Source organism: Lonchura striata, chromosome 12 (genome assembly GCF_046129695.1).
Source record: "Lonchura striata isolate bLonStr1 chromosome 12, bLonStr1.mat, whole genome shotgun sequence".
Classification (NCBI taxonomy): Eukaryota; Metazoa; Chordata; class Aves; order Passeriformes; family Estrildidae; genus Lonchura; species Lonchura striata.
The window spans coordinates 6327886-6470750 of NC_134614.1; the positions used below are offsets into that span (position 1 = coordinate 6327886).

At 47.9% G+C, this 142865-nt stretch overlaps 5 protein-coding genes and 2 pseudogenes across 5 annotated transcripts; all 7 read right to left on the reverse strand.

Moving 5' to 3' along the window:
- Positions 1 to 10729: 10729 nt before the first annotated feature.
- Positions 10730 to 15489, reverse strand: LOC144247015 (E3 ubiquitin-protein ligase PHF7-like). The gene is given in 10 exon segments (XM_077786212.1): positions 10730 to 10833; positions 11734 to 11920; positions 12920 to 13026; positions 13196 to 13528; positions 13681 to 13799; positions 13934 to 14047; positions 14262 to 14397; positions 14400 to 14617; positions 14694 to 14910; positions 15257 to 15489. Coding segments are annotated over 10 exon segments (1653 nt in total). The 5' UTR covers positions 15375 to 15489.
- Positions 15490 to 31750: 16261 nt separating this feature from the next.
- Positions 31751 to 49579, reverse strand: LOC144247016 (E3 ubiquitin-protein ligase PHF7-like; annotated as a pseudogene).
- Positions 49580 to 50129: 550 nt separating this feature from the next.
- On the reverse strand, positions 50130 to 71021 carry LOC144247017 (E3 ubiquitin-protein ligase PHF7-like). Its single transcript, XM_077786213.1, is given in 9 exon segments — positions 50130 to 50776; positions 50929 to 51047; positions 51182 to 51295; positions 51510 to 51645; positions 51648 to 51865; positions 51942 to 52066; positions 52313 to 52450; positions 52536 to 52627; positions 70898 to 71021. Coding segments are annotated over 9 exon segments (1713 nt in total).
- A 550-nt stretch (positions 71022 to 71571) lies between these two features.
- On the reverse strand, positions 71572 to 89322 carry LOC144247018 (uncharacterized). Its single transcript, XM_077786214.1, is given in 9 exon segments — positions 71572 to 72218; positions 72371 to 72489; positions 72624 to 72737; positions 72952 to 73087; positions 73090 to 73307; positions 73384 to 73508; positions 73978 to 74069; positions 88898 to 88973; positions 89266 to 89322. Coding segments are annotated over 9 exon segments (1584 nt in total).
- A 248-nt stretch (positions 89323 to 89570) lies between these two features.
- Positions 89571 to 111142, reverse strand: LOC144247019 (uncharacterized). Its single transcript, XM_077786215.1, is given in 9 exon segments — positions 89571 to 90217; positions 90364 to 90482; positions 90617 to 90730; positions 90945 to 91080; positions 91083 to 91300; positions 91377 to 91478; positions 91784 to 91885; positions 91972 to 92062; positions 111019 to 111142. Coding segments are annotated over 9 exon segments (1653 nt in total).
- Positions 111143 to 111479: 337 nt separating this feature from the next.
- On the reverse strand, positions 111480 to 115039 carry LOC144247020 (E3 ubiquitin-protein ligase PHF7-like; annotated as a pseudogene).
- A 17835-nt stretch (positions 115040 to 132874) lies between these two features.
- LOC144247021 (uncharacterized) lies at positions 132875 to 137908 on the reverse strand. Its single transcript, XM_077786216.1, is given in 11 exon segments — positions 132875 to 132978; positions 133879 to 134065; positions 135065 to 135171; positions 135341 to 135673; positions 135826 to 135944; positions 136079 to 136192; positions 136407 to 136542; positions 136545 to 136762; positions 136839 to 136963; positions 137433 to 137524; positions 137872 to 137908. Coding segments are annotated over 11 exon segments (1572 nt in total).
- Positions 137909 to 142865: the final 4957 nt, after the last annotated feature.

Consider the following 142865-nt stretch of genomic DNA (forward strand, 5'->3'; position numbering starts at 1 on the left):
GCCATCCCCCCTCAAGCTCACAACAGTAACAAGTTTGCCCGAGATCCTAAAAATCTCTCAAATTGAGCTGTGTGCGGGAGGAAAATTGTAGTCCACAAATGTTTCATGCTAAGCCTAGCAAACTTGGCCTCTATAACTTCTGGCTTCTAAAGCAACAGATCATGGTTCAAACCCTGCTGGGGTATTGTCCAATAAAAATCCCTTTCAGGTGCGTCATCACTGTAAGAAGGAAAGCAGGGAAACAAAGGTGAGGCAATTTCAAAAGGTACTAAACTGAAGGCAGAAAGGAAATTAAAGTTCCTCCTCAAAGAAAACAATCCTTGGGTTAACAACTAAAATACCATTACAATGAATTATTTTTGCTTTTTAAATAAGGAAAATTTTCCCTTTGTGTGGTGCCCATGTATTAAAATCAACACAGACAAAAGTGTACCTGAGTGTCTAAAAGTCTCACCTGTCCCAGGGGTAACTCTTTGTATTGGAAAGGTGTGCCCTAGCCTAGGGGAAAAGTGCTGCAAAAATACCTGCTGCTTTAAGTTATGAAATGGAAAAGCTAACATCCTACCTCTTCAGCTCCTACTCTAATGCAAAGCAGTGATGAATTTGGAACAAACCCCAGACACTTAATAAAATTATCAACTTTAATATCCTGACAACTGATATGCTGGAGCAAATCCTGAAGGATCCGTGGGATTCAGTAATACACTTTGGTCATATAAAGGGGAAGTAAAGTGAATGATCCCAAATAGCAGGCCAAGCTACGGAGAAAATTCCCAACGTATAATTAGAAAGACTGAGTTAATAAGGATGTCTACGGAGAAAATTCCCAAACGTATAATTAAAAAGACTGAGTTAATAAGGATGTTGCGTTAATTCAAGTCCGTCAATAAAACAACCCTAACAGCTTTAGGTATCATCTTCAAAACCAGCACTAATATGGAAGTGTTCAGCAGAAAGTCGGGCTTAAATAGCAGTAAAACTCTATTTATTTGGGGTGAATAGGAGATTTCTTCTGCAATTACAAACAGTAACTTTCCAACAAGTCACAAGTCCTTCATCACAGGAGTCACTTACACATGGAAATTACAGGATGTGCTTTTTTGGGGAATTGCAACAATACTTGAGAAGTATATAATAAATAAGAGCATGTAAAAACAGGTTAGAAATAAAACGGAATTCTTTAGCTCTGGTTTGAAGAGTATTCTCACTCCTCAGTCACATCGCAAAGGCAAAGTGAACTGAATATAGCATCCAGGCTAGGGCCAGATTTGACTGCTTCATGATTTAGAAACCTCTTGGGAAGCTGGGACACTTGCTCAGTTTGTGAACCCACTCTAAACTCTGTTTCTACTGGGGTATTGTTGAACTCAGTCCAGCTGGATTAAAACTAAGCAGAGAGATGCCTTCTGAACATAGCAAAGCCATAACCTCAGGCTCCCTGGGACTGTAGGGAGCATGTCCTCACTCCCTAGCTGAACAAGCTATTTTTAGATTACACACAATGGATGTCAACAGACCTGCTGTAATCAAATGCTGGTTAAAAACAGCACCTATCTTCAGCAAGGAGATGGCTCATGATGGGTCTCAAGGATGTTCCTAAAATGCTGTGATGCCCTAGCCAGTTTTCAAAAGGTTCTTTATCGCCAGCTGGGGGATACATCCAAATCACGAACGGGACTGGGTTGCTGTGGTATATGTTTATTTTTTAGCATCAGTCTCATTACAGGGTTGTGACAATGGGAAGATGCCAGCAGCTCACATCCAGGCAACAGACCAAGAACTTAATGTTACAACTTAATTTATAAACTCTTTGACCAGTCACACAAAGCAAAAGCATATTGACAGTAGTTCTATCCAATCACTACAAGCACACGTACCTTTAGTTAAAACAATGCTTGCTTATTTTGAATACAATACGTGCTTGTAAGCCTCAAGATGCAATGCACAGAGCTTCGTTATTAAGCTTTGACCTTCCTAATATCTCAACAGATATACTTTTCTGCAACTTAGGAAGTTATTCTATCCAAGCGTTAATACACAGACTATTATTCTCTTTGTCCTTTCATTATACTTGTATACTTTTTCTGCTGACAAATCTTATAGTTAGTGCTTAGCTCTTATCACCATCCTGGTGTCTCTGAGGCCTGCCTTTTGCAATGTGCCCAAAACGCTCTGATTCTAAGGAATCCCACAGTTCTTCATGCATCAAGCTCTCTGGGGATTGCACATGGCAGAGTGACATCAGGTGAAGAAGGAGAAGAAAACACTATTACATAACAGAGAGCTGGCTTTTGAGTCTGGAAGCAGCCGGTCTCTTGGCTGGCATCCTTCTTTTGTCACCATCCTTCACACGCTCCCGCTTACACTCCAAGGTCTTTAAGCACACGTTGCCAGCGTGACACACAACACAGCGGCAGCGTGGCACACACCACCAGTGTGGCACTCCGTGCAGCACTAGTGTGACACGCAAAACACTGCCAGTGTGACAGAGCTGGGACAGAGGGCAGGGTGTGCAGCTGACACATGCCAGCTGAGGTGCAGAAAACCACAGCTGACCATGCAAACAAGTCAGATCTTCATCCCGTGCGCACGCAGACCTTGGACCCCCACAGATGGCTGAAAGGCAGGCACATTGCTTTACCCCCAAAATAGGGTGGGCACAGTGCAGGCATGTAGGACTGGCTAATGGGAATGCAGAGCTTGGGCACAGAGTCAAACCTCGATAAGCACAGCTCTGTCAAAAGGTGCCAGGAAAGGGCAGAATGAGTGGGACGGTATTAAAGGCCGTGTTCGAAATGGCTGCCCGGCTCCCCGCATCCAGCCCGGGCTGCGCAACACAAACCGGCTCATGCGGGAGGTGGGACCGCCCTGAGGAAAACTGGCCATGGAGCGGGGCTGGGTCTACAACACCTCAGGGAAAATGGCCATGGAGCGGGGCGGGGTCTACAACACCTCAGGGAAAATGGCCATGAAGCGGGGCTGGGGCTGCGACACCTCAGGGAAACTGGCCATGGAGTGGGGCTGGGTCTACAACACCTCAGGGAAAATGGCCATGGAGCGGGGCAGGGTCTACAACACCTCAGGGAAAATGGCCATGGAGCGAGGCTGGGTCTACAACACCTCAGGGAAACTGGCCATGGAGCGGGGCTGGGTCTACGACACCTCAGGGAAACTGGCCATGGAGCGAGGCTGGGTCGACAACACCTCAGGGAAACTGGCCATGGAGTGGGGCTGGGTCTACGACACCTCAGGGAAACTGGCCATGGAGCGGGGCTGGGTCTACAACACCTCAGGGAAACTGGCCATGGAGCAGGGCGGGGTCTACAACACCTCAGGGAAACTGGCCATGGAGCAGGGCTGGGGCTGCGACACCTCAGGGAAACTGGCCATGGAGTGGGGCAGGGTCTACAACACCTCAGGGAAACTGGCCATGGAGCGGGGCTGGGTCTACAACACCTCAGGGAAAATGGCCATGGAGCGGGACTGGGTCTACAACACCTCAGGGAAACTGGCCATGGAGCAGGGCTGGGGCTGCGACACCTCAGGGAAACTGGCCATGGAAGCCACCTCCAGAGGCTTTGATGCACTTATTTCTTGGTTGAATGCACATCAAAGATCAATCTAGCATCTTTGCAAACAAGCATGACATGCAAGGGCGCTTAAAATTGAGTCTGATCTAAGTATCAAAGATAAAGCCTCTCACCTCTAAAGTTGCATTTTCATGACTGCCAAACAATATATGAAAACAATAGAGACCTTTTCTTATATCTGACTTCAAATATCCATAATGCAAGATTCATTCTGAAGGCGGGAAAAAAGAAAACAAAGAAAATAGGAGATAGGCAATTTTCACAAGGTACAGAGAAGAAAACAAACACTAGAATACCTTAGAAAAAATAGTTTTTCGTCATCTTCCCAGTAGTTGCTGTTTGAACTTTTGTTGTCTTAATTGTCCCTCTCAAAACAAGGCATGTTCCAGCTTTGTTGTCTCAGTGGTGAATCTCCCCAATTGCTGACTTGCCATTTTAGCTCTGGTTCATTGGAAATCCATAACAAGGGATTCTCCGTGGAAGAGAGTTGCACAAGCCTTGGGATTCCTGACTATTCACCTCTGCCAATGCTCATGGTAATCTCCTAACACACCTGAGCTGCCTGTTGTTAGAAATGAGAAGCTTGACTCAGCCAATATATCAAGTAGCAATTCAATTTATTAATTAATATGGTAATGTATGAGCAAAGACAGTGCTGGGTACAGTGTTGGGGGTTTTCCCCTCCACCTGCACACTGATTGTTGGGCTTGCTGGTATTTATTGATCATATTCATACATAATCATAAGCTTTTTCCAGCAGTTTCTATTTCCCATTTTTTACGTGTGCTTCCAGGAGTTTCTATTTCTACCTTTTGACGTCACAATTCTATCCTTTAGAATCATAAAACTATGATGGTGATGTCTGGTTCCTTTCCAATTTCTATACTCTATTGTGATCTAGTCCAGGTTTCAATATCCTAGGATGTACATCCCAGGATGGACAGTGGGATCCAGCTTCTATTTTCTAGACCAATAATCTATGATAGTGATGTCCAGCTTCCCCTTTCAAAATCATTAATCAAGAACATTGATGTCCATCTTCCTTTTCCAGGAGCTTGGGAAAGGTTCACTTCCCTCTTCTGTTTAAATCCCTTACACATTTTAAAGATACAGTCTAAAATCCTTATATACTAAGCAACATTCTAAAGTTATAATACAAAGGTTCATATTGCAAAACAGCTTAAGACTTATGTCACCAGCTAGGGGCTATATACAAGTCACGAACGGGACGGGGCTGCTGTGGTATGTGTCTCGAGCTGTTTATTTTTTAGCACCAGTCTCATTACATGGTTATGACAATGGGAAGATGCCAGCAGCTCACATCCAGGCAACAGACCAAGAACTTAATGTTACAACTTACTTTATAAACATTTTGACCAGTCACACAAAGCAAAAGCATATTGACAGTAGTTCTATCCAATCACTACAAGCACACGTACCTTTAGTTAAAACAATGCTTGCTTATTTTGAATACAATACTTGCTTGTAAGCCTCAAGATACAATGCACAGAGCTCCATTATCAAGCCTAGACTTTCCTAATATCTCACCAGATATAATTTTCTGCAACTTAGGAAGTTATTCTACCCAAGCGTTAATACACAGACTATTGTTCTATTTGTTCTTTCTTTCTACTTCTTGTATAATTTTTCTGCTGACAAATCTTATAGTTAGTGCTTAGCTCTTATCACCATCCTGGTGTCTCTGAGGCCTGCCTTTTGAAACGTGCCCAAAACCCTCTGATTCTAAGGAATCCCACAGACTTATCATTGTTATTTGCAAGCAAAAGATTGGTTCACAAGTCTTTTTCCATGCTTTTCTCAGTTGTTTATTAGAACTCATCTTTATAACTGTCCCATGGCTGTGTTCCACACATTTCTCAATTACAATTACAGAGGTTACATTTATTTACCTGACACAAAACACAACTTTGCATTTCACATTGTCTTTCTTTGAGAGAAAGATTCAGATAAAGTCAAGGAAACAGGGCAGGTGAGATGGAAAGCTTCCCTTGAGACGCTTTTGGAAGGGCCTGCAAGGACCCTGCCTTCCTTCGGAACAGAGGTGGCCACAACACATGGTGTTGGCTGTCTTACCCTAGGTGCCCCCTCTGTTCCAGAAGGACTCTTGCCCACTTCATCACTTGTCTGTCCCTCCAGCTCCAGGGCCTCAAACCCGCTCTGTAAGGTACTAAACCTCTAAGTCAGCTGCAAGTTTTGAGAATAAGGCAGTGAGCATGGCTCGAACTAGGGTTTTTTAGTCAGGCTTACAATATATGTTGAGAAGAAGAAGAGAGAAGGGGTAGATACCACACGAGAATCCAGCACAGCCTCGCCAGATTTTTCATCTGGGTTCTTGAAGCACAATGCCCAGCACTTGCGCTGAGACATCTTTTTGTGTGTTCTGGCGACCGGAACCATCCCACGGCCAGGCCCAGGGTAATTTGGGTGCCAAAGTCCTGTTGCCTGCAAACAGCACACTTTTTTACCCAGCTGGAGCTGATTTCAGCATGTTTGCTGAGTTGACTTTAGGAGTGTTTTCCTTATCTTGGCAGTTCTAACAGATGTCCTTATGGCCCCTAAATTGTGCATCCTTTCTGTCCACAATCAGTGGGCGTCCTTCTTCCCCAGCTTTGTCAGCTTCCCTCTAGGTTTGAGATCAGTGAAACGTGCCCAGGCCTGAGTCTTCAAAGACCATTCTAGCAACAAGTACTTTGCTTTTCTAACACCTGACCATCACCCCGAGCTTGCAGGCTGCCATGTGCGGCACACGTTAAATGTCTCTTCTTGTTGATCGGGTATGAAAGTGTGCAAAGCTCAAGCATTACAGGACATCCTTTCTTCATCAGGAATGGGACCTGCGGGGTCCCGGCCCGCAGATCTTGCTGCTGGCCGAGGCTACAGGGCCTGAGCTGCCGTGCGCCGTGGCACTGCCGGAGCGCCCCGGCAGAGCCGCGCTGGCAGTGCCGACACCTGAGGGAAGCCCTGCCATGGCACTGCCGGAGCGCCCCGGCAGAGCTGGGCTGGCCGTGCCGACAGCTGAGGGAAGCCCTGCCATGGCACTGCCGGAGCGCCCCGGCAGAGCCGGGCTGGCAGTGCCGACACCTGAGGGAAGCCCTGCCATGGCACTGCCGGAGCGCCCCGGCAGAGCCGGGCTGGCAGTGCCGACACCTGAGGGAAGCCCTGCCATGGCACTGCAGGAGCGCCCCGGCAGAGCCGGGCTGGCAGTGCCGACACCTGAGGGAAGCCCTGCCGTGGCACTGCCGGGGCCGCTCCTGCCCCGGGGCCGCCGGCAGGAGCGACGCCTGGGACCTGCCGACAGACCGGCATTGCTTGGCCCTCTTCAGTAGATCGAGGGAGTGGCACCACGAAATAGCAAAATATTACACCTGATTTAAAACACCAGAGGGAAGCCATAGAGTTGAAAGGAAAATGGTGTGCCAAAAGATAAAGGGCATAAAAGGGAAGACTAAAGAAAACATACTGAATCTTAATCTGCACATTAATCTCAACTATATCAGAGGAAACATGACTGTGACCTACTCAGTGTTTTGACATTAGAAGGGTTTGCCATCATTATTTTGCAAGTATGTTCAACTCTTAAAAAGCAGTCAGGTATTCCTTTGTCTAGTGCCATGAATTTAATAATGGGATTGGATTTGGTACAGCTATCCCTCAAATTCTCCACATAAAGGAAGCTGAGTACTTAGCCATGAGTCAGTAAAAGAAATCTTCCATTCTATCACTGTTCTGTAGTAAGCACTTAATAAAAGAAGTAATTCTGCAAATTCATGCTGATCCTTTAGCCATCTGTTAGACAAACATATTATAATATTGGCTTATTGGCTTTCCACAAATATTAAAGTGGAAGCTCTATGTATAGTGTAAAAGTAACCATGAAATAACGATATATATTTAATTTCTGCTATAAATTAAACTTAGAGAAGTGAAGTACCTGATATTACTCTTCCGGAAATTGAACTTACTCTTTGGTTCGGATCACATCCAATGAATGTATGATGAAGACCTCTGCTACTGACCGGAGGAGAAGGCGGACAGGAGCAGGGCTCAGCAGGGAGTAGTGCCCTTGTGGCTCTGGGCCTGTTCTGCAAACTCCCCACACTCTTCTATCTCCCAGACAGAGAGAGAACCAGCACCTGGAGGAGACTGTGACCTTTCTGGACAGGGACTCACCGCTGATGGCTGCCATGTGCGACAGCAAGCAGGAGGGCCCTGGTGCCAGGGAGGCAGGTGAGGGCAAAGCCGCCCTCCCAGAGCCGGGCCCAGGGGCTCCTGTGGCAGGCGTTGTGTGGGGCCCAGAGCAGAGGCAGGGGGAGGCAGGAGCTGCTCAGCCATGCCGCGGCTGGGAGCCTCCTTCCTCCCCAAGTGGGGCCCAGCTGGGCCAGGGGGCAGCTCTTGGGACACCCGTGCCCACAATGGCCCCTGCTCTCCAAGGCCTCCAGCCCTGCCCATCAGCCAGGCAGGCAGGCAGGGACAGAGCAGCCCTTGGGGCCGATGCTGCTGCAGCCAAAGAGCCCCGCAGAGGTGCTCATGCCCGCTGCCACTGACTCTGTGCCCTGCAGTGTGCATGCTGTGTCGCCGTGCAGAGGCTGACCCCTGTGCTTCCCCAAGCGCTGCCACCAGCTCCTGTGCTGCTGCTGATTCTCTGCCCAGCCCACCCACGGGCACTGCTGGAGCCTCACACCCACCACAGCCAGCTGGGGTGTGACAGCTCTGCTGCTATGGGCACGGCTCTGGGCAAAGCACCCGCGTGTCCCTGGGCTGGGGGCAGTGCCCAGGTCGGGCTTGGCAGAGCCCGTCTGCTCCTGGAGAGCCGGGGCCAGTGCCCAGGTGTGCCCGGCTCTGGGGCGCCTTTGACATTCCTGCTTGCCTTTAGAGCCACCGGGGATGAGCCGGAGCTCAATGGCCCCGGCCTGGCTGGACAGTCAGGACTGGAGCCTTCCCGTGGCTCCCCAGCACCCAAGACCATCAGCCCCAGCTTTGAAACACTGCCGAACAGGATTTGCCAATTTTTTTTCCTCTTAGATCTTTGAAAGGATTTTGGTAGTAACATTGTTTGACCACTTCTTCAAGGAACAAACGTGGCACATTTCTATTCAGTAAAGAGTTTATTGCTTTCCTTACACTTTCTATTTCGTATCCTTAAGCTTCCTTTGGCTTTCTGGGAAATAATCAAAATCTAACAAATTCTTCAGAGAATTTTCTGAATCCACTATTAGGCGAAGTCTCTAAATTCACTCCTTCTCTTGAATATATCCTTTACGTACAGTTAATTAGCTGCTCCTGTAACCTGCAAAGATGTAGTGGTTTACCTGCCTGGACAACACAACATGATGTTATACACACCGGTACACTAAAACACTTTTGTTCCTGGGGAGTTGCAAAGTTGCAGGCTCTTCTCCAGGTCCTGAATTAATTCTGCATGCCCATTCATACCTACATTCCCTCCCCTTGCTCAGCTTTCACCTACAGTTCCCAGGGAACAGATGTTACAAACTCACCTCAAGCAATAATCTACATTGGTCTTCCCAACCCTTTTTCTTCACTGAACTCTACTGATCTACAAAATAACTTTGGGCCCTCTGTGCAAAAAAAAGAACCAATTAATAGGCTTAAACATTTTCGATTGTGCTGCTGCTTCTAACCATCATGGGCAACTCAGCAATAAAGTCAGGAGTCAATTCTTCACATCCTTCCTGTTCTCATGCCCCCCAACAGACGTTGTCTCCCAACAGAAATGTTCCCTCCAGCAGCCTGTTGTCTGCGGGACAATGAAAGGCAGCAGCAGTTTTCCTCAGCATGCTGCAGTCTAAATTGCAGTGAAATAGCCGCTGTTTCATTAGAAGCTCAGCACCAGGATCACACATCTTCCCCCAGAACTGGGGCCTGCTTAGGACTGAGCTCTCCACTTTAAGACCCCCTGCAAATCAGACAGGTTGGAAGAGTGCTGGGCACGAACTGTATGAACACAGCAATACATTTCTGCTGCGTTATTGAATCAGTCTTGAGAAATGCACACCATTTAAGCGTGTCTTAAGACTATTTTACAAAACATATAACAAGCAATTGTTTTGCTGGCCTCTGCAATTTTTGGGGACGGGACTCCATATGTTTCCTTTGGTTGTTGTTTTCTTTGTTTCTAAATAGAAAATCCCCAGGATTCAGAAGAGAAACTCCCAGATTCATTAGGACAAAGCACGACAGGGACCTATGTGGGTGACAAGAACACAGAATTCCTAATGGTAACTCCAGAAAGACAGGAAAAAGTTAAAGGTGATAAAAATACCTGAAAGGATCCAAAATGTCTAGGTAAACTGTCAAGGGGCTAATGTTTTGGTAAGCTCTGAAAGTCCAGATTCCTATTAGGCAATTACCTGAAAGAGAAGAAAGCCAGAAATCTGCTTGGCCTTTATTTTACCAGGACTTTCTCACGGGATTCTGCCATAATTTTGAGCACAAGTAAGGATGCCAAAATTTGACTAGGAAACATTCCTAGGCAGGCAGCATTTTTTCCTCCTTACAGAATTCCATGAAGAGTTTAAAAAAATACAAAAGGGGGTGAAGAAATTCTGTCGTACCTCTTAGGCATTCATCATCTTCAAAGAAGAAGACAACTCTAGCACTTTCTGTGCGTGGTAAAGAAACAAACCTAGACAAGTACAAAGGGATTTTAGCATCCAAAATTGTACTATCAAATTCCATGAACACAAGTTAAAACTGCAGTGCTTCAGAGAAATGGTATAGAGTGAAAAGCTTTATTCCCTAGTAACCAAATAGAGCCTTCTAGAAAAAAAAATAAACTTCTTAACAGCAAACTGACTGTGTCTTTGGTTTCTGACCAAACTCAGTTTGGAGTTGGTCAAACCAAAATGAGCCCGTTAATTTCTTGTGCTCAATGTCTCTCTTTTCATATTCAACTTCACATCACATGGGCTGCTGGGAGTTTTGACTCTGGGCAGCACAAATGGTTTTCCAAGATGACTTTCACTGCTCAGAGGTGTGCAATCTCAGTTTCCCATTCCCTGAGTGCTGCTATTAATATTCCCACAGCATCCAACTACTACAGCCAAGTAGACAGCAAATAGAAACGGAACTTGCATTTCTTGGTCCGTTTCAGCGTCTCACGTCTCAGGCTCATCATCACCCTCAGAGCTGCCGTCTTGGAAACGTGAATCCTCTTGCCATGCGACTTTTACCGGCTTTATTGTTCTGAGTCTGCAAGACTCTGCAATAACAGCACCGAAAAAGAAACAAAGCCACATCCAGATTATTCCTCCACTTGTCAGGAAGAATTCCTCCTTTCAAGACAAATACTTACAGTGGAGAAGACAGATGTAGGAAGGACAGAATCTGCTTCTGCCAGATTTTCTGAGCTACATCTCTGCTCCAGGATTTTCCTCTCTGTTCTCGGGATCTCTGCTGTATTCTTAAACATTTTATTGTTGCAATCAGAAGACACCGGATACCTTCTGAATTCAGCACAATTGTGTGGGGCTTGTTGCTTTGTGTTGTTGCTTTGTTTTTTTTTAAATATTTTGGATAACTTCACACGGTTTATTTTCTCTCCTACAGGACTGTGACTTGATTTAATGTTGTTTCATTCTCTTTTATAAGGCCTCATTTTATCTACGGTTGGAACATACCAACCATCATGTGTAGTTCAGTTTCCTTCTTCTATAGGTCCAAGAAGAGAATTCAGTAGCAAAGAGAATGTTCGTGGATCTTGCGGTCAACTCCAGGATCTTGCTCCTCCCTCTCCATTAACACACATTTCCTTTAAAATCTTGTTGGGTTCTCTGAAACTTGATATGACCGGTGTGCCATCTTTCTCCCTGTTTGCGAGATTCAGGGCATGACAACAAGGTTTTTCACCACTCAGCAAAATCCCCAATGCCTTCTCAAAGCATGCCTTTCAGAATTCCTCAGATGCAAGCATGAGTTACCTCTCATTCATGTACCACAGCCTTGGCAAGCAGAAATGAAGATCAAAATGCTTCTGCCTACTTACTGTCTTCTGCTGTGGAAAATCTCCTGCGTCCTGACCTTCTTTACACCACAATGCTCTACAGTGCCTGCCAGAAGCTCTTCATTAGAAATGGCACTGTGAGAAGGGTCCTGCTGTTACCTTCTTTGATGCCCAGCTCCTCTGTGTCTCCAAAGAAGGAAAACGTGAACGCGCTCGACTCCTGAGATGTGTTGTTCTCGGACAAAGGTCCCAAATGGTCATCTGAGGGCAGGGTCCTGTACATCCTCTTTGTCCCAGGGTATTTCCACAATCTTTTCTGTTTTGTTCTTTGAAGCTCCAAACAAGTCTTTTAAATTGAAATGAGATTGTTCAAGGATAGCAAAACAGCGCACATCTTTTCCAAAGACAGCTTCCCAAGGAGCCACCTTGCTCTGAATATCTCGCTAACTCTATGCAAGGCCCATAAAGGAGAGGTTCACTTTACAAGAGTGAGCAGTGGGGAAACATCTCAGCTTGGAGTCAAAAGGCCGGAACAAAAGTCCTTTTTCATTAGCTACATCATTTAAGTGACTTTTCACTTAATACATGGTAAGGCAGAAATCAAGGGATTTAGCACAAGACTACTTTCCTGCCAGTGGAAATGTCAAGAGCTAATACGGTTTTCTCACAGACCTGCAAGTCTCAAGGTCTCTGTATTGACTGTTCTCACCTTCACTTTTGGCAGCAAACAGATGGACTAGAAAGAATAGATGAGGCTACGTGCTACTGTTGGAGGTCCCAGTTGAGGCCCGACGCCTCTGGTGGGAGCGGTTGCTCCTATGGGAACTCTCTGACAGTGTTCCCGTGCGCCTGGGCCTCTCAGCGCTTGCTGCTCTCCTCCTGCTCCTGTCCTGGCGACTCCTGGACCGGAGAGGTTGATCCGAGGCCCGGCGCTGCAGGCGGGAGCGGCTGCGTCTGGGGGATGTCCCTGATGGAGTATCCCTTTGCCTTGGCCACTCAGTCCTTGGTGCTGTCCTGTGGCTGCTGTCACGGCGACTCCTGGACCGGACAGGTGGACTTAGGGCCTGACCTTGCTGGTGGGAGCGGCTGTGTCTGCGGGACGTCCCTGGCGATGTCTCCCTTTGCCTGGGCGTCTCAGTCCTTGATGCTGTCCTGTGGCTGCTGTCACGGCGACTCCTGGACCGGACAGATGGACTTAGGGCCTGACCTTGCTGGTGGGAGCGGCTGTGTCTGCGGGACGTCCCTGGCGATGTCTCCCTTTGCCTGGGCGTCTCAGTCCTTGATGCTGTCCTGTGGCTGCTGTCACGGCGACTCCTGGACCGGACAGATGGACTTAGGGCCTGACCTTGCTGGTGGGAGCGGCTGTGTCTGCGGGACGTCCCTGGCGATGTCTCCCTTTGCCTGGGCGTCTCAGTCCTTGGTCTTGTCCTCTGGCTGCTGTCACGGCGACTCCTGGACCGGACAGGTGGACTTAGGGCCCAATCTTGCTGGTGGGAGCGGGTGCATCTGAGGGATGCCTGTGAAGGTGTCTCTCTTTGCCTGGGACTCTCAGTCCTTGGTGTTGTCCTTCTGCTGCCATCACAGCTACTCCTCGATCGGACTGGTCCATCTGGGTCCTGACCTTGCTGGTGGGAGCGGGTGCGCCCGCGGCCGGGCCCAGCATGTCTGGAATGGCCCCTGTCCTCAAGCTCAGGGGTGCTGCTGTACATTGACCTTGTTCTGCTGGGGCTGCTGGTGTCCAGCGAGGGAGATGGCAGAGACTGCTGCCATGCTGTGCGTTGGTGGCTGCTGCGGCTGCTGGTCTCGTCAGATGAAGCCTGGGGATCCAGCCCCGATGGCACCGGGCCATGGGAGCTGGGGCTGATGGCCTCAGATTCTGTGGAGCCGTGAGCAGGCTCCAGTCCTGACTGACTGGTCGGGCTGGGGCCACTGAGCTCTGGCTCATCCTTGGAGGCTGTAAGGACAAGCAGGAATGTCAAAGACCACCCAGGCCCAAGGCAAGCCTGGCCAGAGCAGAACCCCATCCCTTCAGGAGCAGACGGGCTCTGCCAGGCCCAGCCTGGGCACTGCCCCCAGCCCAGGGACACCAGGTGCTTTGCCTCATACCCGTTTCAAGACCAGCACAGCTGTCACACTCCCAGCTCTGTATGCTGTTTCTCAGGCCGGAGCAGCGCCTGTGGGTGCCCTCAGCAGCGCAGGAGGAGCACAGGAGCAGTTCCCAGGGCCTGGGGAAGCAAATGGGTTTATGGCACTGAGGACAAATTAATTGTCTGGCCAAGCTCTTCTAGTTCTTTTCTCTTTGAGCCCTTGAAGTGACACGGCTACCCTGCAGAGCCTCAGGTGCAGCTCCCCAACTTACCCCTCTTCCTCTGCCTCCTCCCTGCCTCCCGGGTAAAGGCAATCCCTGGCATTGCACCTGCTGTGCCTCTCTCTTAGATCCGCGTAGGCATCGTTATCCTCCCATGTTGGCAGTCTGATGGAGAAAGGAAAAGCTGATGAGTTTCTGCTGCCCTCCCCTCACAGAGCTACAGGTTGTCCCTGCTCTTCGTCCCGTACTTTTCCAAGGCGTGCGTGAAGTTGAAGCCCAGACTCACAGGACAGGGCAGGGACAGGACTGCTGGGGCAGGTCCTGGCAGTCCACAGTCCTTGCAGCTCCTGTCCTGTGAGGCAGGCAGAAGGACACCAACCTGAAGGGGATTCGGATCCCCAGGATGATCATTTCAACAGGGAATGCCTCCTGGTCTCTGCACAGGGGGCACCGAAAATATAAAGCACCAGCACGCAAGGCTTGTCCCTGCAGGGCAAACAGAAGCAGGGTGAGCAAGGCCCTGGTGCTGCTGAGCACCTGCTTTGCCCTGGGGCTGAGGGGAGGGCTCCTACCTGGATGCAGTCCCTGTGGAACCAGGCCCTTTTGCACGCTGGGCACACCAGGGTTCTGAAAGTCTTTCTATCCTCCACTAGCTCCATGCAGATGAGACAATTGGTGCCCGGCTCTGGAGTCGCCTCCACGTTCTGCTTGGGACAGTGCTCAGGGCAGAAGGAGCTGGAGGAAAATGGATGGGCAAAGTGAGAAATGTTGGATCTTCCGCCAGGGGTGACCAGGAGTGGGGAGGAGGTACCTGTAATCTGGAATATACTGTGTGACGCAGCTGCCCTCCTTGGCACAGGGCAGGTGGAACCATCTGTCACAGTCCTCCATGCAGCACATGATGGTTGCCCCGCTCTGGCCACAGACGCAGCAGCGCTGGGAAGAGCCAAGCAGCCCCATCAGCAGCAGCCTCGGGGCCTCCCCAGGCAGCCCCAGCGCTCCGGGCAGGGCGCAGGATGTGGCCGCTGCTGGGTCTCAGCCCACAGAGCCGTCTGGTGGAGGAGGGGGGCTCCTGTGCCAGAGCCTCTGTGCAGCTGCTGGGAGCCAGACTTTGTCCCACAGCCGGCCGGAAGGGCAGGCCTTTCCTTCCAAGTGTCTGGGCTAAGCTCTGGCAAACCTCACTTGGCACAAATCTCCCTGCCTGCATCGGACTCTCACCTTTTGTGCTGCCCGCCGCACTGCAATTTGGATATCTCTAGGAAGAAATCCCATGAGTCCAACATGTTTTTTCTCTTTAGGAAAAAGTAGAGTGGCAAAGAACTGCAGCAGAAAGGAGGAACAGATGAGAAGAGAGGGGCAGGAACTGCCCATTGCAATGGTGGAGGGAGCTCCCGGAGCCACTCACCAGGCAGAACACGTGGGCACAGAGTCCGCCCTTCTCCAGTTTGTCACCGCAGATGTCCGGATCAGCCTCTGCTCGGCGACACAGCATGCACACTGCAGGGCACAGAGCCAATGGCAGCGGGCATGAGCACCTCTGCGGGGCTCTTTGGCTGCAGCAGCATCGGCCCCAAGGGCTGCTCTGTCCCTGCCTGCCTGCCTGGCTGATGGGCAGGGCTGGAGGCCTTGGAGAGCAGGGGCCATTGTGGGCACGGGTGTCCCAAGAGCTGCCCCCTGACCCAGCTGGGCCCCACTTGGGGAGGAAGGAGGCTCCCAGCCGCGGCATGGCTGAGCAGCTCCTGCCTCCCCCTGCCTCTGCTCTGGGCCCCACACAACGCCTGCCACAGGAGCCCCTGGCCCCGGCTCTGGGAGGGCGGCTTTGCCCTCACCTGGCTCCCTGGCACCAGGGCCCTCCTGCTTGCTGTCGCACATGGCAGCCATCAGCGGTGAGTCCCTGTCCAGAAAGGTCACAGTCTCCTCCAGGTGCTGGTTCTCTCTCTGTCTGGGAGACAGAAGAGTGTGGGGAGTTTGCAGAACAGGCCCAGAGCCACGAGGGCACTAGTCCCTGCTGAGCCCTGCGTAAGCCCTGCTCCCGTCCGCCTTTTCCTCCCGTCGTCGCCTCGAGGAACACCGCAGTCCGCTCTGGCTGTTCCTCCGCTGATTCTGGGCAGGGAGAGGCAGGGGAGCCTGCAGCACAGGCCCAGAGCCCCGAGCTGTGGGGCTCCGCTGGTCCCTGAGCAGCAGCGTCCCTGCCCTGCCTTCTCCTCCTGTTGTCAGGTCGCACTGACACGCGGCCTGAGCCCAGCCTTCCCTTTTGTGACCTTGCTTGCATGGGTCACAATGGCCACTCTGACATCAGCATCGTGCAGCCAAAATTGGGGCAGCCATGGCCTCAGGTCCCTGGCAACCACTTGAGGCGGCCCCCTTGGTAACTGCCCAGGTTCTGAGATGGGTGTGAAGGTTTGGCCAGGAGGGAACCCAGGCAGGGACTCCTGCAGGAACAGGGCCAAATGCCACGCCCTGGGGCAGCCATCGAGGCTGGTACTTTTGGCAGTAAGGTGCTGTTCAGGCACTGCCACTCCAGGGCTCCAGCCCCGGCCAAGGGAAATCTCTGCTCCTGCCCCTGGCAGGGGGCAGTCGCCCAGAGATTGTGCATTGAGTCAGGAGTGGAACTGAGGCCACACATGGACTCTAGGTCTCTTCAGAAGGTTAATCCGAGTTTATTATAAACCCATTCTTTTATACACCGTTCTATTACAGGTGGACCTGATTAGTCATTTAATCAGCAACCCTTCGCACCATTGGCTAATTCACAAGACACTCTTTGCTAAACATCTGATGAGAAAACAGCCGTTCAAAACACCAGCTGCAAGGTTGTTTTTAGTCTTTCTCTCAGGCATCTCAAAACTGTAGTACTTCGCTTGCCCAGTCACGGGGATCTTTTGTGGCGGCTAGCTTGTCCCCTTCAAGTGACTGGAGGGAACTACAAGTGTGGCTGCCCCCAGCTCGTCACTTAGAGCACCGGGTGGCAGTGATTGCCTCAGCGTGGGTGACGAAGGCACAGCAAAACTACGAAGATCCAAAGCAAAGGAATAGGGAGCGGACACCTGTATGAGGTCTGCAGAGCCTTTATTCTCCCAAACCGGGACAGTGACAGATGCCTCTCTACCTTGGGTCTGACACGGGATTATAAAGGGTGTGGGCGTGAGGGGAGTGAACACAGTGCAACCAATAGGAAGGGATTACATCAGTGCAGGGGCCAATGAGGAGAACCTAGGGAGGGGAAAGGTTTCCAGGGACCAATACTAACAAGAACAGGGATGACTGACATCAAACATTCTAGAAGAAAATGGGGACGGTTTCAGGGATTGACAGGGAGAGGGGGTGTACAACTTGGACTGACAGGGGTATTTTTAGGTACAGAGGGAGATTGACAACCCTGTGGCAGGAAAACTTTGTGGCAAGGAGGTGGGGAAAAACCTTCCTAGGGAGGAATAGGGGACACATGGAACATACCAACAAGACCTGTCTAACAACTAATTTCTAACTTAATTACCAAACCCTTATAAATCCTTGTAAAACTGTCACACCACCACACAGCAACCCTTCACACCATTGGCTAATTCACAAGACACCCTTTGCTAAACATCTGATGAGAAAACAGCCGTTCAAAACACCAGCTGCAAGGTTGCTTTTATTCTTTCTCTCAGGCATCTCAAAACTCCCCAGAACAACACCTGGGGAAGTTTATCTGGCTTCTCTTTCTCTGACTAAAGTGTCGCATCCACATGGATTCTCTTGCACTGGAGAAATTCAAAACCTGCTTCAGGTGAACTGACATTTTCCTCAAGACCTCTCTGGAGAAAACCAGGATGAAAGTGAAGGCACTGCTTTGTTACAGGGGCATTGCCATGCCCGAATCCTCAGTGAAGGAAGAAAATTAGCAATGGTGACACCGCTGTATAAACACAAAGCACATTTCAATGGTCAGCTGAAGTGCCCGGAGGAGACAGACATTAACCACCCTCACACTCATCCTCAGGACAGTTTTGTCTCCACATTTGACAGTTCTTCCTTTGAATGTTGTTTGTTTAATTACAACTCAGAAGCTTAAAATAACAGTGCCCAGTGTAGTTATTAGACCCCAAATCATCCCTCTAACAATTGCCTTATGTATTTCTCACTGTCATGTCCCAAGACTTTTTATCTGAGGTCAGAACAAAAGAATTCCAGCCTCCTGCCCATGATAGAGAGGGGGCGATTTTGAAAGGATATAAGGACAACCATTATCTGTTGGGAGGTTACTGATGAAGAACAGGAAGTTCAGGGGAGATGGAAAGAAGTCCAATTGCTTTCCAAGAATAGGAAGAAAAGCTTTTTAAAGCCAGTATACTCAGTATACTTTGCCACTTTATCTTTGCTGCTCTCCCAAGACAAAAGATTTTTCAGTGTGAATTTATCACAATTGGTTTTGTATCTAGAAAATTAAATGTCATTGTTCTGTAAAATGATAAAGCTGCAAAATCTAAAATTAAAAAAATAAACAACCAAAACCAAACACCAAACCAAAGAAAACTGAAGTATTTGTCAATTCAAGTGCAAGGTAGATCAAGTGCTACCTGCCAGCATCAGTTGGCAGGTTCTGCCAAGGTGCAAAGGCCGCCACACCAGCATGGCAAGCTTGAAAGAGTCCTGTGTAGATTCATCACAGTGGAGAAGATCAGCAGGACCTGAGCAAATACAGACACTTGTACAGTTTCAGAAATCAGATACAGGAAGCAATTCCTTCAGAGCTCTCTGCTACAGTTTAAATTCATTATCTACCAGAAGGAAAAAAGTAAAACAGACCTTTAAAACAGACTATCAAAGCAATAGTGGAGTTTTCAAGAATGAATCATTTTCTCTACTCTACGGGACTGGACTTAAGCAGATCCCACCTTTGAAGGGAGCCTGGGAGTGCAAATACAGAAGGGGCAATCCCACCCTGAATTTGTCAGGAAGAGGAGCTGCTCTTTCCACTCTCTGTGGTCATACAGTTTGTCTTTTCCTGACTGGGAGGTTGGAAATTTATTGTTAAATTACATTTCGAACAAATTTAGGAGCTTTAGATATTGCTTCAATACAAGCTGTTTTTACTGTATTTCCTTTACTATATAAAAACTATTGTTTTTAAAATTAAGTTTAAAGCACTACTGCAATATAAAAGAAATGTTAAGTAAAAAGTACTTTATCCCCCAGAACTCAAATAAGGTTTTATAAACAGACATGCACTTGTTACCATAGAGAATCCTAGAAGCCTTTTGTTTCAGTTATTGTCTATCTTTTTTCTTTGTGTAAAATGCTGACACCTTTGGTAGGTGCCAACAGATTGAGTAATCCAACAGGCAGTTCTTTTCACTACCCACCATTACCTTCACACCATGAAGACTGAAAGACTGTTTTTTGTCAAAATAAATGAAGCTATTCCATATGACAACACATTTCCCCCCACTAACTCCAACAGCTGTAGCCTGAAATCAGGAAAATTAGAAGTTAACTGCCAAGTTAACCCCAAGACTTACTATTCTTTTAGAATTTAAAACAGTGACCGCACCACTTGTTTTTATGCTTTTCTCTCCCTCATCTTCTTGTTAGTACAAAACACATACCATGCATACTCAGAACCTGGTATGTTCCCAGTTAATTAAAAGAACATGGCAGCATCCAAGCATCCACAATAACCTCCACTGAGACATAAATGGATCATCATTTATCAGTCACTCTGCCTATGCAAAGTAAGTATTGCAAATCACATGGATGATAAGAGGAGTGTAAGCAGAAGGAGATAAAATAAAAATCTATGTGGCTCTAAGGCAGAAAATATGCTTTTAACCTAAAAAAAAAAAAAAAAAATCAAACCTCACAGCTGCCTTCGAGAAACTACAGCATGTCAAATTCAGCTTTGCTTTTGCTTAGATCATCTCTCTTGGAAAGGCTGTAGATGTGGGGTTTTTTTCCTTCCAATTGAAGCTTTTTCTAGGAAAAAAATGAGACTGCACATGTACATCTTTGACTAGAATTTCCTAGAGGAAACAACTTCATGTGAGAAGCTTGTGAAGAAGATGTTGAAATCAATGGCTTCCCTGCTTCCTATGCCCTTTCCCCCCACCGTGACTGCACTTCATTTACCTGCATTAACAGCATGGATGAGAGCCAAACTAAGAGAAGGAATTTAAAAAGCTGTGATGTTTTCTCTGCCATTACTTAAAGTGCCACATGCAAACCCAAGCGAACAGTCTCTACTAGACACAGAGGAACTAAAAGAGGATCTTGCAGCCTGGATGTCAGGTAGAAGTGAACATATTTGTCAAAATTACTGTAGAACAGGTACTGCATCAGGAGTGGCAAAAATTAAAAATGCCTTCCTGGGGAGATTCCAGCAGGGAGAAGGTTGCAGACACTTGAATTAGGTTTTCAGGTACTGTGCAGTTTGTTGGCATCTGACCCAAGGGCACAGCTCCCACACACATAAACCTTGGAACATCTAAGCATGGGTATGAGTGCTCTGGCTTTCTAAAGAACTCCGTGTTCAGCAGCTTGCAGTGGGGAGTGTCCTTAGGGTGCACTCAGAAATAAACCAAAATTAGGCCCCTTATGGCTTTGGGGGTTAGAGTTTCTTGGGGTTTGTTTTGTTCTTTCGGGGGTGGATTTTTAAAGATGTGTAGAGAACTTCTAGTTGCGAGCACTTTACATTATTAGACAACGCTAGCTGTCTTACCACTGAGCACAATGAAATATTAATTATTTTTATCTAGAATTATTGGTGATTCAAGACATGACAACACAAGTATTGTAGCCTTCCAAAAATGATGTGTGTTTTATTCTCTTGATACAAATATTCTATTCCTAGGAATGAATGGTAAATACAACATTTGCACAACCCATTTTTACAAAATCAAAGGAGCAAAGGACTGACTTTCAACTGATACTCCCCATTCTTAAAGAGAAAAAGGTTACCAAAGGACAAATGGAATGCTGACCACTAAACAAAGTGATGGTTCTACCTTTCTTCAGTTACACATTGGAAATGCCACAACTAATCAATCTCTCAGTGAGCTTATTCTTTGGAAAGGAGACTCCTCATTCCCCTAGGGGGCCATGGTCTGTGGTGTGCCCACAGGTCAATGTCCTCACCTGCCTCCTAGCCTGGCGGCTGAGCAACAGGGCTTCCTGTTGCAGGATTTCTGAGAGAGAGAGGACACGCTTTATATTTCGAGTGAAGGTTGAGCTACCCCCAGTCTAGGCCTCAGATAATGGGCCTTGGTAAGGCCTTTGAAGCCTTTGACACAGTAAGAAATTAGTCACTGCGCAGTTCGAAATTATGTTAAGGTAACCACAGTATTAACGAGTTTTCTGGGTGTGAATTGGTGAAGGGCTGCAGTGTGGAACTCTAGCCACCCTAAGACAAAGACAAACAATGTTTGCTGACCAATGATAGTGTGCTCACAATTTGTAAACGATATTGAAGTGTATATAAACTGCCATCTTATAAAGAATAAACAGAGAATGTAGCATTAGCTATATTGGCTTGATCTGCGTTTGTCCTGTCCAGCATTCCCTATTGTATAAGAAGTCCCTTGCTTCTGCTTCTGGCTTTGGGTAAGGCAGTGTTTGAAATACAGACGCAAAGAAGACTGTAGGGTATGAAATACCATAAAGCTAAATTCAGGCATTTGTCAGACACAGCAGCTCAAGGTACTGAGCAGCACAAAGGGTTCTGAATTTAAGAACCTCTCTTGGAAGAGACACTACGTGTGTCTTACCTGGAACTCAGCTGCTGGTACTGGATATTGGGCTCTGTCATCACAGCAGACACTGCCTGCACACTGTCAAATGAACTTGAGAGTTAGGCCGGAGATGGAAGGAGGGGTGAACAATTAACAGTCTCCTTAGAAAATGAGAATTGAATTTAAACAATTTTTTTTTGCCTTTTCCTCTGTTCCAAAACATACAGTAATAGAGAGGAGATTTAGAGATCCCTTTGTTCCATTATGGCGTTATCCAGTGCCTCCAGCTGTTTTAGATACCCGGAAGGTAGGACCAGAGTTCTGGTCCTCAGTTTTTGTGATTTGCATTCACTCCTCAACCTCTTCCCAATTCTTTAGGGTGCCAGGCTGCCTTGCAGGATCCTCACTCCAAGCCCAGCATCCTCACTGACACCAGCATTAGCCACTTCTGATTGTGCAGCCGCAGCTCGGTACCATTTGATGCAGCTCTCCAGCTCTCCGCTCCCCCTCTACTCCAGCCTCATTAATCAAAATGGATGTTGGCAAACTGCAGTAAATGCCAATGAGATTTCTTCAGTGTCTCCTAAGTCCTCTTGAAAATAGTGTGCATGGAAATTCAGACGTTTAGCTCAGCTGCGCTGCAGAGCTGACACTGCGGCACGGTATTTCAGAAAGGCAAAGGAAACAAAATACAGAACCTGCTCCTGGCACATACAGGTCACAACTAAATGACTGAACAGAACGAGTTTGGTTTAACCAAGTTCTACTGCACAAACCAGAGCGAAAGCTTCAGGACATCACCTGATGCGGGACGGAGGGAAGAGCATATTAAAAATAAAAGCAGGGGAAGCGCCACAAATGCTTCCACTGCACCGAGCATCTCTGCAATTGGCCGGGAGAGCTGTTGCTGCACAAACTCTGCCTGCTCCCGCCCCACGGAGTAAGCCCTGCTCCCTCTTACAACAGGCTGAAGCACAGCATGGCAAGCTGTCCCCAGTTACTATCCCTGATGGCCATCCCCCCTCAAGCTCACAACAGTAACAAGTTTGCCCGAGATCCTAAAAATCTCTCAAATTGAGCTGTGTGTGGGAGGAAAATTGTAGTCCACAAATGTTTCATGCTAAGCCTAGCAAACTTGGCCTCTATAACTTCTGGCTTCCAAAGCAACAGATCATGGTTCAAACCCTGCTGGGGTATTGTCCAATAAAAATCCCTTTCAGGTGCGTCATCACTGTAAGAAGGAAAGCAGGGAAACAAAGGTGAGGCAATTTCAAAAGGTACTAAACTGAAGGCAGAAAGGAAATTAAACTCTCTTCTCAAAAAAACAATCCTTGGGTTTACAACTAAAATACCACTACAAGGAATTATTTTTGCTTTTTAAATAAGGAAAATTTTCCCTTTGTGTGGCACCCATGTATTAAAATCAACACAGACAAAAGTGTACCTGAGTGTCTGAAAGTCTCACCTGTCCCAGGGGTAACTCTTTGTATTGGAAAGGTGTGCCCTAGCCTAGGGGAAAAGTGCTGCAAAAATACCTGCTGCTTTAAGTTATGAAATGGAAAAGCTAACATCCTACCTCTTCAGCTCCTACTCTAATGCAAAGCAATGATGAATTTGGAACAAACCCCAGACACTTAATAAAATTATCAACTTTAATGTCCTGACAACTGATTTGCTGGAGCAAATCCTGAAGGACCCGTGGGATTCAGGAATACACTTTGGTCATAAAAAGGGGAAGTAAAGTGAATGATCCCAAATAGCAGGCCAAGCTACGGAGAAAATTCCCAATGTATAATTAAAAAGACTGAGTTAATAAGGATGTTGCGTTAATTCAGGTCCATCAATAAAACAACCCTAACAGCTTTAGGTATCATCTTTAAAACCAGCATTAATATGGAAGTGTTCAGCAGAAAGTCGGGCTTAAATAGCAGTAAAACTCTATTTATTTGGGGTGAATAGGAGATTTCTTGTGCAATTACAAACAGTAACTGTCCAAGAAGTCACAAGTCCTTCATCACAGGAGTCACTTACACATGGAAATTACAGGATGTGCTTTTTTGGGGAATTGCAACAATACTTGAGAAGTATATAATAAATAAGAGCATGTAAAAACAGGTTAGAAATAAAAGGGAATTCTGTAGCTCTGGTTTGAAGAGTATTCTCACTCCTCAGTCACATCACAAAGGCAAAGGCAAAGTGAACTGAATATAGCATCCAGGCTAGGGCCAGATTTGACTGCTTCATGATTTAGAAACCTCTTGGGAAGCTGGGACACTTGCTCAGTTTGTGAACCCACTCTAAACTCTGTTTCTACTGGGGTATAGTTGTACTCAGTCCAGCTGGATTAAAACTAAGCAGAGAGATGCTTTCTGAACATAGCAAAGCCATAGCCTGTGGCTCCCTGGACCTGTAGGGAGCATGTCCTCACTCCCTAGCTGAACAAGCTATTTTTAGATTACACAAAATGGATGTCAACAGACCTGCTGTAATCAAATGCTGGTTAAAAACAGCACCTATCTTCAGCAAGGAGATGGCTCATGATGGGTCTCAAGGATGTTCCTAAAATGCTGTGATGCCCTAGCCAGTTTTCAAAAGGTTCTTTATCGCCGGCTGGGGGATACATCCAAATCATGAACGGGACTGGGCTGCTGTGGTATATGTTTATTTTTTAGCATCAGTCTCATTACATGGTTATGACAATGGGAAGATGCCAGCAGCTCACATCCAGGCAACAGACCAAGAACTTAATGTTACAACTTACTTTATAAACATTTTGACCAGTCACACAAAGCAAAAGCATATTGACAGTAGTTCTATCCAATCACTACAAGCACACGTACCTTTAGTTAAAACAATGCTTGCTTATTTTGAATACAATACTTGCTTGTAAGCCTCAAGATACAATGCACAGAGCTCCGTTACTAAGCTTAGACCTTCCTAATATCTCACCAGATATACTTTCCTGCAACTTAGGAAGTTATTCTATCCAAGTGTTAATACACAGACTATTGTTCTATTTGTTCTTTCTTTCTACTTCTTGTATAATTTTTCTACTGACAAATCTTATAGCTACTGCGTAGCTCTAATCACCATCCTGGTGTCTCTGAGGCCTGCCTTTTGCAATGTGCCCAAAACCTTCTGATTCTAAGGAATCCCACAGACTTATCATTGTTATTTGCAAGCAAAAGATTGGTTCACAAGTCTTTTTCCATGCTTTTCTCAGTCGTTTATTAGAACTCATCTTTATAACTGTCCCATGGCTGTGTTCCACACATTTCACAATTACAATTACACAGGTTACATTTATTTACCTGACACAAAACACAACTTTGCATTTCACACTGTCTTTCTTTGAGAGAAACATTCAGATAAAGTCAAGGAAACAGGGCAGGCGAGACGGAAAGCTTCCCTTGAGACGCTTTTGGGAGGGCCTGCAAGGACCCTGCTTTCCTTCGGAACAGAGGTGGCCACGACACATGGTGTTGGCTGTCTTACCCTAGGTGCCCCCTCTGCTCCAGAAGGACTCTTGCCCACTTCTTCACTTGTCTGTCCCTCCAGCTGCAGGGCCTCAAACCCGCTCTGTAAGGTACTAAACCTCTAAGTCAGCTGCAAGTTTTGAGAATAAGGCAGTGAGCATGGCTCGAAGTAGGGTTTTTTAGTCAGGCTTACAATATGTGTTGAGAAGAAGAAGAGAGAAGGGGTAGATACCACACGAGAATCCAGCACAGCCTCGCCAGATTTTTCATCTGGGTTCTTGAAGCACAATGCCCAGCACTTGCACTGAGACATCTTTTTGTGTGTTCTGGCGACCGGAACCATCCCACGGCCAGGCCCAGGGTAATTTGGGTGCCAAAGTCCTGTTGCCTGCAAACAGCACACTTTTTTACCCAGCTGGAGCTGATTTCAGCATGTTTGCTGAGTTGACTTTAGGAGTGTTTTCCTTATCTTGGCAGTTCTAACAGATGTCCTTATGGCCCCTGAATTGTGCATCCTTTGCGTCCTCAATCAGTGGGCGTCCTTCTTCCCAAGCTTTGTCAGCTTCCCTCTGGGTCTGAGATCAGTGAAACGTGCCCAGGCCTGAGTCTTCAAAGACCATTCTAGCAACAAGTACTTTGCTTTTCTAACACCTGACCATCACTCCGAGCTTGCAGGCTGCCATGTGCGGCACACGTTAAATGTCTCTTCTTGTTGATCGGGTTTGAAAGTGTGCAAAGCTCAAGTTACAGGACATCCTTTCTTCATCAGCAAATGGGACCTCTCGCACAGTTTGCTGCAGCTCCGCGCCCGCGCCTTGCAGAGAGCCAGAACGGTCCCGGCGCCATTCCCGGGCTCAGGGCGCCGCCTGGTGGGCGAGAGCCGCCATGACAGCGCCGGGGGCCGGAGGGCGGGAAGGGGCGGGCGGGTGTGAGGGGCGAGGCGGCTTCCGCACAGAGCCGAGCTGGCGCTGCTCCCTCAGCGCGTTGCGGCCGCGCTGCGGGGAGCGTGCGGGCGTTCCTCGGGCTCTGGGAGAAGCGTGTGGCCGCTGCGGGGTCCCGGCCCGCAGATCTTGCTGCTGGCCGAGGCTGCAGGGCCAGAGCTGCCGTGCGCCGTGGCACTGCCGGAGCGCCCCGGCAGAGCCGGGCTGGCAGTGCCGACACCTGAGGGAAGCCCTGCCATGGCACTGCCGGAGCGCCCCGGCAGAGCCGGGCTGGCAGTGCCGACACCTGAGGGAAGCCCTGCCATGGCACTGCCGGAGCGCCCTGGCAGAGCCGGGCTGGCAGTGCCGACACCTGAGGGAAGCCCTGCCGTGGCACTGCCGGAGCGCCCCGGCAGAGCCGGGCTGGCAGTGCCGACACCTGAGGGAAGCCCTGCCATGGCACTGCCGGGGCCGCTCCTGCCCCGGGGCCGCCAGCAGGAGCGACGCCTGGGACCTGCCGACAGACCGGCCTTGCTTGGCCCTCTTCAGTAGATCGAGGGAGTGGCACCACGAAATAGCAAAATATTACACCTGATTTAAAACACCAGAGGGAAGCCATAGAGTTGAAAGGAAAATGGTGTGCCAAAAGATAAAGAGCACGAAAGGGAAGACTAAAGAAAACATACTGAATCTTAATCTTCACATTAATCTCAACGATATCAGAGGAAAGATGATGGTGAAAAAACCTACTAGAAAACCAACTAAATGTTTTGACATTAAAAAGGGTCACCTTTGTAATTTTGCAAGTATGTTCAACTCTTAAAAAGCAGTCAGGTATTCCTTTGTCTGGTGCTACGAATTTAATAATGGGATTTGGTACAGCTATCCCTCAAATACTCCACATAAAGAGAGCTAAGTACTTAGCCATGAGTTAGTAAAAGAAATCTTCCATTCTGTCATAGTTCTGTAGTAAGTACGTAGTAAAAGAAGTCATCATTATGCCAATGGATGTTGATGCAGCCTGCAGCCTGCAGCCTGCATGCTGTGTCGCCGTGCAGAGGCTGACCCCTGTGCTTCCCCAAGCGCTGCCACCAGCTCCTGTGCTGCTGCTGATTCTCTGCCCAGCCCACCCACGGGCACTGCTGGAGCCTCACACCCACCACAGCCAGCTGGGGTGTGACAGCTCTGCTGCTATGGGCACGGCTCTGGGCAAAGCACCCGCGTGTCCCTGGGCTGGGAGCAGTGCCCAGGTCGAGCTTGGCAGAGCTTGTCTACTCCTGGAGAGCCGGGGCCAGTGCCCAGGTGTGCCCTGGCCCGGCTCTGGGGCACCTTTGACATTCCTGCTTGCCTTTAGAGCCGCCAGGGATGAGCCGGAGCTCAATGGCCCCAGCCTGGCTGGACAGTCAGGACTGGAGCCTTCCCGTGGCTCCCCAGCACCCAAGACCATCAGCCCCAGCTCGGAAACACTGCCAAACAGGATTTGCCAATTTTTTTTCCTCTTAGATATTTGAAAGGATTTTGGTAGTAACATTGTTTGACCACTTCTTCAAGGAACAAACGTGGCACGTTTCTATTCAGTAAAGAGTTTATTGCTTTCCTTACACTTTCTATTTCGTATCCTTAAGCTTCCTTTGGCTTTCTGGGAAATAATCAAAATCTAACAAATTCTTCAGAGAGGTTTCTGAATCCACTATTAGGAGAAGTCTCTAAATTCACTCCTTCTCTTAAATACATCCTTGACGTACAGTTAAGTAGCTGCTCCTGTAACATACAAAGATGTAGTGGTTTACCTGCCTGGACAACACAACATGATGTTATACACACCGGTACGCTAAAACACTTTTGTTCCTGGGGAGTTGCAAAGTTGCAGGCTCTTCTCCAGGTCCTGAATTAATTCTGCATGCGCATTCATACCTGCATTCCCTACCCGTGTTCAGCTTTCACCTACAGTTCCCAGGGAACAGATGTTACATACTCACCTCAAGCAATAATCTACATCGGTCTTCCCAACCCTTTTTCTTCACTGAACTCTACTGATCTACAAAACAACTTTGGGCCCTCTGTGCAAAAAAAAGAACCAATTAATAGGCTTAAACACTTCCGATTGTGCTGCTGCTTCTAACAATCATGGGCAACTCAGCAATAAAGTCAGGAGTCAATTCTTCACATCCTTCCTGTTCTCTTGCCCCCCACCAGATGTTGTCTCCCAACAGAAATGTTCCCTCCTGCAGCCTGGTGTCTGCGGGACAATGAAAGGCAGCAGCAGTTTTCCTCAGCATGCTGCAGTCTAAATTGCAGTGAAATAGCTGCTGTTTCATTAGAAGCTCAGCACCAGGATCACACATCTTCCCCCAGAACTGGGGCCTGCTAAGGACTGAGCTCTCCACTTTAACACCCCCTGCAAATCAGACAGGCTGGAAGAGTGCTGGGCACGAACTGTATGAACACAGCAATACATTTCTGCAGCGTTATCGAATCAGTCTCGAGAAATGCACACCATTTAAGCCTGTCTTAAGACTATTCTACAAAACATATAACAAGCAATTGTTTTGCTGGCCTCTACAATTTTTGGGGATTCTGTGTGTTTCCTTTGGTTGTTGTTTTCTTTGTTTCTAAATACAAAATCCCCTGGATTCAGAAGAGAAACCCCCAGATTCATTAGGACAAAGCACCACAGGGACCTATGTGGCTGACAGGAACATCAACATCCCTAGTGGTACCTCCAGAAAGACAGGAAAAAGTTAAACATTATATAAATACCTGAAATTATTAAAAATGTCTAATTAACTTTTCACATGGCTAATGTTTTGGTAAGGTCTAAAAGTCTACATTCCTATTAGGCAATTATCTGAAAGAGAAGAAAGCCAGAAATCTGCTTGGTCTTTATTTTACCAAGATTCTCTCATGGGATTCTACAACACTTTTGAGCACAAGTAAGGATGACAAAATTTGACTAGAAAACATTCATAACCAGGCAGCATTTTTATCCTCCTCATGGAATTCCAGGACGAATTTAAAAAATACAAGAGGGGGTGAAGAAATGCTGTCATACCTCTTAGGTGTTCATCATCTTTGGAGAAGAAGACAACTCTAGCACTTTGTGTGCGTGGTAAAGAAACGAACCTAGACAAGTAGAAAGGGATTTTAGCATCCAAAATTGTACTATCAAATTCCATGAACGCAGGTAAAAACTGTAGTGCTTCAGAGAAATGGTATACATTGAAAAGCTTTATTCCCTAGTAACCAAATAGAGCCTTCTAGGAAAAAAACAACTTCTTAACAGCAAACTGACTGTGTCTTTGGCTTCTGGCCAAACTCAGTTTGGAGTTGGTCAAACCAAAATGAGCCCGTTAATTTCTTGCGCTCAACGTCTCTCTTTTCATATTCAGCTTCACATCACATGGGCTGCTGGGAGTTTTGACTCAGGGCAGCACAAATGCTTGTCCAAGATGACTTTCACTGCTCAGAGGTGTGCAATCTCAGTTTCCCATTCCATGAGTGCTGCTATTAATATTCCCACACCATCCAACTACTACAGCCAAGTAGACAGCAAATAGAAACGGAACTTGCATTTCTTGGTCTGTTTCAGTGTCTCACGTCTCAGGCTCATCATCACCCTCAGAGCTGCCGTCTTGGAAACGTGAATCCTCTTGCCATGCGACTTTTACCGGCTTTATTGTTCCGAGTCTGCAAGACTCTGCAATAACAGCACCGAAAAAGAAACAAAGCCACATCCAGATTATTCCTCCACTTGTCAGGAAGAATTCCTCCTTTCAAGACAAATACTTACAGTGGAGAAGACAGATGTAGGAAGGACAAAATCTACTTCTGCCAGATTTTCTGAGCAACATCTCTGCTCCAGGATTTTCCACTCTGTTCTCGGGATCTCTGCTGTATTCTTAAACATTTGATCGTTGCATTCAGAAGACCCTGAATACTTTCTGAATTCAGCACAAGTGTGGTGGGCTCATTGCTTTGCGTTTTTGCATTGTTTTTTTTAAATATTTTGGATAACTTCAAATGGTTTCTTTTCTCTCCTACAGGACTGTGACTCGATTTAATGTTGTTTCATTTTCTTTTCATAAGGCCTCATTTTATCTACAGCTTGAACATTCCAACCATCATGTGTCATTCAGTTTCCTTCTTCTATAGGTTCTAGAATAGAATTCAGTAACAAAGAGAATGTTTGTGGATCTTGCGGTCAACTCCAGGATCTTGCTCCTCCCTCTCCATTAACACACATTTCCTTTAAAATCTTGTTGGATTCTCTGAAACTTGATATGACTGGTGTGCCATCTTTCTCCCTGTTTGAGAGATTCAGGGCATGACAACAAGCTTTTTCACCACTCAGCAAAAACCCCAATGCCTTCTCAAAGCATGCCTTTCAGAATTCCTCAGATGCAAGCATGAGTTACCTCTCATTCATGTACCACAGCCTTGGCAAGCAGAAATGAAGATCAAAATGCTTCTGCCTACTTACTGTCTTCTGCTGTAAAAAATCCCCTGCGTCCTGACCTTCTTTACACCACAATGCTCTACAGTGCCTGCCAGAAGCTCTTCCTTAGAAATGGCACTGTGAGAAGGGTCCTGCTGTTACCTTCTTTGATGCCCAGCTCCTCTGTGTCTCCAAAGAAGGAAAACTTGAACGCGCTCGACTCCTGAGATGCGTTTTTCTTGGGCAAAGGTCCCAAATGGTCATCTGGGGGCAGGGTCCTGCGCATCCTCTTTGTCCCAGGGTATTTCCACAATCTTTTCTGGTTTGTTCTTTGAAGCTCCAAACAAGTCTTTTAAATCCGCAGCAATACAGTAATAGATTTCTTCAGACACTTGAGGCAGTGTCTCACTCTCTTCTTTCTTTTTCCTTTTGGCTTTACTGAAATGAGATTGTTCAAGGATAGCAAAACAGCGCACGTTCTTTCCAAGACAGCTTCCCAAGGAGCCACCTTGCTCTGAACATCTCCCTAACCGTATCCAAGCCCATAAAGGAGAGGTTCACTTTCAAGAGTGAGCAGTGGAGAAACATCTCAGCTTGGAATCGAACGGCCGGAACAAGGATCCCTCTTAATTAGCCTGATCATTTAAGTGACTTTTCCCTTAATACACGGTAAGACAGAAATCAAGGGATTTAGCACAAGACTACTTTCCTGCCAGTAGAAATGTCAAGAGATAATACAGTTTTCTCACAGACCTGCAAATCGTAAGGTCCCTGTACTGACCGTTCTCACCTTCACTTCCAGCAGCAAACAGGTACACTAGAAAGAAAAGATGAGGCTACGTGCTGCTGTTGGAGGTCCCAGTTGAGGCCCAATGCCTCTGGTGGGAGCGGTTGCTCCTACGGGAACTCTCTGACGGTGTTCCCGTGCGCCTGGGCCTCTCAGAGCTTGCTGCTCTCCTCCTGCTCCTGTCCTGGCGACTCCTGGACCAGAGAGGTTGATCTGAGGCTCTGCGCTGCAGGTGGGAGCGGCTGCGTCTGGGGGACGTCCCTGACGGAGTATCCCTTTGCCTGGGCCTCTCAGTCCTTGGTCTTGTCATGCTGCACATGTCACAGCGACTCCTCGAACGGACTGGTCCATCTGGGGCCCGACCTTGCTGGTGGGAGCGGGTGCGCCTGCGGCCAGGCCCAGCATGTCTGGAATGGCCCCTGTCCTCAAGCTCAGGGGTGCTGCTGTACATTGACCTTGTTCTGCTGGGGCTGCTGGTGTCCAGTGAGGGAGATGGCAGAGACTGCTGCCGTGCTGTGTGTTGCTGGCTGCTGCGGCTGCTGGTCTATGCGGATGAAGCCTGGGGATCCTGCCCCGATGGCACCGGGCCATGGGAGCTGGGGCTGATGGCCTCAGATTCTGTGGAGCCGTGAGCAGGCTCCAGTCCTGACTGATTGGTCGGGCTGGGGCCATTGAGCTCTGGCTCATCCCTGGAGGCTGTAAGGACAAGCAGGAATGTCAAAGAGCACCCAGGCCCAAGGCAAGCCTGGCCAGAGCAGAACCCCAGCCCTTCAGGAGCAGACGGGCTCTGCCAGGCCCAGCCTGGGCACTGCCCCCAGCCCAGGGACACCGGGTGCTTTGCCTCTTACCCGTTTCAAGACCAGCACAGCTGTCACACTCCCAGCTCTGTATGCTGTTTTTCAGGCCGGAGCAGCGCCTGTGGGTGCCCTCAGCAGCGCAGGAGGAGCACAGGAGCAGTTCCCAGGGCCTGGGGAAGCAAATGGGTTTATGGCACTGAAGACAAAGTGATTGTCCGGCCAAGCTCTTCTAGTTCTTTTCTCTTTGAGCCCTTGAAGTGACACGGCTACCCTGCAGAGCCTCAGGTGCAGCTCCCCAACTTACCCCTCTTCCTCTGCCTCCTCCCTGCCTCCCAGGTAAAGGCAATCCCTGGCATTGCACCTCCTGTGCCTCTCTCCTAGGTACGCATAGGCATGGTTGTCCTCCCATGTTGGCTGTCTGATGGAGAAAGGAAAAGCTGATGAGTTTCTGCTGCCCTCCCCTCATGGAGGTACAGGTTGTCCCTGCTCTTTGTCCCGTACTTTTCCAAGGCGTGCGTGAAGCTAAAGCCCAGACTCACAGGACAGGGCAGGGACAGGACTGGTATGGCAGGGCCTGGCAGAGCACAGACCTTGCAGCTCCTGTCCTGTGAGGCAGGCAGAAGGACACCAACCTGAAGGGGATTCGGATCCCCAGGATGAACATTTCGACAGGGAATGCCTCCTGGTCTCTGCACAGGGGGCACTGGAAGTATAAAGCACCAGAACGCATGGCCTGTCCCTGCAGGGCAAACAGAAGCAGGGTGAGCAAGGCCCTGGTGCTGCTGAGCACCTGCTGTGCCCTGGGGCTGAGGGGAGGGCTCCTACCTGGATGCAGTCCCTGTGGAACCAGGCCCTTTTGCACACTGGGCACACCAGGGTTCTGAAAGTCTTTCTATCCTCCACTGGCTCCATGCAGATGAGACAATCGGTGCCTGGCTCTGGAGTTGCCTCAATGTCCTGCTTTGGACGGTGCACAGGGCAGAAGGAGCTGGAGGAAAATGGATGGGCAAAGTGAGAAATGTTGGATCTTCTGCCAGGGGTGACCCGGAGTGGGGAGGAGGTACCTGTAATATGGAATATACTGTGTGACGCAGCTGCCCTCCTTGGCACAGGGCAGGTGGAACCATCTGTCACAGCCCTCCTTGCAGCACATGATGGTTGCCCCGCTCTGGCCACAGACGCAGCAGCGCTGGAAAGAGCCAAGCAGCCCCATCAGCAGCAGCCTCGGGGCCTCCCCAGGCAGCCCCAGCGCTCCGGGCAGGGCGCAGGATGTGGCCGCTGCTGGGTCTCAGCCCACAGAGCCGTCTGGTGGAGGAGGGGGGCTCCTGTGCCAGAGCCTCTGTGCAGCTGCTGGCAGCCAGACTTTGTCCCACAGCCGGCCGGAAGGGCAGGCCTTTCCTTCCAAGTGTCTGGGCTAAGCTCTGGCAAACCTCACCTGGCACAAATCTCCCTGCTTGCATGGGACACTCACCTTTTGTGCTGCCCTCCACACTGCAATTTGGATATCTCTAGGAAGAAATCCCATGAGTCCAACATGGTCGTTGTCTTGAGGAAAAAGTAGAGTGGCAAAGAACTGCAGCAGAGAGGAGGAGCAGATGAGGAGAGAGGGGCAGGAACTGCCCATTGCAATGGTGGAGGGAGCTCCCGGAGCCACTCACCAGGCAGAACACGTGGGCACAGAGTCCGCCCTTCTCCAGTTTGTCACCGCAGATGTCCGGATCAGCCTCTGCTCGGCGACACAGCATGCACACTGCAGGGCACAGAGCCAATGGCAGCGGGCATGAGCACCTCTGCGGGGCTCTTTGGCTGCAGCAGCATCGGCCCCAAGGGCTGCTCTGTCCCTGCCTGCCTGCCTGGCTGATGGGCAGGGCTGGAGGCCTTGGAGAGCAGGGGCCATTGTGGGCACGGGTGTCCCAAGAGCTGCCCCCTGGCCCAGCTGGGCCCCACTTGGGGAGGAAGGAGGCTCCCAGCCGCGGCATGGCTGAGCAGCTCCTGCCTCCCCCTGCCTCTGCTCTGGGCCCCACACAACGCCTGCCACAGGAGCCCCTGGCCCCGGCTCTGGGAGGGCGGCTTTGCCCTCACCTGGCTCCCTGGCACCAGGGCCCTCCTGCTTGCTGTCGCACATGGCAGCCATCAGCGGTGAGTCCCTGTCCAGAAAGGTCACAGTCTCCTCCAGGTGCTGGTTCTCTCTCTGTCTGGGAGACAGAAGAGTGTGGGGAGTTTGCAGAACAGGCCCAGAGCCACGAGGGCACTAGTCCCTGCTGAGCCCTGCGTGAGCCCTGCTCCTGTCCGCCTTCTCCTCCCGTCGTCGCCTCGAGGAACACCGCAGTCCACTCTGGCTGTTCCTCCGCTGATTCTGGGCAGGGAGAGGCAGGGGAGCCTGCAGCACAGGCCCAGAGCCCCGAGCTGTGGGGCTCCGCTGGTCCCTGAGCAGCAGCGTCCCTGCCCTGCCTTCTCCTCCCGTGTTTAGGTCGCACTGACACGCGGCCTGAGCCCAGCCTTCCCTTTTGTGACCTTGCTTGCACTGGTCACAATGGCCACTCTGACATCAGCATCGTGCAGCCAAAATTGGGGCAGCCATGGCCTCAGGTCCCTGGCAACCACTTGAGGCGGCCCCCTTGGTAACTGCCCAGGTTCTGAGATGGGTGCGAATGTTTGGCCAGGAGGGAACCCAGGCAGGGACTCCTGCAGCAAGTGCAGGGCCGAATGCCACGCCCTGGGGCAGCCATCGAGGCTGGTACTTTTGGCAGTAAGGTGATGTTTAGGCACTGCCACTCCAGGGCTCCAGCCCCGGCCAAGGGAAATCTCTGCTCCTGCCCCTGGCAGGGGGCAGTCACCCAGAGATTGTGCATTGAGTTAGGAGTGGAACTGAGGCCACACATGGACTCTAGGTCTCTTCAGAAGGTTAATCCGAGTTTATTAGAAACCCATTATTTTATACACCGTTCTATTACAGGTGGACCTGATTAGTCATTTAATCAGCAACCCCTGACACCATTGGCTAATTCACAAGACACCCTTTGCTAAACATCTGATGAGAAAACAACTGTTCAAAACACCAGCTGCAAGGTTGTTTTTATTCTTTCTCTCAGCCATCTCAAAACTCCCCACAAGAGCACCTTGGAAAATTTATCTGGCTTCTCTTTCTTCGACTAAAGTGTCACATCCACATGGATTCTCTTGCACTGGAGAAATTCAAAACCTGCTTCAGGTGAACATTTTCCTCAAGACCTCTCTGGAGACAACTAGGATGAAAGTGAAGGCACTGCTTTGTTACAGGGGCATTGCCATGCCCGAATCCTCAATGAAGGAAGAAAATTAGCAATGGTGACACCGCTGAATAAACACAAAGCACATTTCAATGGTCAGCTGAAGTGCCCGGAGGAGACAGACATTAACCACCCTCACACTCATCCTCAGGACAGTTTTGTCTCCACATTTGACAGTTCTTCCTTTGAATGTTGTTTTGTTACAACTCAGAAGCTTAAAATAACAGTGCCCAGTGTAGTTATTAGACCCCAAAACAGCCCTCTAACAATTGCCTTCTGTATTTCTCACTGTCATGTCCCAAGACTTTTTATCTGAGGTCAGAAAAGAAAAGAATTCCAGCCTCCTGCCCATGATAGAGAGGGGGAGATTTTGAAAGGATATAAGGACAACCATTATCTGTTGGGAGGTTACTGATGAAGAACAGGAAGTTCAGGGGAGATGGAAAGAAGTCCAATTGCTTTCCAAGAATAGGAAGAGAAGCTTTTTAAAGCCAGTATACTTTGCCACTTTATCTTTGCTTCTCTCCCAAGACAAAAGATTTTTCAGTGTGACTTTATCACAATTGGTTTTGTATCTAGAAAATTAAATGTCATTGTTCTGTAAAATTATAAAGCTGCAAAATCTAAAATTTAAAAAAAAAAAAAAAAAAAACAAAACATATACCAAACCAAAGAAAACTTAAGTATTTGTCAATTCAAGTGCAAGGTAGATCAAGTGCAACCTGCCAGCATCAGTTGGCAGGTTCTGCCAAGGTGCAAAGGCTGCCACACCAGCATGGCAAGCTTGAAAGAGTCCTGTGTAGATTCATCACAGTGGAGAAGATCAGCAGGACCTGAGCAAATACAGAGACTTGTACAGTTTCAGAAATCAGATACAGGAAACAATTCCTTCAGAGCTCTCTGCTACAGTTTAAATTCATTATCTACCAGAAGAAAAAAGTAAAACAGACCTTTAAAACAGACTATCAAAGCAATAGTGGAGTTTTCAAGAATGAATCATTTTCTCTACTCTATGGGACTGGACTTAAGCAGATCCCACCCTTGAAGGGAGCCTGGGAGTGCAAATACAGAAGGGGCAATCCCACCCTGAATTTGTCAGGAAGAGGAGCTGCTCTTTCCACTCTCTGTGGTCATACAGTTTGTCTTATCCAGACTGGGAGGTTGGAAATTTATTGTTAAATTACATTTCTAACAAATTTAGGAGCTTTAGATGTTGCTTCAATACAAGCTGTTTTTACTGCATCTCCTTTACTATATAAAAACTATTGTTTTTAAAATTAAGTTTAAAGCACGACTGCAATATAAAAGAAATGTTTTGTAAAAAGTACTTTATCCCTGTCATGGTTTGACACTGGCACAATGCCAGTGCCCCCATGAAAATGCAATCTCTCAATTGAATGCTGTGAAATGCAATAGAGAACAGAGCAAAGCAGGCCCAAGCTTAATAACAGAAAAAAACTTTATTACGCTACTACTATAAAAGAAAAAAAAGAAAGAAAAAAACACACACAAAGATTAAAATTAAAACCTTGCAAAATATTCCTCTTCTCACCACCCAACTCCAACAAACCACAGTGAGACACAATCTGGACCTCAATCAGGTTTCCACCCTCCAGACAATCAATACTCAGTCTATCGAGGGAGAGAGGAGTCTCTCCTGTGCCACAGACCCCCAAAGAAACACAGCTGGAACCTCCTGTGTTTCCATGTCACACATGGCACCGCCCGGAGAAAAGTTTGCCATGGTGACCCCTCTCCTTTCCATGCACAGTGCTCTCACCCCGAATGCATGGATGGACAGACTGCTTTTAGGATTTTTCCTTTCAAGGATGCCCTGCCAAGAGGGGAAAAAAACAACAGTTCCGTTTTTCATTTTTTTGGGACCACAGTCCCCCCCCATTTTCCCCTGGGGTTGAGGGTCCAAGAACAGAGATCTTCTTCTCTTCTCCTTCTTTTGAGGTCAGGGGGCACCACCACAAACCCCCTTAACTTTTCTCTGTTTGCTCCATATCTGTCTTTTCCCAGCTGAAGCATGGTCTCTTGGCTCACTGGTATCCTCCTAAAATACAGTCTCTCTTGGAAGAGAAAAATCAGTTCAGTCTGTGGCCAACAAGGAAAAGTCCAGCCAAAAAAAACACTCCATCATCTCCTCCCACCTAGAATTTCTCCTTCTAACATCCCGGGGTCCAAGCTGTCTCTCTTCCTCTCTTTCAAACTGAGGAGGAGAAAAATTTCACAAAGCTTTCATTTCTCAAGGAGGGGTTAAAAGTCTGGACTCCCTGGCTGGCTCTCTGCCCGGATTCTCCGTCTCCCACGGGCGGTTGGGCAACTTTCAGCCCTCGGCACCCCCCCCGCTCTTCTCCTTCCCCGCAGTGAACTGCTGACAAGCCGCTGCTGTCTCTCTCTCTCTCTCTCAGGACTCTAGTGGGGGAATGGAGACATCCCAGATTTCTCCACCCTTCCATCTGCAGGAGGTCAGCCCGATTCCAGTCCTTCCACCCTTGGGCCTACCTCAGTCAGGCCATGGGCCTTCCCCTTCCCTGCCCAGCCACGGGCTAGGCAGGGGAGAGGCTGCACTGCACGCTGACTGGAACTAAAGAGAGCCAGTTCTCCTGGGAATTTTGCTTTTAACCCCTCTGTGTTCTCAGAGGCGTGTCCACCTTCAATTGGTCAATATCCAAATTGACTTCTTCCTTCTGAGTAAATTATTTTTCCACGTCCAACCACGACAATCCCCCAGAACTCAAATAAGAATTTATAAACAGACATGCACTTGTTACCATACAGAATACTAGAAGCCTTTTGTTTCAGTTATTGTCTATCTTTTTTCTTTGTGTAAAATGCTGACACCTTTGGTAGGTGCCAACAGATTGAATAACCCAACAGGCAGTTATTTTCACTACCCACCATTACTTTCACACCACGAAGACTGTTTTTTGTCAAAATAAATGAAGCTATTCCATATGACAACACATTTTCCCCCACTAACTCCAACAGCTGTAGCCTGAAATCAGGAAAATAAAAAGTTAACTGCCAAGTTAACCCCAAGACTTATTATTCTTTTAGAATTTAAAACAGTGACTGCACCACTTGTTTTTATGCTTTTCTCTCCCTCGTCTTCTTGTCAGTACAAAACAAATACCATGCATACTCAGAACCTGGTATGTTCCCAGTTAAATCAAAGAACATGGCAGCATTCAAGCATCCACAATAACCTCCACTGAGACATAAATGGATCATCATTTATCAGTCACTCTGCCTATGCAAAGTAAGTATTGCAAATCACATGGATGATAAGAGGAGTGTAAGCAGAAGGTGTCTGGGAGATAAAAATCTATGTGGCTCTAAGGCAGAAAACATGCTTTTAACCAAAAAAAAAAAAATCATACCTCACAGCTGCCTTCAAGAAACTACAGCATGTCAAATTCAGCTTTGCTTTCGCTTAGATCATCTCTCTTGGAAATGCTGTTGATGTTGGGATTTTTTCCTTCCAATTGAAGCTTTTTCTAGGAAAAAAATGAGACTGCACATGTACATCTTTGACTAGAATTTCCTAGAGGAAACAACTTCACGTGAGAAGCTTGTGAAGAAGATGTTGAAATCAATGGCTTCCCTGCTTCCTATGCCCTTTCCCCCCACCGTGACTGCACTTCATTTACCTGCATTAACAGCACGGATGAGAGCCAAGCTAAGAGAAGGAATTTAAAAAGCTGTGATGTTTTCTCTGCCATTACTTAAAGTGCCACATGCAAACCCAAGCGAACAGTCTCTACTAGACACAGAGCAACTAAAATAGGATCTTGCAGCCTGGATGTCAGGTAGAAGTGAACATATTTGTCAAAATTACTGTAGAACAGGTACTGCATCAGGAGTGGCAAAAATTAAAAATGCCTTCCTGGGGAGATTCCAGCAGGGAGAAGGTTGCAGACACTTGAATTAGGTTTTCAGGTACTGTGCAGTTTGTTGGCATCTGACCCAAGGGCACAGCTCCCACACACATAAACCTTGGAACATCTAAGCATGGGTATGAGTGCTCTGGCTTGCTAAAGAACTCCGTGTTCAGCAGCTTGCAGTGGGGAGTGTCCTTAGGGTGCACTCAGAAATAAACCAAAATTAGGCCCCTTATGGCTTTGGGGGTTAGAGTTTCTTGGGGTTTGTTTTGTTCTTTCGGGGGTGGATTTTTAAAGATGTGTAGAGAACTTCTAGTTGCGAGCACTTTACATTATTAGACCACGCTAGCTGTCTTACCACTGAACATAATGAAATACGAATTATTTTTATCTAGAATTATTGGTGATTCAAGACATGACAACACAAGTATTGTAGCCTTCCAAAAATGATGTGTGTTTTATTCTCTTGATACAAATATTCTATTCCTAGGAATGAATAGTAAATACAACATTTGCACACCAATTTTTACAAAATCAAAGGAGCGAAGGACTGACTTTCAACTGATACTCCCCATTCTTAAAGAGAAAAAGGTTACCAAAGGACAAATGGAATGCTGACCACTAAACAAAGTGATGGTTCTACCTTTCTTCAGTTACACATTGGAAATGCCACAACTAATCAATCTCTCAGTGAGCTTATTCTTTGGAAAGGAGACTCCTCATTCCCCTAGGGGGCCATGGTCTGTGGTGTGCCCACAGGTCAATGTCCTCACCTGCCTCCTAGCCTGGCGGCTGAGCAACAGGGCTTCCTGTCGCAGGATTTCTGAGAGAGAGAGGACACGCTTTATATTTCGAGTGAAGGTTGAGCTACCCCGAGTCTAGGCCTCAGATAATGGGCCTTGGTAAGGCCTTTGAGAAGCCTTTGACACAGTAAGAAATTAGTCACTGCGCAGTTCAAAATTATGTTAAGGTAACCACAGTATCAACGAGTTTTCTGGGTGTGAATTGGTGAAGGGCTGCAGTGTGGAACTCTAGCCACCTTAAGACAAAGACAAACAATGTTTGCTGGCCAATGATACTGTGCTCACAATTTGTAAACGATATTGAAGTGTATATAAACTGCCATCTTATAAAGAATAAACGGAGAATGTAGCATTAGCTATATTGGCTTGATCTGCGTTTGTCCTGTCCAGCATTCCCTATTGTATAAGAAGTCCCTTCCTTCTGCTTCTGGCTTTGGGTAAGGCAGTGTTTGAAATACAGACGCAAAGAAGACTGTAGGGTATGAAATACCATAAAGCTAAATTCAGGCATTTGTCAGACACAGCAGCTCAAGGTACTGAGCAGCACAAAGGGTTCTGAATTTAAGAACCTCTCTTGAAAGAGACACTACGTGTGTCTTACCTGGAACTCAGCTGCTGGTACTGGATATTGGGCTCTGTCATCACAGCAGACACTGCCTGCACCCTGTCAAATGAACTTGAGAGTTAGGCCGGAGATGGAAGGAGGGGTGAACAATTAACAGTCTCCTTAGAAAATGAGAATTGAATTTAAACAATTTTTTTTTTTTCCCTTTTCGTCTGTTCCAAAACACACAGTAATGGAGATTCAGAGATCCCTTTGTTCCATCATGGCATTATCCAGTGCCTCCAGCTGTTTTAGATACCCGGAAGGTAGGACCAGAGTTCTGGTCCTCAGTTTTTGTGATTTGCATTCACTCCTCAACCTCTTCCCAATTCTTTAGGGTGCCAGGCTGCCTTGCAGGATCCTCACTCCAAGCCCAGCATCCTCACTGACACCAGCATTAGCCACTTCTGATTGTGCAGCCGCAGCTCGGTACCATTTGATGCAGCTCTCCAGCTCTCCGCTACCCCTCTACTCCAGCCTCATTAATCAAAATGGATGTTGGCAAACTGCAGTAAATGCCAATGAGATTTCTTCAGTGTCTCCTAAGTCCTCTTGAAAATAGTGTGCATGGAAATTCAGACGTTTCGCTCAGCTGCGCTGCAGAGCTGACACTGCAGCACGGTATTTCAGAAAGGCAAAGGAAACAAAATACAGAACCTTCTCCTGGCACATACAGGTCACAACTAAATGACTGAACAGAACGAGTTTGGTTTAACCAAGTTCTACTGCACAAACCAGAGCGAAAGCTTCAGGACATCACCTGATGAGGGACGGAGGGAAGAGCATATTAAAAATAAAAGCAGGGGAAGCGCCACAAATGCTTCCACTGCACCGAGCATCTCTGCAATTGGCTGGGAGAGCTGTTGCTGCACAAACTCTGCCTGCTCCCGCCCCACGGAGTAAGCCCTGCTCCCTCTTACAACAGGCTGAAGCACAGCATGGCAAGCTGTCCCCAATTACTATCCCTGATGGCCATCCCCCCTCAAGCTCACAACAGTAACAAGTTTGCCCGAGATCCTAAAAATCTCTCAAATTGAGCTGTGTGTGGGAGGAAAATTGTAGTCCACAAATGTTTCATGCTAAGCCTAGCAAACTTGTCCTCTATAACTTCTGGCTTCCAAAGCAACAGATCATGGTTCAAACCCTGCTGGGGTATTGTCCAATAAAAATCCCTTTCAGGTGCGTCATCACTGTAAGAAGGAAAGCAGGGAAACAAAGGTGAGGCAATTTCAAAAGGTACTAAACTGAAGGCAGAAAGGAAATTAAACTCTCTTCTCAAAAAAACAATCCTTGGGTTTACAACTAAAATACCACTACAAGGAATTATTTTTGCTTTTTAAATAAGGAAAATTTTCCCTTTGTGTGGCACCCATGTATTAAAATCAACACAGACAAAAGTGTACCTGAGTGTCTGAAAGTCTCACCTGTCCCAGGGGTAACTCTTTGTATTGGAAAGGTGTGCCCTAGCCTAGGGGAAAAGTGCTGCAAAAATACCTGCTGCTTTAAGTTATGAAATGGAAAAGCTAACATCCTACCTCTTCAGCTCCTACTCTAATGCAAAGCAATGATGAATTTGGAACAAACCCCAGACACTTAATAAAATTATCAACTTTAATGTCCTGACAACTGATTTGCTGCAGCAAATCCGGAAAGACCCATGGGATTCAGGAATACACTTTGGTCATAAAAAGGGGAAGTAAAGTGAATGATCCCAAATAGCAGGCCAAGCTACGGAGAAAATTCCCAATGTATAATTAAAAAGACTGAGTTAATAAGGATGTTGCGTTAATTCAGGTCCATCAATAAAACAACCCTAACAGCTTTAGGTATCATCTTTAAAACCAGCATTAATATGGAAGTGTTCAGCAGAAAGTCGGGCTTAAATAGCAGTAAAACTCTATTTATTTGGGGTGAATAGGAGATTTCTTCTGCAATTACAAACAGTAACTGTCCAAGAAGTCACAAGTCCTTCATCACAGGAGTCACTTACACATGGAAATTACAGGATGTGCTTTTTTGGGGAATTGCAACAATACTTGAGAAGTATATAATAAATAAGAGCATGTAAAAACAGGTTAGAAATAAAAGGGAATTCTGTAGCTCTGGTTTGAAGAGTATTCTCACTCCTCAGTCACATCACAAAGGCAAAGGCAAAGTGAACTGAATATAGCATCCAGGCTAGGGCCAGATTTGACTGCTTCATGATTTAGAAACCTCTTGGGAAGCTGGGACACTTGCTCAGTTTGTGAACCCACTCTAAACTCTGTTTCTACTGGGGTATAGTTGTACTCAGTCCAGCTGGATTACAACTAAGCAGAGAGATGCTTTCTGAACATAGCAAAGCCATAGCCTGTGGCTCCCTGGACCTGTAGGGAGCATGTCCTCACTCCCTAGCTGAACAAGCTATTTTTAGATTACACAAAATGGATGTCAACAGACCTGCTGTAATCAAATGCTGGTTAAAAACAGCACCTATCTTCAGCAAGGAGATGGCTCATGATGGGTCTCAAGGATGTTCCTAAAATGCTGTGATGCCCTAGCCAGTTTTCAAAAGGTTCTTTATCGCCGGCTGGGGGATACATCCAAATCATGAACGGGACTGGGCTGCTGTGGTATATGTTTATTTTTTAGCATCAGTCTCATTACATGGTTATGACAATGGGAAGATGCCAGCAGCTCACATCCAGGCAACAGACCAAGAACTTAATGTTACAACTTACTTTATAAACATTTTGACCAGTCACACAAAGCAAAAGCATATTGACAGTAGTTCTATCCAATCACTACAAGCACACGTACCTTTAGTTAAAACAATGCTTGCTTATTTTGAATACAATACTTGCTTGTAAGCCTCAAGATACAATGCACAGAGCTCCGTTACTAAGCTTAGACCTTCCTAATATCTCACCAGATATACTTTCCTGCAACTTAGGAAGTTATTCTATCCAAGTGTTAATACACAGACTATTGTTCTATTTGTTCTTTCTTTCTACTTCTTGTATAATTTTTCTGCTGACAAATCTTATAGCTACTGCGTAGCTCTAATCACCATCCTGGTGTCTCTGAGGCCTGCCTTTTGCAATGTGCCCAAAACCTTCTGATTTTAAGGAATCCCACAGACTTATCATTGTTATTTGCAAGCAAAAGATTGGTTCACAAGTCTTTTTCCATGCTTTTCTCAGTCGTTTATTAGAACTCATCTTTATAACTGTCCCATGGCTGTGTTCCACACATTTCACAATTACAATTACACAGGTTACATTTATTTACCTGACACAAAACACAACTTTGCATTTCACACTGTCTTTCTTTGAGAGAAACATTCAGATAAAGTCAAGGAAACAGGGCAGGCGAGACGGAAAGCTTCCCTTGAGACGCTTTTGGGAGGGCCTGCAAGGACCCTGCTTTCCTTCGGAACAGAGGTGGCCACGAGACATGGTGTTGGCTGTCTTACCCTAGGTGCCCCCTCTGCTCCAGAAGGACTCTTGCCCACTTCTTCACTTGTCTGTCCCTCCAGCTGCAGGGCCTCAAACCCGCTCTGTAAGGTACTAAACCTCTAAGTCAGCTGCAAGTTTTGAGAATAAGGCAGTGAGCATGGCTCGAAGTAGGGTTTTTTAGTCAGGCTTACAATATGTGTTGAGAAGAAGAAGAGAGAAGGGGTAGATACCACACGAGAATCCAGCACAGCCTCGCCAGATTTTTCATCTGGGTTCTTGAAGCACAATGCCCAGCACTTGCACTGAGACATCTTTTTGTGTGTTCTGGCGACCGGAACCATCCCACGGCCAGGCCCAGGGTAATTTGGGTGCCAAAGTCCTGTTGCCTGCAAACAGCACACTTTTTTACCCAGCTGGAGCTGATTTCAGCATGTTTGCTGAGTTGACTTTAGGAGTGTTTTCCTTATCTTGGCAGTTCTAACAGATGTCCTTATGGCCCCTGAATTGTGCATCCTTTGCGTCCTCAATCAGTGGGCGTCCTTCTTCCCAAGCTTTGTCAGCTTCCCTCTGGGTCTGAGATCAGTGAAACGTGCCCAGGCCTGAGTCTTCAAAGACCATTCTAGCAACAAGTACTTTGCTTTTCTAACACCGGACCATCACTCCGAGCTTGCAGGCTGCCATGTGCGGCACACGTTAAATGTCTCTTCTTGTTGATCGGGTTTGAAAGTGTGCAAAGCTCAAGTTACAGGACATCCTTTCTTCGTCAGCAAATGGGACCTCTCGCACAGTTTGCTGCAGCTCCGCGCCCGCGCCTTGCAGAGAGCCAGAACGGTCCCGGCGCCATTCCCGGGCTCAGGGCGCCGCCTGGTGGGCGAGAGCCGCCATGACAGCGCCGGGGGCCGGAGGGCGGGAAGGGGCGGGCGGGTGTGAGGGGCGAGGCGGCTTCCGCACAGAGCCGAGCTGGCGCTGCTCCCTCAGCGCGTTGCGGCCGCGCTGCGGGGAGCGTGCGGGCGTTCCTCGGGCTCTGGGAGAAGCGTGTGGCCGCTGCGGGGTCCCGGCCCGCAGATCTTGCTGCTGGCCGAGGCTGCAGGGCCAGAGCTGCCGTGCGCCGTGGCACTGCCGGAGCGCCCCGGCAGAGCCGGGCTGGCAGTGCCGACACCTGAGGGAAGCCCTGCCATGGCACTGCCGGAGCGCCCCGGCAGAGCCGGGCTGGCAGTGCCGACACCTGAGGGAAGCCCTGCCATGGCACTGCCGGAGCGCCCCGGCAGAGCCGGGCTGGCAGTGCCGACACCTGAGGGAAGCCCTGCCATGGCACTGCCGGGGCCGCTCCTGCCCCGGGGCCGCCGGCAGGAGCGACGCCTGGGACCTGCCGAGAGACCGGCATTGCTTGGCCCTCTTCAGTAGATCGAGGGAGTGGCACCACGAAATAGCAAAATATTACACCTGATTTAAAACACCAGAGGGAAGCCATAGAGTTGAAAGGAAAATGGTGTGCCAAAAGATAAAGAGCACGAAAGGGAAGACTAAAGAAAACATACTGAATCTTAATCTTCACATTAATCTCAACGATATCAGAGGAAAGATGATGGTGAAAAAACCTACTAGAAAACCAACTAAATGTTTTGACATTAAAAAGGGTCACCTTTGTAATTTTGCAAGTATGTTCAACTCTTAAAAAGCAGTCAGGTATTCCTTTGTCTGGTGCTACGAATTTAATAATGGGATTTGGTACAGCTATCCCTCAAATACTCCACATAAAGAGAGCTAAGTACTTAGCCATGAGTTAGTAAAAGAAATCTTCCATTCTGTCATAGTTCTGTAGTAAGTACGTAGTAAAAGAAGTCATCATTATGCCAATGGATGTTGATGCAGCCTGCAGCCTGCAGCCTGCATGCTGTGTCGCCGTGCAGAGGCTGACCCCTGTGCTTCCCCAAGCGCTGCCACCAGCTCCTGTGCTGCTGCTGATTCTCTGCCCAGCCCACCCACGGGCACTGCTGGAGCCTCACACCCACCACAGCCAGCTGGGGTGTGACAGCTCTGCTGCTATGGGCACGGCTGTGGGCAAAGCACCCGCGTGTCCCTGGGCTGGGGGCAGTGCCCAGGTCGGGCTTGGCAGAGCTTGTCTACTCCTGGAGAGCCGGGGCCAGTGCCCAGGTGTGCCCTGGCCCGGCTCTGGGGCACCTTTGACATTCCTGCTTGCCTTTAGAGCCGCCAGGGATGAGCCGGAGCTCAATGGCCCCAGCCTGGCTGGACAGTCAGGACTGGAGCCTTCCCGTGGCTCCCCAGCACCCCAGACCATCAGCCCCAGCTCGGAAACACTGCCAAACAGGATTTGCCAATTTTTTTTCCTCTTAGATCTTTGAAAGGATTTTGGTAGTAACATTGTTTGACCACTTCTTCAAGGAACAAACGTGGCACGTTTCTATTCAGTAAAGAGTTTATTGCTTTCCTTACACTTTCTATTTCGTATCCTTAAGCTTCCTTTGGCTTTCTGGGAAATAATCAAAATCTAACAAATTCTTCAGAGAGGTTTCTGAATCCACTATTAGGAGAAGTCTCTAAATTCACTCCTTCTCTTAAATACATCCTTGACGTACAGTTAAGTAGCTGCTCCTGTAACATACAAAGATGTAGTGGTTTACCTGCCTGGACAACACAACATGATGTTATACACACCGGTACGCTAAAACACTTTTGTTCCTGGGGAGTTGCAAAGTTGCAGGCTCTTCTCCAGGTCCTGAATTAATTCTGCACGCCCATTCATACCTGCATTCCCTACCCGTGCTCAGCTTTCACCTACAGTTCCCAGGGAACAGATGTTACATACTCACCTCAAGCAATAATCTACATCGGTCTTCCCAACCCTTTTTCTTCACTGAACTCTACTGATCTACAAAACAACTTTGGGCCCTCTGTGCAAAAAAAAGAACCAATTAATAGGCTTAAACACTTCCGATTGTGCTGCTGCTTCTAACAATCATGGGCAACACAGCAATAAAGTCAGGAGTCAATTCTTCACATCCTTCCTGTTCTCTTGCCCCCCACCAGATGTTGTCTCCCAACAGAAATGTTCCCTCCTGCAGCCTGGTGTCTGCGGGACAATGAAAGGCAGCAGCAGTTTTCCTCAGCATGCTGCAGTCTAAATTGCAGTGAAATAGCTGCTGTTTCATTAGAAGCTCAGCACCAGGATCACACATCTTCCCCCAGAACTGGGGCCTGCTAAGGACTGAGCTCTCCACTTTAACACCCCCTGCAAATCAGACAGGCTGGAAGAGTGCTGGGCACGAACTGTATGAACACAGCAATACATTTCTGCAGCGTTATCGAATCAGTCTTGAGAAATGCACACCATTTAAGCCTGTCTTAAGACTATTTTGCAAAACATATAACAAGCAATTGTTTTGCTGGCCTCTGCAATTTTTGGGGATTCTGTGTGTTTCCTTTGGTTGTTGTTTTCTTTGTTTCTAAATACAAAATCCCCTGGATTCAGAAGAGAAACCCCCAGATTCATTAGGACAAAGCACCACAGGGACCTATGTGGCTGACAGGAACATCAACATCCCTAGTGGTACCTCCAGAAAGACAGGAAAAAGTTAAACATTATATAAATACCTGAAATTATTAAAAATGTCTAATTAACTTTTCACATGGCTAATGTTTTGGTAAGGTCTCAAAGTCTACATTCCTATTAGGCAATTATCTGAAAGAGAAGAAAGCCAGAAATCTGCTTGGTCTTTATTTTACCAAGATTCTCTCATGGGATTCTACAACACTTTTGAGCACAAGTAAGGATGACAAAATTTGACTAGAAAACATTCATAACCAGGCAGCATTTTTATCCTCCTCATGGAATTCCAGGACGAATTTAAAAAATACAAGAGGGGGTGAAGAAATGCTGTCATACCTCTTAGGTGTTCATCATCTTTGGAGAAGAAGACAACTCTAGCACTTTGTGTGCGTGGTAAAGAAACGAACCTAGACAAGTACAAAGGGATTTTAGCATCCAAAATTGTACTATCAAATTCCATGAACGCAGGTAAAAACTGTAGTGCTTCAGAGAAATGGTATACATTGAAAAGCTTTATTCCCTAGTAACCAAATAGAGCCTTCTAGGAAAAAAACAACTTCTTAACAGCAAACTGACTGTGTCTTTGGCTTCTGGCCAAACTCAGTTTGGAGTTGGTCAAACCAAAATGAGCCCGTTAATTTCTTGCGCTCAACGTCTCTCTTTTCATATTCAGCTTCACATCACATGGGCTGCTGGGAGTTTTGACTCAGGGCAGCACAAATGGTTTTCCAAGATGACTTTCATTGCTCAGAGGTGTGCAATCTCAGTTTCCCATTCCATGAGTGCTGCTATTAATATTCCCACACCATCCAACTACTACAGCCAAGTAGACAGCAAATAGAAACGGAACTTGCATTTCTTGGTCCGTTTCAGTGTCTCACGTCTCAGGCTCATCATCACCCTCAGAGCTGCCGTCTTGGAAACGTGAATCCTCTTGCCATGCGACTTTTACCGGCTTTATTGTTCCGAGTCTGCAAGACTCTGCAATAACAGCACCGAAAAAGAAACAAAGCCACATCCAGATTATTCCTCCACTTGTCAGGAAGAATTCCTCCTTTCAAGACAAATACTTACAGTGGAGAAGACAGATGTAGGAAGGACAAAATCTACTTCTGCCAGATTTTCTGAGCAACATCTCTGCTCCAGGATTTTCCACTCTGTTCTGGGGATCTCTGCTGTATTCTTAAACATTTGATCGTTGCATTCAGAAGACCCTGAATACTTTCTGAATTCAGCACAAGTGTGGGGGGCTCATTGCTTTGCGTTTTTGCATTGTTTTTTTTAAATATTTTGGATAACTTCAAATGGTTTCTTTTCTCTCCTACAGGACTGTGACTCGATTTAATGTTGTTTCATTTTCTTTTCATAAGGCCTCATTTTATCTACGTCTTGAACATTCCAACCATCATGTGTCATTCAGTTTCCTTCTTCTATAGGTTCTAGAATAGAATTCAGTAACAAAGAGAATGTTTGTGGATCTTGCGGTCAACTCCAGGATCTTGCTCCTCCCTCTCCATTAACACACATTTCCTTTAAAATCTTGTTGGATTCTCTGAAACTTGATATGACTGGTGTGCCATCTTTCTCCCTGTTTGAGAGATTCAGGGCATGACAACAAGCTTTTTCACCGCTCAGCAAAAACCCCAATGCCTTCTCAAAGCATGCCTTTCAGAATTCCTCAGATGCAAGCATGAGTTACCTCTCATTCATGTACCACAGCCTTGGCAAGCAGAAATGAAGATCAAAATACTTCTGCCTACTTACTGTCTTCTGCTATGGAAAATCCCCTGAGTCCTGACCTTCTTTACACCACAATGCTCTACAGTGCCTGCCAGAAGCTCTTCCTTAGAAATGGCACTGTGAGAAGGGTCCTGCTGTTACCTTCTTTGATGCCCAGCTCCTCTGTGTCTCCAAAGAAGGAAAACTTGAACGCGCTCGACTCCTGAGATGCGTTGTTCTCGGGCAAAGGTCCCAAATGGTCATCTGGGGGCAGGGTCCTGCGCATCCTCTTTGTCCCAGGGTATTTCCACAATCTTTTCTGGTTTGTTCTTTGAAGCTCCAAACAAGTCTTTTAAATCAGCAGCAATACAGTAATGGATTTCTTCAGACACTTGAGGCAGTGTCTCACTCTCTTCTTTCTTTTTCCTTTTGGCTTTACTGAAATGAGATTGTTCCAGGATAGCAAAACAGCGCACGTTCTTTCCAAGACAGCTTCCCAAGGAGCCACCTTGCTCTGAACATCTCCCTAACCGTATCCAAGCCCATAAAGGAGAGGTTCACTTTCAAGAGTGAGCAGTGGAGAAACATCTCAGCTTGGAATCGAACGGCCGGAACAAGGATCCCTCTTAATTAGCCTGATCATTTAAGTGACTTTTCCCTTAATACACGGTAAGACAGAAATCAAGGGATTTAGCACAAGACTACTTTCCTGCCAGTAGAAATGTCAAGAGCTAATACAGTTTTCTCACAGACCTGCAAATCGTAAGGTCCCTGTACTGACCGTTCTCACCTTCACTTCCAGCAGCAAACAGGTACACTAGAAAGAAAAGATGAGGCTACGTGCTGCTGTTGGAGGTCCCAGTTGAGGCCCGATGCCTCTGGTGGGAGCGGTTGCTCCTACGGGAACTCTCTGACGGTGTTCCCGTGCGCCTGGGCCTCTCAGAGCTTGCTGCTCTCCTCCTGCTCCTGTCCTGGCGACTCCTGGACCGGAGAGGTTGATCTGAGGCTCTGCGCTGCAGGTGGGAGCGGCTGCGTCTGGGGGACGTCCCTGACGGAGTATCCCTTTGCCTGGGCCTCTCAGTCCTTGGTCTTGTCATGCTGCACATGTCACAGCGACTCCTCGAACGGACTGGTCCATCTGGGGCCCGACCTTGCTGGTGGGAGCGGGTGCGCCTGCGGCCAGGCCCAGCATGTCTGGAATGGCCCCTGTCTTCAAGCTCAGGGGTGCTGCTGTACATTGACCTTGTTCTGCTGGGGCTGCTGGTGTCCAGCGAGGGAGATGGCAGAGACTGCTGCCGTGCTGTGCGTTGGTGGCTGCTGCGGCTGCTGGTCTCTGCGGATGAAGCCTGGGGATCCAGCCCCGATGGCACCGGGCCATGGGAGCTGGGGCTGATGGCCTCAGATTCTGTGGAGCCGTGAGCAGGCTCCAGTCCTGACTGACTGGTCGGGCTGGGGCCACTGAGCTCTGGCTCAATCCTGGAGGCTGTAAGGACAAGCAGGAATGTCAAAGAGCACCCAGGCCCAAGGCAAGCCTGGCCAGAGCAGAACCCCAGCCCTTCAGGAGCAGACGGGCTCTGCCAGGCCCAGCCTGGGCACTGCCCCCAGCCCAGGGACACCGGGTGCTTTGCCTCATACCCGTTTCAAGACCAGCACAGCTGTCACACTCCCAGCTCTGTACGCTGTTTCTCAGGCCGGAGCAGCGCCTGTGGGTGCCCTCAGCAGCGCAGGAGGAGCACAGGAGCAGTTCCCAGGGCCTGGGGAAACAAATGGGTTTATGGCACTGAGGACAAAGTGATTGTCCGGCCAAGCTCTTCTAGTTCTTTTCTCTTTGAGCCCTTGAAGTGACACGGCTACCCTGCAGAGCCTCAGGTGCAGCTCCCCAACTTACCCCTCTTCCTCTGCCTCCTCCCTGCCTCCCAGGTAAAGGCAATCCCTGGCATTGCACCTCCTGTGCCTCTCTCCTAGGTACGCATAGGCATGGTTGTCCTCCCATGTTGGCTGTCTGATGGAGAAAGGAAAAGCTGATGAGTTTCTGCTGCCCTCCCCTCATGGAGGTACAGGTTGTCCCTGCTCTTTGTCCCATACTTTTCCAAGGCGTGCGTGAAGCTAAAGCCCAGACTCACAGGACAGGGCAGGGACAGGACTGGTATGGCAGGGCCTGGCAGAGCACAGACCTTGCAGCTCCTGTCCTGTGAGGCAGGCAGAAGGACACCAACCTGAAGGGGATTCGGATCCCCAGGATGAACATTTCGACAGGGAATGCCTCCTGGTCTCTGCACAGGGGGCACTGGAAGTATAAAGCACCAGAACGCATGGCCTGTCCCTGCAGGGCAAGCAGAAGCAGGGTGAGCAAGGCCCTGGTGCTGCTGAGCACCTGCTTTGCCCTGGGGCTGAGGGGAGGGCTCCTACCTGGATGCAGTCCCTGTGGAACCAGGCCCTTTTGCACACTGGGCACACCAGGGTTCTGAAAGTCTTTCTATCCTCCACTGGCTCCATGCAGATGAGACAATCGGTGCCTGGCTCTGGAGTTGCCTCAATGTCCTGCTTTGGACGGTGCACAGGGCAGAAGGAGCTGGAGGAAAATGGATGGGCAAAGTGAGAAATGTTGGATCTTCTGCCAGGGGTGACCCGGAGTGGGGAGGAGGTACCTGTAATATGGAATATACTGTATGACGCAGCCGCCCTCCTTGGCACAAGGCAGATGGAACCATCTGTCACAGTCCTCCTTGCAGCACATGATGGTTGCCCCGCTCTGGCCACAGACGCAGCAGCGCTGGGAAGAGCCAAGCAGCCCCATCAGCAGCAGCCTCGGGGCCTCCCCAGGCAGCCCCAGCGCTCCGGGCAGGGTGCAGGATGTGGCCGCTGCTGGGTCTCAGCCCACAGAGCCGTCTGGTGGAGGAGGGGGGCTCCCGTGCCAGAGCCTCTGTGCAGCTGCTGGGAGCCAGACTTTGTCCCACATCCGGCCAGAAGGGCAGGCCTTTCCTTCCAAGTGTCTGGGCTAAGCTCTGGCAAACCTCACCTGGCACAAATCTCCCTGCTTGCGTCGGACTCTCACCTTTTGTGCCGCCCTCCACACTGCAATTTGGATATCTCTAGGAAGAAATCCCATGAGTCCAACATGGTCGTTGTCTTGAGGAAAAAGTAGAGTGGCAAAGAACTGCAGCAGAGGGGAGGAACAGATGAGAAGAGAGGGGCAGGAACTGCCCATTGCAATGGTGGATGGAGCTCCCGGAGACACTCACCAGGCAGAACACGTGGGCACAGAGTCCGCCCTTCTCCAGTTTGTCACCGCAGATGTCCGGATCAGCCTCTGCACGGCGACACAGCATGCACACTGCAGGGCACAGAGCCAATGGCAGCGGGCATGAGCACCTCTGCGGGGCTCTTTGGCTGCAGCAGCATCGGCCCCAAGGGCTGCTCTGTCCCTGCCTGCCTGCCTGGCTGATGGGCAGGGCTGGAGGCCTTGGAGAGCAGGGCCCATTGTGGGCACGGGTGTCCCAAGAGCTGCCCCTTGACCCAGCTGGGCCCCACTTGGGGAGGAAGGAGGCTCCCAGCCGCGGCATGGCTGAGCAGCTCCTGCCTCCCCCTGCCTCTGCTCTGGGCCCCACACAACGCCTGCCACAGGAGCCCCTGGCCCCGGCTCTGGGAGGGCGGCTTTGCCCTCACCTGGCTCCCTGGCACCAGGGCCCTCCTGCTTGCTGTCGCACATGGCAGCCATCAGCGGTGAGTCCCTTTCCAGAAAGGTCACAGTCTCCTCCAGGTGCTGGTTCTCTCTCTGTCTGGGAGACAGAAGAGTGTGGGGAGTTTGCAGAACAGGCCCAGAGCCACGAGGGCACTAGTCCCTGCTGAGCCCTGCGTGAGCCCTACTCCTGTCCGCCTTCTCCTCCCGTCGTCGCCTCGAGGAACACCGCAGTCCGCTCTGGCTGTTCCTCCGCTGATTCTGGGCAGGGAGAGGCAGGGGAGCCTGCAGCACAGGCCCAGAGCCCCGAGCTGTGGGGCTCCTCTGGTCCCTGAGCAGCAGCGTCCCTGCCCTGCCTTCTCCTCCCGTGGTCAGGTCGCACTGACACGCGGCCTGAGCCCAGCCTTCCCTTTTGTGACCTTGCTTGCACGGGTCACAATGGCCACTCTGACATCAGCATCGTGCAGCCAAAATTGGGGCAGCCATGGCCTCAGGTCCCTGGCAACCACTTGAGGCGGCCCCCTTGGTAACTGCCCAGGTTCTGAGATGGGTGCGAAGGTTTGGCCAGGAGGGAACCCAGGAAGGGACTCCTGCAGCAAGTGCAGGGCCAAATGCCACGCCCTGGGGCAGCCATCAAGGCTGGTACTTTTGGCAGTAAGGTGCTGTTCAGGCACTGCCACTCCAGGGCTCCAGCCCCGGCCAAGGGAAATCTCTGCTCCTGCCCCTGGCAGGGGGCAGTCGCCCAGAGATTGTGCATTGAGTCAGGAGTGGAACTGAGGCCACACATGGACTCTAGGTCTCTTCAGAAGGTTAATCCGAGTTTATTAGAAACCCATTATTTTATACACCGTTCTATTACAGGTGGACCTGATTAGTCATTTAATCAGCAACCCCTGACACCATTGGCTAATTCACAAGACACCCTTTGCTAAACATCTGATGAGAAAACAACTGTTCAAAACACCAGCTGCAAGGTTGTTTTTATTCTTTCTCTCAGCCATCTCAAAACTCCCCACAAGAGCACCTTGGAAAATTTATCTGGCTTCTCTTTCTTCGACTAAAGTGTCACATCCACATGGATTCTCTTGCACTGGAGAAATTCAAAACCTGCTTCAGGTGAACATTTTCCTCAAGACCTCTCTGGAGACAACTAGGATGAAAGTGAAGGCACTGCTTTGTTACAGGGGCATTGCCATGCCCGAATCCTCAGTGAAGGAAGAAAATTAGCAATGGTGACACCGCTGAATAAACACAAAGCACATTTCAATGGTCAGCTGAAGTGCCCGGAGGAGACAGACATTAACCACCCTCACACTCATCCTCAGGACAGTTTTGTCTCCACATTTGACAGTTCTTCCTTTGAATGTTGTTTTGTTACAACTCAGAAGCTTAAAATAACAGTGCCCAGTGTAGTTATTAGACCCCAAAACAGCCCTCTAACAATTGCCTTCTGTATTTCTCACTGTCATGTCCCAAGACTTTTTATCTGAGGTCAGAAAAGAAAAGAATTCCAGCCTCCTGCCCATGATAGAGAGGGGGAGATTTTGAAAGGATATAAGGACAACCATTATCTGTTGGGAGGTTACTGATGAAGAACAGGAAGTTCAGGGGAGATGGAAAGAAGTCCAATTGCTTTCCAAGAATAGGAAGAGAAGCTTTTTAAAGCCAGTATACTTTGCCACTTTATCTTTGCTTCTCTCCCAAGACAAAAGATTTTTCAGTGTGACTTTATCACAATTGGTTTTGTATCTAGAAAATTAAATGTCATTGTTCTGTAAAATGATAAAGCTGCAAAGTCTAAAATTAAAAAAATAAACAACCAAAACCAAACACCAAACCAGAGAAAACTTAAGTATTTGTCAATTCAAGTGCAAGGTAGATCAAGTGCTACCTGCCAGCATCAGTTGGCAGGTTCTGCCAAGGTGCAAAGGCTGCCACACCAGCATGGCAAGCTTGAAAGAGTCCTGTGTAGATTCATCACAGTGGAGAAGATCAGCAGGACCTGAGCAAATACAGAGACTTGTACAGTTTCAGAAATCAGATACAGGAAACAATTCCTTCAGAGCTCTCTGCTACAGTTTAAATTCATTATCTACCAGAAGAAAAAAAGTAAAACGGACCTTTAAAACAGACTATCAAAGCAATAGTGGAGTTTTTAAGAATGAATCATTTTCTCTACTCTATGGGACTGGACTTAAGCAGATCCCACCCTTGAAGGGAGCCTGGGAGTGCAAATACAGAAGGGGCAATCCCACCCTGAATTTGTCAGGAAGAGGAGCTGCTCTTTCCACTCTCTGTGGTCATACAGTTTGTCTTTTCCAGACTGGGAGGTTGGAAATTTATTGTTAAATTACATTTCTAACAAATTTAGGAGCTTTAGATATTACTTCAATACAAGCTGTTTTTACTGCATTTCCTTTACTATATAAAAACTATTGTTTTTAAAATTAAGTTTAAAGCACTACTGCAATATAAAAGAAATGTTTTGTAAAAAGTACTTTATCCCTGTCATGGTTTGACACTGGCACAATGCCAGTGCCCCCTTGAAAATGCAATCTCTCAATTGAATGCTGTGAAATGCAATAGAGAACAGAGCAAAGCAGGCCAACAGAAAAATAATAATAATAACAGAAAAAAATATGGATTAGTTCTATATTGCAAAGTTGTGTAAAGACGTGAAAGCCAATGATATATCATTACAAACATCCTTTAAAACTGATCCTTCTATTCTTTTAACCACATTAGCAGCATAAGCAGAATCTGTAATTAAATTAAAAGGTTGTGGAAAGAGCTGAAAAGCCCAAACCACAGCAGCAAGATCAACAACCTGAGGAGATAATTCTATTTGGACATCTGATTCCCAAGCTTTAGTTGTTCGGTTCAACCAAGTTATTACCGATTTGTGACATTTGCCTGATCCATCAGTGAAGAGAGTTATTGCATCTAATGGTTCTTCACTTAATATAGGTTTTTCTCTAAAACTCAATTTTGGTTGTAATAATTTGTGAGCTGGGTAATGAACAGAACAAATACCTGGGAAATTTAATAATGCATATTGTAAATCATCAGAATTTTGCATTGCCCAATCAAGATAATCTCTTTTCAGTAGTAAATAGATAACTGCAAATTCTCGACCTGCTAAAGTTAACAATCTTGTTCTGGCCTTAATTACAATTTGTGCTATCATCTCTAAAACTGTAAAAATAGTCTTAGGACACCTGTAGGGCAGAAAAAATCCATTCTATTATCAACAAAGGATCTCTCTAAGAAGGATCCCATTGGAAAATGAGACGACAAAGTTGCATTTTTTCTCCCAAAATGGCAAAAAGGAAAGGCTTTTCTGGAACACAGCGATGAGCTTGTCGTCTTTGGAGAGCTTCCATGACCTTGTCAAGAGCTGCACGAGCTTCTGCACGAGTTAAGAGTTCAAGGAGAGTTGATGTCACAACTTCCTCTCAGCAAATCAAAAAGCGGACCCAGTTCATCATTGGTAATTCCCAAAACAGGTTTAACCCAATTGATTTCTCCTCGAAGTTGTTGTAAATCTTGTAGATTGTTGACACTGATCTGGAGCGGTATCCTTTGAGGTGTAATTGTTTTTTCAGCCATCTTCCATCCCAGATACTTCCAGGGTGAAATTTCTTGAATTTTGGTTATAGAAATTTCAAGTCCAGCATTTTGGATTTCAGTAACAACACTAGCAAGTCCCACAAGCAAAACAACAAGTCTTTTTATCAGAGTCCAACTGTACAGTACCAACAGATTTTTCAAAAATTTTTTTGTTTGCTTTTCCAGGACCTTTTCGAGCTTTTCCATTTGTTGTCCCAAATTTTCTCCAAAAGCTTTAGCCAAATTATCTCCCAATGTTTTTCCTAACTTTTCTTGAGATTCTGTAATTTGCTTTCCAAAAGCATTAACTTGCACATTAGCAAGATGTTGTGGAGAAGTGGGTTTACTGCAAGCTATTAGCATCTGTGTTACAGTTGGAGGCTGATCAGGTAAAGTTAAAATAATTTTTCTACATTCTTCGTAGAATGAGACAAAAGCAAGGTTTTGGATAAAACAGGAATGAGCTTGTTCATCTGGACATTGTTCTTCAACAGCTTGGGTTAATCTATCTAAGGAAGAGCCAAAAGGTTCCAATTGACCTTGTCTGATAGTAGTATAAGCATTTACATGGGTACCAGCTGGCTCAACTGAAAACAAAGCTTTTCTAGCAGCATCTTTAATATCGGTGAGCACAGGCTGAGGCAATTCCGCTGCCTGATTTTCTGGTCTATGGAAAGGTGGATCACCTGCTAGTTGGGCAATATCTATGTTCCCATAATGTCCTAGGGTGACGTTATGGTGTTTGTATCTCCAATCGTGTGTTCTGTTTATGATTTGATATTATGTTCTGTGCTTTCAGAACTGACTCTGAAAGTGAAGGTTTGTTTTGCCTTGTTATCAGCCGTGGGTTCACCTCCCCCCATGGTCTGCTGTCTAGAAAAGGCTAGTGCTGGCTGGCTTGCTTTTGCTCGCTCGCTTGCTTGCTTGGCTTGCTTGCTTTGCTTGCTTCTGCTTTTGCCTTTGCTTCCTAATCAGTTTAGCAAAGCAGTCCAATTCTTTCCCTGGACTGTTTCTTTTCCTTTCCTCTTCCTGAATACCATCTAGCCTGCTCCAGACTGGGATCTGGGAAACACCAAGAAACACCGGAAGCCTGCATTTTGTGATCTGCAGCAGCCATCCCCAGTGCTGGAGGGCAATCCCCAGCGTCCAGACCTGGGCAACCACTCTCAGGAAAGACTTTCTGGATTTGTTCATCTCTTCAGAGTGGTGAAAGAGTTTTGTTGTCATCTGGAGTTGTTAATTTTTTTTGGTGCTGGGAAGTGCTTTGTTTGTTGAATAAACAGGTTCTTTTCCACTTCTCGCAGAGAAAATTTTTTCCCTGAACCAAGTGGGTGGGGAGGGGCTGTGTGGGTTTGTTTTCTGGGGGCTCCTCCCAGAGGGTTTTCCCCAAATTTGCCCTAAACTAGGACAAATACTTTGGCACCCAAATTGTGGCTCGAGAGAGTGGGAAAAACCCTGTATTAATCATATTTTTGTTCCAATTACTTTTTGTTGGTATGGAGCAGTTACTGGTTATGTTGTTTGAATTCATAGTGTCTCTTGGGGTGAAGGCCTGCATGTGTCTCTGGACCCTAGGGTTTTTTGAGATCTTAATCCCTCTATGGTCCCTAGGTTTATTTTTTTTATCCAGGAATAGCTCTTATATTGTCCGTAATACGTAGGTTTTGCAGTAGCAGGGCACTGATCAGAATATCCATCGGGCTGGGCTTGGGTGTAATGGCTTCCAGGGGGTTTATAAAGGTGCCGAAGTCTGTTTCTGGAATGTATGGTTCATGGTTATGGTTGTGCAGCCAGTTTGTTAGAGGGGAAGTAGGGGATGAGGCTTTTCAGCCTTTGCTTTCCTTCTTCTACTCTGAATTTGTTACCTTCCTATTAGAGAATGCTCCGTTTCCCCTGACTGTTAAAGAGACCATCTTCCTGGTGTTTAATCTGCTAAGCTTTCTCTATACAGTCTGCAGTCTCTCTAGAATGAGGGCTGAGGTTTCTAGAGGGGCCGATGAGACCTCTGACCCAGGAGTAGACGCAGGTGTGAGAAATCCTGAGTGGCCAAGGGAGTCCAGGCCGCCTCAGAGGTGATTGGCACAGAAGCACAAATCCTCCTGGCACCCCGACTACTGGTGCTGGGGTGGATGTTCAGAGGAAAGGTTCCCTCCACCCACCATGCCACCAGTGCTACATGGAGCAAGTGGATTGCTCTCATCACGCAGCGCGCCCATATTGGTAAACTGAATCGCCCTGGGATTTTGGAAGTAATTACAAATTGGCCCGAAGGTGAAAGTTTTGGTGTCACAGATGAAGAAGAAAAACCAGTGACATGGGCTGAAGAAGCTCCACCATACAACCAACTGCCAGCAGAAGAAACACGCTACTCTCTCTTCACCGACGGTTCCTGTTGCATTGTAGGGATGAATCAGAAGTGGAAAGCAACTGTATGGAGTCCCACACGACGGGTTGCAGAGGCACTGAAGGAGAAGGTGGATCAAGCCAGTTTGCTGAACTCAAAGCTGTTCAACTGGCCCTAGACATTGCAGAAAGGGAGAAGTGGCCAAAGCTCTACCTCTACACTGATTCATGGATGGTAGCCAATGCTCTGTGGGGGTGGCTAGAGAGGTGGAAAGAGGTTAACTTGCAGCATAGAGTAAAACCAATTTGGGCTGCTGAAGAGTGGAAAGATACCACTACCCGGGTAGAGAAGCTACCTGTGAAGGTTCGCCATGTAGATGCCCATGTCCCCAGAAGTAGAGCTAATGAAGAGCAGCAGGTAGATCAGGCTGCAAAGACAGGGATGTCAAAGATAGACCTCGATTGGGAACACAGGGGAGAGTTGTTCCTAGCACGATGGGCCCATGATGCCTCAGGCCATCAGGATAGAGGTGCCACCTCTAAGTGGGCACGAGACTGAGGGGTGGATCTCACCATGGACAGTATTTCTCAGGTGATCCATGACTGTGAGACGTGTGCTACCATCAAATAGGCCAAGCGGGTGAAGCCCCTGTGGTATGGTGGGCGGTGGTCCAAGTACAAGTATGGGGAGGCCTGTCAGATTGACTAAATCACACTGCCTCAGACACACCAAGGCAAGCGCTACGTGCTCACCGTGGTGGAAGCCACCACTGGATGGTTGGAAATCTACCCTGTGTCTCATGCTACAGCCCGTAACACCATCCTGGGCCTTGAAAAGCAGGTCCTTTGGAGGCATAGCACCCCTGAGAGGATTGAGTCAGATAATGGGACTCATTTCAAGAATAGCATTATCAACAGCTGGGCTAGGGAACATGGCATTGAGCGGGTGTGCCACATCCCCTACCATGCACCAGCTGCAGGCAAAGTGGAGAGGTACAATGGACTGTTAAAAACCACCTTAAAAGCATTGGGTGGGGGATCTTTCAAAAATTGGGAGCAACATTTAGCAAAGGCCACCTGGTTAGTTAACAGCCGAGGTTCCACCAATCGAGCACGTCCTGCCCAGTCTGAGCCCCTGAATATAGTAGATGGAGATAAAGTCCCAGTGGCACATGTCAGAGGTTTGTTAGGGAAATCAGTGTGGATCAATTCTGCCTCGAATACAGACAAACCCATTTGTGGGATTGTCTTTGCTCAGGGACCAGGTTGTACATGGTGGATAATGCAAAGAGATGGAACAACACGATGTGTACCTCAGAGAGATCTGATTGTGGGGTGAAACTATTGAGCAAATATAACTGCTGGATGTTACTGCCAATGTCTGTACATGAAAACACACAGACATGAGAAAGAAGGAAATGTGTAAGTGACAAAGGTTTGAGCAAGTGAAATAGAAGGAAATGTGTAAGTGTCAAAGGTATGAGTAAGTGAAAGATACAAGTTTTAACTTGATGGAGTTTTTAGGTGATGTTGAAGATATGGAGATAAGGGGTGGAATGTCCTAGGGTGACGTTACAGTGTTTGTATCTCCAATCGTGTGTTCTGTTTATGTTTGATATTATGTTCTGTGCTTTCAGAACTGACTCTGAAAGTGAAGGTTTGTTTTGCCTTGTTATCAGCCATGGGTTCACCTCCCCTCATGGTCTTCTGTCTAGAAAAGGCTAGTGCTGACTGGCTTGCTTTTGCTTGCTTGCTTGCTTGCTTGTGTCATGGTTTGACATGGAAAAAAAATTTTTCCAGAAGAAAGAAGTCAATTTAGATGTTGACCAATTGAAGGTAGACATGCCTCTGAGAACACAGAGGGGTTAAAAGCAAAATTCCCAGGAGAACTGGCTCTCTTTAGTTCCAGTCAGCGTGCAGTGCAGCCTCTCCCCTGCCTAGCCCGTGGCTGGGCAGGGAAGGGGAAGGCCCATGGCCTGACTGAGGTAGGCCCAAGGGTGGAAGGACTGGAACCGGGCTGATCTCCTGCAGAGAGAAAAGTGAAAAAAATCTAAGATGTCTCCGTTCCCCTCCCCAGAGTTTCTCTCCCAAAAGGGAGAAAGAAAGAGACAACAGCAGTTTTATCAGCAGTTCACCGCGGGAAAGGAAGAGTGGGGGGGCCACAAAGTTCCCAGTCGCATGGGAGCCGCCAGAGTCTGGGCGTCAAGCCATCCTGGGAGTCCAGACTTTTAACCCTTCCTCAAAAAATGAAAGCTTTATAATTTTTTTCCCCCCCTCCTCAGTTTAAAAAAGAAAAATAAAGGCACCTTAGACCCTGAGATGTTGAAAAAAGAAATTCTAAATAAGAGAAGGACAAAGAGTAGCTTTTAGCTAGTCTTTTCCATATTGACCACAAACTAAACCAATCTTCTTTTTCAAGAAAAACTATATTTTAAAAAGATGCCAGAGCAAAGTCAAGAAACCTACTTCAGCTAAAAAAAACCAAAAGTGGAGTGAACAAAAAAAAAATTAAGGAGTTTGTAGTAGTGCCCCGTGTCCTCAAAGAAAAAAAAAAAAAAAAAAAGAAAATCTCTGTTCTTAGACCCTCAGCCCCCAGAGAAAATGGGAAGGGGGGGGACTGAAGTCCCAAAAAATAAAAAACTAAACTGTTGTTTTCTCCCCTCTTAGCAAGACATCCTTAAAAGAAAAAATCCTAAAAGCAGTCTGTCCATCCATGCATTGGTGGTGAAAGCACTGTACATAAAAAAGAGAAGGGTCACCATGGCAAACTTTTTTTCTCCAGGCAGTGCCATGGGTAACATAAAAGCACAGGATGTGGCAGCTGTGTTTCTTTAGAAATCTGTAGCACAAGAGAGACTCCTGTCTCCCTCAAGAAACTAAATATCAATTGTCTAGAAAGTAGAAACCAAATTAAAGTCCAGATTGTGTCTCACTGTAATATGTTAGAGTTAAATAGTAAGAAAAAGAATGCTTTGCAAAGTTTTCATTTTGATCTGTGTTTATATTTTTTTTCTTTCCTTTCTTTCTTTTATAGTAGTAGCTTAATAAAGTTTTTTTTCTGTTATTAACCTTAAGCCTGCTTTGCTGTATTTTCAATTCCATTTCATAGCATTCAATTAAGAAATTACATTTTCATGGGGGCACTAGCGTTGTGCCAATGTCAAAACATAACAGCTTGCTTCTGCTTTCGCCTTTGCTACCTAATCAGTTTAGCTAAGCAGTCCAATTCTTTCCCTAGACTGTTTCTTTTCCTTTCCTCTTCCTGAATACCATCCAACCTGCTCCAGACTGGGATCTGGGAAACACCAAGAAACACCGGAAGCCTGCATTTTGTGATCTGCAGCAGCCATCCCCAGTGCTGGAGAGCAATCCCCAGCGTCCAGACTCGGGCGACCACTCCCAGGAAAGACTTTCTGGATTTATTCATCTCTTCAGAGTCATGAAAGAGTTTTGTTTTCTTCTGGTTTCGTTAATTTTTTTGGTGCTGGGGAGTGCTTTGTTCATTGAATAAACAGGTTCTTTTCCCCTTCTCTCAGAGAAAATTTTTTCCTGAACCAGGTGGGTGGAGAGGGGCCGTGTGGGTTTGTTTTCTGGGGGCTCCTCCCAGAGGGTTTTCCTTAAATTTGTCCTAAACTAGGACAAATAAGGAGAGTTTTCATATTTTTAACCAACTTATTAGGAAGTTTTTTTCATTGTAATTCCCATAAGAGATATTGTGAATTGGTTAAGATCGAGGAAGCCACGTTTCAATAATCAGCAGGGCCTAAATCATAAAAATTAAATATACTTTTCAACACATTGTTAAAATAAGGAGAAGAGAACCCACTGTCTTTCAAAGCCTGACAGAGTTCTTTTATATCATGGTGAGAAAGTTTCATATCCTGGGTTTACATCATTACGACCATACCTTACTGGTAAGGCAAGGAGTTGTTTATTTGAGTCCAATTTTTTTTTTCTAAATTTTGACTAATATTAGACCAATTAGATAGTTGCAGTGGAAGGTTTACCTCTGATTTAGACCCTGTTTTGTTTTTCCCTCTCATCACTCCTGTGTCTGACCCAGAAGAACAGGTAGTGTTGTTACAACAATCAGCTGTCCCAGGAACCCTGCCAAGAAGCTCCAAGTTCTTGGCAGTAGTGTTGTGGTAGCATCAAGCCCCCCCAGGAGCCCTGCCAGGAAGGGTGGAGGAGGAGAGCTCCACATTCCCAACGTCCCTCCCTCCGCTGGAGGTAGCGGTCACAGAATGTGTTGTATCATTCCCAGAAAAAAGCCAGAGCCTGCTACATCATGTCTCAATTCACTAAATTGGATCCGTTCAGATTCATACAAATTGGGCTGCCCTCGAGCTGCAAATCTCTAATTTGTATTTGTGACACTTTGCAATGAACTGTTACAAGTTCCACTCCATATCCCCGCCTGCAGCTGGAGAACTCTCAGTTCCAAACTGCAAATTTGACATGCTTTTTTCCCCCCAACAGCAAATGAGACAGCCTTCAAGGCTTCCAAACGATCTGTCTGTATCTCCACAGAAACTTCCCTAAGCTCTCCCGCCTCCACCCCATCCATCTCTCTGGACAGAGCCATCCCTGCCCTGCCCAGCCCCTGGCTGCCGCCTGTCACCTCCGTCCGCCCTCCTGCCCGCTCCCCCGCAGGCAGAGCCATATCCAAAGCCCCCCTCCAGCTACAACCGGAGGCTGAGGGGTTACAAGTGGCAAAAACCCTGGAAGGGGCATGGGGGAAGAATTAACAGGAAAAGAGTCCAAACTGTAAAGCAATCTGTCCGTCTGAGCCCGATCTGAGGGAGTAACCTCTTGGGAAGGGGAAACTGTGGCAGAGGTGACTCCCACAGCCCCCTGGCCAGGCAGAGCGGATCCAGAGCCCCCCTAGGCAAGCCCTGCCTGCAACACTTCCGAACGAGGCACGGCCGCAGCCTGCTTGGAAGAGAAGCGAGGCACAGAAACAGCAGCCACTGTTTTGCAAAGCTTCCCCAAACTCTCATCTCCCGGACCCATTAGACTCCCAGCCTCCCCAGAACATGATCGCAGACCCTCCAGATTCTCAGAGCACAACAAAAATCCCGAATGCTCTCCCGGGAGTCCCAGGGGTGGATGATTTCATGGAGGGATGGGAGGACGCCCGGTGACAGCATCAGTGACGCAGGGAATTCTGTAAGAAACAGAGGACACGACTGAAGCTGGAAGCTGATTGGATTCCGCCTTCCTGGGGTTCGGGGTGTTTTTCACACTGCCTGGACAGGCCAGGAGAAGGGAAGGAACCCCAAACAAAACCCGACACCCCTCCAGAGGAGGACAAAGACCCAGCACCACTCAGAATTAAAGTTTCAGAACGAGGTGTCCTGTTTTAGTGCTCAAGAAAGTCTTTGCCACAATCATACGGTTTGAAACTTTCCATTAAAGCTCTGGAGACAGTCATTCGTTTGACCAAAGTTTCTTCTTTTTTAAGAGAGACCAGATGGTAAATTTTCCAGTTTATCTGGTCCCAAAAAGCAAAGGTAAAAGCAGAATTCAAGTCTATATTTTGAGTATTCACCTTTACCCAGATTAGTAAGTCTTTTAGTTCATGTTTTGAGATATCTGAACATCCTTTATTCTGTAAAATTGTCTCAAGCCGGTAAAAGACGTTCCATTCTGTTTTAGATAAATTGCCCAGGAGCCCCTAAATTTGCTGCTTATTACTTACAAGGATATCAGCTACAGACGACGAAGGGGATGAACCATTCTTCCTATTAACAACCTGCGCCTCTGGCGACAGAGTCGTCCACAATCTTCTTCTTTTTTATTCCACTAGTCTAACCGCCGTCCTCACAGAGGAGCAGCATTTATCGCCGGCCGGGGGCTATATACGAGTCAGAAATAGGATGGGACTGCTGTGGTATGTGTCTCGAGCTGTTTATTTTTTAGCATCAGTCTCATTACATGGTTTTGACAATGGGAAGATGCCAGCAGCTCACATCCAGGCAACAGACCAAGAACTTAATGTTACAACTTACTTTATAAACATTTTGACCAGTCACACAAAGCAAAAGCATATTGACAGTAGTTCTATGCAATCACTACAAGCACACGTACCTTTAGTTAAAACAATGCTTGCTTATTTTGAATACAATACTTGCTTGTAAGCCTCAAGATACAATGCACAGAGCTCCGTTATTAAGCTTAGACCTTCCTAATATCTCACCAGATATACTTTTCTGCAACTTAGGAAGTTATTCTATCCAAGCATTAATACACAGACTATTATTCTCTTTGTCCTTTCTTTCTACTTCTTGTATAATTTTTCTGCTGACAAATCTTATAGCTACTGCGTAGCTCTAATCACCATCCTGGTGTCTCTGAGGCCTGCCTTTTGCAATGTGCCCAAAACCTTCTGATTTTAAGGAATCCCACAGACTTATCATTATTATTTGCAAGCAAAAGATTGGTTCACAAGTCTTTTTCCATGCTTTTCTCAGTTGTTTATTAGAACTCATCTTTATAACTGTCCCATGGCTGTGTTCCACACATTTCACAATTACAATTACACAGGTTACATTTATTTACCTGACACAAAACACAAATTTGCATTTCACACTTTCTTTGAGAGAAAGATTCAGATAAAGTCAAGGAAACAGGGCAGGCGAGATGGAAAGCTTCCCTTGAGATGCTTTTGGAAGGGCCTGCAACGACCCTGCCTTCCTTCGGAACAGAGGTGGCCACGAGACATGGTGTTGGCTGTCTTACCCTAGGTGCCCCCTCTGCTCCAGAAGGACTCTTGCCCACTTCATCACTTGTCTGTCCCTCCAGCTGCAGGGCCTCAAACCCGCTCTGTAAGGTACTAAACCTCTAAGTCAGCTGCAAGTTTTGAGAATAAGGCAGTGAGCATGGCTCGAAGTAGGGTTTTTTAGTCAGGCTTACAATATGTGTTGAGAAGAAGAAGAGAGAAGGGGTAGATACCACACGAGAATCCAGCACAGCCTCGCCAGATTTTTCATCTGGGTTCTTGAAGCACAATGCCCAGCACTTGCACTGAGACATCTTTTTGTGTGTTCTGGCGACCGGAACCATCCCACGGCCAGGCCCAGGGTAATTTGGGTGCCAAAGTCCTGTTGCCTGCAAACAGCACACTTTTTTACCCAGCTGGAGCTGATTTCAGCATGTTTGCTGAGTTGACTTTAGGAGTGTTTTCCTTATCTTGGCAGTTCTAACAGATGTCCTTATGGCCCCTAAATTGTGCATCCTTTGCGTCCTCAATCAGTGGGCGTCCTTCTTCCCAAGCTTTGTCAGCTTCCCTCTGGGTCTGAGATCAGTGAAACGTGCCCAGCCCTGAGTCTTCAAAGACCATTCTAGCAACAAGTACTTTGCTTTTCTAACACCTGACCATCACTCCGAGCTTGCAGGCTGCCATGTGCGGCACACGTTAAATGTCTCTTCTTGTTGATCAGGTTTGAAAGTGTGCAAAGCTCAAGCGTTACAGGACATCCTTTCTTCATCAGGAATGGGACCTGCGGGGTCCCGGCCCGCAGATCTTGCTGCTGGCCGAGGCTGCAGTGCCAGAGCTGCCGTGCGCCGTGGCACTACCGGAGCGCCCCGGCAGAGCAGGGCTGGCAGTGCCGACACCTGAGGGAAGCCCTGCCATGGCACTGCCGGAGCGCCCCGGCAGAGCCGGGCTGGCAGTGCCGACACCTGAGGGAAGCCCTGCCGTGGCACTGCCGGAGCGCCCCGGCAGAGCCGGGCTGGCAGTGCCGACACCTGAGGGAAGCCTTGCCGTGGCACTGCCGGAGCGCCCCGGCAGAGCCGGGCTGGCAGTGCCGACACCTGAGGGAAGCCCTGCCGTGGCACTGCCGGGGCCGCTCCTGCCCCGGGGCCGCCGGCAGGAGCGACGCCTGGGACCTGCCGACAGACCGGCATTGCTTGGCCCTCTTCAGTAGATCGAGGGAGTGGCACCACGAAATAGCAAAATATTACACCTGATTTAAAACACCAGAGGGAAGCCATAGAGTTGAAAGGAAAATGGTGTGCCAAAAGATAAAGAGCACGAAAGGGAAGACTAAAGAAAACATACTGAATCTTAATCTTCACATTAATCTCAACGATATCAGAGGAAAGATGATGGTGAAAAAACCTACTAGGAAACCAACTAAATGTTTTGACATTAAAAAGGGTCACCTTTGTAATTTTGCAAGTATGTTCAACTCTTAAAAAGCAGTCAGGTATTCCTTTGTCTGGTGCTACGAATTTAATAATGGGATTTGGTACAGCTATCCCTCAAATACTCCACATAAAGAGAGCTGAGTACTTAGCCATGAGTTAGTAAAAGAAATCTTCCATTCTGTCATAGTTCTGTAGTAAGTATGTAGTAAAAGAAGTCATCATTATGCCAATGGATGTTGATGCAGCCTGCAGCCTGCAGCGTGCATGCTGTGTCGCCGTGCAGGGGCTGTCCCCTGTGCTTCCCCAAGCGCTGCCACCAGCTCCTGTGCTGCTGCTGATGCTCTGCCCAGCCCACCCACGGGCACTGCTGGAGCCTCACACCCACCACAGCCAGCTGGGGTGTGACAGCTCTGCTGCTATGGGCACGGCTGTGGGCAAAGCACCCGCGTGTCCCTGGGCTGGGGGCAGTGCCCAGGTCGGGCTTGGCAGAGCCCGTCTGCTCCTGGAGAGCCGGGGCCAGTGCCCAGGTGTGCCCTGGCCCGGCTCTGGGGCGCCTTTGACATTCCTGCTTGCCCTTGGAGCCGCCAGGGATGAGCCGGAGCTCAATGGCCTCGGCCTGGCCGGACAGTCAGGACTGGAGCCTTCCCGTGGCTCCCCAGCACCCAAGACCATCAGCCCCAGCTCGGAAACACTGCCGAACAGGATTTGCCAATTTTTTTTCCTCTTAGATCTTTGAAAGGATTTTGGTAGTAACATTGTTTGACCACTTCTTCAAGGAACAAACGTGGCACGTTTCTATTCAGTAAAGAGTTTATTGCTTTCCTTACACTTTCTATTTCGTATCCTTAAGCTTCCTTTGGCTTTCTGGGAAATAATCAAAATCTAACAAATTCTTCAGAGAGGTTTCTGAATCCACTATTAGGAGAAGTCTCTAAATTCACTCCTTCTCTTAAATACATCCTTTACGTACAGTTAAGTAGCTGCTCCTGTAACATACAAAGATGTAGTGGTTTACCTGCCTGGACAACACAACATGATGTTATACACACCGGTACGCTAAAACACTTTTGTTCCTGGGGAGTTGCAAAGTTGCAGGCTCTTCTCCAGGTCCTGAATTAATTCTGCATGCGCATTCATACCTGCATTCCCTACCCGTGCTCAGCTTTCACCTACAGTTCCCAGGGAACACATGTTACATACTCACCTCAAGCAATAATCTACATTGGTCTTCCCAACCCTTTTTCTTCACTGAACTCTACTGATCTACAAAACAACTTTGGGCCCTCTGTGCAAAAAAAAGAACCAATTAATAGGCTTAAACACTTCCGATTGTGCTGCTGCTTCTAACAATCATGGGCAACTCAGCAATAAAGTCAGGAGTCAATTCTTCTCATCCTTCCTGTTCTCTTGCCCCCCACCAGACGTTGTCCCCCAACAGAAATGTTCCCTCCTGCAGCCTGGTGTCTGCGGGACAATGAAAGGCAGCAGCAGTTTTCCTCAGCATGCTGCAGTCTAAATTGCAGTGAAATAGCCGCTGTTTCATTAGAAGCTCAGCACCAGGATCACACATCTTCCCCCAGAACTGGGGCCTGCTAAGGACTGAGCTCTCCACTTTAACACCCCCTGCAAATCAGAGAGGCTGGAAGAGTGCTGGGCACGAACTGTATGAACACAGCAATACATTTCTGCAGCGTTATCGAATCAGTCTCGAGAAATGCACACCATTTAAGCCTGTCTTAAGACTATTCTACAAAACATATAACAAGCAATTGTTTTGCTGGCCTCTGCAATTTTTGGGGATTCTGTGTGTTTCCTTTGGTTGTTGTTTTCTTTGTTTCTAAATACAAAATCCCCTGGATTCAGAAGAGAAACCCCCAGATTCATTAGGACAAAGCACCACAGGGACCTATGTGGCTGACAGGAACATCAACATCCCTAGTGGTACCTCCAGAAAGACAGGAAAAAGTTAAACATTATATAAATACCTGAAATTATTAAAAATGTCTAATTAACTTTTCACATGGCTAATGTTTTGGTAAGGTCTAAAAGTCTACATTCCTATTAGGCAATTATCTGAAAGAGAAGAAAGCCAGAAATCTGCTTGGTCTTTATTTTACCAAGATTCTCTCATGGGATTCTACAACACTTTTGAGCACAAGTAAGGATGACAAAATTTGACTAGAAAACATTCATAACCAGGCAGCATTTTTATCCTCCTCATGGAATTCCAGGACGAATTTAAAAAATACAAAAGGGGGTGAAGAAATGCTGTCATACCTCTTAGGTGTTCATCATCTTTGGAGAAGAAGACAACTCTAGCACTTTGTGTGCGTGGTAAAGAAACGAACCTAGACAAGTACAAAGGGATTTTAGCATCCAAAATTGTACTATCAAATTCCATGAACGCAGGTAAAAACTGTAGTGCTTCAGAGAAATGGTATACATTGAAAAGCTTTATTCCCTAGTAACCAAATAGAGCCTTCTAGGAAAAAAACAACTTCTTAACAGCAAACTGACTGTGTCTTTGGCTTCTGGCCAAACTCAGTTTGGAGTTGGTCAAACCAAAATGAGCCCGTTAATTTCTTGCGCTCAACGTCTCTCTTTTCATATTCAGCTTCACATCACATGGGCTGCTGGGAGTTTTGACTCTGGGCAGCACAAATGCTTGTCCAAGATGACTTTCATTGCTCAGAGGTGTGCAATCTCAGTTTCCCATTCCATGAGTGCTGCTATTAATATTCCCACACCATCCAACTACTACAGCCAAGTAGACAGCAAATAGAAACGGAACTTGCATTTCTTGGTCCGTTTCAGTGTCTCACGTCTCAGGCTCATCATCACCCTCAGAGCTGCCGTCTTGGAAACGTGAATCCTCTTGCCATGCGACTTTTACCGGCTTTATTGTTCCGAGTCTGCAAGACTCTGCAATAACAGCACTGAAAAAGAAACAAAGCCACATCCAGATTATTCCTCCACTTGTCAGGAAGAATTCCTCCTTTCAAGACAAATACTTACAGTGGAGAAGACAGATGTAGGAAGGACAAAATCTACTTCTGCCAGATTTTCTGAGCAACATCTCTGCTCCAGGATTTTCCACTCTGTTCTCGGGATCTCTGCTGTATTCTTAAACATTTGATCGTTGCATTCAGAAGACCCTGAATACTTTCTGAATTCAGCACAAGTGTGGTGGGATCATTGCTTTGCGTTTTTGCATTGTTTTTTTTAAATATTTTGGATAACTTCAAATGGTTTCTTTTCTCTCCTACAGGACTGTGACTCGATTTAATGTTGTTTCATTTTCTTTTCATAAGGCCTCATTTTATCTACAGCTTGAACATTCCAACCATCATGTGTCATTCAGTTTCCTTCTTCTATAGGTTCTAGAATAGAATTCAGTAACAAAGAGAATGTTTGTGGATCTTGCGGTCAACTCCAGGATCTTGCTCCTCCCTCTCCATTAACACACATTTCCTTTAAAATCTTGTTGGATTCTCTGAAACTTGATATGACTGGTGTGCCATCTTTCTCCCTGTTTGAGAGATTCAGGGCATGACAACAAGCTTTTTCACCACTCAGCAAAAACCCCAATGCCTTCTCAAAGCATGCCTTTCAGAATTCCTCAGATGCAAGCATGAGTTACCTCTCATTCATGTACCACAGCCTTGGCAAGCAGAAATGAAGATCAAAATGCTTCTGCCTACTTACTGTCTTCTGCTGTAAAAAATCCCCTGTGTCCTGACCTTCTTTACACCACAATGCTCTACAGTGCCTGCCAGAAGCTCTTCCTTAGAAATGGCACTGTGAGAAGGGTCCTGCTGTTACCTTCTTTGATGCCCAGCTCCTCTGTGTCTCCAAAGAAGGAAAACTTGAACGCGCTCGACTCCTGAGATGCGTTTTTCTTGGGCAAAGGTCCCAAATGGTCATCTGGGGGCAGGGTCCTGCGCATCCTCTTTGTCCCAGGGTATTTCCACAATCTTTTCTGGTTTGTTCTTTGAAGCTCCAAACAAGTCTTTTAAATCAGCAGCAATACAGTAATAGATTTCTTCAGACACTTGAGGCAGTGTCTCACTCTCTTCTTTCTTTTTCCTTTTGGCTTTACTGAAATGAGATTGTTCAAGGATAGCAAAACAGCGCACGTTCTTTCCAAGACAGCTTCCCAAGGAGCCACCTTGCTCTGAACATCTCCCTAACCGTATCCAAGCCCATAAAGGAGAGGTTCACTTTCAAGAGTGAGCAGTGGAGAAACATCTCAGCTTGGAATCGAACGGCCGGAACAAGGATCCCTCTTAATTAGCCTGATCATTTAAGTGACTTTTCCCTTAATACACGGTAAGACAGAAATCAAGGGATTTAGCACAAGACTACTTTCCTGCCAGTAGAAATGTCAAGAGATAATACAGTTTTCTCACAGACCTGCAAATCGTAAGGTCCCTGTACTGACCGTTCTCACCTTCACTTCCAGCAGCAAACAGGTACACTAGAAAGAAAAGATGAGGCTACGTGCTGCTGTTGGAGGTCCCAGTTGAGGCCCAATGCCTCTGGTGGGAGCGGTTGCTCCTACGGGAACTCTCTGACGGTGTTCCCGTGCGCCTGGGCCTCTCAGAGCTTGCTGCTCTCCTCCTGCTCCTGTCCTGGCGACTCCTGGACCAGAGAGGTTGATCTGAGGCTCTGCGCTGCAGGTGGGAGCGGCTGCGTCTGGGGGACGTCCCTGACGGAGTATCCCTTTGCCTGGGCCTCTCAGTCCTTGGTCTTGTCATGCTGCACATGTCACAGCGACTCCTCGAACGGACTGGTCCATCTGGGGCCCGACCTTGCTGGTGGGAGCGGGTGCGCCTGCGGCCAGGCCCAGCATGTCTGGAATGGCCCCTGTCCTCAAGCTCAGGGGTGCTGCTGTACATTGACCTTGTTCTGCTGGGGCTGCTGGTGTCCAGCGAGGGAGATGGCAGAGACTGCTGCCGTGCTGTGCGTTGGTGGCTGCTGCGGCTGCTGGTCTCTGCGGATGAAGCCTGGGGATCCAGCCCCGATGGCACCGGGCCATGGGAGCTGGGGCTGATGGCCTCAGATTCTGTGGAGCCGTGAGCAGGCTCCAGTCCTGACTGACTGGTCGGGCTGGGGCCACTGAGCTCTGGCTCATCCCTGGAGGCTGTAAGGACAAGCAGGAATGTCAAAGAGCACCCAGGCCCAAGGCAAGCCTGGCCAGAGCAGAACCCCAGCCCTTCAGGAGCAGACGGGCTCTGCCAGGCCCAGCCTGGGCACTGCCCCCAGCCCAGGGACACCGGGTGCTTTGCCTCATACCCGTTTCAAGACCAGCACAGCTGTCACACTCCCAGCTCTGTACGCTGTTTCTCAGGCCGGAGCAGCGCCTGTGGGTGCCCTCAGCAGCGCAGGAGGAGCACAGGAGCAGTTCCCAGGGCCTGGGGAAGCAAATGGGTTTATGGCACTGAAGACAAAGTGATTGTCCGGCCAAGCTCTTCTAGTTCTTTTCTCTTTGAGCCGTTGAAGTGACACGGCTACCCTGCAGAGCCTCAGGTGCAGCTCCCCAACTTACCCCTCTTCCTCTGCCTCCTCCCTGCCTCCCAGGTAAAGGCAATCCCTGGCATTGCACCTCCTGTGCCTCTCTCCTAGGTACGCATAGGCATGGTTGTCCTCCCATGTTGGCTGTCTGATGGAGAAAGGAAAAGCTGATGAGTTTCTGCTGCCCTCCCCTCATGGAGGTACAGGTTGTCCCTGCTCTTTGTCCCGTACTTTTCCAAGGCGTGCGTGAAGCTAAAGCCCAGACTCACAGGACAGGGCAGGGACAGGACTGGTATGGCAGGGCCTGGCAGAGCACAGACCTTGCAGCTCCTGTCCTGTGAGGCAGGCAGAAGGACACCAACCTGAAGGGGATTCGGATCCCCAGGATGAACATTTCGACAGGGAATGCCTCCTGGTCTCTGCACAGGGGGCACTGGAAGTATAAAGCACCAGAACGCATGGCCTGTCCCTGCAGGGCAAACAGAAGCAGGGTGAGCAAGGCCCTGGTGCTGCTGAGCACCTGCTGTGCCCTGGGGCTGAGGGGAGGGCTCCTACCTGGATGCAGTCCCTGTGGAACCAGGCCCTTTTGCACACTGGGCACACCAGGGTTCTGAAAGTCTTTCTATCCTCCACTGGCTCCATGCAGATGAGACAATCGGTGCCTGGCTCTGGAGTTGCCTCAATGTCCTGCTTTGGACGGTGCACAGGGCAGAAGGAGCTGGAGGAAAATGGATGGGCAAAGTGAGAAATGTTGGATCTTCTGCCAGGGGTGACCCGGAGTGGGGAGGAGGTACCTGTAATATGGAATATACTGTGTGACGCAGCTGCCCTCCTTGGCACAGGGCAGGTGGAACCATCTGTCACAGCCCTCCTTGCAGCACATGATGGTTGCCCCACTCTGGCCACAGACGCAGCAGCGCTGGAAAGAGCCAAGCAGCCCCATCAGCAGCAGCCTCGGGGCCTCCCCAGGCAGCCCCAGCGCTCCGGGCAGGGCGCAGGATGTGGCCGCTGCTGGGTCTCAGCCCACAGAGCCGTCTGGTGGAGGAGGGGGGCTCCCATGCCAGAGCCTCTGTGCAGCTGCTGGGAGCCAGATTTTGTCCCACATCCGGCCAGAAGGGCAGGCCTTTCCTTCCAAGTGTCTGGGCTAAGCTCTGGCAAACCTCACCTGGCACAAATCTCCCTGCTTGCATGGGACACTCACCTTTTGTGCTGCCCTCCACACTGCAATTTGGATATCTCTAGGAAGAAATCCCATGACTCCAACATGGTCATTGTCTTGAGGAAAAAGTAGAGTGGCAAAGAACTGCAGCAGAGGGGAGGAACAGATGAGAAGAGAGGGGCAGGAACTGCCCATTGCAATGGTGGAGGGAGCTCCCGGAGCCACTCACCAGGCAGAACACGTGGGCACAGAGTCCGCCCTTCTCCAGTTTGTCACCGCAGATGTCCGGATCAGCCTCTGCTCGGCGACACAGCATGCACACTGCAGGGCACAGAGCCAATGGCAGCGGGCATGAGCACCTCTGCGGGGCTCTTTGGCTGCAGCAGCATCGGCCCCAAGGGCTGCTCTGTCCCTGCCTGCCTGCCTGGCTGATGGGCAGGGCTGGAGGCCTTGGAGAGCAGGGGCCATTGTGGGCACGGGTGTCCCAAGAGCTGCCCCCTGGCCCAGCTGGGCCCCACTTGGGGAGGAAGGAGGCTCCCAGCCGCGGCATGGCTGAGCAGCTCCTGCCTCCCCCTGCCTCTGCTCTGGGCCCCACACAACGCCTGCCACAGGAGCCCCTGGCCCCGGCTCTGGGAGGGCGGCTTTGCCCTCACCTGGCTCCCTGGCACCAGGGCCCTCCTGCTTGCTGTCGCACATGGCAGCCGTCAGCGGTGAGTCCCTGTCCAGAAAGGTCACAGTCTCCTCCAGGTGCTGGTTCTCTCTCTGTCTGGGAGACAGAAGAGTGTGGGGAGTTTGCAGAACAGGCCCAGAGCCACGAGGGCACTAGTCCCTGCTGAGCCCTGCGTGAGCCCTACTCCTGTCCGCCTTTTCCTCCCGTCGTCGCCTCGAGGAACACCGCAGTCCGCTCTGGCTGTTCCTCCGCTGATTCTGGGCAGGGAGAGGCAGGGGAGCCTGCAGCACAGGCCCAGAGCCCCGAGCTGTGGGGCTCCGCTGGTCCCTGAGCAGCAGCGTCCCTGCCCTGCCTTCTCCTCCCGTTGTCAGGTCGCACTGACACGCGGCCTGAGCCCAGCCTTCCCTTTTGTGACCTTGCTTGCACGGGTCACAATGGCCACTCTGACATCAGCATCGTGCATCCACAATTGGGGCAGCCATGGCCTCAGGTCCCTGGCAACCACTTGAGGCGGCCCCCTTGGTAACTGCCCAGGTTCTGAGATGGGTGCGAAGGTTTGGCCAGGAGGGAACCCAGGCAGGGACTCCTGCAGCAAGTGCAAGGCCGAATGCCACGCCCTGGGGCAGCCATCGAGGCTGGTACTTTTGGCAGTAAGGTGCTGTTCAGGCACTGCCACTCCAGGGCTCCAGCCCCGGCCAAGGGAAATCTCTGCTCCTGCCCCTGGCAGGGGGCAGTCGCCCAGAGATTGTGCATTGAGTCAGGAGTGGAACTGAGGCCACACATGGACTCTAGGTCTCTTCAGAAGGTTAATCCGAGTTTATTAGAAACCCATTATTTTATACACCGTTCTATTACAGGTGGACCTGATTAGTCATTTAATCAGCAACCCCTGACACCATTGGCTAATTCACAAGACACCCTTTACTAAACATCTGATGAGAAAACAGCCGTTCAAAACACCAGCTGCAAGGTTGTTTTTATTCTTTCTCTCAGCCATCTCAAAACTGTAGTGCTTCGCTTGCCTAGTCACGGGGATCTTTTGTGCCGGCTAGCTTGTCCCCTTCAAGTGACTGGAGGGAACTACAAGTGTGGCTGCCCCCGGCTCGTCACTTAGAGCACCGGGTGGCAGTGATTGCCTCAGCGTGGGTGACGAAGGCACAGCAAAGCTACGAAGATCCAAAGCAAAGGAATAGGGAGCGGACACCTGTATGAGGTCTGCAGAGCTTTTATTCTCCCAAACCGGGACAGTGACAGATGCCTCTCTACCTTGGGTCTGACACGGGATTATAAAGGGTGTGGGCGTGAGGGGAGTGAACACAGTGCAACCAATAGGAAGGGATTACATCAGTGCAGGGGCCAATGAGGAGAACCTAGGGAGGGGAAAGGTTTCCAGGGACCAATACTAACAAGAACAGGGATGACTGACATCAAACATTCTAGAAGAAAATGGGGACGGTTTCAGGGATTGACAGGGAGAGGGGGTGTACAACTTGGACTGACAGGGGTATTTTTAGGTACAGAGGGAGATTGACAACCCTGTGGCAGGAAAACTTTGTGGCAAGGAGGTGGGGAAAAACCTTCCTAGGGAGGAATAGGGGACACATGGAACATACCAACAAGACCTGTCTAACAACTAATTTCTAACTTAATTACCAAACCCTTATAAATCCTTGTAAAACTGTCACACCACCACACAGCAACCCTTCGCACCATTGGCTAATTCCCAAGACACCCTTTGCTAAACATCTGATGAGAAAACAGACGTTCAAAACACCAGCTGCAAGGTTGTTTTTAGTCTTTCTCTCAGGCATCTCAAAACTCCCCAGAACAACACCTGGGAAAGTTTATCTGGCTTCTCTTTCTCTGACTAAAGTGTCGCATCCACATGGATTGTCTTGCACTGTAGAAATTCAAAACCTGCTTCAGGTGAACTGACATTTTCCTCAAGACCTCTCTGGAGAAAACCAGGAAGAAAGTGAAGGCACTGCTTTGTTACAGGGGCATTGCCATGCCTGAATCCTCAGTGAAGGAAGAAAATTAGCAATGGTGACACCGCTGAATAAACACAAAGCACATTTCAATGGTCAGCTGAAGTGCCTGGAGGAGACAGACATTAACCACCCTCACACTCATCCTAAGGATAGTTTTGTCTCCACATTTGACAGTTCTTCCTTTGAATGTTGTTTGCTTTATTACAACTCAGAAGCTTAAAATAACAGTGCCCAGTGTAGTTATTAGACCCCAAAACAGCCCTCTAACAATTGCCTTCTGTATTTCTCACTGTCATGTCCCAAGACTTTTATCTGAGGTCAGAACAAAAGAATTCCAGCCTCCTGCCCATGATAGAGAGGGGGAGATTTTGAAAGGATATAAGGACAACCATTATCTGTTGGGAGGTTACTGATGAAGAACAGGAAGTTCAGGGGAGATGGAAAGAAGTCCAATTGCTTTTCTAGAATAGGAAGAAAAGCTTTTTAAAGCCAGTATACTCAGTATACTTTGCCACTTTATCTTTGCTGCTCTCCCAAGACAAAAGATTTTGCAGTGTGACTTTATCACAATTGGTTTTGTATCTAGAAAATTAAATGTCATTGTTCTGTAAAATGATAAAGCTGCAAAGTCTAAAATTAAAAAAATAAACAACCAAAACCAAACACCAAACCAAAGAAAACTTAAGTATTTGTCAATTCAAGTGCAAGGTAGATCAAGTGCTACCTGCCAGCATCAGTTGGCAGGTTCTGCCAAGGTGCAAAGGCTGCCACACCAGCGTGGCAAGCTTGAAAGAGTCCTGTGTAGATTCATCACAGTGGAGAAGATCAGCAGGACCTGAGCAAATACAGAGACTTGTACAGTTTCAGAAATCAGATACAGGAAACAATTCCTTCAGAGCTCTCTGCTACAGTTTAAATTCATTATCTACCAGAAGAAAAAAGTAAAACGGACCTTTAAAACAGACTATCAAAGCAATAGTGGAGTTTTCAAGAATGAATCATTTTCTCTACTCTACGGGACTGGACTTAAGCAGATCCCACCCTTGAAGGGAGCCTGGGAGTGCAAATACAGAAGGGGCAATCCCACCCTGAATTTGTCAGGAAGAGGAGCTGCTCTTTCCACTCTCTGTGGTCATACAGTTTGTCTTTTCCAGACTGGGAGGTTGGAAATTTATTGTTAAATTACATTTCTAACAAATTTAGGAACTTTAGATATTGCTTCAATACATGCAGTAAAGCATCTCCTTTACTATATAAAAAGTATTGTTTTTAAAATTATGTTTATATAAAAGAAATGTTTTGTAAAAAGTATTTTATCCCCCAGAACTCAAATAAGGTTTTATAAACGGACATGCACTTGTTACCAGAGAGAATCCTAGAAGCCTTTTGTTTCAGTTATTGTCTATCTTTTTTCTTTGTGTAAAATGCTGACACCTTTGGTAGGTGCCAACAGATTGAGTAATCCAACAGGCAGTTCTTTTCACTACCCACCATTACCTTCACACCATGAAGACTGAAAGACTGGTTTTTGTCAAAATAAATGAAGCTATTCCATATGACAACACATTTCCCCCCACTAACTCCAACAGCTGTAGCCTGAAATCAGGAAAAAAAAAGTTAACTGCCAAGTTAACCCCAAGACTTACTATTCTTTTTGAATTTAAAACAGTGACCGCACCACTTGTTTTTATGCTTTTCTCTCCCTCATCTTCTTGTCAGTACAAAACACATACCATGCATGCTCAGAACCTGGCTATGTTCCCAGTTAAATCAAAGAACATGGCAGCATCCAAGCATCCACAATAACCTCCACTGAGACATAAATGGATCATCATTTATCACTCACTCTGCCTATGCAAAGTAAGTATTGCAAATCACATGGATGATAAGAGGAGTGTAAGCAGAAGGAGATAAAATAAAAATCTATGTGGCTCTAAGGCAGAAAATATGCTTTTAACCTAAAAAAAAAAAAAAAAAATCAAACCTCACAGCTGCCTTCGAGAAACTACAGCATGTCAAATTCAGCTTTGCTTTCGCTTAGATCATCTCTCTTGGAAAGGCTGTAGATGTTGGGCTTTTTTTCCTTCCAATTGAAGCTTTTTCTAGGAAAAACATGAGACTGCATATGTACATCTTTGACTAGAATTTCCTAGAGGAAACAACTTCATGTGAGAAGCTTGTGAAGAAGATGTTGAAATCAATGGCTTCCCTGCTTCCTATGCCCTTTCCCCCCACCGTGACTGCACTTCATTTACCTGCATTAACAGCACGGATGAGAGCCAAGCTAAGAGAAGGAATTTAAAAAGCTGTGATGTTTTCTCTGCCATTACTTAAAGTGCCACATGCAAACCCAAGCGAACAGTCTCTACTAGACACAGAGGAACTAAAATAGGATCTTGCAGCCTGGATGTCAGGTAGAAGTGAACATATTTGTCAAAATTACTGTAGAACAGGAACTGCATCAGGAGTGGCAAAAATTAAAAATGCCTTCCTGGGGAGATTCCAGCAGGGAGAAGGTTGCAGACACTTGAATTAGGTTTTCAGGTACTGTGCAGTTTGTTGGCATCTGACCCAAGGGCACAGCTCCCACACACATAAACCTTGGAACATCTAAGCATGGGTATGAGTGCTCTGGCTTGCAAAAGAACTCCGTGTTCAGCAGCTTGGCGTGGGGAGTGTCCTTAGGGTGCACTCAGAAATAAACCAAAATTAGGCCCCTTATGGCTTTGGGGGTTAGAGTTTCTTGGGGATTGTTTTGTTCTTTCGGGGGTGGATTTTTAAAGATGTGTAGAGAACTTCTAGTTGCGAGCACTTTACATTATTAGACCACGCTAGCTGTCTTACCACTGAGCACAATGAAATATGAATTATTTTTTTCTAGAATTATTGGTGATTCAAGACATGACAACACAAGTATTGTAGCCTTCCAAAAATGATGTGTGTTTTATTCTCTTGATACAAATATTCTATTCCTAGGAATGAATGGTAAATACAACATTTGCACACCAATTTTTACAAAATCAAAGGAGCAAAGGACTGACTTTCAACTGATACTCCCCATTCTTAAAGAGAAAAAGGTTACCAAAGGACAAATGGAATGCTGACCACTAAACAAAGTGATGGTTCTACCTTTCTTCAGTTACACATTGGAAATGCCACAACTAATCAATCTCTCAGTGAGCTTATTCTTTGGAAAGGAGACTCCTCATTCCCCTAGGGGGCCATGGTCTGTGGTGTGCCCACAGGTCAATGTCCTCACCTGCCTCCTAGCCTGGCGGCTGAGCAACAGGGCTTCCTGTTGCAGGATTTCTGAGAGAGAGGACACGATTTATATTTCGAGTGAAGGTTGAGCTACCCCCAGTCTAGGCCTCAGATAATGGGCCTTGGTAAGGCCTTTGAAGCCTTTGACACAGTAAGAAATTAGTCACTGCGCAGTTCGAAATTATGTTAAGGTAACCACAGTATCAACGAGTTTTCTGGGTGTGAATTGGTGAAGGGCTGCAGTGTGGAACTCTAGCCACCTTAAGACAAAGACAAACAATGTTTGCTGACCAATGATACTGTGCTCACAATTTGTAAACGATACTGAAGTGTATATAAACTGCCATCTTATAAAGAATAAACGGAGAATGTAGCATTAGCTATATTGGCTTGATCTGCGTTTGTCCTGTCCAGCATTCCCTATTGTATAAGAAGTCCCTTGCTTCTGCTTCCAGCTTTGGGTAAGGCAGTGTTTGAAATACAGACGCAAAGAAGACTGTAGGGTATGAAATACCATAAAGCTAAATTCAGGCATTTGTCAGACACAGCAGCTCAAGTTACTGAGCAGCACAAAGGGTTCTGAATTTAAGAACCTCTCTTGAAAGAGACACTACGTGTGTCTTACCTGGATCTCAGCTGCTGGTACTGGATATTGGGCTCTGTCATCACAGCAGACACTGCCTGCACACTGTCAAATGAACTTGAGAGTTAGGCCGGAGATGGAAGGAGGGGTGAACAATTAACAGTCTCCTTAGAAAATGAGAATTGAATTTAAACAATTTTTTTTTTGCCTTTTCCTCTGTTCCAAAACACAGAGTAATGGAGATTCAGAGATCCTTTTCTTCCATCATGGCATTATCCAGTGCCTCCAGCTGTTTTAGATACCCAGAAGGTGGGACCAGAGTTCTGGTCCTCAGTTTTTGTGATTTGCATTCACTCCTCAACCTCTTCCCAATTCTTTAGGGTGCCAGGCTGCCTTGCAGGATCCTCACTCCAAGCCCAGCATCCTCACTGACACCAGCATTAGCCACTTCTGATTGTGCAGCCGCAGCTCGGTACCATTTGATGCAGCTCTCCAGCTCTCCGCTCCCCCTCTACTCCAGCCTCATTAATCAAAATGGATGTTGGCAAACTGCAGTAAATGCCAATGAGATTTCTTCAGTGTCTCCTAAGTCCTCTTGAAAATAGTGTGCATGGAAATTCAGACGTTTCGCTCAGCTGCGCTGCGGAGCTGACACTGCGGCACGGTATTTCAGAAAGGCAAAGGAAACAAAATACAGAACCTGCTCCTGGCACATACAGGTCACAACTAAATGACTGAACAGAACGAGTTTGGTTTAACCAAGTTCTACTGCACAAACCAGAGCGAAAGCTTCAGGACATCACCTGATGCGGGACGGAGGGAAGAGCATATTAAAAATAAAAGCAAGGGAAGCGCCACAAATGCTTCCACTGCACCGAGCATCTCTGCAATTGGCTGGGAGAGCTGTTGCTGCACAAACTCTGCCTGCTCCCGCCCCACGGAGTAAGCCCTGCTCCCTCTTACAACAGGCTGAAGCACAGCATGGCAAGCTGTCCCCAATTACTATCCCTGATGGCCATCCCCCCTCAAGCTCACAACAGTAACAAGTTTGCCCGAGATCCTAAAAATCTCTCAAACTGAGCTGTGTGCAGGAGGAAAATTGTAGTCCACAAATGTTTCATGCTAAGCCTAGCAAACTTGTCCTCTATAACTTCTGGCTTCCAAAGCAACAGATCATGGTTCAAACCCTGCTGGGGTATTGTCCAGTAAAAATCCCTTTCAGGTGCGTCATCACTGTAAGAAGGAAAGCAGGGAAACAAAGGTGAGGCAATTTCAAAAGGTACTAAACTGAAGGCAGAAAGGAAATTAAACTCTCTTCTCAAAAAAACAATCCTTGGGTTTACAACTAAAATACCACTACAAGGAATTATTTTTGCTTTTTAAATAAGGAAAATTTTCCCTTTGTGTGGCACCCATGTATTAAAATCAACACAGACAAAAGTGTACCTGAGTGTCTAAAAGTCTCACCTGTCCCAGGGGTAACTCTTTGTATGGAAAGGTGTGCCCTAGCCTAGGGGAAAAGTGCTGCAAAAATACCTGCTGCTTTAAGTTATGAAATGGAAAAGCTAACATCCTACCTCTTCAGCTCCTACTCTAATGCAAAGCAATGATGAATTTGGAACAAACCCCAGACACTTAATAAAATTATCAACTTTAATGTCCTGACAACTGATTTGCTGCAGCAAATCCGGAAAGACCCATGGGATTCAGGAATACACTTTGGTCATAAAAAGGGGAAGTAAAGTGAATGATCCCAAATAGCAGGCCAAGCTACGGAGAAAATTCCCAACGTATAATTAAAAAGATTGAGTTAATAAGGATGTTGCTTTAATTCAGGTCCATAAATAAAACAACCCTAACAGCTTTAGGTATCATCTTTAAAACCAGCATTAATATGGAAGTGTTCAGCAGAAAGTCGGGCTTAAATAGCAGTAAAACTCTATTTATTTGGGGTGAATAGGAGATTTCTTGTGCAATTACAAAAAGTAACTGTCCAAGAAGCCACAAGTCCTTCATCACAGGAGTCACTTACACATGGAAATTACAGGATGTGCTTTTTTGGGGAATTGCAACAATACTTGAGAAGTATATAATAAATAAGAGCATGTAAAAACAGGTTAGAAATAAAAGGGAATTCTGTAGCTCTGGTTTGAAGAGTATTCTCACTCCTCAGTCACATCACAAAGGCAAAGGCAAAGTGAACTGAATATAGCATCCAGGCTAGGGCCAGATTTGACTGCTTCATGATTTAGAAACCTCTTGGGAAGCTGGGACACTTGCTCAGTTTGTGAACCCACTCTAAACTCTGTTTCTACTGGGGTATAGTTGTACTCAGTCCAGCTGGATTAAAATTAAGCAGAGAGATGCTTTCTGAACATAGCAAAGCCATAGCCTGTGGCTCCCTGGACCTGTAGGGAGCATGTCCTCACTCCCTAGCTGAACAAGCTATTTTCAGATTACACACAATGGATGTCAACAGACCTGCTGTAATCAAATGCTGGTTAAAAACAGCACCTATCTTCAGCAAGGAGATGGCTCATGATGGGTCTCAAGGATGTTCTTAAAATGCTGTGATGCCCTAGCCAGTTTTCAAAAGGTTCTTTATCGCCAGCTGGGGGATACATCCAAATCATGAACGGGACTGGGCTGCTGTGGTATATATTTATTTTTTAGCATCAGTCTCATTACATGGTTATGACAATGGGAAGATGCCAGCATCACATCCAGGCAACAGACCAAGAACTTAATGTTACAACTTACTTTATAAACATTTTGACCAGTCACACAAAGCAAAAGCATATTGACAGTAGTTCTATTCAATCACTACAAGCACACGTACCTTTAGTTAAAACAATGCTTGCTCATTTTGAATACAATACTTGCTTGTAAGCCTCAAGATACAATGCACAGAGCTCCGTTATTAAGCCTAGACTTTCCTAATATCTCACCAGATATAATTTTCTGCAACTTAGGAAGTTATTCTACCCAAGCGTTAATACACAGACTATTGTTCTATTTGTTCTTTCTTTCTACTTCTTGTATAATTTTTCTGCTGACAAATCTTATAGCTACTGCGTAGCTCTAATCACCATCCTGGTGTCTCTGAGGCCTGCCCTTTGCAATGTGCCCAAAACCTTCTGATTTTAAGGAATCCCACAGACTTATCATTATTATTTGCAAGCAAAAGATTGGTTCACAAGTCTTTTTCCATGCTTTTCTCAGTTGTTTATTAGAACTCATCTTTATAACTGTCCCATGGCTGTGTTCCACACATTTCACAATTACAATTACACAGGTTACATTTATTTACCTGACACAAAACACAAATTTGCATTTCACACTTTCTTTGAGAGAAAGATTCAGATAAAGTCAAGGAAACAGGGCAGGCGAGACGGAAAGCTTCCCTTGAGATGCTTTTGGAAGGGCCTGCAATGACCCTGCCTTCCTTCGGAACAGAGGTGGCCACGAGACATGGTGTTGGCTGTCTTACCCTAGGTGCCCCCTCTGCTCCAGAAGGACTCTTGCCCACTTCATCACTTGTCTGTCCCTCCAGCTGCAGGGCCTCAAACCCGCTCTGTAAGGTACTAAACCTCTAAGTCAGCTGCAAGTTTTGAGAATAAGGCAGTGAGCATGGCTCGAAGTAGGGTTTTTTAGTCAGGCTTACAATATGTGTTGAGAAGAAGAAGAGAGAAGGGGTAGATACCACACGAGAATCCAGCACAGCCTCACCAGATTTTTCATCCGGGTTCTTGAAGCACAATGCCCAGCACTTGCACTGAGACATCTTTTTGTGTGTTCTGGCGACCGGAACCATCCCACGGCCAGGCCCAGGGTAATTTGGGTGCCAAAGTCCTGTTGCCTGCAAACAGCACACTTTTTTACCCAGCTGGAGCTGATTTCAGCATGTTTGCTGAGTTGACTTTAGGAGTGTTTTCCTTATCTTGGCAGTTCTAACAGATGTCCTTATGGCCCCTAAATTGTGCATCCTTTGCGTCCTCAATCAGTGGGCGTCCTTCTTCCCAAGCTTTGTCAGCTTCCCTCTGGGTCTGAGATCAGTGAAACGTGCCCAGGCCTGAGTCTTCAAAGACCATTCTAGCAACAAGTACTTTGCTTTTCTAACACCGGACCATCACTCCGAGCTTGCAGGCTGCCATGTGCGGCACACGTTAAATGTCTCTTCTTGTTGATCAGGTTTGAAAGTGTGCAAAGGTCAAGCGTTACAGGACATCCTTTCTTCATCAGGAATGGGACCTGCGGGGTCCCGGCCCGCAGATCTTGCTGCTGGCCGAGGCTGCAGTGCCAGAGCTGCCGTGCGCCGTGGCACTGCCGGAGCGCCCCGGCAGAGCCGGGCTGGCAGTGCCGACACCTGAGGGAAGCCCTGCCATGGCACTGCCGGAGCGCCCCGGCAGAGCCGGGCTGGCAGTGCCGACACCTGAGGGAAGCCCTGCCGTGGCACTGCCGGAGCGCCCCGGCAGAGCCGGGCTGGCAGTGCCGACACCTGAGGGAAGCCCTGCCGTGGCACTGCCGGGGCCGCTCCTGCCCCGGGGCCGCCGGCAGGAGCGACGCCTGGGACCTGCCGAGAGACCGGCATTGCTTGGCCCTCTTCAGTAGATCGAGGGAGTGGCACCATGAAATAGCAAAATATTACACCTGATTTAAAACACCAGAGGGAAGCCATAGAGTTGAAAGGAAAATGGTGTGCCAAAAGATAAAGAGCACGAAAGGGAAGACTAAAGAAAACATACTGAATCTTAATCTTCACATTAATCTCAACGATATCAGAGGAAAGATGATGGTGAAAAAACCTACTAGGAAACCAACTAAATGTTTTGACATTAAAAAGGGTCACCTTTGTAATTTTGCAAGTATGTTCAACTCTTAAAAAGCAGTCAGGTATTCCTTTGTCTGGTGCTACGAATTTGGTACAGCTATCCCTCAAATACTCCACATAAAGAGAGCTGAGTACTTAGCCATGAGTTAGTAAAAGAAATCTTCCATTCTGTCGTAGTTCTGTAGTAAGTACGTAGTAAAAGAAGTCATCATTATGCCAATGGATGTTGATGCAGCCTGCAGCCTGCAGCGTGCATGCTGTGTCGCCGTGCAGAGGCTGACCCCTGTGCTTCCCCAAGCGCTGCCACCAGCTCCTGTGCTGCTGCTGATTCTCTGCCCAGCCCACCCACGGGCACTGCTGGAGCCTCACACCCACCACAGCCAGCTGGGGTGTGACAGCTCTGCTGCTATGGGCACGGCTCTGGGCAAAGCACCTGCGTGTCCCTGGGCTGGGGGCAGTGCCCAGGTCGGGCTTGGCAGAGCTTGTCTACTCCTGGAGAGCCGGGGCCAGTGCCCAGGTGTGCCCTGGCCCGGCTCTGGGGCGCCTTTGACATTCCTGCTTGCCCTTGGAGCTGCCAGGGATGAGCCGGAGCTCAATGGCCCCGGCCTGGCTGGACAGTCAGGACTGGAGCCTTCCCGTGGCTCCCCAGCACCCAAGACCATCAGCTCCAGCTTTGAAACACTGCCGAACAGGATTTGCCAATTTTTTTTCCTCTTAGATCTTTGAAAGGATTTTGGTAGTAACATTGTTTGACCACTTCTTCAAGGAACAAACGTGGCACGTTTCTATTCAGTAAAGAGTTTATTGCTTTCCTTACACTTTCTATTTCGTATCCTTAAGCTTCCTTTGGCTTTCTGGGAAATAATCAAAATCTAACAAATTCTTCAGAGAGGTTTCTGAATCCACTATTAGGAGAAGTCTCTAAATTCACTCCTTCTCTTAAATACATCCTTTACGTACAGTTAAGTAGCTGCTCCTGTAACATACAAAGATGTAGTGGTTTACCTGCCTGGACAACACAACATGATGTTATACACACCGGTACGCTAAAACACTTTTGTTCCTGGGGAGTTGCAAAGTTGCAGGCTCTTCTCCAGGTCCTGAATTAATTCTGCATGCCCATTCATACCTGCATTCCCTACCCGTGCTCAGCTTTCACCTACAGTTCCCAGGGAACAGATGTTACATACTCACCTCAAGCAATAATCTACATTGGTCTTCCCAACCCTTTTTCTTCACTGAACTCTACTGATCTACAAAACAACTTTGGGCCCTCTGTGCAAAAAAAAGAACCAATTAATAGGCTTAAACACTTCCGATTGTGCTGCTGCTTCTAACAATCATGGGCAACTCAGCAATAAAGTCAGGAGTCAATTCTTCTCATCCTTCCTGTTCTCTTGCCCCCCACCAGACGTTGTCTCCCAACAGAAATGTTCCCTCCTGCAGCCTGGTGTCTGAGGGACAATGAAAGGCAGCAGCAGTTTTCCTCAGCATGCTGCAGTCTAAATTGCAGTGAAATAGCTGCTGTTTCATTAGAAGCTCAGCACCAGGATCACACATCTTCCCCCAGAACTGGGGCCTGCTAAGGACTGAGCTCTCCACTTTAACACCCCCTGCAAATCAGAGAGTCTGGAAGAGTGCTGGGCACGAACTGTATGAACACAGCAATACATTTCTGCAGCGTTATCGAATCAGTCTTGAGAAATGCACACCATTTAAGCCTGTCTTAAGACTATTCTACAAAACATATAACAAGCAATTGTTTTGCTGGCCTCTGCAATTTTTGGGAATTCTGTGTGTTTCCTTTGGTTGTTGTTTTCTTTGTTTCTAAATACAAAATCCCCTGGGTTCAGAAGAGAAACTCCGAGCTTCATTAGGACAAAGCACCACAGGGACCTATGTGGCTGACAGGAACATCAACATCCCTAGTGGTACCTCCAGAAAGACAGGAAAAAGTTAAACATTATATAAATACCTGAAATTATTAAAAATGTCTAATTAACTTTTCACATGGCTAATGTTTTGGTAAGGTCTAAAAGTCTACATTCCTATTAGGCAATTATCTGAAAGAGAAGAAAGCCAGAAATCTGCTTGGTCTTTATTTTACCAAGATTCTCTCATGGGATTCTACAACACTTTTGAGCACAAGTAAGGATGACAAAATTTGACTAGAAAACATTCATAACCAGGCAGCATTTTTATCCTCCTCATGGAATTCCAGGACGAATTTAAAAAAATACAAAAGGGGGTGAAGAAATGCTGTCATACCTCTTAGGTGTTCATCATCTTTGGAGAAGAAGACAACTCTAGCACTTTGTGTGCGTGGTAAAGAAACGAACCTAGACAAGTACAAAGGGATTTTAGCATCCAAAATTGTACTATCAAATTCCATGAACGCAGGTAAAAACTGTAGTGCTTCAGAGAAATGGTATACATTGAAAAGCTTTATTCCCTAGTAACCAAATAGAGCCTTCTAGGAAAAAAACAACTTCTTAACAGCAAACTGACTGTGTCTTTGGCTTCTGGCCAAACTCAGTTTGGAGTTGGTCAAACCAAAATGAGCCCGTTAATTTCTTGCGCTCAACGTCTCTCTTTTCATATTCAGCTTCACATCACATGGGCTGCTGGGAGTTTTGACTCTGGGCAGCACAAATGCTTGTCCAAGATGACTTTCACTGCTCAGAGGTGTGCAATCTCAGTTTCCCATTCCCTGAGTGCTGCTATTAATATTCCCACAGCATCCCACTACTACAGCCAAGTAGACAGCAAATAGAAACGGAACTTGCATTTCTTGGTCCGTTTCAGTGTCTCACGTCTCAGGCTCATCATCACCCTCAGAGCTGCCGTCTTGGAAACGTGAATCCTCTTGCCATGTGACTTTTACCGGCTTTATTGTTCCGAGTCTGCAAGACTCTGCAATAACAGCACCGAAAAAGAAACAAAGCCACATCCAGATTATTCCTCCACTTGTCAGGAAGAATTCCTCCTTTCAAGACAAATACTTACAGTGGAGAAGACAGATGTAGGAAGGACAAAATCTACTTCTGCCAGATTTTCTGAGCAACATCTCTGCTCCAGGATTTTCCACTCTGTTCTCGGGATCTCTGCTGTATTCTTAAACATTTGATCGTTGCATTCAGAAGACCCTGAATACTTTCTGAATTCAGCACAAGTGTGGTGGGCTCATTGCTTTGCGTTTTTGCATTGTTTTTTTTAAATATTTTGGATAACTTCAAATGGTTTCTTTTCTCTCCTACAGGACTGTGACTCGATTTAATGTTGTTTCATTTTCTTTTCATAAGGCCTCATTTTATCTACAGCTTGAACATTCCAACCATCATGTGTCATTCAGTTTCCTTCTTCTATAGGTTCTAGAATAGAATTCAGTAACAAAGAGAATGTTTGTGGATCTTGCGGTCAACTCCAGGATCTTGCTCCTCCCTCTCCATTAACACACATTTCCTTTAAAATCTTGTTGGATTCTCTGAAACTTGAAATGATTGGTGTGCCATCTTTCTCCCTGTTTGAGAGATTCAGGGCATGACAACAAGCTTTTTCACCACTTAGCAAAAACCCCAATGCCTTCTCAAAGCATGCCTTTCAGAATTCCTCAGATGCAAGCATGAGTTACCTCTCATTCATGTACCACAGCCTTGGCAAGCAGAAATGAAGATCAAAATGCTTCTGCCTACTTACTGTCTTCTGCTATGGAAAATCCCCTGCGTCCTGACCTTCTTTACACCACAATGCTCTACAGTGCCTGCCAGAAGCTCTTCATTAGAAATGGCACTGTGAGAAGGGTCCTGCTGTTACCTTCTTTGATGCCCAGCTCCTCTGTGTCTCCAAAGAAGGAAAACTTGAACGCGCTCGACTCCTGAGATGCGTTGTTCTCGGGCAAAGGTCCAAATGGTCATCTGGGGGCAGGGTCCTGCGCATCCTCTTTGTCCCAGGGTATTTCCACAATCTTTTCTGGTTTGTTCTTTGAAGCTCCAAACAAGTCTTTTAAATCAGCAGCAATACAGTAATGGATTTCTTCAGACACTTGAGGCAGTGTCTCACTCTCTTCTTTCTTTTTCCTTTTGGCTTTACTGAAATGAGATTGTTCCAGGATAGCAAAACAGCGCACGTTCTTTCCAAGACAGCTTCCCAAGGAGCCACCTTGCTCTGAACATCTCCCTAACCGTATCCAAGCCCATAAAGGAGAGGTTCACTTTCAAGAGTGAGCAGTGGAGAAACATCTCAGCTTGGAATCGAACGGCCGGAACAAGGATCCCTCTTAATTAGCCTGATCATTTAAGTGACTTTTCCCTTAATACACGGTAAGACAGAAATCAGGAGATTTAGCACAAGACTACTTTCCTGCCAGTAGAAATGTCAAGAGCTAATACAGTTTTCTCACAGACCTGCAAATCGTAAGGTCCCTGTACTGACCGTTCTCACCTTCACTTCCAGCAGCAAACAGGTACACTAGAAAGAAAAGATGAGGCTACGTGCTGCTGTTGGAGGTCCCAGTTGAGGCCCGATGCCTCTGGTGGGAGCGGTTGCTCCTACGGGAACTCTCTGACGGTGTTCCCGTGCGCCTGGGCCTCTCAGAGCTTGCTGCTCTCCTCCTGCTCCTGTCCTGGCGACTCCTGGACCGGAGAGGTTGATCTGAGGCTCTGCGCTGCAGGTGGGAGCGGCTGCGTCTGGGGGACGTCCCTGACGGAGTATCCCTTTGCCTGGGCCTCTCAGTCCTTGGTCTTGTCATGCTGCACATGTCACAGCGACTCCTCGATCGGACTGGTCCATCTGGGGCCCGATTTTGCTGGCGGGAGGGGGTGTGCCCGCGGCCAGGCCCAGCATGTCTGGAATGTCCCCTGTTCTCAAGCTCAGGGGTGCTGCTGTACATTGACCTTGTTCTGCTGGGGCTGCTGGTGTCCAGTGAGGGAGATGGCAGAGACTGCTGCCGTGCTGTGTGTTGCTGCCTGCTGCGGCTGCTGGTCTCTGCGGATGAAGCCTGGGGATCCAGCCCCGATGGCACCGGGCCATGGGAGCTGGGGCTGATGGCCTCAGATTCTGTGGAGCCGTGAGCAGGCTCCAGTCCTGACTGATTGGTCGGGCTGGGGCCATTGAGCTCTGGCTCATTCCTGGAGGCTGTAAGGACAAGCAGGAATGTCAAAGAGCACCCAGGCCCAAGGCAAGCCTGGCCAGAGCAGAACCCTTCAGGAGCAGACGGGCTCTGCCAAGCACAGCCTGGGCACTGCCCCCAGCCCAGGGACACCGGGTGCTTTGCCTCTTACCCGTTTCAAGACCAGCACAGCTGTCACACTCCCAGCTCTGTATGCTGTTTTTCAGGCCGGAGCAGCGCCTGTGGGTGCCCTCAGCAGCGCAGGAGGAGCACAGGAGCAGTTCCCAGGGCCTGGGGAAGCAAATGGGTTTATGGCACTGAGGACAAAGTGATTGTCCGGCCAAGCTCTTCTAGTTCTTTTCTCTTTGAGCCCTTGAAGTGACACGGCTACCCTGCAGAGCCTCAGGTGCAGCTCCCCAACTTACCCCTCTTCCTCTGCCTCCTCCCTGCCTCCCAGGTAAAGGCAATCCCTGGCATTGCACCTCCTGTGCCTCTCTCCTAGGTACGCATAGGCATGGTTGTCCTCCCATGTTGGCTGTCTGATGGAGAAAGGAAAAGCTGATGAGTTTCTGCTGCCCTCCCCTCATGGAGGTACAGGTTGTCCCTGCTCTTTGTCCCGTACTTTTCCAAGGCGTGCGTGAAGCTAAAGCCCAGACTCACAGGACAGGGCAGGGACAGGACTGGTATGGCAGGGCCTGGCAGAGCACAGACCTTGCAGCTCCTGTCCTGTGCGGCAGGCAGAAGGACACCAACCTGAAGGGGATTCGGATCCCCAGGATGAACATTTCGACAGGGAATGCCTCCTGGTCTCTGCACAGGGGGCACTGGAAGTATAAAGCACCAGAACGCATGGCCTGTCCCTGCAGGGCAAACAGAAGCAGGGTGAGCAAGGCCCTGGTGCTGCTGAGCACCTGCTTTGCCCTGGGGCTGAGGGGAGGGCTCCTACCTGGATGCAGTCCCTGTGGAACCAGGCCCTTTTGCACACTGGGCACACCAGGGTTCTGAAAGTCTTTCTATCCTCCACTGGCTCCATGCAGATGAGACAATCGGTGCCTGGCTCTGGAGTTGCCTCAATGTCCTGCTTTGGACGGTGCACAGGGCAGAAGGAGCTGGAGGAAAATGGATGGGCAAAGTGAGAAATGTTGGATCTTCTGCCAGGGGTGACCCGGAGTGGGGAGGAGGTACCTGTAATATGGAATATACTGTGTGACGCAGCTGCCCTCCTTGGCACAGGGCAGGTGGAACCATCTGTCACAGTCCTCCATGCAGCACATGATGGTTGCCCCGCTGTGGCCACAGACGCAGCAGCGCTGGAAAGAGCCAAGCAGCCCCATCAGCAGCAGCTTCGGGGCCTCCCCAGGCAGCCCCAGCGCTCCGGGCAGGGTGCAGGATGTGGCCGCTGCTGGGTCTCAGCCCACAGAGCCGTCTGGTGGAGGAGGGGGGCTCCTGTGCCAGAGCCTCTGTGCAGCTGCTGGGAGCCAGACTTTGTCCCACATCCGGCCAGAAGGGCAGGCCTTTCCTTCCAAGTGTCTGGGCTAAGCTCTGGCAAACCTCACCTGGCACAAATCTCCCTGCTTGCATGGGACACTCACCTTTTGTGCTGCCCTCCACACTGCAATTTGGATATCTCTAGGAAGAAATCCCATGAGTCCAACATGGTCGTTGTCTTGAGGAAAAAGTAGAGTGGCAAAGAACTGCAGCAGAGAGGAGGAGCAGATGAGGAGAGAGGGGCAGGAACTGCCCATTGCAATGGTGGATGGAGCTCCCGGAGCCACTCAACAGGCAGAACACGTGGGCACAGAGTCCGCCCTTCTCCAGTTTGTCACCGCAGATGTCCGGATCAGCCTCTGCTCGGCGACACAGCATGCACACTGCAGGGCACAGAGCCAATGGCAGCGGGCATGAGCACCTCTGCGGGCTCTTTGGCTGCAGCAGCATCGGCCCCAAGGGCTGCTCTGTCCCTGCCTGCCTGCCTGGCTGATGGGCAGGGCTGGAGGCCTTGGAGAGCAGGGGCCATTGTGGGCATGGGTGTCCCAAGAGCTGCCCCCTGGCCCAGCTGGGCCCCACTTGGGGAGGAAGGAGGCTCCCAGCCGCGGCATGGCTGAGCAGCTCCTGCCTCCCCCTGCCTCTGCTCTGGGCCCCACACAACGCCTGCCACAGGAGCCCCTGGCCCCGGCTCTGGGAGGGCGGCTTTGCCCTCACCTGGCTCCCTGGCACCAGGGCCCTCCTGCTTGCTGTCGCACATGGCAGCCATCAGCGGTGAGTCCCTGTCCAGAAAGGTCACAGTCTCCTCCAGGTGCTGGTTCTCTCTCTGTCTGGGAGACAGAAGAGTGTGGGGAGTTTGCAGAACAGGCCCAGAGCCACGAGGGCACTAGTCCCTGCTGAGCCCTGCGTGAGCCCTACTCCTGTCCGCCTTCTCCTCCCGTCGTCGCCTCGAGGAACACCGCAGTCCGCTCTGGCTGTTCCTCTGCTGATTCTGGGCAGGGAAAGGCAGGGGAGCCTGCAGCACAGGCCCAGAGCCCCGAGCTGTGGGGCTCCGCTGGTCCCTGAGCAGCAGCGTCCCTGCCCTGCCTTCTCCTCCAGTGGTCAGGTCGCACTGACACGCGGCCTGAGCCCAGCCTTCCCTTTTGTGACCTTGCTTGCACGGGTCACAATGGCCACTCTGACATCAGCATCGTGCAGCCAAAATTGGGGCAGCCATGGCCTCAGGTCCCTGGCAACCACTTGAGGCGGCCCCCTTGGTAACTGCCCAGGTTCTGAGATGGGTGTGAAGGTTTGGCCAGGAGGGAACCCAGGCAGGGACTCCTGCAGCAAGTGCAGGGCCAAATGCCACGCCCTGGGGCAGCCATCGAGGCTGGTACTTTTGGCAGTAAGGTGCTGTTCAGGCACTGCCACTCCAGGGCTCCAGCCCCGGCCAAGGGAAATCTCTGCTCCTGCCCCTGGCAGGGGGCAGTCCCCCAGAGATTGTGCATTGAGTTAGGAGTGGAACTGAGGCCACACATGGACTCTAGGTCTCTTCAGAAGGTTAATCCGAGTTTATTAGAAACCCATTATTTTATACACCGTTCTATTACAGGTGGACCTGATTAGTCATTTAATCAGCAACCCCTGACACCATTGGCTAATTCACAAGACACCCTTTGCTAAACATCTGATGAGAAAACAACTGTTCAAAACACCAGCTGCAAGGTTGTTTTTAGTCTTTCTCTCAGCCATCTCAAAACTCCCCACAACAGCACCTTGGAAAGTTTATCTGGCTTCTCTTTCTCTGACTAAAGTGTCACATCCACATGGATTCTCTTGCACTGGAGAAATTCAAAACCTGCTTCAGGTGAACATTTTCCTCAAGACCTCTCTGGAGACAACTAGGATGAAAGTGAAGGCACTGCTTTGTTACAGGGGCATTGCCATGCCCGAATCCTCAATGAAGGAAGAAAATTAGCAATGGTGACACCGCTGAATAAACACAAAGCACATTTCAATGGTCAGCTGAAGTGCCCGGAGGAGACAGACATTAACCACCCTCACACTCATCCTCAGGACAGTTTTGTCTCCACATTTGACAGTTCTTCCTTTGAATGTTGTTTTGTTACAACTCAGAAGCTTAAAATAACAGTGCCCAGTGTAGTTATTAGACCCCAAAACAGCCCTCTAACAATTGCCTTCTGTATTTCTCACTGTCATGTCCCAAGACTTTTATCTGAGGTCAGAAAAGAAAAGAATTCCAGCCTCCTGCCCATGATAGAGAGGGGGAGATTTTGAAAGGATATAAGGACAACCATTATCTGTTGGGAGGTTACTGATGAAGAACAGGAAGTTCAGGGGAGATGGAAAGAAGTCCAATTGCTTTCCAAGAATAGGAAGAGAAGCTTTTTAAAGCCAGTATACTTTGCCACTTTATCTTTGCTTCTCTCCCAAGACAAAAGATTTTTCAGTGTGACTTTATCACAATTGGTTTTGTATCTAGAAAATTAAATGTCATTGTTCTGTAAAATTATAAAGCTGCAAAATCTAAAATTTAAAAAAAAAAAAAAAAACCAAAACAATTACCAAACCAAAGAAAACTTAAGTATTTGTCAATTCAAGTGCAAGGTAGATCAAGTGCTACCTGCCAGCATCAGTTGGCAGGTTCTGCCAAGGTGCAAAGGCTGCCACACCAGCATGGCAAGCTTGAAAGAGTCCTGTGTAGATTCATCACAGTGGAGAAGATCAGCAGGACCTGAGCAAATACAGAGACTTGTACAGTTTCAGAAATCAGATACAGGAAACAATTCCTTCAGAGCTCTCTGCTACAGTTTAAATTCATTATCTACCAGAAGAAAAAAAGTAAAACGGACCTTTAAAACAGACTATCAAAGCAATAGTGGAGTTTTCAAGAATGAATGATTTTCTCTACTCTATGGGACTGGACTTAAGCAGATCCCACCCTTGAAGGGAGCCTGGGAGTGCAAATACAGAAGGGGCAATCCCACCCTGAATTTGTCAGGAAGAGGAGCTGCTCTTTCCACTCTCTGTGGTCATACAGTTTGTCTTTTCCAGACTGGGAGGTTGGAAATTTATTGTTAAATTACATTTCTAACAAATTTAGGAGCTTTAGATATTACTTCAATACAAGCTGTTTTTACTGCATTTCCTTTACTATATAAAAACTATTGTTTTTAAAATTAAGTTTAAAGCACTACTGCAATATAAAAGAAATGTTTTGTAAAAAGTACTTTATCCCTGTCATGGTTTGACACTGGCACAATGCCAGTGCCCCCATGAAAATGCAATCTCTCAATTGAATGCTGTGAAATGCAATAGAGAACAGAGCAAAGCAGGCCCAAGCTTAATAACAGAAAAAAATATGGATTAGTTCTATATTGCAAAGTTGTGTAAAGACGTGAAAGCCAATGATATATCATTACAAACATCCTTTAAAACTGATCCTTCTATTCTTTTAACCACATTAGCAGCATAAGCAGAATCTGTAATTAAATTAAAAGGTTGTGGAAAGAGCTGAAAAGCCCAAACCACAGCAGCAAGATCAACAACCTGAGGAGATAATTCTATTTGGACATCTGATTCCCAAGCTTTAGTTGTTCGGTTCAACCAAGTTATTACCGATTTGTGACATTTGCCTGATCCATCAGTGAAGAGAGTTATTGCATCTAATGGTTCTTCACTTAATATAGGTTTTTCTCTAAAACTCAATTTTGGTTGTAATAATTTGTGAGCTGGGTAATGAACAGAACAAATACCTGGGAAATTTAATAATGCATATTGTAAATCATCAGAATTTTGCATTGCCCAATCAAGATAATCTCTTTTCAGTAGTAAATAGATAACTGCAAATTCTCGACCTGCTAAAGTTAACAATCTTGTTCTGGCCTTAATTACAATTTGTGCTATCATCTCTAAAACTGTAAAAATAGTCTTAGGACACCTGTAGGGCAGAAAAAATCCATTCTATTATCAACAAAGGATCTCTCTAAGAAGGATCCCATTGGAAAATGAGACGACAAAGTTGCATTTTTTCTCCCAAAATGGCAAAAAGGAAAGGCTTTTCTGGAACACAGCGATGAGCTTGTCGTCTTTGGAGAGCTTCCATGACCTTGTCAAGAGCTGCACGAGCTTCTGCACGAGTTAAGAGTTCAAGGAGAGTTGATGTCACAACTTCCTCTCAGCAAATCAAAAAGCGGACCCAGTTCATCATTGGTAATTCCCAAAACAGGTTTAACCCAATTGATTTCTCCTCGAAGTTGTTGTAAATCTTGTAGATTGTTGACACTGATCTGGAGCGGTATCCTTTGAGGTGTAATTGTTTTTTCAGCCATCTTCCATCCCAGATACTTCCAGGGTGAAATTTCTTGAATTTTGGTTATAGAAATTTCAAGTCCAGCATTTTGGATTTCAGTAACAACACTAGCAAGTCCCACAAGCAAAACAACAAGTCTTTTTATCAGAGTCCAACTGTACAGTACCAACAGATTTTTCAAAAATTTTTTTGTTTGCTTTTCCAGGACCTTTTCGAGCTTTTCCATTTGTTGTCCCAAATTTTCTCCAAAAGCTTTAGCCAAATTACCTCCCAATGTTTTTCCTAACTTTTCTTGAGATTCTGTAATTTGCTTTCCAAAAGCATTAACTTGCACATTAGCAAGATGTTGTGGAGAAGTGGGTTTACTGCAAGCTGTTAGCATCTGTGTTACAGTTGGAGGCTGATCAGGTAAAGTTAAAATAATTTTTCTACATTCTTCGTAGAATGAGACAAAAGCAAGGTTTTGGATAAAACAGGAATGAGCTTGTTCATCTGGACACTGTTCTTCAACAGCTTGGGTTAATCTATCTAAGGAAGAGCCAAAAGGTTCCAATTGACCTTGTCTGATAGTAGTATAAGCATTTACATGGGTACCAGCTGGCTCAACTGAAAACAAAGCTTTTCTAGCAGCATCTTTAATATCGGTGAGCACAGGCTGAGGCAATTCCGCTGCCTGATTTTCTGGTCTATGGAAAGGTGGATCACCTGCTAGTTGGGCAATATCTATGTTCCCATAATGTCTTGGGGTGACGTTATGGTGTTTGTATCTCCAATCGTGTGTTCTGTTTATGATTTGATATTATGTTCTGTGCTTTCAGAACTGACTCTGAAAGTGAAGGTTTGTTTTGCCTTGTTATCAGCCGTGGGTTCACCTCCCCCCATGGTCTGCTGTCTAGAAAAGGCTAGTGCTGGCTGGCTTGCTTTTGCTCGCTCGCTTGCTTGCTTGGCTTGCTTGCTTTGCTTGCTTCTGCTTTTGCCTTTGCTACCTAATCAGTTTAGCAAAGCAGTCCAATTCTTTCCCTGGACTGTTTCTTTTCCTTTCCTCTTCCTGAATACCATCTAGCCTGCTCCAGACTGGAATCTGGGAAACACCAAGAAACACCGGAAGCCTGCATTTTGTGATCTGCAGCAGCCATCCCCAGTGCTGGAGGGCTATCCCCAGCGTCCAGACCTGGGCAACCACTCTCAGGAAAGACTTTCTGGATTTGTTCATCTCTTCAGAGTGGTGAAAGAGTTTTGTTGTCATCTGGAGTTGTTAATTTTTTTTGGTGCTGGGAAGTGCTTTGTTTGTTGAATAAACAGGTTCTTTTCCACTTCTCGCAGAGAAAATTTTTTCCCTGAACCAAGTGGGTGGGGAGGGGCTGTGTGGGTTTGTTTTCTGGGGGCTCCTCCCAGAGGGTTTTCCCCAAATTTGCCCTAAACTAGGACAAATATTTTGGCACCCAAATTGTGGCTCGAGAGAGTGGGAAAAACCCTGTATTAATCATATTTTTGTTCCAATTACTTTGTGTTGGTATGGAGCAGTTACTGGTTATGTTGTTTGAATTCATAGTGTCTCTTGGGGTGAAGGCCTGCATGTGTCTCTGGACCCTAGGGTTTTTTGAGATCTTAATCCCTCTATGGTCCCTAGGTTTATTTTTTTATCCAGGAATAGCTCTGGTATTTTCCCTAATACGTAGGTTTTGCAGTAGCAGGGCACTGATCAGAATATCCATCGGGCTGGGCTTGGGTGTAATGGCTTCCAGGGGGTTTATAAAGGTGCCGAAGTCTGTTTCTGGAATGTATGGTTCATGGTTATGGTTGTGCAGCCAGTTTGTTAGAGGGAAAGTAGGGGATGAGGCTTTTCAGCCTTTGCTTTCCTTCTTCTACTCTGAATTTGTTACCTTCCTATTAGAGAATGCTCCGTTTCCCCTGACTGTTAAAGAGACCATCTTCCTGGTGTTTAATCTGGTAAGCTTTCTCTATACAGTCTGCAGTCTCTCTAGAATGAGGGCTGAGGTTTCTAGAGGGGCCGATGAGACCTCTGACCCAGGAGTAGACGCAGGTGTGAGAAATCCTGAGTGGCCAAGGGAGTCCAGGCCACCTCAGAGGTGATTGGCACAGAAGCACAAATCCTCCTGGCACCCCGACTACTGGTGCTGGGGTGGATGTTCAGAGGAAAGGTTCCCTCCACCCACCATGCCACCAGTGCTACATGGAGCAAGTGGATTGCTCTCATAACGCAGCGCGCCCATATTGGTAAACTGAATCGCCCTGGGATTTTGGAAGTAATTACAAATTGGCCCGAAGGTGAAAGTTTTGGTGTCACAGATGAAGAAGAAAAACCAGTGACATGGGCTGAAGAAGCTCCACCATACAACCAACTGCCAGCAGAAGAAACACGCTACTCTCTCTTCACCGACGGTTCCTGTTGCATTGTAGGGATGAATCAGAAGTGGAAAGCAACTGTATGGAGTCCGACACGATGGGTTGCAGAGGCCACTGAAGGAGAAGGTGAATCAAGCCTGTTTGCTGAACTCAAAGCCGTTCAACTGGCCCTAGACATTGCAGAAAGGGAGAAGTGGCCAAAGCTCTACCTCTACACTGATTCATGGATGGTAGCCAATGCTCTGTGGGGGTGGCTAGAGAGGTGGAAAGAGGTTAACTTGCAGCATAGAGGAAAACCAATTTGGGCTGCTGAAGAGTGGAAAGATATCACTACCCGGGTAGAGAAGCTACCTGTGAAGGTTCGCCATGTAGATGCCCATGTCCCCAGAAGTAGAGCTAATGAAGAGCAGCAGGTAGATCAGGCTGCAAAGACAGGGATGTCAAAGATAGACCTCAATTGGGAACACAAGGGAGAGTTGTTCCTAGCACGATGGGCCCATGATGCCTCAGGCAGTCAGGATAGAGGTGCCACCTCTAAGTGGGCACGAGACTGAGGGGTGGATCTCACCATGGACAGTATTTCTCAGGTGATCCATGACTGTGAGACGTGTGCTACCATCAAATAGGCCAAGCGGGTGAAGCCCCTGTGGTATGGTGGGCGGTGGTCCAAGTACAAGTATGGGGAGGCCTGGCAGATTGACTAAATCACACTGCCTCAGACACACCAAGGCAAGCGCTACGTGCTCACCGTGGTGGAAGCCACCACTGGATGGTTGGAAACCTACCCTGTGTCTCATGCTACAGCCCGTAACACCATCCTGGGCCTTGAAAAGCAGGTCCTTTGGAGGCATAGCACCCCTGAGAGGATTGAGTCAGATAATGGGACTCATTTCAAGAATAGCATTATCAACAGCTGGGCTAGGGAACATGGCATTGAGCGGGTGTGCCACATCCCCTACCATGCACCAGCTGCAGGCAAAGTGGAGAGGTACAATGGACTGTTAAAAACCACCTTAAAAGCATTGGGTGGGGGATCTTTCAAAAATTGGGAGCAACATTTAGCAAAGGCCACCTGGTTAGTTAACAGCCGAGGTTCCACCAATCGAGCACGTCCTGCCCAGTCTGAGCCCCTGAATATAGTAGATGGAGATAAAGTCCCAGTGGCACATGTCAGAGGTTTGTTAGGGAAATCAGTGTGGATCAATTCTGCCTCGAATACAGACAAACCCATTTGTGGGATTGTCTTTGCTCAGGGACCAGGTTGTACATGGTGGATAATGCAAAGAGATGGAACAACACGATGTGTACCTCAGAGAGATCTGATTGTGGGGTGAAACTATTGAGCAAATATAACTGCTGGATGTTACTGCCAATGTCTGTACATGAAAACACACAGACATGAGAAAGAAGGAAATGTGTAAGTGACAAAGGTTTGAGCAAGTGAAATAGAAGGAAATGTGTAAGTGTCAAAGGTATGAGTAAGTGAAAGATACAAGTTTTAACTTGATGGAGTTTTTAGGTGATGTTGAAGATATGGAGATAAGGGGTGGAATGTCCTAGGGTGACGTTACAGTGTTTGTATCTCCAATCGTGTGTTCTGTTTATGTTTGATATTATGTTCTGTGCTTTCAGAACTGACTCTGAAAGTGAAGGTTTGTTTTGCCTTGTTATCAGCCGTGGGTTCACCTCCCCTCATGGTCTTCTGTCTAGAAAAGGCTAGTGCTGACTGGCTTGCTTTTGCTTGCTTGCTTGCTTGCTTGTGTCGTGGTTTGACATGGAAAAAAAATTTTTCCAGAAGAAAGAAGTCAATTTAGATGTTGACCAATTGAAGGTAGACACGCCTCTGAGAACACAGAGGGGTTAAAAGCAAAATTCCCAGGAGAACTGGCTCTCTTTAGTTCCAGTCAGCGTGCAGTGCAGCCTCTCCCCTGCCTAGCCCGTGGCTGGGCGGGGAAGGGGAAGGCCCATGGCCTGACTGAGGTAGGCCCAAGGGTGGAAGGACTGGAACTGGGCTGACCTCCTGCAGAGAGAAAAGTGAATAAAATCTAAGATGTCTCCGTTCCCCTCCCCAGAGTTTCTCTCCCAAAAGGGAGAAAGAAAGAGACAACAGCAGTTTTATCAGCAGTTCACCGCGGGAAAGGAAGAGCGGGGGGCCACAAAGTTCCCAGTCGCGTGGGAGCCGCCAGAGTCTGGGCGTCAAGCCATCCTGGGAGTCCAGACTTTTAACCCTTCCTCAAAAAATGAAAGCTTTATAATTTTTTTCCCCCCCTCCTCAGTTTAAAAAAGAAAAATAAAGGCACCTTAGACCCTGAGATGTTGAAAAAAGAAATTCTAAATAAGAGAAGGACAAAGAGTAGCTTTTAGCTAGTCTTTTCCATATTGACCACAAACTAAACCAATCTTCTTTTTCAAGAAAAACTATATTTTAAAAAGATGCCAGAGCAAAGTCAAGAAACCTACTTCAGCTAAAAAAAACCAAAAGTGGAGTGAACAAAAAAAAAATTAAGGAGTTTGTAGTAGTGCCTCGTGTCCTCAAAGAAAAAAAAAAAAAAAAAAAAGAAAATCTCTGTTCTTAGACCCTCAGCCCCCGGAGAAAATGGGAAGGGGGGGGACTGTAGTCCCAAAAAATAAAAAACTAAACTGTTGTTTTCTCCCTTCTTAGCAAGACATCCTTAAAAGAAAAAATCCTAAAAGCAGTCTGTCCATCCATGCATTGGTGGTGAAAGCACTGTACATAAAAAAGAGAAGGGTCACCATGGCAAACTTTTTTTCTCCAGGCAGTGCCATGGGTAACATAAAAGCACAGGATGTGGCAGCTGTGTTTCTTTAGAAATCTGTAGCACAAGAGAGACTCCTGTCTCCCTCAAGAAACTAAATATCAATTGTCTAGAAAGTAGAAACCTAATTAAAGTCCAGATTGTGTCTCACTGTAATATGTTAGAGTTAAATAGTAAGAAAAAGAATGCTTTGCAAAGTTTTCATTTTGATCTGTGTTTATATTTTTTTTCTTTCCTTTCTTTCTTTTATAGTAGTAGCTTAATAAAGTTTTTTTTCTGTTATTAACCTTAAGCCTGCTTTGCTGTATTTTCAATTCCATTTCATAGCATTCAATTTAGAAATTACATTTTCATGGGGGCACTAGCGTTGTGCCAATGTCAAAACATAACAGCTTGCTTCTGCTTTCGCCTTTGCTACCTAATCAGTTTAGCTAAGCAGTCCAATTCTTTCCCTAGACTGTTTCTTTTCCTTTCCTCTTCCTGAATACCATCCAACCTGCTCCAGACTGGGATCTGGGAAACACCAAGAAACACCGGAAGCCTGCATTTTGTGATCTGCAGCAGCCATCCCCAGTGCTGGAGAGCAATCCCCAGCGTCCAGACTCGGGCGACCACTCCCAGGAAAGACTTTCTGGATTTATTCATCTCTTCAGAGTCATGAAAGAGTTTTGTTTTCTTCTGGTTTCGTTAATTTTTTTTGGTGCTGGGGAGTGCTTTGTTCATTGAATAAACAGGTTCTTTTCCCCTTCTCTCAGAGAAAATTTTTTCCTGAACCAGGTGGGTGGAGAGGGGCCGTGTGGGTTTGTTTTCTGGGGGCTCCTCCCAGAGGGTTTTCCTTAAATTTGTCCTAAACTAGGACAAATAAGGAGAGTTTTCATATTTTTAACCAACTTATTAAGAAGTTTTTTTCATTGTAATTCCCATAAGAGATATTGTGAATTGGTTAAGATCGAGGAAGCCACGTTTCAATAATCAGCAGGGCCTAAATCATAAAAATTAAATATACTTTTCAACACATTGTTAAAATAAGGAGAAGAGAACCCACTGTCTTTCAAAGCCTGACAGAGTTCTTTTATATCATGGTGAGAAAGTTTCATATCCTGGGTTTACATCATTACGACCATACCTTACTGGTAAGGCAAGGAGTTGTTTATTTGAGTCCAATTTTTTTTTCTAAATTTTGACTAATATTAGACCAATTAGATAGTTGCAGTGGAAGGTTTACCTCTGATTTAGACCCTGTTTTGTTTTTCCCTCTCATCACTCCTGTGTCTGACCCAGAAGAACAGGTAGTGTTGTTACAACAATCAGCTGTCCCAGGAACCCTGCCAAGAAGCTCCAAGTTCTTGGCAGTAGTGTTGTGGTAGCATCAAGCCCCCCCAGGAGCCCTGCCAGGAAGGGTGGAGGAGGAGAGCTCCACATTCCCAACGTCCCTCCCTCCGCTGGAGGTAGCGGCCACAGAATGTGTTGTATCATTCCCAGAAAAAAGCCAGAGCCTGCTACATCATGTCTCAATTCACTAAATTGGATCCGTTCAGATTCATACAAATTGGGCTGCTCTCGAGCTGCAAATCTCTAATTTGTATTTGTGACACTTTGCAATGAACTGTTACAAGTTCCACTCCATATCCCCGCCTGCAGCTGGAGAACTCTCAGTTCCAAACTGCAAATTTGACATGCTTTTTTCCCCCCAACAGCAAATGAGACAGCCTTCAAGGCTTCCAAACGATCTGTCTGTATCTCCACAGAAACTTCCCTAAGCTCTCCCGCCTCCACCCCATCCATCTCTCTGGACAGAGCCATCCCTGCCCTGCCCAGCCCCTGGCTGCCGCCTGTCACCTCCGTCCGCCCTCCTGCCCGCTCCCCCGCAGGCAGAGCCATATCCAAAGCCCCCCTCCAGCTACAACTGGAGGCTGAGGGGTTACAAGTGGCAAAAACCCTGGAAGGGGCATGGGGGAAGAATTAACAGGAAAAGAGTCCAAACTGTAAAGCAATCTGTCCGTCTGAGCCCGATCTGAGGGAGTAACCTCTTGGGAAGGGGAAACTGTGGCAGAGGTGACTCCCACAGCCCCCTGGCCAGGCAGAGCGGATCCAGAGCCCCCCTAGGCAAGCCCTGCCTGCAACACTTCTGAATGAGGCACGGCCGCAGCCTGCTTGGAAGAGAAGTGAGGCACAGAAACAGCAGCCACTCTTTTGCAAAGCTTCCCCAAACTCTCATCTCCCGGACCCATTAGACTCCCAGCCTCCCCAGAACATGATCGCAGACCCTCCAGATTCTCAGAGCACAACAAAAATCCCGAATGCTCTCCCGGGAGTCCCAGGGGTGGATGATTTCTTGGAGGGATGGGAGGATGCCCGGTGACAGCATCAGTGACGCAGGGAATTCCGTAAGAAACAGAGGACACGACTGAAGCTGGAAGCTGATTGGATTCCGCCTTCCCGGGGTTCGGGGTGTTTTTCACACTGCCTGGACAGGCCAGGAGAAGGGAAGGAACCCCAAACAAAACCCGGCACCCCCCCAGAGGAGGGCAAAGACCCAGCACCACTCAGAATTAAAGTTTCAGAACGAGGTGTCCTGTTTTAGTGCTCAAGAAAGTCTTTGCCACAATCATACGGTTTGAAACTTTCCATTAAAGCTCTGGAGACAGTCATTCGTTTGACCAAAGTTTCTTCTTTTTTAAGAGAGACCAGATGGTAAATTTTCCAGTTTATCTGGTCCCAAAAAGCAAAGGTAAAAGCAGAATTCAAGTCTATATTTTGAGTATTCACCTTTACCCAGATTAATAAGTCTTTTAGTTCATGTTTTGAGATATCTGAACATCCTTTATTCTGTAAAATTGTCTCAAGCCAGTAAAAGACGTTCCATTCTGTTTTAGATAAATTGCCCAGGAGCCCCTAAATTTGCTGCTTAGTACTTACAAGGATATCAGCTACAGACAACGAAGGGGATGAACCATTCTTCCTATTAACAACCTGGGCCTCTGGCGACGGAGTCGTCCACAATCTTCTTCTTTTTTATTCCACTAGTCTAACCACCGTCCTCACAGAGGAGCAGCATTTATCGCCGGCCGGGGGCTATATACAAGTCAGAAATAGGATGGGACTGCTGTGGTATGTGTCTCGAGCTGTTTATTTTTTAGCATCAGTCTCATTACATGGTTTTGACAGTGGGAAGATGCCAGCAGCTCACATCCAGGCAACAGACCAAGAACTTAATTTTACAACTTACTTTATAAACATTTTGACCAGTCACACAAAGCAAAAGCATATTGACAGTAGTTCTATGCAATCACTACAAGCACACGTACCTTTAGTTAAAACAATGCTTGCTCATTTTGAATACAATACTTGCTTGTAAGCCTCAAGATACAATGCACAGAGCTCCGTTATTAAGCTTAGACCTTCCTAATATCTCACCAGATATACTTTTCTGCAACTTAGGAAGTTATTCTATCCAAGTGTTAATACACAGACTATTGTTCTATTTGTTCTTTCTTTCTACTTCTTGTATAATTTTTCTGCTGACAAATCTTATAGCTACTGCGTAGCTCTAATCACCATCCTGGTGTCTCTGAGGCCTGCCTTTTGCAATGTGCCCAAAACCTTCTGATTTTAAGGAATCCCACAGACTTATCATTGTTATTTGCAAGCAAAAGATTGGTTCACAAGTCTTTTTCCATGCTTTTCTCAGTCGTTTATTAGAACTCATCTTTATAACTGTCCCATGGCTGTGTTCCACACATTTCTCAATTACAATTACACAGGTTACATTTATTTACCTGACACAAAACACAACTTTGCATTTCACACTGTCTTTCTTTGAGAGAAAGATTCAGATAAAGTCAAGGAAACAGGGCAGGCGAGATGGAAAGCTTCCCTTGAGACGCTTTTGGAAGGGCCTGCAAGGACCCTGCCTTCCTTCGGAACAGAGGTGGCCACGACACATGGTGTTGGCTGTCTTACCCTAGGTGCCCCCTCTGCTCCAGAAGGACTCTTGCCCACTTCATCACTTGTCTGTCCCTCCAGCTCCAGAGCCTCAAACCCGCTCTGTAAGGTACTAAACCTCTAAGTCAGCTGCAAGTTTTGAGAATAAGGCAGTGAGCATGGCTCGAACTAGGGTTTTTTAGTCAGGCTTACAATATGTGTTGAGAAGAAGAAGAGAGAAGGGGTAGATACCACACGAGAATCCAGCACAGCCTCACCAGATTTTTCATCTGGGTTCTTGAAGCACAATGCCCAGCACTTGCACTGAGACATCTTTTTGTGTGTTCTGGCGACCGGAACCATCCCACGGCCAGGCCCAGGGTAATTTGGGTGCCAAAGTCCTGTTGCCTGCAAACAGCACACTTTTTTACCCAGCTGGAGCTGATTTCAGCATGTTTGCTGAGTTGACTTTAGGAGTGTTTTCCTTATCTTGGCAGTTCTAACAGATGTCCTTATGGCCCCTAAATTGTGCATCCTTTGCGTCCACAATCAGTGGGCGTCCTTCTTCCCAAGCTTTGTCAGCTTCCCTCTGGGTCTGAGATCAGTGAAACGTGCCCAGCCCTGAGTCTTCAAAGACCATTCTAGCAACAAGTACTTTGCTTTTCTAACACCTGACCATCACTCCGAGCTTGCATACTGCCATGTGCGGCACACGTTAAATGTCTCTTCTTGTTGATCAGGTTTGAAAGTGTGCAAAGCTCAAGCGTTACAGGACATCCTTTCTTCATCAGGAATGGGACCTGCGGGGTCCCGGCCCGCAGATCTTGCTGCTGGCCGAGGCTGCAGGGCCAGAGCTGCCGTGCGCCGTGGCACTACCGGAGCGCCCCGGCAGAGCAGGGCTGGCAGTGCCGACACCTGAGGGAAGCCCTGCCGTGGCACTGCCGGAGCGCCCCGGCAGAGCCGGGCTGGCAGTGCCGACACCTGAGGGAAGCCCTGCCATGGCACTGCCGGAGCGCCCCGGCAGAACCGGGCTGGCAGTGCCGACACCTGAGGGAAGCCCTGCCGTGGCACTGCCGGGGCCGCTCCTGCCCCGGGGCCGCCGGCAGGAGCGACGCCTGGGACCTGCCGACAGACCGGCATTGCTTGGCCCTCTTCAGTAGATCGAGGGAGTGGCACCACGAAATAGCAAAATATTACACCTGATTTAAAACACCAGAGGGAAGCCATAGAGTTGAAAGGAAAATGGTGTGCCAAAAGATAAAGGGCATAAAAGGGAAGACTAAAGAAAACATACTGAATCTTAATCTGCACATTAATCTCAACTATATCAGAGGAAACATGACAGTGACCTACTCAGTGTTTTGACATTAGAAGGGTTTGCCATCATTATTTTGCAAGTATGTTCAACTCTTAAAAAGCAGTCAGGTATTCCTTTGTCTAGTGCCATGAATTTAATAATGGGATTGGATTTGGTACAGCTATCCCTCAAATTCTCCACATAAAGGAAGCTGAGTACTTAGCCATGAGTCAGTAAAAGAAATCTTCCATTCTATCACTGTTCTGTAGTAAGCACTTAATAAAAGAAGTAATTCTGCAAATTCATGCTGATCCTTTAGCCATCTGTTAGACAAACATATTATAATATTGGCTTATTGGCTTTCCACAAATATTAAAGTGGAAGCTCTATGTATAGTGTAAAAGTAACCATGAAATAACGATATATATTTATTTTCTGCTATAAATTAAACTTAGAGAAGTGAAGTACCTGATATTACTCTTCCGGAAATTGAACTTACTCTTTGGTTCGGATCACATCCAATGAATGCATGATGAAGACCTCTGCTACTGACCGGAGGAGAAGGCGGACAGGAGCAGGGCTCAGCAGGGAGTAGTGCCCTTGTGGCTCTGGGCCTGTTCTGCAAACTCCCCACACTCTTCTGTCTCCCAGACAGAGAGAGAACCAGCACCTGGAGGAGACTGTGACCTTTCTGGACAGGGACTCACCGCTGACGGCTGCCATGTGCGACAGCAAGCAGGAGGGCCCTGGTGCCAGGGAGCCAGGTGAGGGCAAAGCCGCCCTCCCAGAGCCGGGCCCAGGGGCTCCTGTGGCAGGCGTTGTGTGGGGCCCAGAGCAGAGGCAGGGGGAGGCAGGAGCTGCTCAGCCATGCCGCGGCTGGGAGCCTCCTTCTTCCCCAAGTGGGGCCCAGCTGGGTCAGGGGGCAGCTCTTGGGACACCCGTGCCCACAATGGCCCCTGCTCTCCAAGGCCTCCAGCCCTGCCCATCAGCCAGGCAGGCAGGCAGGGACAGAGCAGCCCTTGGGGCCGATGCTGCTGCAGCCAAAGAGCCCCGCAGAGGTGCTCATGCCCGCTGCCACTGGCTCTGTGCCCTGCAGTGTGCATGCTGTGTCGCCGTGCAGAGGCTGACCCCTGTGCTTCCCCAAGCGCTGCCACCAGCTCCTGTGCTGCTGCTGATTCTCTGCCCAGCCCACCCACGGGCACTGCTGGAGCCTCACACCCACCACAGCCAGCTGGGGTGTGACAGCTCTGCTGCTATGGGCACGGCTCTGGGCAAAGCACCCGCGTGTCCCTGGGCTGGGGGCAGTGCCCAGGTCGGGCTTGGCAGAGCCCGTCTGCTCCTGGAGAGCCGGGGCCAGTGCCCAGGTGTGCCCTGGCCCGGCTCTGGGGCGCCTTTGACATTCCTGCTTGCCTTTAGAGCCGCCAGGGATGAGCCGGAGCTCAATGGCCCCGGCCTGGCTGGACAGTCAGGACTGGAGCCTTCCCGTGGCTCCCCAGCACCCAAGACCATCAGCCCCAGCTCGGAAACACTGCCGAACAGGATTTGCCAATTTTTTTTCCTCTTAGATCTTTGAAAGGATTTTGGTAGTAACATTGTTTGACCACTTCTTCAAGGAACAAACGTGGCACATTTCTATTCAGTAAAGAGTTTATTGCTTTCCTTACACTTTCTATTTCGTATCCTTAAGCTTCCTTTGGCTTTCTGGAAAATAATCAAAATCTAACAAATTCTTCAGAGAATTTTCTGAATCCACTATTAGGCGAAGTCTCTAAATTCACTCCTTCTCTTAAATATATCCTTTACGTACAGTTAATTAGCTGCTCCTGTAACATACAAAGATGTAGTGGTTTACCTGCCTGGACAACACAACATGATGTTATACACACCGGTACACTAAAACACTTTTGTTCCTGGGGAGTTGCAAAGTTGCAGGCTCTTCTCCAGGTCCTGAATTAATTCTGCACGCCCATTCATACCTGCATTCCCTACCCGTGCTCAGCTTTCACCTACAGTTCCCAGGGAACAGATGTTACATACTCACCTCAAGCAATAATCTACATTGGTCTTCCCAACCCTTTTTCTTCACTGAACTCTACTGATCTACAAAATAACTTTGGGCCCTCTGTGCAAAAAAAAGAACCAATTAATAGGCTTAAACATTTTCGATTGTGCTGCTGCTTCTAACCATCATGGGCAACTCAGCAATAAAGTCAGGAGTCAATTCTTCACATTCTTCCTGTTCTCATGCCCCCCAACAGACGTTGTCTCCCAACAGAAATGTTCCCTCCAGCAGCCTGTTGTCTGCGGGACAATGAAAGGCAGCAGCAGTTTTCCTCAGCATGCTGCAGTCTAAATTGCAGTGAAATAGCCACTGTTACATTAGAAGCTCAGCACCAGGATCACACATCTTCCCCCAGAACTGGGGCCTGCTTAGGACTGAGCTCTCCACTTTAAGACCCCCTGCAAATCAGACAGGTTGGAAGAGTGCTGGGCACGAACTGTATGAACACAGCAATACATTTCTGCTGCGTTATTGAATCAGTCTTGAGAAATGCACACCATTTAAGCGTGTCTTAAGACTATTTTACAAAACATATAACAAGCAATTGTTTTGCAGGCCTCTGCAATTTTTGGGGACGGGACTCCATATGTTTCCTTTGGTTGTTGTTTTCTTTGTTTCTAAATAGAAAATCCCCAGGATTCAGAAGAGAAACTCCCAGATTCATTAGGACAAAGCACGACAGGGACCTATGTGGGTGACAAGAACACAGAATTCCTAATGGTAACTCCAGAAAGACAGGAAAAAGTTAAAGGTGATAAAAATACCTGAAAGGATCCAAAATGTCTAGGTAAACTGTCAAGGGGCTAATGTTTTGGTAAGCTCTGAAAGTCCAGATTCCTATTAGGCAATTACCTGAAAGAGAAGAAAGCCAGAAATCTGCTTGGCCTTTATTTTACCAGGACTTTCTCACGGGATTCTGCCATAATTTTGAGCACAAGTAAGGATGCCAAAATTTGACTAGGAAACATTCCTAGGCAGGCAGCATTTTTTCCTCCTTACAGAATTCCATGAAGAGTTTAAAAAAATACAAAAGGGGGTGAAGAAATTCTGTCGTACCTCTTAGGCATTCATCATCTTCAAAGAAGAAGACAACTCTAGCACTTTCTGTGCGTGGTAAAGAAACAAACCTAGACAAGTACAAAGGGATTTTAGCATCCAAAATTGTACTATCAAATTCCATGAACACAAGTTAAAACTGCAGTGCTTCAGAGAAATGGTATAGAGTGAAAAGCTTTATTCCCTAGTAACCAAATAGAGCCTTCTAGAAAAAAAAATAAACTTCTTAACAGCAAACTGACTGTGTCTTTGGTTTCTGACCAAACTCAGTTTGGAGTTGGTCAAACCAAAATGAGCCCGTTAATTTCTTGTGCTCAATGTCTCTCTTTTCATATTCAACTTCACATCACATGGGCTGCTGGGAGTTTTGACTCTGGGCAGCACAAATGGTTTTCCAAGATGACTTTCACTGCTCAGAGGTGTGCAATCTCAGTTTCCCATTCCCTGAGTGCTGCTATTAATATTCCCACAGCATCCAACTACTACAGCCAAGTAGACAGCAAATAGAAACGGAACTTGCATTTCTTGGTCCGTTTCAGCGTCTCACGTCTCAGGCTCATCATCACCCTCAGAGCTGCCGTCTTGGAAACGTGAATCCTCTTGCCATGCGACTTTTACCGGCTTTATTGTTCTGAGTCTGCAAGACTCTGCAATAACAGCACCGAAAAAGAAACAAAGCCACATCCAGATTATTCCTCCACTTGTCAGGAAGAATTCCTCCTTTCAAGACAAATACTTACAGTGGAGAAGACAGATGTAGGAAGGACAGAATCTGCTTCTGCCAGATTTTCTGAGCTACATCTCTGCTCCAGGATTTTCCTCTCTGTTCTCGGGATCTCTGCTGTATTCTTAAACATTTTATTGTTGCAATCAGAAGACACCGGATACCTTCTGAATTCAGCACAATTGTGTGGGGCTTGTTGCTTTGTGTTGTTGCTTTGTTTTTTTTTAAATATTTTGGATAACTTCACACGGTTTATTTTCTCTCCTACAGGACTGTGACTTGATTTAATGTTGTTTCATCCTCTTTTATAAGGCCTCATTTTATCTACGGTTGGAACATACCAACCATCATGTGTAGTTCAGTTTCCTTCTTCTATAGGTCCAAGAAGAGAATTCAGTAGCAAAGAGAATGTTCGTGGATCTTGCGGTCAACTCCAGGATCTTGCTCCTCCCTCTCCATTAACACACATTTCCTTTAAAATCTTGTTGGGTTCTCTGAAACTTGATATGACCGGTGTGCCATCTTTCTCCCTGTTTGCGAGATTCAGGGCATGACAACAAGGTTTTTCACCACTCAGTAAAATCCCCAATGCCTTCTCAAAGCATGCCTTTCAGAATTCCTCAGATGCAAGCATGAGTTACCTCTCATTCATGTACCACAGCCTTGGCAAGCAGAAATGAAGATCAAAATGCTTCTGCCTACTTACTGTCTTCTGCTGTGGAAAATCTCCTGCGTCCTGACCTTCTTTACACCACAATGCTCTACAGTGCCTGCCAGAAGCTCTTCATTAGAAATGGCACTGTGAGAAGGGTCCTGCTGTTACCTTCTTTGATGCCCAGCTCCTCTGTGTCTCCAAAGAAGGAAAACGTGAACGCGCTCGACTCCTGAGATGTGTTGTTCTCGGACAAAGGTCCCAAATGGTCATCTGAGGGCAGGGTCCTGTACATCCTCTTTGTCCCAGGGTATTTCCACAATCTTTTCTGTTTTGTTCTTTGAAGCTCCAAACAAGTCTTTTAAATTGAAATGAGATTGTTCAAGGATAGCAAAACAGCGCACATCTTTTCCAAAGACAGCTTCCCAAGGAGCCACCTTGCTCTGAATATCTCGCTAACTCTATGCAAGGCCCATAAAGGAGAGGTTCACTTTACAAGAGTGAGCAGTGGGGAAACATCTCAGCTTGGAGTCAAAAGGCCGGAACAAAAGTCCTTTTTCATTAGCTACATCATTTAAGTGACTTTTCACTTAATACATGGTAAGGCAGAAATCAAGGGATTTAGCACAAGACTACTTTCCTGCCAGTGGAAATGTCAAGAGCTAATACGGTTTTCTCACAGACCTGCAAGTCTCAAGGTCTCTGTATTGACTGTTCTCACCTTCACTTTTGGCAGCAAACAGATGGACTAGAAAGAATAGATGAGGCTACGTGCTGCTGTTGGAGGTCCCAGTTGAGGCCCGACGCCTCTGGTGGGAGCGGTTGCTCCTATGGGAACTCTCTGACAGTGTTCCCGTGCGCCTGGGCCTCTCAGCGCTTGCTGCTCTCCTCCTGCTCCTGTCCTGGCGACTCCTGGACCGGAGAGGTTGATCCGAGGCCCGGCGCTGCAGGCGGGAGCGGCTGCGTCTGGGGGATGTCCCTGATGGAGTATCCCTTTGCCTTGGCCACTCAGTCCTTGGTGCTGTCCTGTGGCTGCTGTCACGGCGACTCCTGGACCGGACAGGTGGACTTAGGGCCTGACCTTGCTGGTGGGAGCGGCTGTGTCTGCGGGACGTCCCTGGCGATGTCTCCCTTTGCCTGGGCGTCTCAGTCCTTGATGCTGTCCTGTGGCTGCTGTCACGGCGACTCCTGGACCGGACAGATGGACTTAGGGCCTGACCTTGCTGGTGGGAGCGGCTGTGTCTGCGGGACGTCCCTGGCGATGTCTCCCTTTGCCTGGGCGTCTCACTCCTTGATGCTGTCCTGTGGCTGCTGTCACGGCGACTCCTGGACCGGACAGATGGACTTAGGGCCTGACCTTGCTGGTGGGAGCGGCTGTGTCTGCGGGACGTCCCTGGCGATGTCTCCCTTTGCCTGGGCGTCTCAGTCCTTGGTCTTGTCCTCTGGCTGCTGTCACGGCGACTCCTGGACCGGACAGGTGGACTTAGGGCCCAATCTTGCTGGTGGGAGCGGGTGCATCTGAGGGATGCCTGTGAAGGTGTCTCTCTTTGCCTGGGACTCTCAGTCCTTGGTGTTGTCCTTCTGCTGCCATCACAGCTACTCCTCGATCGGACTGGTCCATCTGGGTCCTGACCTTGCTGGTGGGAGCGGGTGCGCCTGCGGCCGGGCCCAGCATGTCTGGAATGGCCCCTGTCCTCAAGCTCAGGGGTGCTGCTGTACATTGACCTTGTTCTGCTGGGGCTGCTGGTGTCCAGCGAGGGAGATGGCAGAGACTGCTGCCGTGCTGTGCGTTGGTGGCTGCTGCGGCTGCTGGTCTCGTCAGATGAAGCCTGGGGATCCAGCCCCGATGGCACCGGGCCATGGGAGCTGGGGCTGATGGCCTCAGATTCTGTGGAGTCGTGAGCAGGCTCCACTCCTGACTGACTGGTCGGGCTGGGGCCACTGAGCTCTGGCTCATCCTTGGAGGCTGTAAGGACAAGCAGGAATGTCAAAGAGCACCCAGGCCCAAGGCAAGCCTGGCCAGAGCAGAACCCCAGCCCTTCAGGAGCAGACGGGCTCTGCCAGGTCCAGCCTAGGCACTGCCCCCAGCCCAGGGACACCGGGTGCTTTGCCTCATACCCGTTTCAAGACCAGCACAGCTGTCACACTCCCAGCTCTGTATGCTGTTTCTCAGGCCGGAGCAGCGCCTGTGGGTGCCCTCAGCAGCGCAGGAGGAGCACAGGAGCAGTTCCCAGGGCCTGGGGAAGCAAATGGGTTTATGGCACTGAGGACAAATTAATTGTCTGGCCAAGCTCTTCTAGTTCTTTTCTCTTTGAGCCCTTGAAGTGACACGGCTACCCTGCAGAGCCTCAGGTGCAGCTCCCCAACTTACCCCTCTTCCTCTGCCTCCTCCCTGCCTCCCGGGTAAAGGCAATCCCTGGCATTGCACCTGCTGTGCCTCTCTCTTAGATCCACGTAGGCATCGTTGTCCTCCCATGTTGGCAGTCTGATGGAGAAAGGAAAAGCTGATGAGTTTCTGCTGCCCTCCCCTCACAGAGGTACAGGTTGTCCCTGCTCTTCGTCCCGTACTTTTCCAAGGCGTGCGTGAAGTTGAAGCCCAGACTCACAGGACAGGGCAGGGACAGGACTGCTGGGGCAGGTCCTGGCAGTCCACAGTCCTTGCAGCTCCTGTCCTGTGAGGCAGGCAGAAGGACACCAACCTGAAGGGGATTCGGATCCCCAGGATGATCATTTCAACAGGGAATGCCTCCTGGTCTCTGCACAGGGGGCACCGAAAATATAAAGCACCAGCACGCATGGCCTGTCCCTGCAGGGCAAACAGAAGCAGGGTGAGCAAGGCCCTGGTGCTGCTGAGCACCTGCTTTGCCCTGGGGCTGAGGGGAGGGCTCCTACCTGGATGCAGTCCCTGTGGAACCAGGCCCTTCTGCACGCTGGGCACACCAGGGTTCTGAAAGTCTTTCTATCCTCCACTAGCTCCATGCAGATGAGACAATTGGTGCCCGGCTCTGGAGTCGCCTCCACGTTCTGCTTGGGACAGTGCTCAGGGCAGAAGGAGCTGGAGGAAAATGGATGGGCAAAGTGAGAAATGTTGGATCTTCCGCCAGGGGTGACCAGGAGTGGGGAGGAGGTACCTGTAATCTGGAATATACTGTGTGACGCAGCCGCCCTCCTTGGCACACGGCAGGTGGAACCATCTGTCACAGTCCTCCATGCAGCACATGATGGTTGCCCCGCTGTGGCCACAGACGCAGCAGCGCTGGAAAGAGCCAAGCAGCCCCATCAGCAGCAGCCTCGGGGCCTCCCCAGGCAGCCCCAGCGCTCCGGGCAGGGCGCAGGATGTGGCCGCTGCTGGGTCTCAGCCCACAGAGCCGTCTGGTGGAGGAGGGGGGCTCCTGTGCCAGAGCCTCTGTGCAGCTGCTGGGAGCCAGACTTTGTCCCACAGCCGGCCGGAAGGGCAGGCCTTTCCTTCCAAGTGTCTGGGCTAAGCTCTGGCAAACCTCACCAGGCACAAATCTCCCTGCTTGTGTCGGACTCTCACCTTTTGTGCTGCCTGCCGCACTGCAATTTGGATATCTCTAGGAAGAAATCCCATGAGTCCAACATGTTTGTTCTCTTGACGAAAAAGTAGAGTGGCAAAAAACTGCAGCAGAGGGGAGGAACAGATGAGAAGAGAGGGGCAGGAACTGCCCATTGCAATGGTGGATGGAGCTCCCGGAGCCACTCACCAGGCAGAACACGTGGGCACAGAGTCCGCTATTCTCCAGTTTGTCACCGCAGATGTCCGGATCAGCCTCTGCTCGGCGACACAGCATGCACACTGCAGGGCACAGAGCCAATGGCAGCGGGCATGAGCACCTCTGCGGGGCTCTTTGGCTGCAGCAGCATCGGCCCCAAGGGCTGCTCTGTCCCTGCCTGCCTGCCTGGCTGATGGGCAGGGCTGGAGGCCTTGGAGAGCAGGGGCCATTGTGGGCATGGGTGTCCCAAGAGCTGCCCCCTGACCCAGCTGGGCCCCACTTGGGGAGGAAGGAGGCTCCCAGCCGCGGCATGGCTGAGCAGCTCCTGCCTCCCCCTGCCTCTGCTCTGGGCCCCACACAACGCCTGCCACAGGAGCCCCTGGGCCCGGCTCTGGGAGGGCGGCTTTGCCCTCACCTGGCTCCCTGGCACCAGGGCCCTCCTGCTTGCTGTCGCACATGGCAGCCGTCAGCGGTGAGTCCCTTTCCAGAAAGGTCACAGTCTCCTCCAGGTGCTGGTTCTCTCTCTGTCTGGGAGACAGAAGAGTGTGGGGAGTTTGCAGAACAGGCCCAGAGCCACGAGGGCACTAGTCCCTGCTGAGCCCTGCGTGAGCCCTGCTCCTGTCCGCCTTCTCCTCCCGTCGTCGCCTCGAGGAACACCGCAGTCCACTCTGGCTGTTCCTCCGCTGATTCTGGGCAGGGAGAGGCAGGGGAGCCTGCAGCACAGGCCCAGAGCCCCGAGCTGTGGGGCTCCTCTGGTCCCTGAGCAGCAGCGTCCCTGCCCTGCCTTCTCCTCCTGTTGTCAGGTCGCACTGACACGCGGCCTGAGCCCAGCCTTCCCTTTTGTGACCTTGCTTGCACGGGTCACAATGGCCACTCTGACATCAGCATCGTGCAGCCAAAATTGGGGCAGCCATGGCCTCAGGTCCCTGGCAACCACTTGAGGCGGCCCCCTTGGTAACTGCCCAGGTTCTGAGATGGGTGTGAAGGTTTGGCCAGGAGGGAACCCAGGCAGGGACTCCTGCAGCAACAGGGCCAAATGCCACGCCCTGGGGCAGCCATCGAGGCTGGTACTGTTGGCAGTAAGGTGCTGTTCAGGCACTGCCACTCCAGGGCTCCAGCCCCGGCCAAGAGAAATCTCTGCTCCTGCCCCTGGCAGGGGGCAGTCGCCCAGAGATTGTGCATTGAGTCAGGAGTGGAACTGAGGCCACACATGGACTCTAGGTCTCTTCAGAAGGTTAATCCGAGTTTATTAGAAACCCATTCTTTTATACACCGTTCTATTACAGGTGGACCTGATTAGTCATTTAATCAGCAACCCTTCGCACCATTGGCTAATTCACAAGACACTCTTTGCTAAACATCTGATGAGAAAACAGCCGTTCAAAACACCAGCTGCAAGGTTGTTTTTAGTCTTTCTCTCAGGCATCTCAAAACTGTAGTACTTCGCTTGCCCAGTCACGGGGATCTTTTGTGGCGGCTAGCTTGTCCCCTTCAAGTGACTGGAGGGAACTACAAGTGTGGCTGCCCCCAGCTCGTCACTTAGAGCACCGGGTGGCAGTGATTGCCTCAGCGTGGGTGACAAAGGCACAGCAAAACTACGAAGATCCAAAGCAAAGGAATAGGGAGCGGACACCTGTATGAGGTCTGCAGAGCTTTTATTCTCCCAAACCGGGACAGTGACAGATGCCTCTCTACCTTGGGTCTGACAGGGGATTATAAAGGGTGTGGGCGTGAGGGGGGTGAACACAGTGCAACCAATAGGAAGGGATTACATCAGTGCAGGGGCCAATGAGGAGAACCTAGGGAGGGGAAAGGTTTCCAGGGACCAATACTAACAAGAACAGGGATGACTGACATCGAACATTCTAGAAGAAAATGGGGACGGTTTCAGGGATTGACAGGGAGAGGGGGCTGTACAACTTGGACTGACAGGGGTATTTTTAGGTACAGAGGGAGATTGACAACCCTGTGGCAGGAAAACTTTGTGGCTAGGAGGTGGGGAAAAACCTTCCTAGGGAGGAATAGGGGACACATGGAACATACGAACAAGACCTGTCTAACAACTAATTTCTAACTTAATTACCAAACCCTTATAAATCCTTGTAAAACTGTCACACCACCACACAGCAACCCTTCACACCATTGGCTAATTCACAAGACACCCTTTGCTAAACATCTGATGAGAAAACAGCCGTTCAAAACACCAGCTGCAAGGTTGCTTTTATTCTTTCTCTCAGGCATCTCAAAACTCCCCAGAACAACACCTGGGGAAGTTTATCTGGCTTCTCTTTCTCTGACTAAAGTGTCGCATCCACATGGATTCTCTTGCACTGGAGAAATTCAAAACCTCCTTCAGGTGAACTGACATTTTCCTCAAGACCTCTCTGGAGAAAACCAGGATGAAAGTGAAGGCACTGCTTTGTTACAGGGGCATTGCCATGCCCGAATCCTCAGTGAAGGAAGAAAATTAGCAATGGTGACACCGCTGTATAAACACAAAGCACATTTCAATGGTCAGCTGAAGTGCCCAGAGGAGACAGACATTAACCACCCTCACACTCATCCTCAGGACAGTTTTGTCTCCACATTTGACAGTTCTTCCTTTGAATGTTGTTTGTTTTATTACAACTCAGAAGCTTAAAATAACAGTGCCCAGTGTAGTTATTAGACCCCAAATCATCCCTCTAACAATTGCCTTATGTATTTCTCACTGTCATGTCCCAAGACTTTTTATCTGAGGTCAGAACAAAAGAATTCCAGCCTCCTGCCCATGATAGAGATGGGGAGATTTTGAAAGGATATAAGGACAACCATTATCTGTTGGGAGGTTACTGATGAAGAACAGGAAGTTCAGGGGAGATGGAAAGAAGTCCAATTGCTTTCCAAGAATAGGAAGAAAAGCTTTTTAAAGCCAGTATACTCAGTATACTTTGCCACTTTATCTTTGCTGCTCTCCCAAGACAAAAGATTTTTCAGTGTGAATTTATCACAATTGGTTTTGTATCTAGAAAATTAAATGTCATTGTTCTGTAAAATGATAAAGCTGCAAAATCTAAAATTAAAAAAATAAACAACCAAAACCAAACACCAAACCTTAGAAAACTGAAGTATTTGTCAATTCAAGTGCAAGGTAGATCAAGTGCTACCTGCCAGCATCAGTTGGCAGGTTCTGCCAAGGTGCAAAGGCTGCCACACCAGCATGGCAAGCTTGAAAGAGTCCTGTGTAGATTCATCACAGTGGAGAAGATCAGCAGGACCTGAGCAAATACAGAGACTTGTACAGTTTCAGAAATCAGATACAGGAAGCAATTCCTTCAGAGCTCTCTGCTACAGTTTAAATTCATTATCTACCAGAAGGAAAAAAATAAAACAGACCTTTAAAACAGACTATCAAAGCAATAGTGGAGTTTTCAAGAATGAATCATTTTCTCTACTCTACGGGACTGGACTTAAGCAGATCCCACCCTTGAAGGGAGCCTGCGAGTGCAAATACAGAAGGGGCAATCCCACCCTGAATTTGTCAGGAAGAGGAGCTGCTCTTTCCACTCTCTGTGGTCATACAGTTTGTCTTTTCCTGACTGGGAGGTTGGAAATTTATTGTTAAATTACATTTCGAACAAATTTAGGAGCTTTAGATATTGCTTCAATACAAGCTGTTTTTACTGTATTTCCTTTACTATATAAAAACTATTGTTTTTAAAATTAAGTTTAAAGCACTACTGCAATATAAAAGAAATGTTAAGTAAAAAGTACTTTATCCCCCAGAACTCAAATAAGGTTTTATAAACAGACATGCACTTGTTACCATAGAGAATCCTAGAAGCCTTTTGTTTCAGTTATTGTCTATCTTTTTTCTTTGTGTAAAATGCTGACACCTTTGGTAGGTGCCAACAGATTGAGTAATCCAACAGGCAGTTCTTTTCACTACCCACCATTACCTTCACACCATGAAGACTGAAAGACTGTTTTTTGTCAAAATAAATGAAGCTATTCCATATGACAACACATTTCCCCCCACTAACTCCAACAGCTGTAGCCTGAAATCAGGAAAATTAGAAGTTAACTGCCAAGTTAACCCCAAGACTTACTATTCTTTTAGAATTTAAAACAGTGACCGCACCACTTGTTTTTATGCTTTTCTCTCCCTCATCTTCTTGTTAGTACAAAACACATACCATGCATACTCAGAACCTGGTATGTTCCCAGTTAATTAAAAGAACATGGCAGCATCCAAGCATCCACAATAACCTCCACTGAGACATAAATGGATCATCATTTATCAGTCACTCTGCCTATGCAAAGTAAGTATTGCAAATCACATGGATGATAAGAGGAGTGTAAGCAGAAGGAGATAAAATAAAAATCTATGTGGCTCTAAGGCAGAAAATATGCTTTTAACCTAAAAAAAAAAAATCAAACCTCACAGCTGCCTTCGAGAAACTACAGCATGTCAAATTCAGCTTTGCTTTTGCTTAGATCATCTCTCTTGGAAAGGCTGTAGATGTGGGGTTTTTTTCCTTCCAATTGAAGCTTTTTCTAGGAAAAAAATGAGACTGCACATGTACATCTTTGACTAGAATTTCCTAGAGGAAACAACTTCATGTGAGAAGCTTGTGAAGAAGATGTTGAAATCAATGGCTTCCCTGCTTCCTATGCCCTTTCCCCCCACCGTGACTGCACTTCATTTACCTGCATTAACAGCACGGATGAGAGCCAAACTAAGAGAAGGAATTTAAAAAGCTGTGATGTTTTCTCTGCCATTACTTAAAGTGCCACATGCAAACCCAAGCGAACAGTCTCTACTAGACACAGAGGAACTAAAAGAGGATCTTGCAGCCTGGATGTCAGGTAGAAGTGAACATATTTGTCAAAATTACTGTAGAACAGGTACTGCATCAGGAGTGGCAAAAATTAAAAATGCCTTCCTGGGGAGATTCCAGCAGGGAGAAGGTTGCAGACACTTGAATTAGGTTTTCAGGTACTGTGCAGTTTGTTGGCATCTGACCCAAGGGCACAGCTCCCACACACATAAACCTTGGAACATCTAAGCATGGGTATGAGTGCTCTGGCTTGCTAAAGAACTCCGTGTTCAGCAGCTTGGCGTGGGGAGTGTCCTTAGGGTGCACTCAGAAATAAACCAAAATTAGGCCCCTTATGGCTTCGGGGGTTAGAGTTTCTTGGGGTTTGTTTTGTTCTTTCGGGGGTGGATTTTTAAAGATGTGTAGAGAACTTCTAGTTGCGAGCACTTTACATTATTAGACAACGCTAGCTGTCTTACCACTGAGCACAATGAAATATTAATTATTTTTATCTAGAATTATTGGTGATTCAAGACATGACAACACAAGTATTGTAGCCTTCCAAAAATGATGTGTGTTTTATTCTCTTGATACAAATATTCTATTCCTAGGAATGAATGGTAAATACAACATTTGCACAACCCATTTTTACAAAATCAAAGGAGCAAAGGACTGACTTTCAACTGATACTCCCCATTCTTAAAGAGAAAAAGGTTACCAAAGGACAAATGGAATGCTGACCACTAAACAAAGTGATGGTTCTACCTTTCTTCAGTTACACATTGGAAACGCCACAACTAATCAATCTCTCAGTGAGCTTATTCTTTGGAAAGGAGACTCCTCATTCCCCTAGGGGGCCATGGTCTGTGGTGTGCCCACAGGTCAATGTCCTCACCTGCCTCCTAGCCTGGCGGCTGAGCAACAGGGCTTCCTGTTGCAGGATTTCTGAGAGAGAGAGGACACGCTTTATATTTCGAGTGAAGGTTGAGCTACCCCCAGTCTAGGCCTCAAATAATGGGCCTTGGTAAGGCCTTTGAAGCCTTTGACACAGTAAGAAATTAGTCTATGCGCAGTTCGAAATTATGTTAAGGTAACCACAGTATTAACGAGTTTTCTGGGTGTGAATTGGTGAAGGGCTGCAGTGTGGAACTCTAGCCACCTTAAGACAAAGACAAACAATGTTTGCTGACCAATGATAGTGTGCTCACAATTTGTAAACGATATTGAAGTGTATATAAACTGCCATCTTATAAAGAATAAACAGAGAATGTAGCATTAGCTATATTGGCTTGATCTGCGTTTGTCCTGTCCAGCATTCCCTATTGTATAAGAAGTCCCTTGCTTCTGCTTCTGGCTTTGGGTAAGGCAGTGTTTGAAATACAGACGCAAAGAAGACTGTAGGGTATGAAATACCATAAAGCTAAATTCAGGCATTTGTCAGACACAGCAGCTCAAGTTACTGAGCAGCACAAAGGGTTCTGAATTTAAGAACCTCTCTTGGAAGAGACACTACGTGTGTCTTACCTGGAACTCAGCTGCTGGTACTGGATATTGGGCTCTGTCATCACAGCAGACACTGCCTGCACACTGTCAAATGAACTTGAGAGTTCGGCCGGAGATGGAAGGAGGGGTGAACAATTAACAGTTTCCTTAGAAAATGAGAATTGAATTTAAACAATTTTTTTTTTGCCTTTTCCTCTGTTCCAAAACATACAGTAATAGAGAGGAAATTTAGAGATCCCTTTGTTCCATCATGGCATTATCCAGTGCCTCCAGCTCTTTTAGATACCTGGAAGGTGGGACCAGTGTTCTGGTCCTCAGTTTTTGTGATTTGCATTCACTCCTCAACCTCTTCCCAATTCTTTAGGGTGCCAGGCTGCCTTGCAGGATCCTCACTCCAAGCCCAGCATCCTCACTGACACCAGCATTAGCCGCTTCTGATTGTGCAGCCGCAGCTCGGTACCATTTGATGCAGCTCTCCAGCTCTCCGCTCCCCCTCTACTCCAGCCTCATTAATCAAAATGGATGTTGGCAAACTGCAGTAAATGCCAATGAGATTTCTTCAGTGTCTCCTAAGTCCTCTTGAAAATAGTGTGCATGGAAATTCAGACGTTTCGCTCAGCTGCACTGCAGAGCTGACACTGCGGCACGGTATTTCAGAAAGGCAAAGGAAACAAAATACAGAACCTGCTCCTGGCACATACAGGTCACAACTAAATGACTGAACAGAACGAGTTTGGTTTAACCAAGTTCTACTGCACAAACCAGAGCGAAAGCTTCAGGACATCACCTGATGCGGGACGGAGGGAAGAGCATATTAAAAATAAAAGCAGGGGAAGCGCCACAAATGCTTCCACTGCACCGAGCATCTCTGCAATTGGCCGGGAGAGCTGTTGCTGCACAAACTCTGCCTGCTCCCGCCCCATGGAGTAAGCCCTGCTCCCTCTTACAACAGGCTGAAGCACAGCATGGCAAGCTGTCCCCAATTACTATCCCTGATGGCCATCCCCCCTCAAGCTCACAACAGTAACAAGTTTGCCCGAGATCCTAAAAATCTCTCAAATTGAGCTGTGTGCGGGAGGAAAATTGTAGTCCACAAATGCTTCATGCTAAGCCTAGCAAACTTGGCCTCTATAACTTCTGGCTTCTAAAGCAACAGATCATGGTTCAAACCCTGCTGGGGTATTGTCCAATAAAAATCCCTTTCAGGTGCGTCATCACTGTAAGAAGGAAAGCAGGGAAACAAAGGTGAGGCAATTTCAAAAGGTACTAAACTGAAGGCAGAAAGGAAATTAAAGTTCCTCCTCAAAGAAAACAATCCTTGGGTTAACAACTAAAATACCATTACAATGAATTATTTTTGCTTTTTAAATAAGGAAAATTTTCCCTTTGTGTGGTGCCCATGTATTAAAATCAACACAGACAAAAGTGTACCTGAGTGTCTAAAAGTCTCACCTGTCCCAGGGGTAACTCTTTGTATTGGAAAGGTGTGCCCTAGCCTAGGGGAAAAGTGCTGCAAAAATACCTGCTGCTTTAAGTTATGAAATGGAAAAGCTAACATCCTACCTCTTCAGCTCCTACTCTAATGCAAAGCAGTGATGAATTTGGAACAAACCCCAGACACTTAATAAAATTATCAACTTTAATATCCTGACAACTGATATGCTGGAGCAAATCCTGAAGGATCCGTGGGATTCAGTAATACACTTTGGTCATATAAAGGGGAAGTAAAGTGAATGATCCCAAATAGCAGGCCAAGCTACGGAGAAAATTCCCAACGTATAATTAGAAAGACTGAGTTAATAAGGATGTCTACGGAGAAAATTCCCAAACGTATAATTAAAAAGACTGAATTAATAAGGATGTTGCGTTAATTCAAGTCCGTCAATAAAACAACCCTAACAGCTTTAGGTATCATCTTCAAAACCAGCACTAATATGGAAGTGTTCAGCAGAAAGTCGGGCTTAAATAGCAGTAAAACTCTATTTATTTGGGGTGAATAGGAGATTTCTTCTGCAATTACAAACAGTAACTTTCCAACAAGTCACAAGTCCTTCATCACAGGAGTCACTTACACATGGAAATTACAGGATGTGCTTTTTTGGGGAATTGCAACAATACTTGAGAAGTATATAATAAATAAGAGCATGTAAAAACAGGTTAGAAATAAAACGGAATTCTTTAGCTCTGGTTTGAAGAGTATTCTCACTCCTCAGTCACATCGCAAAGGCAAAGTGAACTGAATATAGCATCCAGGCTAGGGCCAGATTTGACTGCTTCATGATTTAGAAACCTCTTGGGAAGCTGGGACACTTGCTCAGTTTGTGAACCCACTCTAAACTCTGTTTCTACTGGGGTATTGTTGAACTCAGTCCAGCTGGATTAAAACTAAGCAGAGAGATGCCTTCTGAACATAGCAAAGCCATAACCTCAGGCTCCCTGGGACTGTAGGGAGCATGTCCTCACTCCCTAGCTGAACAAGCTATTTTTAGATTACACACAATGGATGTCAACAGACCTGCTGTAATCAAATGCTGGTTAAAAACAGCACCTATCTTCAGCAAGGAGATGGCTCATGATGGGTCTCAAGGATGTTCCTAAAATGCTGTGATGCCCTAGCCAGTTTTCAAAAGGTTCTTTATCGCCAGCTGGGGGATACATCCAAATCACGAACGGGACTGGGTTGCTGTGGTATATGTTTATTTTTTAGCATCAGTCTCATTACAGGGTTGTGACAATGGGAAGATGCCAGCAGCTCACATCCAGGCAACAGACCAAGAACTTAATGTTACAACTTAATTTATAAACTCTTTGACCAGTCACACAAAGCAAAAGCATATTGACAGTAGTTCTATCCAATCACTACAAGCACACGTACCTTTAGTTAAAACAATGCTTGCTTATTTTGAATACAATACGTGCTTGTAAGCCTCAAGATGCAATGCACAGAGCTTCGTTATTAAGCTTTGACCTTCCTAATATCTCAACAGATATACTTTTCTGCAACTTAGGAAGTTATTCTATCCAAGCGTTAATACACAGACTATTATTCTCTTTGTCCTTTCATTATACTTGTATACTTTTTCTGCTGACAAATCTTATAGTTAGTGCTTAGCTCTTATCACCATCCTGGTGTCTCTGAGGCCTGCCTTTTGCAATGTGCCCAAAACGCTCTGATTCTAAGGAATCCCACAGTTCTTCATGCATCAAGCTCTCTGGGGATTGCACATGGCAGAGTGACATCAGGTGAAGAAGGAGAAGAAAACACTATTACATAACAGAGAGCTGGCTTTTGAGTCTGGAAGCAGCCGGTCTCTTGGCTGGCATCCTTCTTTTGTCACCATCCTTCACACGCTCCCGCTTACACTCCAAGGTCTTTAAGCACACGTTGCCAGCGTGACACACAACACAGCGGCAGCGTGGCACACACCACCAGTGTGGCACTCCGTGCAGCACTAGTGTGACACGCAAAACACTGCCAGTGTGACAGAGCTGGGACAGAGGGCAGGGTGTGCAGCTGACACATGCCAGCTGAGGTGCAGAAAACCACAGCTGACCATGCAAACAAGTCAGATCTTCATCCCGTGCGCACGCAGACCTTGGACCCCCACAGATGGCTGAAAGGCAGGCACATTGCTTTACCCCCAAAATAGGGTGGGCACAGTGCAGGCATGTAGGACTGGCTAATGGGAATGCAGAGCTTGGGCACAGAGTCAAACCTCGATAAGCACAGCTCTGTCAAAAGGTGCCAGGAAAGGGCAGAATGAGTGGGACGGTATTAAAGGCCGTGTTCGAAATGGCTGCCCGGCTCCCCGCATCCAGCCCGGGCTGCGCAACACAAACCGGCTCACGCGGGAGGTGGGACCGCCCTGAGGAAAACTGGCCATGGAGCGGGGCTGGGTCTACAACACCTCAGGGAAAATGGCCATGGAGCGGGGCGGGGTCTACAACACCTCAGGGAAAATGGCCATGAAGCGGGGCTGGGGCTGCGACACCTCAGGGAAACTGGCCATGGAGTGGGGCTGGGTCTACAACACCTCAGGGAAAATGGCCATGGAGCGGGGCAGGGTCTACAACACCTCAGGGAAAATGGCCATGGAGCGAGGCTGGGTCTACAACACCTCAGGGAAACTGGCCATGGAGCGGGGCTGGGTCTACGACACCTCAGGGAAACTGGCCATGGAGCGAGGCTGGGTCGACAACACCTCAGGGAAACTGGCCATGGAGTGGGGCTGGGTCTACGACACCTCAGGGAAACTGGCCATGGAGCGGGGCTGGGTCTACAACACCTCAGGGAAACTGGCCATGGAGCGGGGCGGGGTCTACAACACCTCAGGGAAACTGGCCATGGAGCAGGGCTGGGGCTGCGACACCTCAGGGAAACTGGCCATGGAGTGGGGCAGGGTCTACAACACCTCAGGGAAACTGGCCATGGAGCGGGGCTGGGTCTACAACACCTCAGGGAAAATGGCCATGGAGCGGGACTGGGTCTACAACACCTCAGGGAAACTGGCCATGGAGCAGGGCTGGGGCTGCGACACCTCAGGGAAACTGGCCATGGAAGCCACCTCCAGAGGCTTTGATGCACTTATTTCTTGGTTGAATGCACATCAAAGATCAATCTAGCATCTTTGCAAACAAGCATGACATGCAAGGGCGCTTAAAATTGAGTCTGATCTAAGTATCAAAGATAAAGCCTCTCACCTCTAAAGTTGCATTTTCATGACTGCCAAACAATATATGAAAACAATAGAGACCTTTTCTTATATCTGACTTCAAATATCCATAATGCAAGATTCATTCTGAAGGCGGGAAAAAAGAAAACAAAGAAAATAGGAGATAGGCAATTTTCACAAGGTACAGAGAAGAAAACAAACACTAGAATACCTTAGAAAAAATAGTTTTTCGTCATCTTCCCAGTAGTTGCTGTTTGAACTTTTGTTGTCTTAATTGTCCCTCTCAAAACAAGGCATGTTCCAGCTTTGTTGTCTCAGTGGTGAATCTCCCCAATTGCTGACTTGCCATTTTAGCTCTGGTTCATTGGAAATCCATAACAAGGGATTCTCCGTGGAAGAGAGTTGCACAAGCCTTGGGATTCCTGACTATTCACCTCTGCCAATGCTCATGGTAATCTCCTAACACACCTGAGCTGCCTGTTGTTAGAAATGAGAAGCTTGACTCAGCCAATATATCAAGTAGCAATTCAATTTATTAATTAATATGGTAATGTATGAGCAAAGACAGTGCTGGGTACAGTGTTGGGGGTTTTCCCCTCCACCTGCACACTGATTGTTGGGCTTGCTGGTATTTATTGATCATATTCATACATAATCATAAGCTTTTTCCAGCAGTTTCTATTTCCCATTTTTTACGTGTGCTTCCAGGAGTTTCTATTTCTACCTTTTGACGTCACAATTCTATCCTTTAGAATCATAAAACTATGATGGTGATGTCTGGTTCCTTTCCAATTTCTATACTCTATTGTGATCTAGTCCAGGTTTCAATATCCTAGGATGTACATCCCAGGATGGACAGTGGGATCCAGCTTCTATTTTCTAGACCAATAATCTATGATAGTGATGTCCAGCTTCCCCTTTCAAAATCATTAATCAAGAACATTGATGTCCATCTTCCTTTTCCAGGAGCTTGGGAAAGGTTCACTTCCCTCTTCTGTTTAAATCCCTTACACATTTTAAAGATACAGTCTAAAATCCTTATATACTAAGCAACATTCTAAAGTTATAATACAAAGGTTCATATTGCAAAACAGCTTAAGACTTATGTCACCAGCTAGGGGCTATATACAAGTCACGAACGGGACGGGGCTGCTGTGGTATGTGTCTCGAGCTGTTTATTTTTTAGCACCAGTCTCATTACATGGTTATGACAATGGGAAGATGCCAGCAGCTCACATCCAGGCAACAGACCAAGAACTTAATGTTACAACTTACTTTATAAACATTTTGACCAGTCACACAAAGCAAAAGCATATTGACAGTAGTTCTATCCAATCACTACAAGCACACGTACCTTTAGTTAAAACAATGCTTGCTTATTTTGAATACAATACTTGCTTGTAAGCCTCAAGATACAATGCACAGAGCTCCATTATCAAGCCTAGACTTTCCTAATATCTCACCAGATATAATTTTCTGCAACTTAGGAAGTTATTCTACCCAAGCGTTAATACACAGACTATTGTTCTATTTGTTCTTTCTTTCTACTTCTTGTATAATTTTTCTGCTGACAAATCTTATAGTTAGTGCTTAGCTCTTATCACCATCCTGGTGTCTCTGAGGCCTGCCTTTTGAAACGTGCCCAAAACCCTCTGATTCTAAGGAATCCCACAGACTTATCATTGTTATTTGCAAGCAAAAGATTGGTTCACAAGTCTTTTTCCATGCTTTTCTCAGTTGTTTATTAGAACTCATCTTTATAACTGTCCCATGGCTGTGTTCCACACATTTCTCAATTACAATTACAGAGGTTACATTTATTTACCTGACACAAAACACAACTTTGCATTTCACATTGTCTTTCTTTGAGAGAAAGATTCAGATAAAGTCAAGGAAACAGGGCAGGTGAGATGGAAAGCTTCCCTTGAGACGCTTTTGGAAGGGCCTGCAAGGACCCTGCCTTCCTTCGGAACAGAGGTGGCCACAACACATGGTGTTGGCTGTCTTACCCTAGGTGCCCCCTCTGTTCCAGAAGGACTCTTGCCCACTTCATCACTTGTCTGTCCCTCCAGCTCCAGGGCCTCAAACCCGCTCTGTAAGGTACTAAACCTCTAAGTCAGCTGCAAGTTTTGAGAATAAGGCAGTGAGCATGGCTCGAACTAGGGTTTTTTAGTCAGGCTTACAATATATGTTGAGAAGAAGAAGAGAGAAGGGGTAGATACCACACGAGAATCCAGCACAGCCTCGCCAGATTTTTCATCTGGGTTCTTGAAGCACAATGCCCAGCACTTGCGCTGAGACATCTTTTTGTGTGTTCTGGCGACCGGAACCATCCCACGGCCAGGCCCAGGGTAATTTGGGTGCCAAAGTCCTGTTGCCTGCAAACAGCACACTTTTTTACCCAGCTGGAGCTGATTTCAGCATGTTTGCTGAGTTGACTTTAGGAGTGTTTTCCTTATCTTGGCAGTTCTAACAGATGTCCTTATGGCCCCTAAATTGTGCATCCTTTCTGTCCACAATCAGTGGGCGTCCTTCTTCCCCAACTTTGTCAGCTTCCCTCTAGGTTTGAGATCAGTGAAACGTGCCCAGGCCTGAGTCTTCAAAGACCATTCTAGCAACAAGTACTTTGCTTTTCTAACACCTGACCATCACCCCGAGCTTGCAGGCTGCCATGTGCGGCACACGTTAAATGTCTCTTCTTGTTGATCGGGTATGAAAGTGTGCAAAGCTCAAGCATTACAGGACATCCTTTCTTCATCAGGAATGGGACCTGCGGGGTCCCGGCCCGCAGATCTTGCTGCTGGCCGAGGCTACAGGGCCTGAGCTGCCGTGCGCCGTGGCACTGCCGGAGCGCCCCGGCAGAGCCGCGCTGGCAGTGCCGACACCTGAGGGAAGCCCTGCCATGGCACTGCCGGAGCGCCCCGGCAGAGCTGGGCTGGCCGTGCCGACAGCTGAGGGAAGCCCTGCCATGGCACTGCCGGAGCGCCCCGGCAGAGCCGGGCTGGCAGTGCCGACACCTGAGGGAAGCCCTGCCATGGCACTGCCGGAGCGCCCCGGCAGAGCCGGGCTGGCAGTGCCGACACCTGAGGGAAGCCCTGCCATGGCACTGCCGGAGCGCCCCGGCAGAGCCGGGCTGGCCGTGCCGACAGCTGAGGGAAGCCCTGCCATGGCACTGCCGGAGCGCCCCGGCAGAGCCGGGCTGGCAGTGCCGACACCTGAGGGAAGCCCTGCCATGGCACTGCCGGAGCGCCCCGGCAGAGCCGGGCTGGCAGTGCCGACACCTGAGGGAAGCTCTGCCATGGCACTGCCGGAGCGCCCCGGCAGAGCTGGGCTGGCAGTGCCGACACCTGAGGGAAGCCCTGCCATGGCACTGCCGGAGCGCCCCGGCAGAGCCGGGCTGGCAGTGCCGACACCTGAGGGAAGCCCTGCCGTGGCACTGCCGGGGCCGCTCCTGCCCCGGGGCCGCCGGCAGGAGCGACGCCTGGGACCTGCCGACAGACCGGCATTGCTTGGCCCTCTTCAGTAGATCGAGGGAGTGGCACCACGAAATAGCAAAATATTACACCTGATTTAAAACACCAGAGGGAAGCCATAGAGTTGAAAGGAAAATGGTGTGCCAAAAGATAAAGGGCATAAAAGGGAAGACTAAAGAAAACATACTGAATCTTAATCTGCACATTAATCTCAACTATATCAGAGGAAACATGACTGTGACCTACTCAGTGTTTTGACATTAGAAGGGTTTGCCATCATTATTTTGCAAGTATGTTCAACTCTTAAAAAGCAGTCAGGTATTCCTTTGTCTAGTGCCATGAATTTAATAATGGGATTGGATTTGGTACAGCTATCCCTCAAATTCTCCACATAAAGGAAGCTGAGTACTTAGCCATGAGTCAGTAAAAGAAATCTTCCATTCTATCACTGTTCTGTAGTAAGCACTTAATAAAAGAAGTAATTCTGCAAATTCATGCTGATCCTTTAGCCATCTGTTAGACAAACATATTATAATATTGGCTTATTGGCTTTCCACAAATATTAAAGTGGAAGCTCTATGTATAGTGTAAAAGTAACCATGAAATAACGATATATATTTAATTTCTGCTATAAATTAAACTTAGAGAAGTGAAGTACCTGATATTACTCTTCCGGAAATTGAACTTACTCTTTGGTTCGGATCACATCCAATGAATGTATGATGAAGACCTCTGCTACTGACCGGAGGAGAAGGCGGACAGGAGCAGGGCTCAGCAGGGAGTAGTGCCCTTGTGGCTCTGGGCCTGTTCTGCAAACTCCCCACACTCTTCTATCTCCCAGACAGAGAGAGAACCAGCACCTGGAGGAGACTGTGACCTTTCTGGACAGGGACTCACCGCTGATGGCTGCCATGTGCGACAGCAAGCAGGAGGGCCCTGGTGCCAGGGAGGCAGGTGAGGGCAAAGCCGCCCTCCCAGAGCCGGGCCCAGGGGCTCCTGTGGCAGGCGTTGTGTGGGGCCCAGAGCAGAGGCAGGGGGAGGCAGGAGCTGCTCAGCCATGCCGCGGCTGGGAGCCTCCTTCCTCCCCAAGTGGGGCCCAGCTGGGCCAGGGGGCAGCTCTTGGGACACCCGTGCCCACAATGGCCCCTGCTCTCCAAGGCCTCCAGCCCTGCCCATCAGCCAGGCAGGCAGGCAGGGACAGAGCAGCCCTTGGGGCCGATGCTGCTGCAGCCAAAGAGCCCCGCAGAGGTGCTCATGCCCGCTGCCACTGACTCTGTGCCCTGCAGTGTGCATGCTGTGTCGCCGTGCAGAGGCTGACCCCTGTGCTTCCCCAAGCGCTGCCACCAGCTCCTGTGCTGCTGCTGATTCTCTGCCCAGCCCACCCACGGGCACTGCTGGAGCCTCACACCCACCACAGCCAGCTGGGGTGTGACAGCTCTGCTGCTATGGGCACGGCTCTGGGCAAAGCACCCGCGTGTCCCTGGGCTGGGGGCAGTGCCCAGGTCGGGCTTGGCAGAGCCCGTCTGCTCCTGGAGAGCCGGGGCCAGTGCCCAGGTGTGCCCGGCTCTGGGGCGCCTTTGACATTCCTGCTTGCCTTTAGAGCCACCGGGGATGAGCCGGAGCTCAATGGCCCCGGCCTGGCTGGACAGTCAGGACTGGAGCCTTCCCGTGGCTCCCCAGCACCCAAGACCATCAGCCCCAGCTTTGAAACACTGCCGAACAGGATTTGCCAATTTTTTTTCCTCTTAGATCTTTGAAAGGATTTTGGTAGTAACATTGTTTGACCACTTCTTCAAGGAACAAACGTGGCACATTTCTATTCAGTAAAGAGTTTATTGCTTTCCTTACACTTTCTATTTCGTATCCTTAAGCTTCCTTTGGCTTTCTGGGAAATAATCAAAATCTAACAAATTCTTCAGAGAATTTTCTGAATCCACTATTAGGCGAAGTCTCTAAATTCACTCCTTCTCTTGAATATATCCTTTACGTACAGTTAATTAGCTGCTCCTGTAACCTGCAAAGATGTAGTGGTTTACCTGCCTGGACAACACAACATGATGTTATACACACCGGTACACTAAAACACTTTTGTTCCTGGGGAGTTGCAAAGTTGCAGGCTCTTCTCCAGGTCCTGAATTAATTCTGCATGCCCATTCATACCTACATTCCCTCCCCTTGCTCAGCTTTCACCTACAGTTCCCAGGGAACAGATGTTACATACTCACCTCAAGCAATAATCTACATTGGTCTTCCCAACCCTTTTTCTTCACTGAACTCTACTGATCTACAAAATAACTTTGGGCCCTCTGTGCAAAAAAAAGAACCAATTAATAGGCTTAAACATTTTCGATTGTGCTGCTGCTTCTAACCATCATGGGCAACTCAGCAATAAAGTCAGGAGTCAATTCTTCACATCCTTCCTGTTCTCATGCCCCCCAACAGACGTTGTCTCCCAACAGAAATGTTCCCTCCAGCAGCCTGTTGTCTGCGGGACAATGAAAGGCAGCAGCAGTTTTCCTCAGCATGCTGCAGTCTAAATTGCAGTGAAATAGCCGCTGTTTCATTAGAAGCTCAGCACCAGGATCACACATCTTCCCCCAGAACTGGGGCCTGCTTAGGACTGAGCTCTCCACTTTAAGACCCCCTGCAAATCAGACAGGTTGGAAGAGTGCTGGGCACGAACTGTATGAACACAGCAATACATTTCTGCTGCGTTATTGAATCAGTCTTGAGAAATGCACACCATTTAAGCGTGTCTTAAGACTATTTTACAAAACATATAACAAGCAATTGTTTTGCTGGCCTCTGCAATTTTTGGGGACGGGACTCCATATGTTTCCTTTGGTTGTTGTTTTCTTTGTTTCTAAATAGAAAATCCCCAGGATTCAGAAGAGAAACTCCCAGATTCATTAGGACAAAGCACGACAGGGACCTATGTGGGTGACAAGAACACAGAATTCCTAATGGTAACTCCAGAAAGACAGGAAAAAGTTAAAGGTGATAAAAATACCTGAAAGGATCCAAAATGTCTAGGTAAACTGTCAAGGGGCTAATGTTTTGGTAAGCTCTGAAAGTCCAGATTCCTATTAGGCAATTACCTGAAAGAGAAGAAAGCCAGAAATCTGCTTGGCCTTTATTTTACCAGGACTTTCTCACGGGATTCTGCCATAATTTTGAGCACAAGTAAGGATGCCAAAATTTGACTAGGAAACATTCCTAGGCAGGCAGCATTTTTTCCTCCTTACAGAATTCCATGAAGAGTTTAAAAAAATACAAAAGGGGGTGAAGAAATTCTGTCGTACCTCTTAGGCATTCATCATCTTCAAAGAAGAAGACAACTCTAGCACTTTCTGTGCGTGGTAAAGAAACAAACCTAGACAAGTACAAAGGGATTTTAGCATCCAAAATTGTACTATCAAATTCCATGAACACAAGTTAAAACTGCAGTGCTTCAGAGAAATGGTATAGAGTGAAAAGCTTTATTCCCTAGTAACCAAATAGAGCCTTCTAGAAAAAAAAATAAACTTCTTAACAGCAAACTGACTGTGTCTTTGGTTTCTGACCAAACTCAGTTTGGAGTTGGTCAAACCAAAATGAGCCCGTTAATTTCTTGTGCTCAATGTCTCTCTTTTCATATTCAACTTCACATCACATGGGCTGCTGGGAGTTTTGACTCTGGGCAGCACAAATGGTTTTCCAAGATGACTTTCACTGCTCAGAGGTGTGCAATCTCAGTTTCCCATTCCCTGAGTGCTGCTATTAATATTCCCACAGCATCCAACTACTACAGCCAAGTAGACAGCAAATAGAAACGGAACTTGCATTTCTTGGTCCGTTTCAGCGTCTCACGTCTCAGGCTCATCATCACCCTCAGAGCTGCCGTCTTGGAAACGTGAATCCTCTTGCCATGCGACTTTTACCGGCTTTATTGTTCTGAGTCTGCAAGACTCTGCAATAACAGCACCGAAAAAGAAACAAAGCCACATCCAGATTATTCCTCCACTTGTCAGGAAGAATTCCTCCTTTCAAGACAAATACTTACAGTGGAGAAGACAGATGTAGGAAGGACAGAATCTGCTTCTGCCAGATTTTCTGAGCTACATCTCTGCTCCAGGATTTTCCTCTCTGTTCTCGGGATCTCTGCTGTATTCTTAAACATTTTATTGTTGCAATCAGAAGACACCGGATACCTTCTGAATTCAGCACAATTGTGTGGGGCTTGTTGCTTTGTGTTGTTGCTTTGTTTTTTTTTAAATATTTTGGATAACTTCACACGGTTTATTTTCTCTCCTACAGGACTGTGACTTGATTTAATGTTGTTTCATTCTCTTTTATAAGGCCTCATTTTATCTACGGTTGGAACATACCAACCATCATGTGTAGTTCAGTTTCCTTCTTCTATAGGTCCAAGAAGAGAATTCAGTAGCAAAGAGAATGTTCGTGGATCTTGCGGTCAACTCCAGGATCTTGCTCCTCCCTCTCCATTAACACACATTTCCTTTAAAATCTTGTTGGGTTCTCTGAAACTTGATATGACCGGTGTGCCATCTTTCTCCCTGTTTGCGAGTTTCAGGGCATGACAACAAGGTTTTTCACCACTCAGCAAAATCCCCAATGCCTTCTCAAAGCATGCCTTTCAGAATTCCTCAGATGCAAGCATGAGTTACCTCTCATTCATGTACCACAGCCTTGGCAAGCAGAAATGAAGATCAAAATGCTTCTGCCTACTTACTGTCTTCTGCTGTGGAAAATCTCCTGCGTCCTGACCTTCTTTACACCACAATGCTCTACAGTGCCTGCCAGAAGCTCTTCATTAGAAATGGCACTGTGAGAAGGGTCCTGCTGTTACCTTCTTTGATGCCCAGCTCCTCTGTGTCTCCAAAGAAGGAAAACGTGAACGCGCTCGACTCCTGAGATGTGTTGTTCTCGGACAAAGGTCCCAAATGGTCATCTGAGGGCAGGGTCCTGTACATCCTCTTTGTCCCAGGGTATTTCCACAATCTTTTCTGTTTTGTTCTTTGAAGCTCCAAACAAGTCTTTTAAATTGAAATGAGATTGTTCAAGGATAGCAAAACAGCGCACATCTTTTCCAAAGACAGCTTCCCAAGGAGCCACCTTGCTCTGAATATCTCGCTAACTCTATGCAAGGCCCATAAAGGAGAGGTTCACTTTACAAGAGTGAGCAGTGGGGAAACATCTCAGCTTGGAGTCAAAAGGCCGGAACAAAAGTCCTTTTTCATTAGCTACATCATTTAAGTGACTTTTCACTTAATACATGGTAAGGCAGAAATCAAGGGATTTAGCACAAGACTACTTTCCTGCCAGTGGAAATGTCAAGAGCTAATACGGTTTTCTCACAGACCTGCAAGTCTCAAGGTCTCTGTATTGACTGTTCTCACCTTCACTTTTGGCAGCAAACAGATGGACTAGAAAGAATAGATGAGGCTACGTGCTACTGTTGGAGGTCCCAGTTGAGGCCCGACGCCTCTGGTGGGAGCGGTTGCTCCTATGGGAACTCTCTGACAGTGTTCCCGTGCGCCTGGGCCTCTCAGCGCTTGCTGCTCTCCTCCTGCTCCTGTCCTGGCGACTCCTGGACCGGAGAGGTTGATCCGAGGCCCGGCGCTGCAGGCGGGAGCGGCTGCGTCTGGGGGATGTCCCTGATGGAGTATCCCTTTGCCTTGGCCACTCAGTCCTTGGTGCTGTCCTGTGGCTGCTGTCACGGCGACTCCTGGACCGGACAGGTGGACTTAGGGCCTGACCTTGCTGGTGGGAGCGGCTGTGTCTGCGGGACGTCCCTGGCGATGTCTCCCTTTGCCTGGGCGTCTCAGTCCTTGATGCTGTCCTGTGGCTGCTGTCACGGCGACTCCTGGACCGGACAGATGGACTTAGGGCCTGACCTTGCTGGTGGGAGCGGCTGTGTCTGCGGGACGTCCCTGGCGATGTCTCCCTTTGCCTGGGCGTCTCACTCCTTGATGCTGTCCTGTGGCTGCTGTCACGGCGACTCCTGGACCGGACAGATGGACTTAGGGCCTGACCTTGCTGGTGGGAGCGGCTGTGTCTGCGGGACGTCCCTGGCGATGTCTCCCTTTGCCTGGGCGTCTCAGTCCTTGGTCTTGTCCTCTGGCTGCTGTCACGGCGACTCCTGGACCGGACAGGTGGACTTAGGGCCCAATCTTGCTGGTGGGAGCGGGTGCATCTGAGGGATGCCTGTGAAGGTGTCTCTCTTTGCCTGGGACTCTCAGTCCTTGGTGTTGTCCTTCTGCTGCCATCACAGCTACTCCTCGATCGGACTGGTCCATCTGGGTCCTGACCTTGCTGGTGGGAGCGGGTGCGCCCGCGGCCGGGCCCAGCATGTCTGGAATGGCCCCTGTCCTCAAGCTCAGGGGTGCTGCTGTACATTGACCTTGTTCTGCTGGGGCTGCTGGTGTCCAGCGAGGGAGATGGCAGAGACTGCTGCCATGCTGTGCGTTGGTGGCTGCTGCGGCTGCTGGTCTCGTCAGATGAAGCCTGGGGATCCAGCCCCGATGGCACCGGGCCATGGGAGCTGGGGCTGATGGCCTCAGATTCTGTGGAGCCGTGAGCAGGCTCCAGTCCTGACTGACTGGTCGGGCTGGGGCCACTGAGCTCTGGCTCATCCTTGGAGGCTGTAAGGACAAGCAGGAATGTCAAAGACCACCCAGGCCCAAGGCAAGCCTGGCCAGAGCAGAACCCCAGCCCTTCAGGAGCAGACGGGCTCTGCCAGGCCCAGCCTGGGCACTGCCCCCAGCCCAGGGACACCAGGTGCTTTGCCTCATACCCGTTTCAAGACCAGCACAGCTGTCACACTCCCAGCTCTGTATGCTGTTTCTCAGGCCGGAGCAGCGCCTGTGGGTGCCCTCAGCAGCGCAGGAGGAGCACAGGAGCAGTTCCCAGGGCCTGGGGAAGCAAATGGGTTTATGGCACTGAGGACAAATTAATTGTCTGGCCAAGCTCTTCTAGTTCTTTTCTCTTTGAGCCCTTGAAGTGACACGGCTACCCTGCAGAGCCTCAGGTGCAGCTCCCCAACTTACCCCTCTTCCTCTGCCTCCTCCCTGCCTCCCGGGTAAAGGCAATCCCTGGCATTGCACCTGCTGTGCCTCTCTCTTAGATCCGCGTAGGCATCGTTATCCTCCCATGTTGGCAGTCTGATGGAGAAAGGAAAAGCTGATGAGTTTCTGCTGCCCTCCCCTCACAGAGGTACAGGTTGTCCCTGCTCTTCGTCCCGTACTTTTCCAAGGCGTGCGTGAAGTTGAAGCCCAGACTCACAGGACAGGGCAGGGACAGGACTGCTGGGGCAGGTCCTGGCAGTCCACAGTCCTTGCAGCTCCTGTCCTGTGAGGCAGGCAGAAGGACACCAACCTGAAGGGGATTCGGATCCCCAGGATGATCATTTCAACAGGGAATGCCTCCTGGTCTCTGCACAGGGGGCACCGAAAATATAAAGCACCAGCACGCAAGGCTTGTCCCTGCAGGGCAAACAGAAGCAGGGTGAGCAAGGCCCTGGTGCTGCTGAGCACCTGCTGTGCCCTGGGGCTGAGGGGAGGGCTCCTACCTGGATGCAGTCCCTGTGGAACCAGGCCCTTTTGCACGCTGGGCACACCAGGGTTCTGAAAGTCTTTCTATCCTCCACTAGCTCCATGCAGATGAGACAATTGGTGCCCGGCTCTGGAGTCGCCTCCACGTTCTGCTTGGGACAGTGCTCAGGGCAGAAGGAGCTGGAGGAAAATGGATGGGCAAAGTGAGAAATGTTGGATCTTCCGCCAGGGGTGACCAGGAGTGGGGAGGAGGTACCTGTAATCTGGAATATACTGTGTGACGCAGCTGCCCTCCTTGGCACAGGGCAGGTGGAACCATCTGTCACAGCCCTCCATGCAGCACATGATGGTTGCCCCGCTCTGGCCACAGACGCAGCAGCGCTGGGAAGAGCCAAGCAGCCCCATCAGCAGCAGCCTCGGGGCCTCCCCAGGCAGCCCCAGCGCTCCGGGCAGGGCGCAGGATGTGGCCGCTGCTGGGTCTCAGCCCACAGAGCCGTCTGGTGGAGGAGGGGGGCTCCTGTGCCAGAGCCTCTGTGCAGCTGCTGGGAGCCAGACTTTGTCCCACATCCGGCCAGAAGGGCAGGCCTTTCCTTCCAAGTGTCTGGGCTAAGCTCTGGCAAACCTCACTTGGCACAAATCTCCCTGCCTGCATCGGACTCTCACCTTTTGTGCTGCCCGCCGCACTGCAATTTGGATATCTCTAGGAAGAAATCCCATGAGTCCAACATGTTTTTTCTCTTGAGGAAAAAGTAGAGTGGCAAAGAACTGCAGCAGAAAGGAGGAACAGATGAGAAGAGAGGGGCAGGAACTGCCCATTGCAATGGTGGAGGGAGCTCCCGGAGCCACTCACCAGGCAGAACACGTGGGCACAGATTCCACACTTCTCCAGTTTGTCACCGCAGATGTCCGGATCAGCCTCTGCTCGGCGACACAGCATGCACACTGCAGGGCACAGAGCCAATGGCAGCGGGCATGAGCACCTCTGCGGGGCTCTTTGGCTGCAGCAGCATCGGCCCCAAGGGCTGCTCTGTCCCTGCCTGCCTGCCTGGCTGATGGGCAGGGCTGGAGGCCTTGGAGAGCAGGGGCCATTGTGGGCACGGGTGTCCCAAGAGCTGCCCCCTGGCCCAGCTGGGCCCCACTTGGGGAGGAAGGAGGCTCCCAGCCGCGGCATGGCTGAGCAGCTCCTGCCTCCCCCTGCCTCTGCTCTGGGCCCCACACAACGCCTGCCACAGGAGCCCCTGGGCCCGGCTCTGGGAGGGCGGCTTTGCCCTCACCTGGCTCCCTGGCACCAGGGCCCTCCTGCTTGCTGTCGCACATGGCAGCCATCAGCGGTGAGTCCCTGTCCAGAAAGGTCACAGTCTCCTCCAGGTGCTGGTTCTCTCTCTGTCTGGGAGACAGAAGAGTGTGGGGAGTTTGCAGAACAGGCCCAGAGCCACGAGGGCACTACTCCCTGCTGAGCCCTGCGTGAGCCCTGCTCCTGTCCGCCTTCTCCTCCCGTCGTCGCCTCGAGGAACACCGCAGTCCGCTCTGGCTGTTCCTCCGCTGATTCTGGGCAGGGAGAGGCAGGGGAGCCTGCAGCACAGGCCCAGAGCCCCGAGCTGTGGGGCTCCGCTGGTCCCTGAGCAGCAGCGTCCCTGCCCTGCCTTCTCCTCCTGTTGTCAGGTCGCACTGACACGCGGCCTGAGCCCAGCCTTCCCTTTTGTGACCTTGCTTGCATGGGTCACAATGGCCACTCTGACATCAGCATCGTGCAGCCAAAATTGGGGCAGCCATGGCCTCAGGTCCCTGGCAACCACTTGAGGCGGCCCCCTTGGTAACTGCCCAGGTTCTGAGATGGGTGTGAAGGTTTGGCCAGGAGGGAACCCAGGCAGGGACTCCTGCAGGAACAGGGCCAAATGCCACGCCCTGGGGCAGCCATCGAGGCTGGTACTTTTGGCAGTAAGGTGCTGTTCAGGCACTGCCACTCCAGGGCTCCAGCCCCGGCCAAGGGAAATCTCTGCTCCTGCCCCTGGCAGGGGGCAGTCGCCCAGAGATTGTGCATTGAGTCAGGAGTGGAACTGAGGCCACACATGGACTCTAGGTCTCTTCAGAAGGTTAATCCGAGTTTATTATAAACCCATTCTTTTATACACCGTTCTATTACAGGTGGACCTGATTAGTCATTTAATCAGCAACCCTTCGCACCATTGGCTAATTCACAAGACACTCTTTGCTAAACATCTGATGAGAAAACAGCCGTTCAAAACACCAGCTGCAAGGTTGTTTTTAGTCTTTCTCTCAGGCATCTCAAAACTGTAGTACTTCGCTTGCCCAGTCACGGGGATCTTTTGTGGCGGCTAGCTTGTCCCCTTCAAGTGACTGGAGGGAACTACAAGTGTGGCTGCCCCCAGCTCGTCACTTAGAGCACCGGGTGGCAGTGATTGCCTCAGCGTGGGTGACGAAGGCACAGCAAAACTACGAAGATCCAAAGCAAAGGAATAGGGAGCGGACACCTGTATGAGGTCTGCAGAGCTTTTATTCTCCCAAACCGGGACAGTGACAGATGCCTCTCTACCTTGGGTCTGACACGGGATTATAAAGGGTGTGGGCGTGAGGGGAGTGAACACAGTGCAACCAATAGGAAGGGATTACATCAGTGCAGGGGCCAATGAGGAGAACCTAGGGAGGGGAAAGGTTTCCAGGGACCAATACTAACAAGAACAGGGATGACTGACATCGAACATTCTAGAAGAAAATGGGGACGGTTTCAGGGATTGACAGGGAGAGGGGGTGTACAACTTGGACTGACAGGGGTATTTTTAGGTACAGAGGGAGATTGACAACCCTGTGGCAGGAAAACTTTGTGGCAAGGAGGTGGGGAAAAACCTTCCTAGGGAGGAATAGGGGACACATGGAACATACCAACAAGACCTGTCTAACAACTAATTTCTAACTTAATTACCAAACCCTTATAAATCCTTGTAAAACTGTCACACCACCACACAGCAACCCTTCACACCATTGGCTAATTCACAAGACACCCTTTGCTAAACATCTGATGAGAAAACAGCCGTTCAAAACACCAGCTGCAAGGTTGCTTTTATTCTTTCTCTCAGGCATCTCAAAACTCCCCAGAACAACACCTGGGGAAGTTTATCTGGCTTCTCTTTCTCTGACTAAAGTGTCGCATCCACATGGATTCTCTTGCACTGGAGAAATTCAAAACCTGCTTCAGGTGAACTGACATTTTCCTCAAGACCTCTCTGGAGAAAACCAGGATGAAAGTGAAGGCACTGCTTTGTTACAGGGGCATTGCCATGCCCGAATCCTCAGTGAAGGAAGAAAATTAGCAATGGTGACACCGCTGTATAAACACAAAGCACATTTCAATGGTCAGCTGAAGTGCCCGGAGGAGACAGACATTAACCACCCTCACACTCATCCTCAGGACAGTTTTGTCTCCACATTTGACAGTTCTTCCTTTGAATGTTGTTTGTTTAATTACAACTCAGAAGCTTAAAATAACAGTGCCCAGTGTAGTTATTAGACCCCAAATCATCCCTCTAACAATTGCCTTATGTATTTCTCACTGTCATGTCCCAAGACTTTTTATCTGAGGTCAGAACAAAAGAATTCCAGCCTCCTGCCCATGATAGAGAGGGGGCGATTTTGAAAGGATATAAGGACAACCATTATCTGTTGGGAGGTTACTGATGAAGAACAGGAAGTTCAGGGGAGATGGAAAGAAGTCCAATTGCTTTCCAAGAATAGGAAGAAAAGCTTTTTAAAGCCAGTATACTCAGTATACTTTGCCACTTTATCTTTGCTGCTCTCCCAAGACAAAAGATTTTTCAGTGTGAATTTATCACAATTGGTTTTGTATCTAGAAAATTAAATGTCATTGTTCTGTAAAATGATAAAGCTGCAAAATCTAAAATTAAAAAAATAAACAACCAAAACCAAACACCAAACCAAAGAAAACTGAAGTATTTGTCAATTCAAGTGCAAGGTAGATCAAGTGCTACCTGCCAGCATCAGTTGGCAGGTTCTGCCAAGGTGCAAAGGCCGCCACACCAGCATGGCAAGCTTGAAAGAGTCCTGTGTAGATTCATCACAGTGGAGAAGATCAGCAGGACCTGAGCAAATACAGAGACTTGTACAGTTTCAGAAATCAGATACAGGAAGCAATTCCTTCAGAGCTCTCTGCTACAGTTTAAATTCATTATCTACCAGAAGGAAAAAAATAAAACAGACCTTTAAAACAGACTATCAAAGCAATAGTGGAGTTTTCAAGAATGAATCATTTTCTCTACTCTACGGGACTGGACTTAAGCAGATCCCACCTTTGAAGGGAGCCTGGGAGTGCAAATACAGAAGGGGCAATCCCACCCTGAATTTGTCAGGAAGAGGAGCTGCTCTTTCCACTCTCTGTGGTCATACAGTTTGTCTTTTCCTGACTGGGAGGTTGGAAATTTATTGTTAAATTACATTTCGAACAAATTTAGGAGCTTTAGATATTGCTTCAATACAAGCTGTTTTTACTGTATTTCCTTTACTATATAAAAACTATTGTTTTTAAAATTAAGTTTAAAGCACTACTGCAATATAAAAGAAATGTTAAGTAAAAAGTACTTTATCCCCCAGAACTCAAATAAGGTTTTATAAACAGACATGCACTTGTTACCATAGAGAATCCTAGAAGCCTTTTGTTTCAGTTATTGTCTATCTTTTTTCTTTGTGTAAAATGCTGACACCTTTGGTAGGTGCCAACAGATTGAGTAATCCAACAGGCAGTTCTTTTCACTACCCACCATTACCTTCACACCATGAAGACTGAAAGACTGTTTTTTGTCAAAATAAATGAAGCTATTCCATATGACAACACATTTCCCCCCACTAACTCCAACAGCTGTAGCCTGAAATCAGGAAAATTAGAAGTTAACTGCCAAGTTAACCCCAAGACTTACTATTCTTTTAGAATTTAAAACAGTGACCGCACCACTTGTTTTTATGCTTTTCTCTCCCTCATCTTCTTGTTAGTACAAAACACATACCATGCATACTCAGAACCTGGTATGTTCCCAGTTAATTAAAAGAACATGGCAGCATCCAAGCATCCACAATAACCTCCACTGAGACATAAATGGATCATCATTTATCAGTCACTCTGCCTATGCAAAGTAAGTATTGCAAATCACATGGATGATAAGAGGAGTGTAAGCAGAAGGAGATAAAATAAAAATCTATGTGGCTCTAAGGCAGAAAATATGCTTTTAACCTAAAAAAAAAAAAAAAAATCAAACCTCACAGCTGCCTTCGAGAAACTACAGCATGTCAAATTCAGCTTTGCTTTTGCTTAGATCATCTCTCTTGGAAAGGCTGTAGATGTGGGGTTTTTTTCCTTCCAATTGAAGCTTTTTCTAGGAAAAAAATGAGACTGCACATGTACATCTTTGACTAGAATTTCCTAGAGGAAACAACTTCATGTGAGAAGCTTGTGAAGAAGATGTTGAAATCAATGGCTTCCCTGCTTCCTATGCCCTTTCCCCCCACCGTGACTGCACTTCATTTACCTGCATTAACAGCATGGATGAGAGCCAAACTAAGAGAAGGAATTTAAAAAGCTGTGATGTTTTCTCTGCCATTACTTAAAGTGCCACATGCAAACCCAAGCGAACAGTCTCTACTAGACACAGAGGAACTAAAAGAGGATCTTGCAGCCTGGATGTCAGGTAGAAGTGAACATATTTGTCAAAATTACTGTAGAACAGGTACTGCATCAGGAGTGGCAAAAATTAAAAATGCCTTCCTGGGGAGATTCCAGCAGGGAGAAGGTTGCAGACACTTGAATTAGGTTTTCAGGTACTGTGCAGTTTGTTGGCATCTGACCCAAGGGCACAGCTCCCACACACATAAACCTTGGAACATCTAAGCATGGGTATGAGTGCTCTGGCTTGCTAAAGAACTCCGTGTTCAGCAGCTTGCAGTGGGGAGTGTCCTTAGGGTGCACTCAGAAATAAACCAAAATTAGGCCCCTTATGGCTTCGGGGGTTAGAGTTTCTTGGGGTTTGTTTTGTCCTTTCGGGGGTGGATTTTTAAAGATGTGTAGAGAACTTCTAGTTGCGAGCACTTTACATTATTAGACAACGCTAGCTGTCTTACCACTGAGCACAATGAAATATTAATTATTTTTATCTAGAATTATTGGTGATTCAAGACATGACAACACAAGTATTGTAGCCTTCCAAAAATGATGTGTGTTTTATTCTCTTGATACAAATATTCTATTCCTAGGAATGAATGG